General features: G+C 42.8%; 2 protein-coding genes and 1 gene segment (V, D, J or C); 2 read left to right on the forward strand and 1 right to left on the reverse strand.

Annotated features, from left to right (window-relative positions):
* Nucleotides 1–44,324: 44,324 nt before the first annotated feature.
* Nucleotides 44,325–68,243, forward strand: zbtb22a (zinc finger and BTB domain containing 22a). Of its 4 annotated transcripts, none has more exons than XM_060915401.1 (4): nt 44,325–44,714; nt 44,992–45,220; nt 63,848–64,463; nt 64,659–68,243. In XM_060915401.1, exons 2-4 carry the CDS (start codon nt 45,026–45,028, stop codon nt 65,582–65,584), a joined length of 1,737 nt encoding a protein of 578 aa, XP_060771384.1. In that variant the 5' UTR covers nt 44,325–44,714; nt 44,992–45,025; the 3' UTR covers nt 65,585–68,243. The 4 variants fall into 4 exon arrangements, with proteins under 4 accessions (XP_060771384.1, XP_060771383.1, XP_060771385.1 ...); XM_060915400.1 differs by having other exon boundaries at nt 45,021–45,220; XM_060915402.1 differs by having other exon boundaries at nt 44,325–44,530; nt 45,021–45,220.
* A 17,912-nt stretch (nt 68,244–86,155) lies between these two features.
* LOC132875084 (immunoglobulin kappa variable 6-21-like) lies at nt 86,156–87,462 on the forward strand. The segment is given in 2 exon segments: nt 86,156–86,248; nt 86,347–87,462. Coding segments are annotated over 2 exon segments (378 nt in total).
* A 5,907-nt stretch (nt 87,463–93,369) lies between these two features.
* slc39a7 (solute carrier family 39 member 7) lies at nt 93,370–106,246 on the reverse strand. The gene is made up of 8 exons (XM_060915403.1): nt 106,099–106,246; nt 102,688–103,217; nt 101,218–101,386; nt 99,512–99,580; nt 99,301–99,423; nt 98,548–98,658; nt 97,924–98,120; nt 93,370–95,871 (listed from the first exon to the last, which is right to left on the reverse strand). Exons 2-8 carry the CDS (start codon nt 103,210–103,212, stop codon nt 95,617–95,619), a joined length of 1,449 nt encoding a protein of 482 aa, XP_060771386.1. The 5' UTR covers nt 103,213–103,217; nt 106,099–106,246; the 3' UTR covers nt 93,370–95,616.
* Nucleotides 106,247–144,179: the final 37,933 nt, after the last annotated feature.

The raw sequence follows: 144,179 nt of genomic DNA on the forward strand, positions 1-144,179 counted from the left end.
TCTTCTTTTAAGACAAAATAAGTTCATATTAAAATTGCAAGATAGTTTTTAATCACATGATGTGATAATCGAATGAGTAATTCGATTATCACATTCGATTATCACGTGATAATAATTTGTGATCAGTGATCTACAGTCAAGAATCCATCCTGTAAATATTCAATAAATATACAATTAATTTATCTTAAAGGCTGTCATTTTAAAACTATATTTTATGGTGTCACTAAAGCAGCTCAGTGTTTAATACATGAAGTATTGTTTAAGTGGAAAATCCAGAAGAAAACTGCAGGCTGTTTATTTATAACAGCGATTATTTATGTAACCAGTTACATTTGTATTTGCTATAGTGAACTGTGCTGAAAGATAGAATAATAACTTTATAAATGTTTTTATATTAGGCTTATTTTCCCAGATGATCTGCGGTTTGGGATTCACTTATTTATTAATTTATTACGTTAAGTTTCTCTAATCAAAATTTTCCACTGTTAAGTGTGAGAGACAGCTCAGTATGATTCTGTTGTTTCTGTCGTTTGACATCCATTTGTGATCAGTGATCAGTATTGTTCATTGAGTCAAAAATTGAAGTTCTAGTGGCTCTATGATGTAAAGAGTAACTGAGAAATGTTCTCCTGCTGCTGGAACACATTTGTGCTGCTGCAGAATTTCCATTTTTGCCTCTGCTGGGGTTCACAGAACTTATATTATAAATATGTGTGTGTTTGCTGTTTCCAGCTGGTCCCACAGCAAAGCCGTCCATGTCTCTACTCCCTCCATCCCCTCGACAGCTGCATGATGGATCAGCCTCGCTGCTCTGCCTGCTGTCTGGCTACACTCCACAGGGGGCACTGGTGAGCTGGACAGTGGACGGCTCAGAGGTGAAGAATGGGGTTCTGACCAGTGCAGAAGTAGAAAAGAATGCCCGTTACAGTCGCAGCAGCACCCTGACCCTCAGCAAAAACCTTTGGGAATAGGGGGAGGAGTTTGTCTGTACGGTCTCCCATGACATCAATCATCCAGTCAAATTCAGAAAGAGTCAGTGTGAAGGCTAGTGGATCCAAGAGAGAGTTTAATATTGAGCTGCTTATGATCAATCTACAATCGAGTTTAAATTCTACACAATGCTGATATTTCTGTCTTTACTCTCTTCACTGTCCTGTTGCTTTTCCTGTAGGTTTTGCTGAAATAAAATAGATCTGAATTTTGGATATTGTGTGTTTTTTATTAGAGTTAATGGTGATGATCAGTGTGATGAGAGAGTGCGATGATCTGTAGATTCATTGCTGTGTTTTGTGCTTCAGTGAGTTTAACTGAAGGAAGTTGAACATCGAGTGAAGTTTCTGCTCTATTCTGGGAGAAATTTAAGTATTCAGTCCCATGAATGCAATTCTCATTTACACCTCAGTGCTCTCTCTGTGTGTGTGTGTGTGTGTGTGTGTGTATTCTCCATACCTCCACTCGTGAAAACGAAACAATAGCACATGTCCTTAATGGCTGTCATTTTTACAAGGGCCTTTATACAGCTAGGCATGACCGATTGGTTGACATAATTGCAGATAGCATTAAAGGAACATCTGAAGCGCCCACCAGTATGTATAAACATAGTGCTGTGCAAATTGCGTGGTTTAACTCTGACATTACTAATGTACTATTAGATAATTTCCCAAACACGCCAGATATAACCATCATAGACAAAAACAATAGAATAGCAATAATTGTGGAAGTAGGTTGCTCTTTTGATCTGTATATGGACACATGCTTTAATTATAAAATGTTGAAATACCAGCCACTTGGCAATACTATCATGGGCTTTGGATTTCAATGTAAATTAGTTGTTCTAGTATTTGGGAGTCTTGGACATGTACACAAACTTGTTCTATCAGGAATGCAACTATGTGGGCTACGAAAAACAACCACAAAGAGACTGGTGAAGTACTGTTCCATATCTGCCATAATAGGTAGCTTGTCCATTTGGAGACGGAGATGTCATATTTTTCCATAGATATTGTTGGATTGACTAATTGAATGATCACTTTTACAAATCTGCAGTGGTTTCCAGTAATGTTTGGATCTGTGGATTTTTCTTGTGCTGTGATCCAAATAAAAGTACTAAACTGTGTGTGTTTCTGCAAACTAACAATGCACCATAGATTGCTGAGAGTAAATACTACTAAATTGTCAGTACATTATTAATGTCAATCAAAACAGAAGTACACTTTCAGAAAAAAAAATTAAAGTGCATAGTTTTAATCTGGCACTCCTGCAACATCTAACCACTGAACTGACACTTACCTTAAAATTGCATACATTTTGTGGGAAAACACGTGAAGGCACATTTCAACATTTCATAGCCTCAACTCAAGAAAACCCACAGACATCATGTATGTCATATACATCAGGACATTACATCATGTCAGCAGAACTCCTTTTCTCCTTAATATTATTACATTCACCTGGGATTGAACCCAGCTCACCCACACAGCAGGTAAGAGCACTACCCCTGTGGCACAGGGTAGCATGATACAGTGGATATAAAAAGTGTACACACCCCATTAAAATGATAGTTTTTTTCTGATGTAAAAAAAATGAGACCATCATAAATAATTTCAAAACTTTTCCCACCATGTGACCTATAACCTGTACAATTCAATTGAAAAATCAAACAAATCTGTTAGGGGGGAAAAACATAAAAAATAAAAAAACATACAATAAGCTGGTTGCATAAGTGTGCACACCTTTAAACTAATACTTTGTTGAAGCACCTTTTGATTTAATTACAGCATTCAGACTTTTTGGGTTCACACCTGCCATCAATTAAAATGACTCTGATTAACCACAAATAAAGTTCAGACATTTACTCAGTTGCATCCTCCAGCAAAAGCCATGGTTCACACAACACTGCACATCACCAAAAGAACACCATACCCATGGTGAAGCATGGTGGTGGCACCATCATGTTTTGGGGTTGTTTTTCTTCAGCTGGAACAGGGGCTTTAGTCAAGGTGGAGGGAATTATGAATGGTTCTAAATGCCAGTCAATTTTGGCCCCAAACCTTCAGGTGTCTGCAAGAAAGCAGAAGATGAAGAATAATTTCATCTTTCAGCATGACAATGACTCCAAAAAAGTTTTGGAATGGCCCAGCCAGAGCCCAGACCTAAATCCAATTGAAAATCTGTGGGGTGACCTGAAGAGGGCTGTGCACAAGAGATGCCCTCGCAACCTGACAGATTTGGAGTGCTTTTGCAAGGAACAATTGGCAAATATTGCCAAATCTAGATGTGGCAGGCTGATAGACTCCGACCCAAAAAGACTGAATTCTGTAATTAAATCAAAGGTGCTTCAACAAAGTATTAGTTTAAAGGTGTGCACACTTATGCAACCAGCTTATTGTACGGTTTTTTTTATGTTTTTCTCCCTAACAGATTTGTTTGTTTTTCAATTGAATTGTACAGGTTATAGGTCACATTAAAGGCGGGAAAAGTTTTGAAATTATTTATTGTGGTCTCATTTTTACATTAGAAAAACCTATCATTTTAACGGGGTGTGTACACTTTTTATATCCACTGTAAACCTCAGATGCAGAGACAGAGACAAAGGTATTCAGTTCAAGGGTTTTTACTTGAATAGCAGGGCAGAAATGTCCAAACAGCAAGTAGACAATAATCCAAAGGTAAAATCCAGGCAAAGGGACAATATCCAGTCTCAGTCAGAATCAGCATACAATCCAAAAGTAGCAGGCAAAAATGAAGTCCATGATAGCTAGGTAAGGGTCAAAAAGGATTCCATTCAAGAGAAAATTCAGAGCATAAACTCATGAACAGGCTTTGTCACTGAGTTTGCACAAGCATGTCAACTCAAGGCTGAGCAAGGAACTCGGGAAAATAGAAGACTTAAATAGGCACATTAACAAGACTCAGGTGAAAATAATCCATTAATAATGAGACGTGCAAGCTAAGCATGTGATAAACATGTGATTGATACCAAACAAAGACACTGAGGACCCCACATAGCCAAAAAAGGAATAGCAGTCACAAAAGTCATGACAGGACACCCCTCCCTACAATCATCTCCTGGCATTCCTTCTGGGGTGATCAGGATGTCTCTGGTGGAAATCCTTGATGAAATCCTTGATTTCCACCAGGTCTCAGGCTGGGACCCAGGACCACTCCTCTGAGCCATACCCCTCCCAGTCCACCAGATATTGTAAACCTCACCAAACACAACAGGAATGCAGGAGACAGTTAATTGTGTAAACTGGCTCACCATCAATGATTCTAGGGGGTGGTGAGGGTCTGGTGGGAGGACCCAGTGAGCTGGTGGTAACAGGTCATAGAAGGGAGATATGACAGGTGGGATTAATACACATGGCCTGGGGAAGTTGAAGGGTCTGGGTCTCAGGTCCTGGGTCTCAGGCTGGGACCCAGGACCACTCCTCTGGGCCATACTCCTCCCAATCCACCAGATATTGTAAGTCACACAGAACATGACAGGAATCCAGGAGACAGTTAATTGTGTAAACTGGCTCACCATCAATGATTCTAGGGGGTGGTGGGGGTCTGGTTGCAGGAGCCAGTGGGCTTGTGGTAACAGACTGTAGATGGGAGATATGGCAAGTGGGATTAATACACATGGCCTGGGGAAGTTGAAGACAGTAAGAGACAGATTAATCCTCCTCAAGACCTTGAAGGGTCCCACGAATTGTGGAGCCAGCCTGTGGGACTCCACCCACAGGGGAAGGTCTCATGTTGACAGCCAGACTCTTTGCCCAGGACATAGTGATAGAGCAGGTTTGTGACAGTGGTTGGACTGGAGCTGGTATCATCATGCAGACCTTTGAAAAACTGACCAGACCTTATGCCAGACGCGTTTGCACCATTGAACAACGCTCTGGGCTGAAGGGACCCTGATGTCTGGCTCTTAGACTGGGAACAGTGAAGGTTGAAACCTGAACTGACACTCAAAAGGCAAGAGACCTGGAGAAGAGCAACACAGGGTGTTATGAGCATATTCTGCCCAGATGACATACCTGCTCCAAGATGAAAAGTTAGTGGAGGCTAGGCATTGGAGGGTGGTCTCCAGGTCTTAGTTAAACTTCTCCATTTGTCCATTAGACTCTGGGTGGAAGCCAGGGGAGAGGCTGACAGTGGCCCCAATCAGTTTACAGAAGGACTTCCAGAACTGTGAAGTGAAGTGGGGCCCACGATCAGAGATGATATCCAGAGGAAAGGCAAAAATTCTGAACACTTGGTGATGAACAATCTCAGCAGTCTCATGAGTGGAGGGGAGTTTGGGTAAAGGGACAAAATGTCAGGCCTTGTAAAAATGGTCCACAATAACCAAAATGACTGTGCTTTCTTGGGAAGGGGGGAGACCTATAATGAAGTCCATGGAGATGTGGGACCAGGGCCATTTGGGTATAGGTAGGGGTGAAGGAGACCATGGGGAAGGGTGTGGGGGTTCTTGTTTTGGGCACAAACAGGGAAAGCAGCAACAAAGGACTTGACATCTCCATTCATCCCAGGCCACCAGAATTGCCTCTTCACAAACTCTAATGTTCTGCTTGTGCTGGGATGGTTAGTCAGCCATGAGGAATGTCCCCATTGTAGGATCTGGGAGTGCACTGAGGTTGGGACAAAGAGTCATCCTGAAGGTCCATTACCAGGATCTGACTCCCTCTGCTGGGCTTGTTGCATCACCATCTCGATTCCCCAATGTACAGGAACCACAATCTTGGAGTCAGGAAGAATGGTCGCTGGTGTGTTCTGAAAAAGCCTGGACAGAGCATCTGGTTTCTGATTCTTTGAGCCAGGGTGATAAGACAACATAAAATCAAACCAATTAAAGAAAAGGGCCCACCTTGCCAGCCAGGGGTTAAGGCATTTGGCTTTCTGCACATACTCCAAATTTTTTGTGGACCATCCACACCAGGAAAGGATGTTGGGCCCCTTCAAGCCAATGTTGCCACTCCTCCAAGGCCAATTTGATTGCCAGGAGTTCTCTATCACCCACATCATAGTTTCAGGTGAGAGGAGAAGAAGGCACAAAGGTAGAGCTTGCTATCTGATGCTGGGAGAGAACAGCACCCACTGCCACATCTGAGGCATCTACTTCAACAGGAAAATGAAGGAAAAAGTCAGGTAAAGTAAGGATAGGGGCTGAAGTAAAGCTCATCTTAAGATCTTGAAGTCTTCTCACCCTCTGGAGACCAAACAAAAGGACCAGACCACTTCTTGGTTAGGTTAGACAATGGTACAGCCACTGAGCTGAAATTTCTAATGAATTTCCTATAGACCCTTTTCACGTGACGTCACGACAAACGCGGCTGCCATTTTGGACATGTACTACCAGTAGTTTACCACAGCCAACATTGAGGAATGGCAGCAAAGAAAGTTTTTACTTTCAGCAAGACTTCCATCATGCCACTATATTGTTGTGCACCTGGATGTAGTAACCATCAACAAACAAGGCAAGGTTTATCATTTTATCGGATCCCGACAGAGAAGATGGATAGCAGCCATTAACAGGAAAGATTGGCAGCCCTCGGCATACCAACGCTTGTGTAGTGACCACTTTGTTGGAGGTAAGACGAATAAAATTAGCCAGAAAAGGCATTACATTGCTGTTAACATTCTGTGGCGGCGAGTGTGTAACCAAATATGTTAAAATAACCCATTGTAACCTCTTTGTTCTTCTGTAGTAGCTATTGTTGACTAGCTAATGTCAACAACATAGTAGCTAGTATGTTACTGTAGCAATGTTTACGTTCAGTCATTTGGATGACTGTTAAAACCTTTCAGTCTCAAGTTTTTCCTTTACTGTATTTACTAGTTTACTGTAATTATGATCCGGCAGCTATTTACACCGGATCAAAGCATATAAGAGTTTGGATACCTACAAATATTTTGTGTCAGGCTGGATAACATGCCTACATCAGTGGGTCGTCCCTCGAGCCGGTGGTCGCCATCTTATTACAGCTAAGGTTTGTTCACATTTTCATTTACTTTCTGTCCTCAGGATAAACAAAATGTTATTAAATGTCATTGAAATAACTTCTTAGTCTGTTGAGACATGGCCCGTTATAAATTTGCTGTTACCAGGCAATGACTAAGAACTGTATTATTAGGGTCGATGTCTGTGTTGTAGCAGTGTACTAGCAGCTAGCTGTTAGCACTAGCTAATGTCAACAACATAGTAGCTAGTATGTTACTGTAGCAATGTTTACGTTCAGTCATTTGGATGACTGTTAAAACCTTTCAGTCTCAAGTTTTTCCTTTACTGTATTTACTAGTTTACTGTAATTATGATCCGGCAGCTATTTACACCGGATCCAGTGTAAATAGCTGCCGGAGCCAACGTCCGAGGTTCCGGAGCGCGCTCCGGCTTGGTGGCTGTTACAACTTTCTTCTGAAGTTGTATCCTTTTCCATTGCATTCTCCAGTGCTGCCATCCAGGCCCGTCGCCATGGGCGGGCCTTAGGGGGCCGTGCCAGCCCTGAGACTCATGTGGGCCCGCCCTGCTGGAACCCAGAGCAGAGACTTTTTTTCATAGGAGACAGGTCACTGAAGAAATCGTCCACAGAAATGAATGGGGACAGTTCGTAACGGCAGCAAACATTCTAATCAACCGTCTCTGACGGCAGTACGGGTCTGCAAATATCCCGCCTGTTCCGCTGCCAACAACCAATCATATGTTGATCTGAACCAACAGCTTTCCAATCATCTTGCAGCTTCATGCTCCGCTGTCCCTCTCCTGCCGTTATAGAAGTACTGTGCCTGCGCAGTGTCAAAATAATCCACGAGAAAAGTGGATTTTAAAGCTTTTTCTGAGTCATGAGAACCAACCTAACACTCAAGTATAATCAACTTTTCATGGCGATTTCAATCATATGCTCTTCGCGACCGTTAGTTTTCACAGAGTCCAGTATTGATATCTCCCCATTCATGTTCAGAGGGTCTGGTCTCACTAATCCGAAAAAGATGCCTGAAAGTGGCCGGCGAGTGACCGCACTTGGCCTGATAGGAGCCCGTCACAGCTTCTTCTTTGTTTTTTTTTTCCCCCCTCAAAAAAAAAACGTAAACTACAAGTAAAAGTTTTTCAGTATAACAATAATAAAGAAAAATGTGCTCAATTTAAAATGTATTGAAACTATTCGAAATCGGCTGATCGGTTCATTCATTATTATCCGTGAGTACAGAAACACTAGTAATAATTTCTGGATCATTGCCATAAACGTGGACCAATATTTCTTGGGAACCAATGGGTTAATGTCATGGAATGAACCAACCGACCAATCGCATTTTTTCTTCAAATGGTATCTGGGTAAATGAGCAGCTGTCTCAGCCAATCACATTTTATTGCTGGACGGGATCATATCACAACATCTTCCGGTAGATACCCGAAATCAGCTTTGTGCGTTGTGAGGCCAGCGGAGCAAAAAAAAAAAAAAAAACTTTTAATATGCTGAGCAATGTTTGATACAACTTTTGGAAAGTTGTTTTGGTTGCTTTATAGGTTTCTTAGAATATTTAACTCATCACGTCTGTGCTGCTCTCCTGGGTTGCTAGAAATAGTTGTGTTGCCCTGGCTTGGCGTATAAAATGTGTGCCCCCCAAAGCAATTCAAGGCCCGTCCGTCAGTCCGTGTCTGGCGCCGGGTCTGCTGCCATCTGCTTCCAAACTAAAGACATGCCCACTGATGTTGTTATGGTTCACACTGGAAAAACCAGCTATATTTTGGTTCCAGCTGGGAACCAACTTTTCAGGTTCTGAACCAATTTATTTTTGGTTGAAACGCTCTGACCTGAGTTTCCCAAAAGCATTGGAGCACAAAGATCATTGTTAAATAGTAGAGCAAGCAGCACAATGAATGGTCTCTTTCCTAGTTAAGATGCTCTTAGCCTTAAAAGGCTTTTGGGAAACCCAACCCTGAACAGTTCAGAATTTGGTGCATGAACCAGAATGGAACCTGTTCCGTGTTAGTGGAGAAAAGGGGTATTCCAGTGCTTTGCTACTCCAATGTGCACTCTCTTGCCAACAAGATAGATGATTTTGCATTATGTGTTAGAGCTAACAAGGACTTTACATGCATGTCAGCATTCTACTTTGCAGAACTGTGACTAAATGACGCATGATGCAGCTCTTCACCTTATAGGTTCTTAGTGGTTCAGAGTGGACATGCAGGTGATGTTTCAATATTAACAATAACAAGTGTGTGATGTCTTCACAATTTTAATGCTCTGTTCCTCAGACCTGGATGCTCTTTTAATTCATTATATGCCTTAAAAGGAAATTTAATTCTGTGGTCCTCATTGGAGGTCCTCATTAACCTGATCAAATGTATCCTGTCTCATTTGTATGTCATTAGGGATAAAATATCAGTGAGATGAGCAAAATGTATATGTGAAAAAATAATGTCTAAAAAATAGCGTAAAAAAAGGGTTCGGTTAGATGTAGAAAAATTGGCCGCCTGGTGGTGTGTTGGATCCACTGGCGGAGGAGGAAGCTGGACAGACCTGGCAGGCCCAAACGTATGGTGAGAGTCTGCTGGGAACGTCTGGCCGAGCACTCTGTCAGGGAGGTCTTTAACTCCCACCTCCGGGAGAGCTTCTCCCAGCTTCCGAGGGAGGTGGGGGACATTGAGTCTGAGTGGACCATGTTCTCTGGCTCCATTGTCGATGTGGCTGTCCGGAGCTGTGGCCGCAAGGTCTCCGGTGCCTGTCAGGGCGGCAATCCCCGAACCCAGTGGTGGACACCGGAAGTAAGGGATGCCGTCCAGCTGAAGAAGGAGTCCTATTGGGCCATGTTGGCCTCCGGGACTCCTGAGGCAGCTGACGGGTATTGGCAGACCAGGCGTGCCGCAGCTCGGGCAGTTGCAGAGGCAAAAACTTGGAACTGGGAGGAGTTCGGTGAGGCCATGGAGGAGGACTATCGGTCGGCCTCGAGGAAATTCTGGTAAACCATCCAGTGCCTCAGGAGGGGGAAGCAGTAATCTGCCAACACTGTTTACAGTGCCGGTGGGGAGTTGTTGACCTCGACTGGGGATATTGTCGGACGGTGGAAGGAATACTTCGAGGATCTCCTCAATCCCACCATCACGTCTTCCATTGAGGAAGCGGAGGCTGATGACTCAGAGGTGGACTCATCCATTACACAAGCCAAAGTCACTGAGGTGGTTTGCAAGCTCCTCGGTGGCAAGGCACCGGGGGTGGATGAGATCCGCCCTGAGTATCTCAAGTCTCTGGATGTTGTGGGGCTGTCTTGGCTGACACGCCTCTGCAACATCACGTGGCAGTTGGGGACAGTGCCTCTGGAGTGACAGACCAGGGTGGTGGTCCCTCTTTTTAAGAAAGGGGACCGGAGAGTGTGCTCCAATTATAGGGTAATCACACTTCTCAGCCTCCCTGGGAAGGTTTACTCCAGGGTACTGGAGAGGAGAATTCGGCCAATAGTCGAACCTCGGATCCAGGAGGAACAATGCGGTTTTCATCCTGGTCGTGGAACACTGGACCAGCTCTATACCCTTCATAGGGTGCTCGAAGGTTCATGGGAGTTTGCCCAACCAGTCCACATGTGCTTTGTGGATCTGGAGAAGGCATTCGACCGTGTCCCTCATGGTATCCTGTGGGGGGGTGCTTCGGGAGTATGGGGTTCAGGGCTCTTTGCTAAGGGCTGTCCGGTCCCTGTACGAACAGAGCAGGAGTCTGGTTCGCATTGCCGGCAGTAAGTCAGGCCTGTTCCCAGTGCATGTTGGACTCCAGCAGGGCTGCCCTTTGTCACCGGTTCTGTTCATAATTTTTATGGGCAGAATTTCTAGGCGCAGCCAGGGGCCGGAGGGAATCCTGTTTGGGAACCACAGGATTTCATCTCTGCTTTTTGCGGATGATGTTGTCCTGTTGGCTTCTTCAAACCAGGACCTTCAGCATGCACTGGGGTGGTTTGCAGTCGAGTGTGAAGTGGCTGGGATGAGAATCAGCACCTCCAAGTCTGAGGCCATGGTTCTCGACCGGAAAACGGTGGCTTGCCCTCTTCAGGTTGGTGGAGAAGTCCTGCCTCAAGTGGAGGAGTTTAAGTATCTCGGGATCTTGTTCACGAGTGAGGGAAGGATGGAGCGTGAGATCGACAGGCGGATCGGTGCAGCCTCCGCAGTGATGCGGTCGCTTTACCGGTCTGTCGTGGTGAAGAAGGAGCTGAGCCAAAAGATGAAGCTCTCGATTTACCAGTCGATCTATGTTCCGACACTCACCTATGGTCATGAGCTTTGGGTAATGACTGAAAGAACAAGATCGCGGATACAAGCGGCCAAAATGAGTTTCCTTTGCAGGGTGGCTGGGCGCTCCCTTAGAGATAAGGTGAGAAGCACAGTCACTTGGGAGGAGCTCGGGGTAGAGCCGCTGCTCCTCCACATCAAAAGGAATCAGCTGAGGTGGCTTGGGCATGTCTTTCGGATGCCTCCTGGACACCTCCCTGGGGAGGTGTTCCAGGCATGTCCCCCCGGGAGGAGGCCCCGGGGAAGACCCAGGACATGCTGGAGGGACTATGTCTCTCGGCTGGCCTGGGAACGCCTCAGTGTTCTTCCTGAGGAGCTGGCCGAGGTGTCTGGGGAGAGGGAAGTTTGGGCTTCCATGCTCAGACTGCTGCCTCTGTGACCCGGCCCTGGATAAGCGGAAGAAAATGGGATGAGATGAGATAATACATCCTGGCCACTTTTTCCATGGAATAAAAACATGTATTCTGTTCCCTTCTAGTGAGTTTATTGATGGCATGCAATATTGTTATCCTATTGCTTATCCTCCATGTATTATGCCATGCTCCCCAATGGAGAATGAGCATGCAATATTATTATAATATTGCACATTGTCAAGACAACACAATGACACATGTCAGAGCTCATGCGAAGATCCAATGACAAAACTTTCCTGCTGCACATGCGCACAATCATTTCTTTGTCGGCCAGGAAAAAGAAAAGATGAGGCTAATCCAGTGCTCGGTTTAAGCACTAAATAAATAATCTGAAAACTGAAACTAAAGATGCACTGAACACCCGAAAGGCTACCAAAACTTCATTATATATTCTTCATACATATTTACAAGAGAAAACCATACCAATGGACATAAAAAAACTGGAAAAGAGACACATTGGAGATGTAAAACTTCCGCGCTAGCGAGTGACTATGACAGTTTGTACACAAACATGGCCGCAAGGTTTGCGTCATTAAAATCAGAAGATTTAAATCAGAAGATTAAAATCAGAAGATATATTTCGAAAGAGAAAGACACGCTGAACACCCGAAAGGCTACCTAAACTTCACTGGATATTCTTCAGACATACAGTATTTACAAGAGAAAAACATACCAACAGACATCGAAAAACTGGAAAAGAGAGCAATCGTGGAAATATTGCCAAAGTTCTACTTGAAGGTGAGGAAAAGTGACGGAGACTTTTACAAGAGGACTTCACTAGTGGACTTCACTCAGCAAAGCCCTTTTGTTTTGAACAACTGCAATGTAACAATTAACTACTACCAAAAGTAACTTTGAACTTGAACTGTTGACCTGGATATCACTTGTATATAAGTTGGGTTGTTGTTCAGGCTTTTTGGACTTGTACCATTTTTATTGTTAGAACTCTGACTTTGTACATTGGATTTACAAAACATTGAATTACATTCGATCAGAATCAACATTCATTATTAGTAAGTTATCTCCCTGTTCTTAACTTTTTGTAAAATCTATAATTGTTCCATCGAATGTGTATGTATTATAATAATGCTACTACTACTACTAATAATAATAATCATAATCATAATAATAATAATAATATTGGCTGGCTTTTTTCATGGTATATCAGATATATTCCATTCAGCTCCTTGTATGTCAGTAAAGAAAGCAGCATATTACATAACAGACCACTTTTCAGACAAAAACATAATGAAAGCTACTGGGGTTTTTTTGCAAAATGAAGAAGTGAGTGTGACAGTCAAAGTGTCCAGAAGAACTGTGGCTGGTTCTGCAAGATGCTCAGTAAAACCTACAGCTCATTTCCTTATAAAACTGCACTCATTGTACCTGAGACTACTATTTTTTTTTTTAAAGCAAAGGGTTGTCTCACACCAAATATTGACTTTGTTTCATGCATTACTGCTTTTTGGTGATTTTAATATTGAAACATTTCATTTAATTATTTTTGAAGGCATCTTTACTCTACAGTATTTAATTGCATGTGCCTAAGACTTTTGCACAGTACTGTATGTGTGAAAAAAAAATGTGTGAAACAATGTGAAGGGTGAATTTTCTGTGGTGTGTGTGCTGTAATACACCACTATCTCTGTTTTCCTCCTAGCAAAATGCCAGTGATTGCATTCCAAACCATTTACACCGATGCAGGTCATGAACTTCGAAACCATTCCCATGGCTATCTGACACTGTATTTGTTTGATTTTGTGAGTCCTATCAATCCACCATGTTTTCTGTCTCTGATTAATTTGTTAAAGTGTGTCCTTGTCTAATGCAAACACAAACATTGCCTGTGACTGTGAGGACCATCTCCACAGATGCCCCTCTAAACATCACACAAAGGCATGGGAGATAACAGAGAGGGGGAAAGTGTGAGAAAGACCTCAGTGTATAAAGAAAGTCCACTTCAATGCAGTAGCTCAACAATTCAGTAAGAGCACACTTCGAAGGCCACTCAGCATGTTCCCTATCAGGTGTTTCAGCGTGCTTCTCCTGAGTGCTGTTCTTGGGTTACCGCTCCACCCTGATGTTAAATGGAACAGCACAAGGTAAGACTATGATGTCTACAATGAGCTGCATTTAATGGATTTTACTGAGTCATATTACATGCAGTTTCATCTTCGGGATGTTGTAAAGCAGAATTCGGAAAAGATAGAACACATGATTTTTTTTTCTCCAGTGAACATGACTCCCATCTTGTTGACCCAGAAAACAACTCCACTTCCATAATGTAAGTATGCTTCTGTCATTTCTGTCATGTGAAATAAAATGAACATTTGGACATCGACTAGAAAAATGTTTCATTCTTTTTCATTAGTTTGCTTGACTGCATATTTTTTTGTGTTATTGTTGTTGTTGTTATTGTTGTTGTGCTGCAGTGGAAACTTCATGAATTTACCGGGGTTTGAAAATTATTAAAACTTCTATGTTATCAAACTCTTTGTGAATTTATATATCTGTCTTTTGACTGCATGACTTTTAACTGTAATTATCAACATTCCTGATATATAGTGTCCCCCAGAAAAGGATAGGTTCCATTCTGAATCAAAGTTTCCCCCTCCTGTTGTCTCGGTGAGTTTTTTTTGTCTATTGTTAAAAGCACTGTATAAATAACATTGCACTAAATTTATTCGATTTAAGATGAATTTCTGAATTTGTACTTGGTTTACAACCTTCATCCAGGCTTGTAGTACTCAAGTCTGACTCATACCCTAATTTTAAGGACTTGTGATTTGACTTGGGCTTGAGCACTGATGACTCGGACATGGACTCAGACTTGTGTATTAACTGCATTTGGACTCATAAATTGGAGACGAGGACTCGGATTTTTTCTCTATTTTTTGTAACATGCCATAATAATTTGGCATAAGATGATAGCGGGAGATAAGATGATAGCTCTGTTGATAGCAGGGTTTGCTTGCTGAGCGATTGAACTAGCTAGTGTTAACCCCCTCTCATGTTATTTGCCCTATTGATAGTGGGTGGGGCTTGCTGAGCAATGAACAGGCTTTTTACCTGTAGCCTATTAACTAAAATGGGGCAGTCACATTAGTCCAACACAGTGGCAGAGACGCTTTCACATAAAGGCAGCAACAGCCACCGTCACATGGTGTGGATGGAGTCTTGTTCTCGGACTCGATTCAGATCAATAGTGAACTTGACTCAAAATTTTCTTTAATGACTTGGATGGACTCGGACTTGAACACCGGGGACTCGAGACTGGACTCAGGTGGGGTTTACATTAGACCGTATCAGCAGATCATCAGATTAATGTTTTTAAAACGATTAGCGTGCACACAGCAACGCCAATACACGATTCGTGTGCACACAGCAACGCCAATACACGGATACGCTCGGCTCCGCAGGCATCCTGCGCTCCAAATCACTCCACCCTGAACAGCGAGTGCCCTCTGGAAGGTGCGCACTCCGGCCCTGTGCAGCTCACAGAGCGCGCGAGTGGAGCACATGAGCAGTGATTTGGGACTGAGCCGCTGTGTGTGTGATCTCAGTGCATGTCGGGCATGCGCGTCACTTACCACTTGCAAGTGGAAGGATGGCAAGCCTAAAGACAATCATAACTACACAATGGGCAGTATTTGCAACAGTATTTGCAGTATTTTCATACTTTTATACTCTTTAATGAAAGGTGATACAAGGCGGAAGTCCGCGCCGTTTTTCAGCAGTCGCGTCACATGACCAACGCCAGCGAATCAGGAAGGTGGATGTCACAGTGACGTTGTCCAATGACGACGCCAGCTAGAGCTCAGCACAGCGTATCCGCGTATTCTCAATGTTTACACAGCACCGGACCAGACACGATCTGGATTGAATACGTGGACCCTGGCGGATTCCCGTTTCCCGGCGTTTCCAGGCATTTTAATGTAAACGGACAGTGCATCCGCGAAGAAAATGAGACAGATACGGTCTAATGTAAACTTGGCCTCAGACTCTAGGTTTAGTGACTCGACTACAGCACTGCCTTCATCCAAGAATTAACTGACTTCTATGTATATTGCACCTATTTACTGCTGTTCATATTTCCCAAAAATTATTTAAACACAGATTATTTGCTATTTTTTTAAAAAACTTTGTTATATCAGAAAATCAAACAGAAGCTCAGTCTTAGGAGCGAAGCCATAGCAGTACTTATTCTGAATACAAATAAACCAATTCATAAATACTGACATTTGAGACTTTTGGCTTGTATTCATCCTTTAATTGTCAGGTACACTGTTGGAATATGTATTTAAGGTAGTGAGGATGAAGAGAGTAGAATAAATGATTTGGAATTACAGAGATGAAGAACGATGATGACTAACACATTCACTGCTCTTTGTCACAGTGACTGTTACGACTCCTGCAATCAAATCCAGAACAACACGAAGCCTGAGTGAGTATTCTGTCCAGTGTGAATCGTTTCAGCAAGAAATATCTCAGAGGCTTATTTGACATATACAGTACCAGTCAAAAAATTGGACACACCTTCTAATTCACTGGGTTTTTTTTCTTTATTTTTATTAATTAAAAGTCACTTCATGTCATCAAGTAATGATGGATGTCGTTTTTCTTTACTTAGTCGAGCAGTTCTTGATATAATACTGTATGGATTACTACAGTTGTGGTGTTGAATAGGGCTATTTATTTACTGTATTTTTATTATTTACTATTTACTGTTCGATCTCAAACACATTAAGAAGGCACGAAACTCATCCACTAATTACCTTTTGATGAGACACGCCTGTTAATTGAAAAGAATTCCAGGTCACTACCTCATGAAACTGGTTAAGATAATGCCAATAGTGTACAAAGTGTCATCAAGGGAAATGCTGGATATGCTGAAGAATCTGAAATTTTTGTTTAGCGCATAATTCTGGATATGTTCCAGATGTTAATTCATAGTTTTGATGTCTTCAGTATTGTTCTACAATGTAGAAAACAGTCACAATACAGAAAAACTGGTACTGTACATGTATTAAAGGAGAACTGAAGTCATTTTTAAACTTGCTTATTTCTTAATTAACGTGTTATTCAATTACGTTTTTGGTTTTAGTGACCTTATATCGTGACTTGTATTGGCAACTAATTGCAATTAATATTATACTTATCGGCCTGTTCGGTTTTTAGCCATGTTGAATTTAGTTCATTTGGTCCATGGCAGGCGTCATTTATCCGCATGATCTTCACGAGACTTGTGCAAGACTTGGAAACGTGAAGTGTCAGCCAGGTGTCAGTGCCGCCATTTTGAAAACTGTTTTCCAAACGAAATATTGCACAAAAACAAATTTAAATGACGATTACTGCCTACTTTTTTTCAAACTTTCCTGATTGCTATCAAAACAAACAAAACTTCTGGCTTGATTACATCAGCATTCGAAAGAGGGCGCGCGCGTCTTTTGACATTGTTGGCAGATGTTGGTCACTTTGATTTCTGCTGTACATTTTACTTCCTTCCTATGATGTCTCACACAGGTCTCAACGAATCTTGATTATGGCCATTGCTTTGACATATGGACTGATATATTGCATAGCATATTTCAAACACTCATAACTTGCTATAGCAGTGACAAAATAGCTATCGAAAATGCATTCCTATATTTAATAAAATGAGATGAATAGAATTTAGATAATAAAAAAATTGCCTTCAGTTCTCCTTTAAATACTTGTGAATTTAATAAGTAATTTCTGTAAAGAATAAATGCACAATACGCAGCTTGTCAGGGTACTAAGAAACTGTAAAATGTAACCTCCTCTGTCCTGAAGATGTTGGAAAAAGTAGTTAAAGCTTCACCTTTCATAAATGTTAAACATTAATTAAATAGTTAATTAATTAATTGATCGATTACTTAATTAATCGATCAATCAATTAATGTCTCTTTACAGAAAACTTCACCACACACATATTTTTAATCTGTTCATGTGGATCCTTCACTGTAAGAATCCCTATGAATGAGCTGTTGCTATAGAAATGATAATGTGAATTAATATAAACCTGTGATGTTCAGAGCTGCTGCTATCGAAAATTAATCAACACATTCTGACCAATCAGAATCCAGAATTCAGCAGTGCTGTGGTGTAGTTCCACAGTAACAGCCTCGGGTGGGGTTTACATTAGACCGTATCAGCAGATCATCAGATTAACGTTTTTAAAACGATTAGCGTGCACACAGCAACGCTAATACACGATTTGCGTGCACACAGCAACGCCAATACACGGATACGCTCGGCTCCGCAGGCATCCTGCGCTCCAAATCACTCCGCCCTGAACAGCAAGTGCCCTCTGGAGGGTGCGCACTCCGGCCTTGCGCAGCTCACAGAGCGCGCGAGTGGAGCGCACGAGCAGTGATTTGGGACTGAGCCGCTGTGTGTGTGATCCCAGCGCATGTCGGGCATGCGCGTCACTTACCACTTGCAAGTGGAAGGATGGCAAGCCTAAAGACAATCATAACTACACAATGGGCAGTATTTGCATCAGTATTTGCAGTATTTTCATACTTTTATACTCTTTAATGAAAGGTGATACAAGGCAGAAGTCCGCGCCGTTTATCAGCAGTCATGTCACATGACCAACGCCAGCGAATCAGGAAGGTGGATGTCACAGTGACGTTGTCCAATGACGACACCAGCTAGAGCTCAGCACAGCGTATCCGCGTATTCTCAATGTTTACACGGCACCGGACCAGACACGATCTGGATTGAATACATGGACCCTGGCGGATTCCCGTTTCCCGGCGTTTCCAGGCATTTTAATGTAAACGGACAGTGCATCCGCGAAGAAAACGAGACAGATACGGTCTAATGTAAACTTGGCCTCAGACTCTAGGTTTAGTGACTCGACTACAGCACTGCCTTCATCCAAGAATTAATTGACTTCTATGTATATTGCACCTATTTACTGCTGTTCATATTTCCCAAAAATTATTTAAACACAGATTATTTGCTATTTTTTTAAAAAACTTTGTTATATCAGAAAATCAAACAGAAGCTCAGTCTTAGGAGCGAAGCCATAGCAGTACTTATTCTGAATACAAATAAACCAATTCATAAATACTGACATTTGAGACTTTTGGCTTGTATTCATCCTTTAATTGTCAGGTACACTGTTGGAATATGTATTTAAGGTAGTGAGGATGAAGAGAGTAGAATAAATGATTTGGAATTACAGAGATGAAGAACGATGATGACTAACACATTCACTGCTCTTTGTCACAGTGACTGTTACGACTCCTGCAATCAAATCCAGAACAACACGAAGCCTGAGTGAGTATTCTGTCCAGTGTGAATCGTTTCAGCAAGAAATATCTCAGAGGCTTATTTGACATATAAAGTACCAGTCAAAAAATTGGACACACCTTCTAATTCACTGGGTTTTTTTTCTTTATTTTTATTAATTAAAAGTCACTTCATGTCATCAAGTAATGATGGATGTCGTTTTTATTTACTTAGTCGAGCAGTTCTTGATATAATACTGTATGGATTACTACAGTTGTGGTGTTGAATAGGGCTATTTATTTACTGTATTTTTATTATTTACTATTTACTGTTCGATCTCAAACACATTAAGAAGGCATGAAACTCATCCACTAATTACCTTTTGATGAGACACGCCTGTTAATTGAAAAGAATTCCAGGTCACTACCTCATGAAACTGGTTAAGATAATGCCAATAGTGTACAAAGTGTCATCAAGGGAAATGCTGGATATGCTGAAGAATCTGTAATTTTTGTTTAGCGCATAATTCTGGATATGTTCCAGATGTTAATTCATAGTTTTGATGTCTTCAGTATTGTTCTACAATGTAGAAAACAGTCACAATACAGAAAAACTGGTACTGTACATGTATTAAAGGAGAACTGAAGTCATTTTTAAACTTGCTTATTTCTTAATTAACGTGTTATTCAATTACGTTTTCGGTTTTAGTGACCTTATATCGTGCCTTGTATTGGCAACTAATTGCAATTAATATTATACTTATCGGCCTGTTCGGTTTTTAGCCATGTTGAATTTAGTTCATTTGGTCCATGGCAGGCGTCATTTATCCGCGTGATCTTCACGAGACTTGTGCAAGACTTCGAAACGTGAAGTGTCAGCCAGGTGTCAGTGCTGCCATTTTGAAAACTGTTTTCCAAACGAAATATTGCACAAAAACGAATTTAAATGACGATTACTGCCTACTTTTTTCAAACTTTCCTGATTGCTATCAAAACAAACAAAACTTCCGGCTTGATTACATCAGCATTCGAAAGAGGGCGCGCGCGTCTTTTGACATTGTTGGCAGATGTTGGTCACTTTGATTTCTGCTGTACGTTTTACTTCCTTCCTATGATGTCTCACACAGGTCTCAACGAATCTTGATTATGGCCATTGCTTTGACATATGGACTGATATATTGCATAGCATATTTCAAACACTCATAACTTGCTATAGCAGCGACAAAATAGCTATCGAAAATGCATTCCTATATTTAATAAAATGAGATGAATAGAATTTAGATAATAAAAAATTTGCCTTCAGTTCTCCTTTAAATACTTGTGAATTTAATAAGTAATTTCTGTAAAGAATAAATGCACAATACGCAGCTTGTCAGGATACTAAGAAACTGTAAAATGTAACCTCCTCTGTCCTGAAGATGTTGGAAAAAGTAGTTAAAGCTTCACCTTTCATAAATGTTAAACATTAATTAAATAGTTAATTAATTAATTAATTAATTGATCGATTACTTAATTAATCGATCAATCAATTAATGTCTCTTTACAGAAAACTTCACCACACACATATTTTTAATCTGTTCATGTGGATCCTTCACTGTAAGAATCCCTATGAATGAGCTGTTGCTATAGAAATGATAATGTGAATTAATATAAACCTGTGATGTTCAGAGCTGCTGCTATCGAAAATCAATCAACACATTCTGACCAATCAGAATCCAGAATTCAGCAGTGCTGTGGTGTAGTTCCACAGTAACAGCCTCGGGTGGGGTTTACATTAGACCGTATCAGCAGATCATCAGATTAACGTTTTTAAAACGATTAGTGTGCACACAGCAACGCCAATACACGATTTGCGTGCACACAGCAACGCCAATACACGGATACGCTCGGCTCCGCAGGCATCCTGCGCTCCAAATCACTCCGCCCTGAACAGCAAGTGCCCTCTGGAGGGTGCGCACTCCGGCCCTGCACAGCTGACAGAGCGCGCGAGTGGAGCGCACGAGCAGTGATTTGGGACTGAGCCGCTGTGTGTGTGATCTCAGTGCATGTCGGGCATGCGCGTCACTTACCACTTGCAAGTGGAAGGATGGCAAGCCTAAAGACAATCATAACTACACAATGGGCAGTATTTGCATCAGTATTTGCAGTATTTTCATACTTTTATACTCTTTAATGAAAGGTGATACAAGGCAGAAGTCCGCGCCGTTTTTCAGCAGTCGCGTCACATGACCAACGCCAGCGAATCAGGAAGGTGGATGTCACAGTGACGTTGTCCAATGACGACGCCAGCTAGAGCTCAGCACAGCGTATCCACGTATTCTCAATGTTTACAGAGCACCGGACCAGACACGATCTGGATTGAATACGTGGACCCTGGCGGATTCCCGTTTCCCGGCGTTTTAATGTAAATGGATAGTGCATCCGCGAAGAAAACGAGACAGATACGGTCTAATGTAAACTTGGCCTCAGTAATTAGTGAAGTCATTAAGAGTGCACATGCTCGAGTCATATTTGTCACACACCCATTAACAGCTTTAACTGTCATTCAGAACAGTTCAGTATTCAGATTAAGCAGCTTGTTCACTGTGCTTTTTTTTTTTTACTAGTGTTGGGCAACAGATTGCCAAGTAAGCGCTTCTATTTTATATTTTATTATCACAGATGTACCTTTTTAAACCACTGTAGTATCTGTGTCCATTTCATTGACTTATCACAATATACATCATATCGAATGTGATGGATTGGACTCTCTGACGTTAACTCTGAATTTTATTGTCCTGTATACTGCTGTATACATGAAGGAATATTGACAAACATGATTTTCTCTCACTTCTGTCTGATCAAGCCGTCTAAGGAGCCCACAGAATTGGTTACCTACAATGAACATGCATCGACTCGATAATGCTCTGCGGCCTGGGGATGTAGAAAATGTCGATACCTGGAGCCCTAATTCTCCTGGAAAGAAATGAAAAGGAGGAGAACAGAGTCCTGAACCATTTTATACTGAAATATGAAGCATTGTGATTGAGAGGATAATTTTATTATTCAGAATGTGATCAAAATGTGATGTGGAAATTGTTTTCCTTGTGTGACTAATTAATTAGTTTCATAAAGCTTGGGTGTACTTTAAGGTACACCAAAGTCAGCATTAATTTTGACAAAAATTTTACATTTAGTTTTAGTTGCTTACTGAAAATTATAGTTACATTTTAGTCACATTTTAGTCTTTTTCATTGTTTTGCTTTAGTCAAGATTTAGTCCATGGAACTCAGATTTAATTTTATTCTAATTTTAGTCAATGTTTTCATCATAATTTTTTCACACAGTTTCATGACACTTGTAAAATGTGCCCTGTAGCCTGTAGCTTCAAGATTGGCTGTTATGAGAGAGGTATGGCTGGATGTGTGCAGGGTTTTTTGTTTGTTTGTTTGTTTGTTTGTTTGTTTGTTTGTTTTTGTTTGGGTACATGATTGTTGTTGTTGTTTCTATGTGGTCGTTATGTAGATTTAACCATGATTCTGTTACCAAAGATCTTAGAACATACCAAAACAGAACAACAAAATTCATTTCTATGGGAGCAAAATTGGAACAGTTCTGGTCTCGTAAGTGGGCGTGTCACTTTATGCCACAAATGAAATTTTCCTGAGGTTTGGCATTTTGAAAAAGAAAAATTAAACAATTTCTACCATGAAAAAAAATCAAATAATATTCTCTTGAGTGTACTATTTGGTTTAACGTAAGAATTTGTTTGTTAAAGATTTTGTTTTGCACAAAAGAACCAGGAAAAATAGATACGGATAAGAAATCAGCAAACATCTTATTTAGTTTATTTCTCATCCTGCTGTATTACCACCACAAAGTCCCTGTGTTGGGAAGTCATGGCCTAATGGTTAGAGAAGCTACTTTAGGACCAAAAAGTTGCCGGTTTGATTCCCTGGATCAACAGGAATGGCTGAAGTACCCTTGAGCAATGCACCTAAGCCCCAACTACTTGACGTATGTTGTAAGTCACTCTGTATAAGAGCATCTGCTAAATCCCAGTAATATAATGTAATAAAGTCAACAGCATCCTTAATTGTGAATTTGAAGGATCTGAGAGATTTCAAACTGTCCAGGCTGTTGTCCAGCATTACCCATTAGCATATGTAGCCATTAGCATGACTGTCCATGGTAGCAATCTGGCTGAAATGAAGTTGGTTTTTCCTGAAACAGTTCTCTATCATTGTGGCCTTGCAGTGATCACAGGTACCTAGGAATATGCTGTAAATATCTATTAACCCTCCCAGAGAGAAACAATAGCCAATGTTTTGGTGAAAACCATGGACCTCCTAATGAATGGAGCACTGGGTCATTCTGGTCTGCATGAAAGGGTATCAGTTCCCCGTCCCCTTCCAAAATCAAATGTGGAAGTGGTCATACATTTGCGGCTCTTGCTCCGCCTCTATCCTCTTTTGCTGGTTGGATGGCACAGTGGTGTAGTGGTTAGCACTGTTGCCTCACAGCAAGAAAATTCTGGGTTTGAGCCCAGTGGCCAATGGGGACCTTTCTGTGTGGAGTTTCCATGTTCTGTCTGTGTCTGTGTGGGTTTCCTCTGGGTGCTCCGGTTTCCCCCACAGTACAAAAATGTGCGTTTAGGTTAACTGGCTAATCTAAATTGCCCATAGGTATGAATGTAAGTGCACAGAAAGGAACTGTCCACCCTACTGCTGCAATTCCAGTCAAGTCAACCAACCATGGTTTGCCTCAAGCCCAGCTTGGGTTCAGCAGTGACGACAATGATGGTTAGCTAGTTGTGGCAGCGGGGGCGTGGTCAAGCGCCGGTCTGTGACAGGAGGGTGGAGCCGGGGAAGGTGAGTGGCAGAATCGCGACACCTGAGGATAATTAACGTGTTTGTGTGTGTGTTTTCCTAGTAACCGCTCCCTATTTAAGGAGGCAGAGAGAGAGGAGAAGGAGCGCAACCCGGGACCAGACAAGTGTGTGCGTGTGAATGAATGAAAGCGATTAGACTGAAAAGTTGTAAAAATAAATCGCCTGTCTGCCTCCAAATGCTGTCCTGCCGTCCTCTGTGCTCCACCCACACTCGATACGCGCTACAGTGGTGCCGAAACCCGGGACTGAGGTGGAGCACCAACCCAGCAGCCCCATGGAATCCTCCCCGTTCGCGGACTTGGTCCACACCCTCACCACGGCTCAGCAGAGCCAGCACCAGGCACTCGTCACGCTCCGAAAGGAGCAGGAGCGCCGCTTTGAAGCCCTGGTGCTGGCCCAGCAGGAAGATCGAGAGGCGTTCCGGCGTCTCCTCGCGTCGGCGGGGTCCACCAGCGCCCCGGCCACGGGCCCGTCTGCCCTCACCATGACCAAGATGGGCCCGCAGGACGACCCCGAGGCTTTCATCACATTGTTCGAGCAGGTCGCCGAAGCCTCGGGGTGGCCGATGGAGCAGCGCGCGGCGTGCCTCCTCCCCCTCCTGATGGGAGAGGCGCAGCTGGCCGCACTACAGCTCCCCGCCGACCGCAGGCTGGCCTACGCCGACCTTCGCCGGGCTGTCCTCCAGCGCGTGGGGCACACGCCGGAGCAGCAGCGCCAGCGCTTCCGCGCGCTGCGGAGGGAGGAAGTCGGCAGCCCGTTCGCGTTCGGCCAGCAGCTCCGGGACGCCTGCTGGCGGTGGCTGAGGGCCGAAGATCGCGACGCCGAGGGAATCATCGACCAGGTGGCGCTGGAACAGTTCATCGCCCGCTTACCAGCTGGAACCGCGGAGTGGGTCCAGTGCCACCGCCCGGCGTCGCTGGATCAGGCCGTGGGACTGGCGGAGGATCATCTGGCGGCTGTTCCGGCAGCAGGACAGCGGACGGCAGCATCTTCTTTCTCCTCTCCTCTCTCTCTTTCTCCCCCCCCTCCTCCCATGTCCCGTCCTCGCCCCATTCCCCCACCGCGGAGGCGGGGGCCGGCTCCTCCCCAGCCAGCCCGCCGCACCCGTGGTGCCCTCCCGTTTCTCCCTTCTGTGTCTGTCTCTCCCCCCCCTCAGGTGAGTGAGCCCCAGAACACAGCTGCAGAGGGAAGGCCCGGGCCAGTTTGCTGGCGCTGCGGGGAACCGGGCCACCTGCAGCAACAGTGTGTAGCGATGGAAGTGGGGGCGGTGGTGCGGATCCCCGACGCGCCAGAGGCTGCCCTCGATCGGGCCGGAGCGTATCGCATACCGGTGAGTATCCAAGGGGCTACATATCAGGCGTTGGTGGATTCTGGTTGTAATCAGACCTCAATTCGCCAAAGCCTGGTTCAAAACGAGGCATTGGGGGGAGCACAAGGGGTGAAGGTGTTATGTGTGCACGGGGATGTTCACCGCTACCCTTTGGTGTCGGTCCACATTATTTTCAGAGGGGAAAAATTTATAGTGAAGGCGGCGGTTAATCCTCGCCTTACCCACTCGTTAATTTTGGGGACTGATTGGCCGGGATTTCGGGGTTTAATGACACGCCTAGTAGAGAGTGGGTCCTGCCATTTGACAGGGGGAGGTCCCGGTGTCGCTTTGGCGGGAGCAGCTGTCACAGAGCCGTCTACGTCATCTCCGCGTCAGAGTGAGGAGCCGCCGGCTCCTCCTCTCTCTATTGGGGAATCCCTCGCGGATTTCCCATTAGAGCAGTCGCGAGACGAGACTCTGCGGCATGCGTTTGACCAAGTGAGAGTAATCGATGGTCAAACGCTCCAGCCGAACGCCACCCCGTCCTTCCCCTACTTCGCGATTATGAAGGATAGATTATACCGAGTGACGCAGGACACTCAAACTAAAGAGCGAGTCACGCAGCTTTTAATTCCGAAAAGCCGCCGGGAATTGGTATTCCAGGCGGCTCACTTTAATCCCATGGCTGGACACTTGGGGCAGGATAAGACACTAGCCCGAATAATGGCCCGATTCTATTGGCCGGGGATTCGCGGCGATGTCCGTAGGTGGTGTATGGCATGCCGCGAATGCCAGTTAGTAAACCCAGCGGCCATTCCAAAAGCGCCTTTGCTCCCTCTACCGTTAATCGAGACCCCGTTTGAGAGAATTGGGATGGATCTCGTCGGGCCATTAGATCGGTCAGCACGAGGGTACCGCTTTATATTAGTTCTGGTGGACTATGCAACGCGATACCCGGAAGCCGTGCCTCTGCGCAATATCTCAGCACGCAGTATTGCAGAGGCACTCTTCCGCGTCATCTCCCGAGTTGGAATCCCGAAAGAGATTCTGACTGATCAAGGCACTACGTTTATGTCACGAACACTGCGCGAACTGTATGGGTTATTGGGGATTAAGCCGATCCGCACCAGCGTGTATCACCCACAAACGGACGGTTTGGTAGAACGATTCAACCGCACCCTCAAAAATATTATTAAAAAATTCGTAAGTGAGGACGCACGTAATTGGGATAAGTGGCTCGAACCCTTGCTGTTCTCAGTGCGAGAGGTCCCCCAAGCCTCCACGGGGTTCTCCCCGTTCGAATTATTATATGGGCGTAAGCCGCACGGCATCCTGGACGTGCTGCGGGAAAATTGGGAGGAGGGACCTTCACAAAGTAAGAATGAAATTCAGTACGTTATGGACCTGCGCGCAAAACTCCACACGCTCACCCACCTAACTCAGGAGAATTTGCGGCAGGCCCAGGAACGGCAAGCCCACCTGTACAACAAGGGTACGCACCTTAGAGAGTTCACTCTGGGAGATAAGGTACTCGTACTGTTGCCCACGTCGAGCTCCAAATTGATCGCCAAGTGGCAAGGACCCTTTGAGGTCACACGGCGAGTCGGGATGTCGACTATGAGGTGAGGCGAACGGACAGGGGTGGGGCGCTACAAGATTTACCACCTCAATCTGCTTAAACTCTGGAACGAGGAGGTCCCTGTGGCGTTGGTGTCGGTAGTTCCGGAGAAGGCGGAGCTGGGGCCGGAGGTTCAAAAAGGAACATTGGCATCACGTACCTCTCCGGTCCCCTGTGGAGACCACCTCTCCCCGACCCAATTCACGGAGGTCGCCCAGTTGCAGACCGAGTTTTCGGATGTGTTCTCGCCCCTGCCCGGTCGCACTAACCTCATAGAGCACCACATAGAGACACCCCCGGGGGTGGTAGTGCGTAGCCGCCATTACAGGCTACCTGAACACAAAAAAAAGGTGGTTCAGGAAGAACTTCAGGCCATGCTCGAAATGGGCATCGTCGAGGAGTCCCACAGTGACTGGAGCAGCCCGGTGGTCCTGGTTCCCAAGGCCGACGGCTCGGTCCGGTTCTGTGTGGACTATAGAAAAGTCAACGCGGTGTCTAAATTTGATGCGTACCCAATGCCTCGTATTGATGAGCTGCTCGATCGACTAGGCACGGCTCGCTTTTACTCGACACTGGATTTGACGAAGGGATATTGGCAGATCCCCTTGACTCCATTATCCCGGGAAAAAACGGCCTTTTCCACACCGTTCGGCTTACACCAGTTCGTCACACTTCCTTTTGGGCTGTTTGGGGCGCCCGCTACGTTTCAGCGGCTGATGGACAGGGTCCTCCGGCCCCACGCCACCTATGCCGCCGCTTACCTAGATGATATCATCATTTATAGTAATGATTGGCAGCGGCACCTACAACACCTGAGGGCCGTCCTTAGGTCGCTGAGGCGAGCGGGACTCACGGCCAACCCGAAGAAGTGTGCAATTGGGCGGGTGGAAGTACGGTATCTGGGCTTCCACTTGGGCAACGGGCAGGTGCGTCCCCAAATTAATAAGACGGCAGCGATTGCGGCCTGCCCGAGGCCCAAGACCAAAAAGGGGGTGAGGCAGTTCCTGGGGCTGGCTGGCTACTATCGTAGGTTTATACCTAATTATTCGGACGTCACCAGCCCGCTGACTGACCTCACTAAAAAGGGGGCACCAGATCCGGTCCAGTGGACGGAGCAGTGCCAGCGGGCTTTCTCTGAGGTAAAGGCTGCACTGTGTGGGGGGCCACTCTTACACTCCCCTGACTTCTCTCTCCCTTTTGTGTTGCAGACCGATGCGTCGGACAGAGGGCTGGGGGCCGTTTTGTCCCAGCAGGTGGAGGGGGAGGACCGCCCGGTCCTGTATATCAGCCGGAAGCTGTCAGTGCATGAGGGGCGCTACAGCACCATTGAAAAAGAGTGCCTGGCGATTAAGTGGGCGGTCCTCGCCCTCCGTTACTACCTGCTGGGGCGCTCTTTCACTCTCTGTTCGGACCACGCGCCCCTCCAGTGGCTCCACCGCATGAAGGATGCCAACGCGCGGATCACCCGTTGGTATCTGGCACTCCAACCCTTCAACTTCAAGGTGGTCCACAGGCCGGGGGCGCAGATGGTCGTGGCGGACTTCCTCTCCCGTCAAGGGGGGGGGGAGTCGGCTGCGGGCCGGATGAGCGCCCGGCCTGAGTCGGGCGGTGGGGGTATGTGGCAACGGGGGCGTGCTCAAGCGCCGGTCTGTGACAGGAGGGTGGAGCCGGGGAAGGTGAGTGGCAGAATCGCGACACCTGAGGATAATTAACGTGTTTGTGTGTGTGTTTTCCTAGTAACCGCTCCCTATTTAAGGAGGCAGAGAGAGAGGAGAAGGAGCGCAACCCGGGACCAGACAAGTGTGTGCGTGTGAATGAATGAAAGCGATTAGACTGAAAAGTTGTAAAAATAAATCGCCTGTCTGCCTCCAAACGCTGTCCTGCCGTCCTCTGTGCTCCACCCACACTCAATACGCGCTACACTAGTGAAGACAGCATTTTGTTCACTGTGATGGTGATGATGACTATTTTCATATAAAGATGTTACTTTGTTCAGACCAACGCCATGTGTGTCTGTCCTGACTCATAATCCTATTAGAATCCAGGGGCATGTGAAAACAGTGCAAGCCCGATTCCATTGCTTCCCAAATATGGTCAGGAATGTGAAACAGGGATAGCAACATACTGGAATGGATTTTTCTGAAGGATATTTCTCCTGGCTGTAAAAAATCCCTTGAGAAGTAAGCTAGGTTGCTTGCTTTGGAGACAGCCATGGCCTAATGGTTAGAGAAGCAGCTTTGGGACTAAAAGGTTGCTGGTTTGATACCCTGGACCAGCAGGCCCCTTGCTGCTCCCCAGGCTGCTCTGGTTATGTTGTACATTGCTCTGGATAAGAATGCCTGATCAGGGCCAGATATTTCATCTTGTTTGTCATCATCAGAGCATAATGCTGTTAATGTTATAGTCATGTTGTCTGTTGTTGCCCAAATGAGGATGGGTTCCCTTTTGAGTCTGGTTCCTTTCGGGGTTTCTTCCTCATGTCGTCTGGGGTAGTTTTTCCTTGCCACCATCGCCACAGGCTTGCTCATTGGGGATAGATTAGGGATAAAATTAGCTTATGTCTTAAGTCATTCAAATTCTGTAAAGCTACTTTGGGACAATGTCTATTGTTAAAAGTGCTATACAAACAAACTTGACTTGACTTAATGAACAGAGCTTTCATCATTTTCGTTATCAAATATTTTTTCATTTCCATTGTCGTTACAGTTTAGTCATGAAAGAAAAGATCATCAACAAATACTCATCATCAACATTGTCATGACAAAATTAACACTAACCAAACAAACATCATTCACTGCATTAATTAACATTACCAAACCATGACTTTCACTAGTAATGCGCCACGATTAATGTTAACAAAATGAATAACACTTGTATTAATTGATGTTGTGTTAATAATAAATCACTGAAGCTGGATTATGATGTTTAATGAGTAAAAAGATTCCACATCAACTTGAACTAATGCCCTAATTATTATGTTTGCAATGTTTAAATGGAAAAATTCATTATTGGAGTGGAATTAGAAAAGGTTTCCTGCAGGCCTCAGATACAGAATACACATAGGCAGGGGCATAGCCATTATTTTAGAAGTGAGGGGGACAAATTGTTCAGAGGTCTATTGAGTGATTTATCATCCTCTCGCATTCAATTGCACCTCTCCTTAGCAGCTAAAGAACCACATAACCACAAACAGCACAGCACCAGGGAACCGACTTTAGTTCTTTAAAATGATATACTATCAAAATCTAAAGTCAAAATCTATAAATCTATAAAGTAAAATTTATAAATAGAATTAAGAATAGTAGTAGTGACATAGCTATATATTCTCTTCTCACCTGTGACCCTGCATAATCATCCCTGTTGGCCTCTGGTCCACTGTCTCCTCTCCCACCCTGCTCTTTCTATTGTGGCAATAAAGATTAAAAAACATGTGGAAAGCAACATTTTGAAATAGAATTAGGAATACAGTAATAATAATCAGCAAATTCATGTACTTTAAACTTTAACTACCACAAAATAAATTAAATCTTTACAAAAATAACAGTCAAAGTAACACAAATACATTTATATTCTTATTTTCTACCCGGAAGTGAGTAATCTTAGAGTAGCCAAAATAGCAACGTTATTCAAGTAAGAGTATTGTTACTTTAGAATAATATTACTCAAGTAAAAGTAAAACGTATTTTGCAACAAAGCAACTCTTAAGAGTACAATTTATCCAAAAAGTTACTCAAGTAAATGTAACGGAGTAAATGTAACTAGTTACTACCGCCTCTGAGTTAGCTAGCTTAACTCACTAAACTGACATCTATTTGCCATCTTTTAGCTCAACATTATTTCCATTCAAAAGCATTACTCATCTTACACGGTTTGTTTGGAAAAAACTGTGTAAAGTCTTTAGCCTCTTGGCTGGTTTGCTGAACATACAGAAGCGCTGCCCAGATCTGAATCACACCAAAGATACTCATACAATATTTTCTAAAGCGTCTCTGATCACACACGACAGTGGTGTTTGTTTGCCACTTAGCTCTGCCTGCTCATGATGCGTTTAGAGGCAGCTTGGAAAAATGCGTTTCCACATGTTAAAAATGAATTGAGTGGTTGTAATGGCTGTAAAAAGTGAGGGGGACAGAAGGCACAAATACAGGAAGTGCAGGGGACATGTACCCCGTGTACCCCGCGTCTGCTACGCCCATGCACATAGGATTAAAAGCTAAAATGAGAGATATCCCACTATGCATTGTGGTTTCTGGTATTTTACTGTAACATGCTAACTAACTAATAGTTTACATTGTAGTGTAAATAGTGTATGCTCACTAAAATCAAGATGGAGTAGGTGAAGTGTGTGTGTGTGTGTGTGTGTGTGTGTGTGTGTGTGTGTGTGTGTGTGTGTGTGTGTGTGAGAGACAATTGTGATGGTGGCTGGTTTTGAAATGACTGGAATTGGGTTAAGAACCGTCCAACACATTAATAATAATAATAATAATAATAATAATAATAATAATAATAATAATAATAATAAGTTATATTTATATAGCACCTTTCAAGAAACCCAAGGGCGCTTTACAATTATAGACAAGGAAAAATAAATAAATAAATAAATAAATAAATAAAAAGTAAAAAGTCCACCAAGTAGGGTTCAGGATGTAATTCCAGTGGTGTAGCAGCCATAGTCCCACCAAAAGGTGCATGAAAACGAGTCCCACTTCTCCAGCACTGCCGCCGTGATGCCGTCAGCAACATCGCTTGAACACCATGCCATGGATCCACAAAGCGAGCACAGAAGCACAGCTATGCAGAGCGCTGGTGTGTCCCAAACCGCCTGCACAGCCACCGCGACACCACCAAGCAACATCGCTCGGAACATCACGCCAAGCATTAAAGTGCAGAGCGCTGGACAACCACGATGTTAAAATGAACAACGAGCTCACTGCAGTCCATAGCTGGGAGCACAGGCATCACCCACAGCGAACCAAGGCCTGGAGGGAACCGACGCCCAAAACTATTTATTAAAACCTGGAAGGATCATGATGAACTGTCAACTTCATGGAAGAAATGTGGTTGGAAAAAGATCCTGACTGACTCTGATCAGAGATCAGTTAAAATGCCTGTGAAGTCCATCCATCCATCCATCCATCCATCCATCCATCCATCCATCCATTATCTGTAGCCGCTTATCCTGTTCTACAGGGTCACAGGCAAGCTGGAACCTATCCCAGCTGACTATGGGTGAGAGGCGGGGTTCACCCTGGACAAGCCGCCAGGTCATCGCAGGACTGACACAGAGACAAACAACCATTCACACTCACATTCACACCTACAGTCAATTTAGAGCCACCAGTTAACCTAACCTGCATGTCTTTGGACTGTGGGGGAAACCGGAGCACCCAAAGGAAACCCACGCGGACACGGAGAGAACATGCAAACTCCACACAGAAAGGCCCTCGCCGGCCACGAACCCAGGACCTTCTTGCTGTGAGGCAACAGTGCTAACCACTACACCACCGTGCCGCTCTGCTTGTGAAGTCGAATCAGAAAAAAAACATTGATTATAGAACACGCGGTTATGTTTAATAATGAAATTAAGATCATGTCCACTCACAATGTGATGAGAACTCACAGGATTTGGACTAAACCACTGTGTGTCCATAAGAAAACCACTTGTTCATGAGACTAATCAGCAGGGGTGAAAGTAACTTTTATTTCTTGTTGGTATGCCGAAAAATACACCTAATTATTTATTATTGTCTACTTATCAAGCATTCACTAGGACTTCTTATCACTCAGTAGTAATTTTTCTCTGCATTATTATTTTCCAGTTGCCCTCTCTTCCTTATCTTATCAAATATATCATTGTGGTTTTCTGTTGGTGTTTTTTGGATTCTTTGTATTTTCCCACGGGTGTGTCGGAACATTTGAGAAAGTGCATGCGTTCTACAGTAAGTGCGTGTGTTCTCAGTGCACGTGCCATGCATTGGTAGCCTAGTTAGGGGAGAGTGGGGAGGAGTGAGCCATGGGGAGAAGTGAACCACTTAAAATTTTTCTAAATTTAGCCAGGGTTTATCCCAGTTAACTTGTCATATGAAGTCACCAGGGAATTCCCCTGACTTCAACCCACAGTGGATGGAAGCCTGGCACCCTGCTCACAATAGGAGAACAAAAGTCTAAAATTCAAGGTAGTAAGTAAATATTTCACTTAACATGTTTTTTCATCCTATTGTCTAATAAACCAAGATAACAATCACATTGTTGTTGTTGTTTATTAGGCATGTACTATGGTATTGTGTGATGACATAACCTGGGCCACATCCTTCCGTTCAAATGTAGGTCGACATCAGAAGCAATGGCGGGTCGTTTTGGGAGGAGTGAGCCACACAGTGCATGGGAGGAGTGAGCCACACAGTGCATGGGAGGAGTGAGCCACACAGTGCATGGGAGGAGTGAGCCACACAGTGCATGGGAGGAGTGAGCCTAGGCTCACTCCTCCCTTCAGTGGCCCACTCCTCCCTTAACTAATCTTGTGTCATGGTGATACATTACCGTACTAATACTTTTACATGTAATTAAGGTATGGGGCTATAATCCACAGATTACCAATAATCCTACCAACCAGTCGTTGGCATCAAACATAATTTAGACCAGTTCATTTTTGTATGCTGGGATGGCATACGAGGTACCTATACTTCTGTTGTAGGCTTTAAGAAGCCTTGAGTTCCAATTTCAGGTTAGTTGGTTATTTGGCTAAGCGTGCCCATTACCAGTATCTCATTTCAGATTATTTTGGTATTTCGGCTAAAGACAGGCCTCAGGTTTAATTATGTTTTATAGACTGTAATGCTGCTGTGCAAACACGTGTTCCTACAAAAAAAAAAACTTATAATAGCTGGACTTTTTTTGTTAAGATTTTAGATTTTTTTGATATCTTTACTGTTTTACAAGTTTTACAGTCTGATTTGTTTTTTTTAAATACGTTTCATTTGTTACAGTTCAAATAAAAGTTTGTATTTCATGATAAATGTCATTTGTTCATGATTTCAAGCCAGTGGTCCAGTCCTCCCCATGGGGTGGTTCACACCTCCCTTAGATCGGGAGGAGTGAGCCATAAAATTAACAGGCTTTTTCTCCCATCTGTAGAACTGATGGTTGCACGATTAGTTGTACAACTTGGTTTGTGTTGCAACTACTCTGAATACCTTTCATTTGCATAGGATCATTTTAACTTCAGCCCTTTTATTTTGGCTAGGGGTCCAAAAATAAAAAAAGCGGCTCACTCCTCCCCACTCTCCCCTACTCTGCTCGCTCCAACCAGACAGTAATCTAGAATCTTTGCCCCAACTTCCACTCGATTTACGAATTCTGATCAAAGTAATTTTTAAATAGCCTATCATGAAACATTAACATGTTTCTTTATATGCCTTTTTATTTGGGAGACTTTGCAACTAACGTCTGTCTGCTAAAACACTTTGATTACCAGCTGCGCATGTTATAGCACAAGATCTGGTTAAGCCGTAGGACGCTTCTTTGCTTTGCTCCTGCTTTGCTTCTGCTTGATCTTTATTTTACTTTACTTTCTCATTTAATTTCCACTACTTTTTCATTTTATTTTTCATCTTTATAAGCTTTTAATTTCCACTATTTTTTTCATTTTATTTTTCATCTTTATAAGATAAGTTAGCTTTTAAAACAAAATGCCAGGAGGCAAAAAATCCAGGAGATCCCGCAGAAAATGCATAGAACTAGAACAGAGGATTTCTATCCTGGAATCAAAGATTGATGCTCTGCCAAAGACTGACAAATTAAGAGTGATATCTCAGGAAAGGAGTACAGAAACAGTGGCTGAGAATGCAGAGAATGTACCCGACAAGCCGATGACATTGCAGATCGAGCGGATGAATTCATCGATCTCACAGGGCAAAATGTGAGTACAGATGAAAATATAAACAGAGTTATTACCTCAACCAAACCAGACAGAGTTTTTACCTCAACACCAGCTTCTGCTGATACTATGCAATCCATGTTTCACAGCCATGCTATCAGAAATAGAGCTAAGTCTAAGATTTACAATCCTATGGAAAATCCACAGCCCATAAGGCTTCAGAACAAATTTGAATGCCTCAAGGATGTGGAAGCGGAATTTTCAGACGGACAAACGCATCATAAAAAGAAATTGTATCACAACCGAGCTGTGGGAAGAGGCAAAAAGCAGCTCGTAACACCACCTGATCCCACAACCCTTGTTATTGGTGATTCCACTGTACGACATTTAAAAGGACATGGAATTATTATTTGCTGCCTTCCAAATGCATCCATCTCTGACACTAAAGACAGCATTTTGAAACTCATGTCCGAGCATAAAACTATCAAACGCATTGTTGTACGTGTGGGAGCAAATGATGTTTTCAGAGAACAGCTGTTTGTCCAAGAGGACTTCAAAAAACTCTTTTCTCATCTCTATAAGACCGGAATACAATCTTTTATCAGTGGCCCACTCCCTGCAAGGGGAAGTTTTGCATTTACTCGACTCTTCAGTCTTAACACCTGGCTTGGAAAAACTTGTTTTTCATTTGGTATGAACTTTATAGACAATTTTAACCTTTTCTGGAATCGCAGAGAATTCTTCAAGCCAAACAGCACTGAACTTAGTTGGATTGGGACCAAAGTTTTAGCAGATCATTTTAGACTTGCAATTTTCTCTCAGTCAACATTGAAGAGAACACTTGATAAGATGTCGCAGACTGACCTAGTCAATATCAACAATACCTCTGCAATGTCAAAACAATCGTCTGTGACCAAGGACACACAGACATCTGGAGCAGACTGCCAAGAACCATCTGGGGCAGACTGCCAAGGACAACAACAATCATATGGAGATTGTGAGCATGCGTCCACTTCTCGACCCCATGCAACTATCACAGAGACAATCAGTGAGACAGTCACCACAGAGAAAGTCATGGAGACGCTTAAAAAGGCCTCACCAAAATCTCGCTCTTCGGATTTGATCATACCATCTCTGTCTCCCCCCTGCATGGATTTCCCTAATAGTATGCAGAGACTGCTGCCAATGGCTACACTCTCTTTTTCCAGCCCAAATCTGTCGCGACAAGCTGTGACATCTCCAATCCTAATCTCAAACAGAATGGAACATAAAGAAAGTCTAGTATGATATGCTGGGGGTCCCTGCATTGGGTGTAGTTTTGAAAACAAGCTGGGACCCAGTATGCCTATGCCATTCTCTATTCCTGTGTTGATAAGAAATAGAAAACATAGAGCATATTTAACCCAGGGGGTAAACCAGTCTAGTCTCCTTCTTGTTTCAAAACAACATCAGAATGCACAAGCAGATATTACTTCTAGACTTTCTGTAAAGCTAGCTCTTCTGAATGTTAGATCACTTTCAAACAAGTCATTTTTAATTAATGATCTTATCTGCGGGCGGCACGGTGGTGTAGTGGTTAGCGCTGTCGCCTCACAGCAAGAAGGTCCGGGTTCGAGCCCCGTGGCCGGCGAGGGCCATTCTGTGTGGAGTTTGCATGTTCTCCCCGTGTCCGCATGGGTTTCCTCCGGGTGCTCCGGTTTCCCCCACAGTCCAAAGACATGCAGGTTAGGTTAACTGGTGGCTCTAAATTGACCGTAGGTGTGAATGTGAGTGTGAATGGTTGTCTGTGTCTATGTGTCAGCCCTGTGATGACCTGGCGACTTGTCCAGGGTGTACCCCGCCTTTCGCCCGTAGTCAGCTGGGATAGGCTCCAGCTTGCCTGCGACCCTGTAGAACAGGATAAAGCGGCTAGAGATAATGAGATGAGATGAGATGAGATCTTATCTGCAAACATAATCTTGATTTTTTGCTTCTAACTGAAACTTGGCTGGATCAAGCAAATAGTGCTACCACCCTTATTGAAGCAACTCCCCCAAATTTTAATTTTATGAATGTTACCCAACAGGGGAAAGGTGGAGGGATCACAAATATATTCAAATTCTCTTTTCAATGTAAACAATCCTCACTTGGTGATTTTACATCCTCATCTCATCTCATCTCATTATCTCTAGCCGCTTTATCCTTCTACAGGGTCGCAGGCAAACTGGAGCCTATCCCAGCTGACTACAGGCGAAAGGCGGGGTACACCCTGGACAAGTCGCCAGGTCATCACAGGGCTGACACATAGACACAGACAACCATTCACACTCACATTCACACCTACGGTCAATTTAGAGTCACCAGTTAACCTAACCTGCATGTCTTTGGACTGTGGGGGAAACCGGAGCACCCGGAGGAAACCCACGCGGACACGGAGAGAACATGCAAACTCCACACAGAAAGGCCCTCGCCGGCCCCAGGGCTCGAACCCAGGACCTTCTTGCTGTGAGGCGACAGCGCTAACCACTACACCACCGTGCCGCCCGATTTTACATCCTTTGAACACTTATGTGCACTTGTTACATGCTCTCCTAACATATTATTATTAACTATTTACAGGCCTCCGAGACATTCAGCCAAAGTTTTTCTGGAAGAGTTTGGTGAACTGTTGTCAGTCATTTGCTTAGAGTTTGACTGTCTTATTATATCTGGGGATTTTAACTTGCATGTAGATAATCCTGAAAACACTTATGCCAATGAACTACTTGCACTTATTGACAACTTCAACCTAGTACAACATGTACAGGGGCCGACCCACTCTCGTGGTCATACTCTTGACCTCGTCATCACAAAGGGTCTTATTGTTTCTACTACTGTTGTCGACCTGGCCTTATCTGATCATTTTTGTGTTTTCTCTGATGTTTCTATGTCTCTTCACATTCAGAACAGCTCAACGACTATGGGTAGGAGAGTCATAAATGACAACACGTGTTCTCTTTGAGCAAGCTCTCTCTCAGATCTCAACCAAAATGTCAGACTCTGTAGATGATTTATTGGAAAATTTTAATTTAAATATGACCCAAATTATGGATGATATTGCTCCATTCAAAATCAAAAGAGTCAATGATAAGCAGAAAGCACCATGGAAGCAATACCCTGCTGTTAAACTGTTAAAGAGAGAATGTAGAAAGACTGAAAGAAAATGGCGCAAAACTAAACTTCACATCCATTATCAAATCCATAAAGAGATGCTTTGTAAATATAATTATGAAATTCGTAAAGCAAGACAGTCTTTCTTCTCCAACATCATCAACAGGAATATGAACAATGCCCGTGTGCTATTTTCAACAGTAGAGAAGCTAACTAATGCCCCACCACAATTAGCACCTGAACTTCTCTCAGTTAATAAATGCAATGAGTTTGCATCTTTTTTCAAAGGTAAAATTGATAAAATAAGGCAGAATATTTCTCATAATATATCTCAGTTGCAAAAAATTGAAAAACTGCAATCACCAATGACACAGATAGATAACTTTAACACAATGTCAGAATTTTGTTTAATTGATTATGAGATTCTTGAAAAAAATGTACAAAATCTCAGTTCTTCAACATCTGAATTGGACATTCTGCCCACCAACTTTTTTAAGTCTGTTCTTCATCTTATAATTACAGATGTGCTTCAAATTATAAATACATCCTTGGAGACTGGCATTGTTCCTGTGTCCCTAAAAAAAAGCTGTTGTAAAGCCCCTTCTTAAAAAAAATAATCTGGATCCTTCAGTGTTAAATAACTACAGGCCAATATCAAATCTACCATTCATCGGGAAAATCCTGGAAAAAATTATCTTCAATCAATTAACTGCCTTCTTGATATCAAACAGCCGTTTTGATAATTTTCAGTCAGGATTTCGTGCCAATCATAGCACTGAAACAGCGTTGATTAAAGTTATAAATGACATACGTCTTAATACTGATGCAGGCAAAACATCGGTCCTGGTATTACTGGACCTCAGTGCAGCTTTTGATACTGTTGATCACAACATACTGCTATATCGACTTGAACATTGGGTTGGGTTGACTGGTAAGGTTATCAATTGGTTAAAATCATACTTCAAAGATAGAAACTTCTTTGTTGCCATGGGAAATTGTACCACAGCGTCAATGTCCTTGACCTGTGGTGTCCCCCAGGGGTCAATTCTTGGACCATTATTATTCAACCTTTATATGCTCCCACTTGGGCAAATTATCAAGAACAATTCAATTTCATATCACTGCTATGCAGATGACACCCAAATTTATCTTGCTCTGTCACCTAATGATTATGCCCCCCTTGAATGTCTCTACCAGTGTATCGATCAAATCAACAACTGGATGTCACAAAATTTTCTTCAGCTGAACACAGATAAAACAGAAGTAATTCTATTTGGGAAAAAAGATGAAAGACTCAGGATTACCACTATTCTTGACACAAAAGGAATTAAAACAAAAGAAATGGTTAAAAATCTTGGTGTTTTCATTGACAGCGAGCTAAACTTTAACAGGCACATGAAAGCAATCACTAAAACGGCATTTTATCACCTAAAAAACATTTCCAAACTAAGAGGACTTATGTCAAAAAATGATCTTGAAAAACTTATACATGCCTTCATCTCTAGTAGGGTTGATTACTGCAATGGCCTTTTCACAGGCCTGCCAAAAAAACCCATTAAATGACTTCAGCTGGTTCAAAATGCTGCGGCTAGGGTTCTCACACGAACAAAAAGAACAGAGCACATTACCCCAATTCTAAGGTCCCTTCATTGGCTTCCAGTAAGCTACAGAATTGACTTTAAAGCATTGCTGCTGGTGTACAAATCTCTAAATGGTACAGGGCCCGATTACCTCTCTGATATGTTGCAGCGGTCTAACCCAATCAGATCTACCAGATCGCAGCAGCAAAATTTACTGGTAAAACCTGTTGTTAAAACAAAGTGTGGTGAAGCAGCTTTTAGCTACTATGCAGTACAGCTATGGAACCAACTGCCAGAGGACATCAAAAATGCTCCTGCTGTTGGCAGCTTCAAATCTAGGTTAAAGACCAAGCTGTTTTCAGATGCTTTCTGCTAAATTATTAATATTGTCATCTCTACATGTTTTAAACTCTTTACTCTTACAGTCTCTCCATGTTTTAAATTTTACTTAACTTTTATTCTATTATATTCTGCTGCCTTTTTTTTAATTGAACTTTTATCTCATTTTATTATTTTATTTCTACTATTGTTTAATTCTTATTATTTTTCTTCCTCATTTACTTTATGTAATTTTATTTTCTATTGTTTACTGTTTTGCTTTTACTTCTGTAAAGCACATTGAACTGCCACTGTGTATGAAATGTGCTATACAGTATAAATAAACTTGCCTTGCCTTGCCGTACGTGCGCTGTAGCTCGCTCGTTGTTTGTCCAGCAAAACATTGCACACATAATAGAATATTGAAACATCAACATATGTTTCTGTATATGTTGTTTTTATTTGGGAGACTTTGCAATAAATGTCTGTCTACTAAAACACTTTGGATAACAGCTGCGCATGTTGGCGCAAGATGGTTAAGCAGTGGGCTACGCACACTATCTTGCACGTTGTCTGTCGAGTGAAACATGGAAGGAATTCACTTCAGACATAATTCAGAGACAGGTCAGAACGAGTTATATGCAATGTATATTGAAGAAAACGCGTTGCTTTTGGTAAACTGACGTTAGTAGGTGTGTTGTTATGCTGAAAGTGCTTTTTTTTTCAGAGACAGTATATTTTTCTTTCCGGTATGGCCAAATCTTTTAGTGGTACGCCGGACAAGCCAGGACTGGCTTACTTTTACCCCTGCTAATCAGGAAAAAAGGCTTCAGTTTACTAGGAAGCATAAAGATTGGACTCTGGAGCAATGGAGAAAGGTCATGTGGTCTGATGAGTCCAGATTGACCCTATTCCTGAGTGATGGGTGTGTCAGGGTAAGAAGGGAAGCTCATGAAGTGATCATGCATAGTGTCCACTGTACAAGCCTCTGGAGGCAGTGTGATGATCTGGGGTTGATTCAGTTGGTCAGGTCGAGACTCAGCAACGTTACGGGGCAATAAAATGAAGTCAGCTGACGATCTGAATGCACTGAATGACCAAGTTCACATCACATCAATGGATTTTTTCTCTTCTGATGGCATGGGAATAAAATTAGGGCTCAGATTGTGAAAGAGTGGTTCAGGGAGCACGAGGACTCATTTTCACACACCACAGAGTCCCGACCTTAACCTCACTGAGAATTTTTGGGATGTTGGAGAAGACTTTGTGCATAGCGTAACCAGACGTCCCGGTTTGACCGGGACAGTCCCGATTTTGAGTTGCGTGTCCCCAGTCCCGACAAAGGTCCATTGGGATGTTGAAATGTCCCGGTTTACACCAAACACTAACAAACTGTCCCGGTTACAGTGATCATACATAGCCAACGAGATGTCAATAAAGCTTCTAGCAATTCAGCATCAATGAGCGTGTGTGCGCAGTCAACCTTACAATGTATCTATTTGTACAGTGTTGCAATATAGAGGCCGCGTTATAACATTTTTTTGCGCTAGCGGCTGTCAACTACTACACGACAATGCTGCACGGATGAGCGCTGGGCGGAGATGTTCACGCACTTCAAGAGTAGGGAGATTCCTTACAGCAATGTCAGCCAGCTTTGCCAGTTTGCCATGTGCCTACCTGGCACCAATGCTCCAGTTGAGCAAATATTTTCACTCATGAGCAACACCTGGACTGATGAGAGGAATCGCATGACCGTGCCTACTCTCGCTCATTACCCGGGCCAATTTCGACGATACTTGCTCGCAGTTTCACAGCAGGCTTTCGGGCAATAAAGCGCTACTGGAGCAAATTCACTCATCATGTAAATATATGCAATAAAATGGCATCTTCTTTAGGGTGGGTGGGTTGTGTTTCTGAAACATTTTTTTTTTGTCTTTCATCTGTTTCATGTGTCTTTAATCTGTATCACAGATTGTCTTGACTTGTTTGATGCTGTTGTCAACTCGGTTCACGTTTTCAAAATAGTTAATAGCCGACACTGGTTAAGATTAAACAGAGGCATTTTGGGTAAAGGTTCGGAGGTGACAACGATTAGGCTCATGCGCTCATTCCTGTTACAATGCATAGCCTATTGTTTAAAAAAAAAAGTTAATCGCATAAAATGTTGATGTGAATATGCAAGCAATGCATTTTCTTGGCGTTTTCACAAAGGTGAAATAAATCAGTTGAAATGTAGGCTATTGGCCTATTCCCTATCACCACATTTGCTGTCTGATTTTCTTACTTTAACTGAATTGTGATAGAAGTACATGTAGAGAACAAGAAAATACTTGATTATTCTCTGAAATGTTGATAAAAGTGAGCTTGTACAGAATGATGAAAGCACCTGTCTGAGCCGGTTTGAGCCGACACATGTTTACATCAAAACGCGTGTGCGTACACGAGTATCACGGTCACGCGCAAAGTGTCCCGGTGTTAGACTCGGGAAATCTGGTCACCCTACGGAGAAGACTTTTACCCCTTTTCCACCAAATCAGTTCCAGGGCTGGTGCGGGGCCAGTGCTGGTGCTGGTTCACAACTCGTTCAACTTGCGAGCCAGCTGAGAACCAGTTTGCTTTTCCATAGCTCGCGGTGCTAAGGGAAGCACATCATTACGTTGCTGTATACATCAGTTACGTCATTGTATACGTCAGTTACGTTGCTGTATACGTCAGTTACGTCGCTGTATACGTCAGTTACGTCGCTATGTTTGCATAAACCTTGGCGCGAATATCGAAGCAAAAACAACGCGGAAGAAGCAGCAGCAGCAACAACAACAACAACAACAATAATAATGGATGACTTCACGTTTGTACAGCTGCTGCTTCTCATCGCTTAAAAATGGCGATCTTTCGCGGTCTTGTTATTGTTGTTGGTCTTAACAACTCCGCCCCCCCGCTTACATGTTTCTGAAACATTTTTTGTTGTCTTTCATCTGTTTCATGTGTCTTTAATCTGTATCACAGATTGTCTTGACTTGTTTGATGCTGTTGTCAACTCAGGATTCACGTTTTCAAAATAGTTAATAGCCTACACTGGTTAAGATTAAACAGAGGCATTTTGGGTAAAGGTTCGGAGGTGACAACGATTAGGCTCATGCGCTCATTCCTGTTACAATGCATAGCCTATTGTTTAAAAAAAAAGTTCATCGCATAAAATGTTGATGTGAATATGCAAGCAATGCATTTTCTTGGCGTTTTCACAAAGGTGAAATAAATCAGTTGAAATGTAGGCTATTGGCCTATTCCCTACCATCACATCTGCTGTCTGATTTTCTTACTTTAACTGAATTGTGATAGAAGTACATGTAGAGAACAAGAAAATACTTGATTATTCTTTGAAATGTTGATAAAAGTGAGCTTGTACAGAATGATGAAAGCAGTGTGTAAGCAGTTCTTTCCTCTGGCCCAGCAGAGAGTTGGTGCTAGCCTGGAACCGGTTTTTCTGGCCCCAGAGCCAGTTCTTTGTCAGTGGAAACAGAAAACCCGGTTCCAAACTAAGCACTGGCCCCGAACCAGCCTTGGAACTGATTTGGTGGAAAAGGGGCATTTGTGCAGTGGTTTGACTCTCGTCAATACAAGATCTCGGGGGAACAATTAATACAACTCTGGACTGAAATAAACGTTGTGACATTACATAAGTTTATCTGTAATCAAAGTTAAAGGAGGTCCAACCAAATATTAGAGTGCACGACTTTTTGTTTTTAGGCCCAATCCCAATTCTAATTTCTACCCCTTCCCCTCCGCCTTCCCCTCCGCCTTCCCCTTGGCCCTTCCCCTTGAAACTGAGCTACAAGGGATAGGGCTTGAAATTCAACCCTTACGTACTGGGATAGCCCTTCAACGATCGCATACGTCATCGCGTACCTCCGTCAGCGTTTACGTTAGCAAAATGCGACGCGTCATTGGCTGCGACCAGCCGCTACAGTCAGAGCCAGAGGCAGAACCAGAAATCTCTGCTGGCAGGGTGTGATTTGTTAACTAACACCACTGAATGGGATATCTTTGGCGCTTCGTGCACCACATCCGACAGAATGAGGTGTCAGAACACTCATGTAAACAATAAAAGCGAGAATAACAGAACAAAACGTACGCAGTAAAGCAACCGAAAACAATACTCACTCCCAAAGCTTTTTAGCAGCAGCTTGGATTTCAGAAATCGCTGCTCATTCTCAGCTCGAAAGCGAATCAAGCGGCGTGTTTCCTCTGGATAACAACTTAAAACACGTAAATAATGGAGAAAATACATTTATGACAATCTTTCGCCGCGGGAACCGCCATCTTTCTGAAATCCGCATGAAATCTCGCTGAAATCCGCATGGCATTGTGGGAAATCACTCAAACCCCTTCGTTCGGAGTCTGCTCCAGGAAAATCTCCGTTTGGAGGGGTACACAAGCCCTACCCCTTCCCCTACCCCTCCGCGTTAACTGGGATTGGGATACCCCTACCCCTTCACGTGAACGCGCAAAATGGAGGGGAAGGGCTAAGGGGTTGGCCCAAGGGGTGAAATGGGATTCGGCCTTAGTATGGCAGTTTATTTAAAAAAAAAAAAAAGAGGAAGAAATGCTCACGTTACACTCCAGTTGGCTAGGTGGCGGTATTGTCCGTAAAGCCGAGACGCACGGCGAAGAAAAAGACGAGCCAAACAACAGCAGCTGAAGAAGAAGGCGGAAGAAGAAGAAAAAAAATGGAGATGCTACACATCGCCTGAAGCTATACAATAGCAGCCGAAAGTGAGCTAGCCAGCTGGCTGACTTGCCTCGTATTTTAGCATTAACTCAATAATTTAACTAGGTGAATGTTTAACACTTTAATCCCACAAGTTAAGCGTTTCTATTTTTACATTTAGTCGGTGAGTTTTTAATTTTTTTTTAACTTGAGTGAGCTGAATGTCAAACGGCTCTCTGCTCCCTACGCAAGTGCACTAGGTAGGGTATGAAATAACGGCTCGTGAACTCAGCGTAGTGCACTAGCTATAAGATAAGGAGTGAATCGGGATTCAGCCCGTGCTAGTGAGCGATAGCTGGATATTGCAGGTAAATAAGACACTAGATAATGTTTAGCTGCAAATACACATTATTCGAATATACATTTATATGTATAATTAATATGCTAATCAGTAATTAGCTAGTTAGGCCATCCTACTGCAGACGTTCTTTACATGTTAGTGGTTTCCTGAATTCTCATGAATACACACTTTATTCAGATAAAGTGAGTGTGTGTGTGGTTTTATCCTGATAAATCAGGAAATGTATGTTAAATGTGCACATTTGGAGCAGTGCTGAGGAAGTTAAGTCTCTGACTCTCTTGCAGCTCTGTGTGTGTGTGTTTTCCTCCTGCAGGAGTGATGGATAAGACATTAAACAGCAGTGCACCAGTCGTCCAGGTGTGTTTCCCCAACGTGCGAGCACAAGTGCTGGACAACCTGAACCGTCAGCGAGAAGAAGGGCGACTGTGTGATCTGTCTATCCAGGTTCAGGGGCAGGTGTTCAGGGCACATCGGTGTGTGCTGGCGGCTTCCTCGCCATACTTTCATGACCAGGTACATATCCAAAAAAAACAAAACCCTGTCTTTCCGTGACTGGTGATGGTAAGTTTAATCTCATCCTGCATAGTAGGCTTTAAACTCTCTTGGAGGGGTGGGGTGACAGCATCCTTACATCCCAGTTTACCAAAACACTCTACGCCTGAGGACCCTCCAGATCTACTCCTTTACCAAGTAAAAAGTTAAAAGTCTTGACTAAACAAATATATGTTTTCAGTCGAGGCTTAAACACTGAGACTGTGTCTGAATCCCCAATACTACTTTGGAGGCTGTTCTATAACTGTGGGGCTTTGTAAGAAAAGGCTCTGTCCCCTGATGTAGCCTTCACTATAATGAGGTGCCAACAAATAGCCTGCATCTTTTGATCTAAGTAGGTGTGGCAGGTCATAAAGGACCAGAAGTTCACTCAACTACTGTGGCATGAGACCCTTCAGCGCTTTAAAGGTCAATAGTGGTATTTTCATGGATGCAAACGGCGCGCCTTTTGGCGGATTCCGCCTTTTTCACGGCTGTCTGGGGGACTTGTGTGAATCGTGCAGATCCGATGAGGTTTTTTTTTTTTTTTGGGGGGGGGGGGGGTGTTGGAGTGTCTGATTACAATTTCATCAAAGTAAATTCTGTATTAAAATTACTAAATAAGCAAATGCCGTTACAGTCCATGAAACATAGGAAGTATGAGAAGAAAACAGTAAATCAGGAAGCTGCGCACGTAAAGCCAATTGGCTGCGCGCCATTATCTGCTGCTGGCTGCACTTCACTGCACGCGCAAGGATTTCCATCAGTCGAACGTAAGTTACTGATGGAAATCCTTGCGCGTGCAGTGAAGTGCAGCCAGCAGCAGATAATGGTGTGCAGCCAATTAGCTTTACGTGCGCAACATTCTGATTTACTGTTTTCTTCTCATACTTCCTATGTTTCATGGACTGTAACAGCATTTGCTTATTTAGTAATTTTAATACAGAATTTACTCTGATGAAATTATAATCAGACACTCCAACGTGCCCCCCCCCAAAAAAAAAAAACCTCATCGGATCTGCACGATTCACACAAGTCCCCCAGACAGCCGTGAAAAAGGCGGCATCCGCCAAAAGGCATGCTGTTTGCATCCATGATTTTACAATCAATGAAAAAATTTGATTGGGAACCAGTGCAGTGTGGATTGTCAGAGTGATGTGGTCATATCTTCTAGTTTTAGTAGGGCTAGGAACTGATACCATGCTTACGAATAATATTACCCAGAGGTAGCATATATAAAGAAAAAAGCAGTGGGCCTAAGACAGAACCTTGTGTAACACCAAATTTTACCTTAATATGCATAGAAAAGTCACGATTTACATCAGCAAACTGATGGCGATCAGTTAAATAAGACCTGAGCCAGGAGAGGGCCATTCCCTTAAGTCCCACAACGTTTTCTAGTCTATCCAGGAGAATAGCATGATTAATGGTGTCAGAAGGTGCATTAAGGTCAAGCAACACAAGCAGGGAGACAGCCCTGATCAGAGGCCAGTAGTCGTCATTTTCTACTTTAACCAGAGCCGTCTCTGTGCTATGATGAGGTCCAAATCCTGACTGATACATTTCATGTATGTTATTCCTATGTAAATATAAGTATAACTGCTGTGCCACAGCTTTTTCTAGGATCTTGGAGATAAAGGGGAGGTTTGATATTGGCCAATAATTGGACAGCTGACAGGGATCAAGGTTAGATTTTTTTTTTTTAATCAGAGCTTTGATAACTACTAATTTAAATGATTTAGGTACATAGCCAGTGCTAAGGAATGAATTCATTATTTCTAAGAGAATAACTGATACAAGAATTGGTAGTTGAGAAGACTACCCCAAGTTGACTAATTGAGGTGCATTTTCAGTGGTGGTTGCAGAGAATTACAAGTTGCAACTTCACCTCAAGGTCAGGTTTTTTAATCAGGGGTTTGATAACTGCTAGTTTAAAGGATTTGGGTACATAGCCAGTGCTAAAGGAAGAACTGATTTTTTATTATTATTATAAGAGGTTCAATTGTTTCTGGTATTATCTGTTTTGAAGAGTCATGTAGGTAAGGGATCTAGTACACAAGTTGAATATTTTGATGAGGAAATTAGTGAAGTTTCTGATTTCTCTAAGGGGAGTAAAACATTCTAATCATTGATCTATATTATGTTATTATCTAAAGGGTTACTTATCAAATTATCTGGCCTTAAAGTAGTAGTTTGAATTATTTTGTCTATTTTCAATTTTGTTATTGAAAAAATTCATGAAGTTGCTGCTATTACATATTGCAGGTGTGCGTGTGTCTATAGTGGTCTTTTACCTAGTTAATTTTGCTACAGTATTAAATAGGAATCTAGGATTATTTTTGTTACCTTCTATTAGGGTAGAGAGATGCATTGATCTAGCAGCACTAAGAATTTGTCTATACTTCAGGAGGCCATCAGTTCTTTTCTATACTTCAGAACCTTCCATGCTAAGTGGAATGCGACCAATTTTGTTTGACACCATGTTCTAATTTTCGATTGGTCTGTTTTAAGGTGTGTGTGTAATTTTTGTACCAGGGTGCTAGTTTGTTTTTCTCTCTAATTATTTTTTAAGTGGAGCTACAATATCTAAAGTATAGTGGAATGTTCCTGCTTTGGCACCATCCCGAGTGGGATGGATACCATCCTGCCCTACCAGGCCAGCCTTGCCCTCAAAACTACTATTCCCTATAAAGCCCACATTGTATTCTGAGCACCGCCTGGCCAACCAGCAGTTCAGCGACCATAACTTTTACATTACAGGCATTTAGCAGATTCTCTTATCTGGAGCAACATATAGCATACTTCTCCCCAGGCTGCTCTGGGTTAGGGGTCAGGTGCCTTGCTCAAGGGCACTTCAGCCATTCCTGCTGGTCCAGGGAATCGAACTGGTGACCTTTTGGTCCCAAAGCTGCTTCTCTAATCATTAGGCCATGGCTTCCCCATAACCTGCTGTAAGCTACATCACCATGCCACATTGGGATGGGGCCAGAGCATATTACAGCATCGGACATCACCTTCGCTAAACACCTCTACAAAGTTACTCTTTGTAACCTCAGACTGACAAAGGCGTATATCATTAGCTCTTACATGGATAAGTATATTTAAGAACCTGTGCTTGCATGAGACCCTAAGGTTACCTGCTGTGTCTGGCACCCTGGCTCCTGGTATATGCCTGGCTAAACCTGCTGGTGCCCCTAAACGGCAAGCTAATTTCATGTGCCACAAGATAGCTCTGCTTATAGGAGACTCTTTCAGGTTTCTCAGCAAGTGCTTTGCTGAGGAGAGCAAACCTGTTAGGCATGCGGGGAGGAGTGGTGCTCCTGTGGGTGAGCTTCAGCGGTAGCTATGGCTCTACTATTATGCCACAGAGTTGTCACCCATTCGCCCCGCTGTGAGGGCTCTCATGCCGGAGTTGGGGGATTGCTAACTCCACCTAGAGTGCCCAGACTTTCCCCTACAGAAACTACACTGCTCTCATTCTCACTAACCCTCTCTAGAGTCTGGATGTGAACCTCTAAAGGTGCAATTTTCTCCATCAGAGAGCTAACTAATACATCACGAATAAGGCTATTACTAACGACAGCAGAAGAATGACTAAACATCCTGCACTCAGCACACTGACCAAGCTGAATGTGTGCCATGATAAATGATTTACGTACCATAGTTGAAGATTTGTTGATGTTAAGGCAGATCCGATGTGGATGACCTCTGCTTGCTGTCTTTGGATGGGGGGGGGAAGGCGTTCTTTGAGAAAATGAAAAGGCTGCAGAAGGGAAAGTGGAAAATACAACAAAAATAAAATGCTTGTGGAAAATTAATGATGAAAAAACAGAAAAAGATTGTAGTTTCAACACCGACAAAAGATTCACGTCTCACAATTCAAAAGCAGATACTGCGTCATTGCAGTAATGCCAGTTGCTGTAAAACTCAGAAGATGATGATGCTCTGTGCATAAATCCGGTAATCCACTCGAACATACACACTACGTCGAACATATTACATGGACAGCAGATTTTTCAGCATCCTTTAAAGGATATACGCAGAACCATGGCCTCACTTTTTTTGTTTATAAATGCCTTGAGACCTCAAGAATGGCACAGGAATAGTTTCAAGCATTAACAATAAATCTAATATAGTAATTATTTTGATTAAAGTGATGCATATAGGTAGCGGTCTGAGTGAATGACCTTGACATCGTGACATCACAGCAGGAAGTCTATCGGTCTCGTTGCCATTTCCGCTATACTAAAAAACAGAGCTGATTGCAACTCCGATCCTCCATTTTAAGCTAATTTATCACCATGCCACATAGATGTGTTGCTGGCAGGTGCAGTAACTTGACGGGAGGTGGATTTACATTGCATTCATGGCCTAAGAATGTTCAAATTGCAAAGATTTGGATGAGTTTTGCAAGAAGTTCACGGGCACATTGGGCACCTATGAAGTGGTCTCTCCTCTGCTCTACACATTTTACTGAAGACTCTTATGAAACCTCTGATCTGTTGAGGAGCGTTGGCTATAAGCTCGTATTGAAAGAAGGTGCAGTCCCAACAATTAAATATAACTACAAGAAAAGGAAAGTAAGTTCAGTTGCACCAGTTCTCCCGGAGTGTGAGCCGAGGGTTGTTGCTAAAACCCGGGACGGAACAGGACATATTATTGCTTGGGTGGTGACTTCCCCGTGGTTGTTGCTAAAACTGGTGACATCCCGTCCCAGGTTTTAGTAATTGCCTGAGCTGAGCAGTATTGGCGGAGTACTCAGTATGGAGAATGAGTGGACCAGCCATCTGATTTCTCCACTGGATATGCTTACGTGGAAGAAGTGAATGAACTGAGAACTGAATGAACAACTGAAAGTCAGATTGTTTCAAAACAATTGGCCCCAAGATCGGCCTTCAAGAAGTGAGAACACAGACGGGTAAGCTGTAACTCTCATTTGGATACAAAACAACAAAAACAACAACACTTGTTGTTTACCTGCATGTAGATTAATACATGTAACTTGTATTGTGTGTTTAAGTTACCGGAATAAGATTATTTAATTTGCTTCAGAATGTGATTGTCTCAGTTTATCTGATTATTTAATTAGCCTTTAACGTTTTGTCAGTGAACATGCATGCATGTACTGTACATGTATGTATGTTGCATAAGTTATAACACCTATCCTGTTTTAATGAGAGAGTCTCAACCCATAATCGATGAAGTCAAATCGGTCTTAGTTGAGCAAGTCGGTAATAGTATTTCTTACTTTCACCATAAATTTTTATTTATGACTTTGGTCTATAGCTGTCAAAGGCCTTGGCCTTAAAATTGGTTACCGCTGTGATGTCACGCACTCAGGGCTGGTTGGCTCAGCGGGGCAGCTCCAATGCCAACTTTGCAGTCGATTTTAACTCTCAAAAAAATATTTTTTTTAAATTCCCATTTATGCAGCATACAAGAGTCAAGGATGGAGATACTATCTACTCAGAAATGTATTTAAAAATAAAGGTTCTGCATATCTCCTTTAAGATGACCGATAAGTGAGTGGATGAATTTCCTGGGAAAGGGCAGGAAGGCTTCGTGATTAACTGCACCCATGACACCAACAAATACTGGAAATCAAGAGGGCTTATCTTCTACAAGTAACAGTTCAATGTCAAAACACATTTTTGGGATATTTACTGCATGTTGGTTTTTGGGTGCCGATTTTCATACAGTACACAATAAAGGGCTATCTACAGTGTCTTGCAAAAGTATTCATCCCCCTTGGTGTTTGTCCTGTTTTGTCGTGTTACAAGCTGTAATGGATTGGATTTCCAGGGAGTTAACACCAGTTGATTTACACAACATCAGGGTTCTCCACGAGGGGTTTTAGAGGGGCGGGCCACCCCCCTTTCTGTGATTCCCGCCCCTGTTTAATTTCTGCCGCCCCTTTACAAAAGGAAGAGATGTCCCTTTGTTTTCTTTGTGACAGATAGCCTTTCTCTGTTGGAGTACTGACAAAGTACACTACAGACAAAAAAACTTGCATCACTGTGTTCAGGAGAGCCTTGTAGCGCTCAGTGTGAAAGAATTTTGTGAATATCTCCTTTCGTTTTCGTGTAAATCCCCGTTGTTTGGAGGGAGCAGTCTGAGCAAAAAGTGCGCTTTCTGTGTGATTCTCTGTCTCTAAGCGCAGCGCGTGGGTGGGGGAGGGGCTGCTCACACAGAAGGGAGGGGCTGCTCACACAGAAGGGAGGGGCTGCTGAGCCATTGATCAACCTTTTTTTTTTATGTCTGATATGTTGTAGATGGGAAAAGTAAAAGAAGCAAAAGTTTACTTAAGAAAGATGGCTCTCTATTTTTATTTTAAGTTATTATAACTTGTTCCTCAGGCCCTCAATGTTAATAAACAGGCCTACATTTGAAATCTGTTGACCTGTTTTCATTCTTGCATTAGCTTTATGGAATTAATTGTATTAATTAATTTGCACTGAAGTGTGCAAATTAATTAATACAATGAATTCAAGTGCAAGTGTGTAATGTTTGATGTATGATGCGTTTTGTACCAGTCCAATTGATTCCTCTATTCTAAATGATTACTATTTGAGATTATTTTATGCAAATGACATATGTACATTTACGCAAATTTGTTTCAAGGTCATCCGATTGACCCCCACCCCCTATATTTTCAATCCGTGGAGAACCCTGAACATGCCTACCACTTTAAAGGTGCAAATTGTTTTTTATTGCGACCTAAATGATAATTAAGATGGGGGGGGGGGGGAACCCAAGAAATCTGGAGTGTGTATAAGTATTCACCCTCTTTTTCATATGAAACCCCTAACTAAGAACTGGTCCAACCAATTAACTTCATAAGTCACATAATTAGTTGAGTAAGCTCCGCCTGTGTGCAGTCAAAATGTCATGTGATCTTTCACATGATGTTTGTATAAATTGACCTGTTCTGGAAGGACCCTGACTCTGCAACACTCCTAAGCAAGCAATATGAGAACCAAGGAGCCTCCAAACAGGTCAAAGACAAAGTTGTGGAGAAGTATAGATTAGGGTTAGGTTATAAAAAATATCCTAAACTTTGAATATCCCATGGAGCACCATTAAATCCATTATAGTAAAATGGAAAGAATATGGCACCACTACAAACCTGAAAAGAGAAGGCCACCCACCAAAACTCACAGACCAGGCAAGGAGGGAATTAATCGGAGATACAACAAAGACACCAAAGATAACACTGAAGGAGCTGCAAAGATCCACAGTGGAGATGGGAGTATCTGTCCATAGGACCACTTTAAGCCGTACACTCCACAGAGTGGGGCTTTATGGAAGAGTGACCAGAAAAAAGCCATTGCTTAAGAAAACACATTTGGAGTTTGCCCAACAGCATGTGGCAGACTTCCCAAACACATGGAAGAAGATTCTGTGGTCAGATGAGATTAAAGTGGATCTTTTTGGTCATTGTGGGAAATGCCATGTGTGGCACAAACGCAACACCCTGAGAACACCATTCCTACGGTGAAGCATGGTGGTGGCAGCATCATGCTGTGGGGATATTTTTCATCTGCAGGGACAGGAAAGCTGGTCAGGATTGAAGGAAAGATGGATGGCACTAAATACAGAACAATTCTGGAGGAAAACCTATTTGAGTCGGCCAGAGGTTTGAGACTGGGATGAAGGTTCACGTTTCAGCAGGACAATGACCCTAAATGTGCTGCTAAAGCCATACTAGAGTGGTTTAAAAGGAAACATTTAAATGTCTGTGGAAGCTGCCCTGATGTGGGTGGAGTACAGAAGTACGGCAGGCGGAGTGTTAGTGCTTCGACAGGTTTATTTTTCTGCTTTACAGCAAGACACTGCAGGGACAGTCAGTCACTCACTCACTCACTCACTCACTCACTCACTCACTCACTCACTCACTCACTCACTCACTCACTCACTCACACTCTCTCTCTCTCTCTCTCTCTCTCTCTCTCTCTCACACACACACACAGTCATGTTCTGGTCCCAACCAACACTCCTCTGCTTTCCTACTCCTTTTATACCCCGCAGAGAAGTCGTATCCACACCTGATTCTGCATTTTGCACTTGCATATCCTGTTCCCTAGTCAGCATTTGGAAAGTTTTCATCTTTCTAGACAAATTTCAATGGGATTTTGTTAAAGTTTAAAATCTGAGGTTTGTTTGTCCTTTATATTTAGCAGTCCCCCCAGGATTCCGCAGGCCTTTTTTGTGATTGTTGCGGGCTAAAATCAGGGCTTTCCACTAAGGCTCATACTAGCCAGCCATGACAAATAAGTAGCCAGCCGGGGGGGAGTAAACACAAACTCCTGCGCACACAGTTCCCAGGGTTAAATGTATTTTCCACAGACCATTTATTTATTCACTTTACTCAAATACAAAGTAAAATGGCAGTAAATCGTCTTTCTTTTCTTGCATATTGCATCATGAGGCGTTCCTGGCTTGTAAATCTCTTATTTTTGGTGCATGACACATTTCACGCAGCTGAGTATGCTATGAATTAACAACGACAACGGTCTGCAGTGGTGGCTACACAAACACTCAGCGAACATTTCTCCATTTGTGTATGAAAATACACTCCAACAACTCAGTTTGGTTTCATTTACAACCAACAGTGTCTTTTGATGCCAGCACGTAATTGAACGAGAGAAGACTGGTTTACCGGAGACAAAATAAGCGTTATCTCTGCTTCTGTTCCCTCCGACACACTACTGCCTCTGCCGAGTGCGTGCACACACACCGCACGTCGGGGCCGCGGATGAGTTACTCTCCCTTGATCAACGAAGTCGGCGGGGAATTTGTGGTTATCGGTACAAACAGCGCAAATCACAACTTAAATGAGTGCAGTTCAGTTTGACATTATTGTCAGTCCGTTAGATAAACATTTAATTTTATTAAAATCGAGAATTTAATATTTAGAGCCTGTGGGCTACAAAAATAATAGTCATTAAAGTAGCCAGCTGGACTTAATTGTGTAGTCGGCTGTATGGCCGGCAGCCGGCGCTTGTGGAAAGCCCTGCTAAAATGTCTGATGTTGCGGGGGGGGTTCCAAAAAATTACGATGAAAGTTGCTGTGTTTTTTTAGGTTTTTGTTGCGATCACATTGCGGGAGGAAGTGAAAGTTGCGAGAAATTGTTGCGATTTTTTTTTTTCTCTTTTTGTGATTAAAATTGAGTGACATGTTAAGTATTAAGTTATTACTGAAAAACTATTGATTAAAAAAACAGACACTGAGAAATGGTCATATAAACAACTTTACCAATATAAAAGATTACCAGGACTACAAAAATGCAGAAAAATAGGCTTTACTTATCCAAATGCACCTGTTGGTTCAAAAGTTAAAGTGCATAGAACCTCACAGCACAACATGAAGTTACCTTAAAATATAATATAAATGCCTCAGCTTTCATGTAAGAAAAAAAAAAAAACTATTAATACTAGTACTGTGTGCAGGCAGTCTCTCCTGAAGACTAAATTAAACAATAATTATAAACTAATAAAATAAATGGCTCAGGCTTCATAGAAGAAAAAAAACCCATTTGAACAGAATCTCACAGTATGATGCTGAAGCTGCCTAAACAATGGAAAATAAAATGCCATTTTGGCAAAAATGTTGGCATCCATTAATTTCTTGTATTAAGTAAAAAAAAAATAATGTAAAGTGCACACAGTCCTTCACTGTGAACATAACACACTTTCAGGAACAGAATTTAAGCCTATATAAACACTGACTCGCGCTGCTGCTTCTCTTGAACGTATACACGGAAGTAAGGCAGAAGGTAGTTTGTCGACGTCATCTCAAGACGACGCCAACGATTGGTCAAATTTGCTGGAAAGTTGTGGTGATTTGGATATAATTGCAGCACCGCCCTGAATTCACGGGGATTGGTTGAATTTGCGTTGAAGTTGCAAATCACAACATCGCAAAATCCTGGAGGGTCTGAAAGGCTTTATTTCATCAGGCTGCTCAGGAAAGCTGGTCTGAACCATCGCCCTCTCACCCTGGCCTACAGAGGACTGATAGAGAGCATCCTCACCACAGACGTCACTGTCTGGTATGGTCACACCACACAGGCAGAGAGGAAGGCTCTGCAAAGAGTCATAAAGACTGTGGAGAGGATTATAGGGACAACTTCCTTCAATGGACTCTGTCTGTGCAGCGTTGTCGGAAAAGAGCAGAGGGAATCATCAGAGACTCACTCCACCCAGCTCACTCTCTGCTCAGACACAAACACTGCACGTACAATCTGAGACACAGCAGAGCAGACAGCATCATCACTCTTAGAACACGGTTCTTCAACACCTTCTTCCCTGCCACAGTCAGACTGATGGCAAAACAAAACTATTGAATAAGTGTAACAATAACCTATTACTACCTCACTTCACTTGTCATATGCAGTATGTGATATCTGTGAAATAGGATTGCGTTTATATACCCTCTGATAAATATGCAATATTCTAACTGTGTAATATCCCCATATAACTCTCATCCCCCTCCCAAAATGTGCAATATTTCCATATAACTTTCCCCTTTTTTCATAATCCATGAACAGCACTCAGGACTAGCCTTTCATTTTATTACTGTTATTTAATATTTGTTCTCTCCTTTTGTTTATTTATTTATTTATTTTGCACATATTACCACCTTTTTGTAGAGTGCTTTATATTTTGTATTTTTTATTATAGTTTTATCTCCTAATATTGTATTGTATGTTTTTATATATATATTTTTTATTATAGTGTTTTATTTCCTAAACTGTTGACTCTGAGAGAGCCTTGCACAAAAATTCCAATGTGTCTGAACTGTTGGTTTATGCACAAATGGCAAATAAAAAAAAAAAAAACTTGATCTTGAGAAAGCCTCTTGGCATTGCTCCATCCACTGAACTGGATCTGGTGCTCCCTTTTTAGTGAGATCAGTCAATGGGCTGGTGACTTCTAAATAATTAGGTATGAACCTACGATAGTAGCCAGCCAGCCCCAGGAACTGTCTCACCCCCTTTTTGGTCTTGGGCCTTGGGCAGGCCCCAATCGCTGCAGTCTTGTGGACGTGCCTGCCCATGACCCAAGTGGAAACCCAGATACCGTACTTCCACCCACCCCATTCAACACTTTTTCAGGTTAGCTGTGAGACCCGCATGCCTTAGTGACTTTCAGACGGCCCTAAGGTGTTCTAGTTGCCGCAACCTATCTTTGCTATAGATGATGATGACAATGTCGAAGTACGCGGCAGCATGAGGGTGGAGAACCCTGTCCATGAGCTGCTGGAACGTCGCAGGAGCCCCAAATAACCCAAAAGGAAGTGTAACGAATTGGTGTAACCCAAACAGTGTGGAAAAGGCTGTTTTCTCTCAGGATAGAGGAGTCGAGGGGGTCTGCTAACATCTCTGTTAAATCCAGTGTCGAGTAAAAACGAGCAGTGCCTAATCGATTGAGCAGCTCATCAATGCAAGGCATTGGGTACGTGTCAAATTTAGACACCAAATTGACCTTTCTATAGTGCACACAGAACCGGACCGACCCATCAGTCTTGGGAACCAGGACCACTGGGCTGCTCCAGTCACTGTGGGATTCCTCGATTATGCCCATTTTGAGCATGGCCTTGAGTTCATCCCAGACCACCTTTTTTTGTGTTCGGGCAGGCAGTAAGGGTGGCTGCGCACCACCACCCCTGGGGGCGTCTCAATGTGGTGTTCTATGAAGTGGGTGCGGCCGGGCAGGGGCGAGAACACCTCGGAAAAATTCCTTCTGCAACTGGGCCACCTCCATGAGGTGGGCTACACAAGGGACCGGAGTGGCTGGAGAATTGAATTTATTTATTTATTTATTTATTTTTGTACCCCTAATTTACTAATTAGCGTTCGCAGCACGCCACACACCACCGATGGACATCCCCGCGAATTCCTCGCCAATAGAACCAGCCCATTATTTGGGCTAGTGTTTTATCCTGCCCTAAGTGTCCGGCCATGGGTTTAAAGTGAGCTGCATGGAATATGAGTTTCCTGCGGCTCTTTGGGATTAAAAACTACATTATCTGTTCACTAGTCTGAGTGTCCTGCGTCACTCAGTATAACCCATCCTTAATAATAGCAAAGTAGGGGAAGGCTAGTGTCGCATTTGACTGGAGAATTTGACCATCGATTACTCACTTGGTCAAATGCAGGCTGCAGAGTCTCGTCTCGTAACTGCTCTAACGGGAAATCCTCAAGGGAATCCCTGAGAGAGGGAGAAGGGACAGGGTGCTCCTCGCTCTGCGTATCACCCTGACGTCGTGTTGACGTAGATGGCTCTGCAATGGCTTCCCCAGCCAATGCTAGACCGGGATCTTCCCAAGATGTATTATTGCAGGACCCACTTCTTACTATGCATTTCATTAATTCTTTAAACTCTGGCCAATCAGTCCCCAAAATATGTGAGTGGGTGAGACGAGGATTAACTGCCGCCTTTACACTATGCTTTTCTTCCCAAAATAGAATGTGGACGGGCACTAAAGGATAGTTGTGAACATCCCTGTGCGTGAACACAATACTTTCACTACTTGTGCTCTCCCCAATGCCTCATCTTGCACCAGGCTTTGGTGGATTGAGGTCTGGTTACAGCTGGAATCCACCAAGGCCTGATATATATATCCCCTTGTACACTTAGTGGTATATGATGCGCTCCGGCCCGATCGAGGGCAGTTTCTGGTGCGTTGGGGACCCGGACCACCGCACCCACCTCCATTGCAGAGCACTGACTTTGGCGATGTCTTGGCTCTCCATAGCGCCAGCACACCAACCGAGGGTGTTAATAACACCCTCTACACTGGTGTTATGGATATCACTCACCTGGAGGGAAGAAGAGACAGACAAGGAAGGGGGAAATGGGAGGACTCCATGGGTGCATCAGGCCAGCTGGGGGGGAGCTGGCCCCTGCCTCCATGGTGGGGGAACAGGGTGAGGACAGGAAGCAGAGAGAGAGGAGAGAAAAGAAGGGGATGCCTGTCTTCCTGCTGTGGGAACTGCTGCCATGTGGTCCTCTGCCAGCTTGATCCAGTGATGACATTGAATGTCGCGCGATGAATTGCTCCATTGTCACCAGGTTGATGATTACCTTGGCATCGCGGTTGTCAGCCCTCAGCCACTGCTGGCAGGCATCCTGGAGTTGTTGGCCAAACGCGACCGGCCGGCCGACCTCCTCCAAGCGCAGTGTGGGAAAGTGCTGTCACTGTTTTTCTGGGTAGCGGCCAACTCGATCGAGAATGGCTCTCCTTTAAACCCGCATATATGAACCAGTTGTCGGCGGGGAGCTACAACGTGGAGAGCTGTGCCTCGCTGGTCAGCAGGGGAAGTAGGCGAGCTGCACGCTGCTCAACCGGCCAACCCCACACCTTTTGGCTGCTTGCTTGAAGAGCGCGAAGAAGGCTTCCAGATTGTCATGTGGACCCATCTTTTGTTAGAGTGAGGTGAGGAGGGTCCGCTGTAGTGGCAGTCGAGGACTCTGTTGACGTGAGCAGGTGCAGGAATGCTTGGTGGTCTTCTTGTTGGGCCAGCATCAAGGCCTCAAAACTTTTTTGTTCCTGCTCATTTTGGAGGGAGATTGGTGCTTGATGCTGGTTCTTCTTTACCGTGGTGAGGACGTGGACGAGGTCCTTGAAGGGTGAGGAGTCCATGGATTCTGTACTCCCCAGTTTTGGCACCACTGTGGAAGCTGCCCTGATGTGGGTGAAGTACAGCAGGCAGATTGTTAGTGCCTCAACACGTTTATTTTTCTGCTTTTCAGTAAGACCCAACAGGGATAGTCATGTTCTGGTCCCAACCAACATTCCTCTGCTCTCCTACTCCTTTTATACTCTGCCATCACTGCAAGAGACACACACAGACATGCGTTAATTGACGACAGGTGTAGCGATTTGCCCACCTTCCCTGACTTTACCCTCCGTTCACAAACCGACAAATGGCTGTACCCCTGCTGCCACAATGTCTTTGAATGGCCTAATCAAAGCCCAGACCTTAATCGAACTGAAAATCTGTGGCATGCTGTACACGAACGCAACCCATCTAACTTGGAGTTGGAGCAGTTTTGCCTTGAGGAATGAGCAAAAATCCCAGTGGCTAGATGTGCTAAGCTAATAGAGACGTACCCTGGGAAAATTGCAGCTGTAATTGCAGCAGAAGGTGGCTCTACAAAGTATTGACTTGGGGGGTGAATACCTATGCTCACTCCAGATTTCTGTTTTTTTTTTTTCATCGTAATTATTCTGTCACAATAAAACAACAATTTGCACCTTTAAAGTGGTAGGCAGGTTGTGTAAATCAAATGGTGCTAAAACCCCCCCCCCCCCCCCCCCCCCAAAATCCATTTTAATTCCAGCTTGTAATGTGACAAAACAGGAAACACACAAAGGGGAATGAATACTTTTACAAGACACTGTAATATAACGTGTTCTTACATGGTTTCAATATAAGATGGAATGAAGGGTGTAGAATAGATTTATTTAAAGGATTAGATGACACTGGATGGATGGATTGATCTCAGTGAAGTCCATGTACTTGCCAAATTCCAAACAGCGAACCACAAACTATCTTTCCCAGAGGGGTTTCTGCATCAACGAGCAACATGTTAATCGAGACAATTCCCCTGTTTTCATTTACCTCTAAAACTTATTTAAATATTCTTATCTATGATGATAAATCTCAGTGTCACATCAGGTCCGACAACTGACACAACTCACTAACGTTACAAGCAAACACCATTGTGGCAGCGGGAGCGTGGTCAAGCGTCGGTCTGTGACTGGAGGGCAGAGTCAGGGAAGGTAAGTGGCAGAATCACTGCACCTGATGTCAGTTAACCGGTGTTTGTATGTCTTCCCCAGTGACCCATACAGTTCGCGTGGTGTGCGTGACAAAAACGAAGTGCCTTGATCAGTCAGAATCTCTTTGGGGATTCCGACTCGGGAGATGACGTGGAAGAGTGCTTCCGCAATACTACGTGCTGAGATATTGCGAAGAGGCACTGCTTTCGGGTATCGTGTTGCACAGTCCACTAGAACTAAAATAAAGTGATACTCTCGTGTTGACTGATCTAATGGCCCGACGAGATCCATCCCAATTCTTTCAAATGGGGTCTCAATTAATGGTAGAGGGCGCAAAGGCGCTTTTGGAATGGCTGCTGGATTTACTAATTGGCATTCACGGCACGCCATACACCACCTACGGACATCGCCGCGAATCCCTGGCCAATAGAACCGGGCCATTATTTGGGCTAGTGTCTTATCCTGCCCCAAGTGTCCAGCCATGGGATTAAAGTGAGCTGCTTGGAATACCAATTCCTGGTGGCTCTTTGGGATCAAAAGCTGTGAGATCGGCTCCTTAGTTTGAGTGTCCTGCGTCACTCGGTATAATCTATCCTTCATAATGGAGAAATAGGGGAAGGACGGGGTGGCGTTTTTGGCTGGAGCGTTTGACCATCGATTACTCTCACTTGGTCAAACGCATGCCGCAGAGTCTCGTCTCGCCACTGCCCTAACAGGAAATCCGCAAGGGATTCCCTGAGAGAGGGAGGAGGAGCCTGCTGCTCCTCACTCTGACGCGGAGATGACGTAGACGGCTCTGTGACAGCTGCTCCCACCAATGCCACACCGGGACCTCCCTCTGCTGAACTACGACAGGACCCACTCTTCACCAAATGAGTCATTAACTCCCGAAATCCCAGCCAATCATTCCCTAAAATTATCGAGTGGGTAAGGCGAGGATTAACCGCTGCCGTTACACTACATTTTTTCCCCTCGAAATAGAATGTGGACCGACACTAAAGGGTAGTTGTGAACATCCCTGTGCACACACAACACCTTCACCAATTGTGCTACCCTCAATGCCTCGTCTTGCACTAGGCTTTGGTGGATTGAGGTCTGATTACAGCCGGAGTCCACCAGAGCCTGATATGTATCCCCTTGGACACTCACCGGTATGCAATATGCTCCGGCCCGATCGAGGGCGGTTCCTGGCGCGTCGGGGATCCGGACCACCGCGCCCACCTCCATTGCCGAGCACTGATGCTGGAGGTGCCCTGGCTCCCCGCAGCGCCAGCAAACCGGCCCGGGCTCTCTCTCTGCACCGGCGCTCTGGGGCTCACTCACCTGGGGGAGAGACAGACACAGAAGCGGGAAATGGGAGGGCACCGCGGGTGCGGCCCCCGCCTCTATGGTGGGGGAACGGGGCATGGACAAGACAAAGAACGGGAGGGAGAGAGGAGGTTCCACCAGCCAGCCCCAGGCCTCTGCTGCTTGCTCGAAGAGCGCTAGGAAGGTCTCGGGGTCATCGTGTGGGCCCATCTTCATTAGGGTGAGATGGGGAAGGCCTGTGGAGGTGGTGAACCCCGCCAACGCGAGGAGGTGCTGGAACGCCTGATGATCTTCCTGTTGCGCCAGCACCAGGGCCTTGAACCTTTGTGCTTGCTCCTTTTAGAGGGCGACCAGTGCAAGGGCGTGGATCAGGTCCCCGAAGGGGGAGGACTCCATGGGGCTGTTCTTCTCTGTGCTCCTTCCCAGGTTTCGGCACCACTGTATGACTTTGAGCGGATGGGTGGAGCACAGAAGTACGGCAGGCCAGAACTGAATTGCCAAAACTCTTTATTGTGACACTTTTCAGTCGAACACAATCTCTCAGACACACAGACGCGCGCGCACACATCAGTCGTCTGGTTTGGGGACAGAGCTCTCTTCCTCTGCTCTCTCTCTCATATAGGGCGCGGTCACTGGGGAAGACATACAAACACAGGTTAACTGACATCAGGTGCAGTGATTCTGCCACTTACCTTCCCTGACTCCGCCCTCCGGTCACAGACTGCCGCTTGACCACGCCCCTGCTGCCACAACCATTTATTTACAAAAATTATAAATTCAGCAAAACTTAGTACTTAGTGACATTTAAAAATACAAATATGGTTTATACTGTAGTAGTAAAGAACAGAGGAGCATTCTTTATCAGAAAGAGCGATGAAAAAAAACACAATAGTCTGGCCTGTCATAATATCCTGTTTCAGTTAGATGAGCAAACACAATTATTTCATGTAGGCTACAAACATAGAAAAACACAATCATTATTGCTCAGCATTATTTTGGTGTTAAAACACCAATTTTCTTTGATATATTTGACAAATAGATAAACAAAATGAGAAACCCATGACAAGAATCCGTCAACTAATATGATATTTAAGTGGAAATAACCAGCTTGTATCCTGTCTAGTGATTGTGGGATATCTGTGGTTGGGTCTGAAAAACTAAACTAAAAACTAGTCACTTTCTTAAAAATAAAACTTTTATATGCACTTGTCCAACTAAACTGAAATAAAAAAAAAAAAAAACCAAAAGGCTAAATAAAAACTAATGAGAATTTCAAAATTAATAACACTGGATTAAACTACCCCTCAACACCTGATTGAAACTGATTGAAAATTGAATTTTGTTTGGGCCTTTTTTATTCTGATTGCAGTGTTTCTATGAAGAATTCTTATTTACTTTGGGCTTTTCAACTGAAAAATATTTAAGTTATTCCACGAAATTGAGTTGTACATGAGCTGATAGCTGATGAGGCGTGTAGCACCGAGTTGGCTATAATCCATGTATAACAAGGTTGAGTGGAATAACTGTTTTATTCTATCCACATTCACTTGATTTTGAGAAACAGAGCATTTTTATCTTTTGCAAATTAGATAAATAAAAACTTCTACAAAATGTTTGACAAAATCATTTCCACTTGGGATATAAACAAACCTGTGAAATGACAGGAGCAATTTGTGAAAAATGCAATGATAATTCTTGAAGAATAAGAAAAGATGCATTCTTACCATCAAATACTTTTTGTTCCATGTTTTGTTGCTTTTTTTTGTATTTTGGGGGGTTTTGTTTTCGAATAGTTTTAATTTCGTCCTCAGTTGGTTCAGCAACACGCTCTGCCATTTTGTTTTTCTTCTTTAGGGTTTTTTGGTGGTTGGTAAACTGTCTTAAAGGTGTGTTACGGCCACCAACTGGGCTGGAGTGTAGAACAGCAGATATTGGGGAGACTATGTTCTTTTAACTATTTCTGTTTCTTTTCAATACTTAACAAAATTATGTATCTGACTTGATGTACGCCGCCATTTTGTTTTTCTCTACTCATGGTATATGAGCTGATAGTCTAGTAGTAGAGTAACCAATCAGAGCGCGTGATTGCTCATATCCAGTAAAAGTGGATAGAATAATATGGAATATTAAGCTCCGTGTAAACCCAGCCACAGATTCCTTCAATTAGCTGTTCTCACTGTGATTGGTAGGGAAACAGAGTATGCTCCTCCCATTCAGAAGCCATAGCTAGTTTTGCTTTCTTTGGCCACAGATGGCTGAGCCATCATCAGGATTCAAAATTGTAGTTTATGACTATTGGGGCTCGTCTCCTTCGACATCATGAACCATTTGTGCAGACAAGTGACACACAATTCCAATTAATTCAGTTTGATTTTTTGATAGTAATGCTGCAAAATGTCAAAGTCTTAGTAGTGTGTGAATGGTTCTGTTTCTCTAGAAACCAACCACCCTTTCATCAACTTTTTCTGGAGTGTGTATGAATCCAGAATGTTTTTTGCCTGTTCCCTCAGGTGCTGCTGAAGAACGTGAGCACGGTGTCTCTGCCATCCGTCATGGATCCTCTGGCCTTCGAAAGTGTCCTCAACTCTGCCTACACAGGCCAGCTGAGCATCGTGCGTGATGACATCGTCAACTATGTCACGGTGGCCAGCTTTCTGCAGATGTGGCACATTGTAGACAAGTGCACAGATATCCTCAAGAGGTCACGACCTTTGACCCAGGCCAGCCCAGGTATAGAGCCTGGCAACTCTAGGCATCAAAGTCCCAGCAGTTCGGATTGCTGTCTGACTGAATCCGAGGAACAGAAGAAGCCCCTTGGAGTTGAATGCGCTGCTCTTCCTCCTCTGGCCACCTGGAGGAGGCCGCAGCAGGTGCCCCAGCAGGGTAAATGGGGCAAATCCAGGCTGTTCCTACCACCCCAGCACCGAGCCGACTCTCCCCCGGCTGGGGAAGTAGAGCGGTCGTGTAGCCCCGAGGCTCCGAATGAAAAACGCAACTGGATGCGCTCTCGTCTTCGGGAGAGCAGGGAGGTGGACGAGGAGGACAGGAAGCGAGGAGAGAGGTGGATGGAGGCAGATGAAGGTGTAGGGGAGGAGTCAGAGTTGGAGGAGGAGGAGCGACGGGCCGGTGAGTGGAGCGTCTGCATCACTGCTGTTTAACTTTAACTCCTGTCCACCAGGGGGAGCTCGCGCTCTCTCTCGCTCTCTGTCTTTGTGCTTTCTTTCTCCCTCAAAGCGGATCAGACATTTTCTGCACCGTGAGAGTGTGTGTGTTCGTTTGTGTGTGTGTGTTTTTACCGTCTCTTCTGCTCTTCTCCTCCAGGAGGCTGTGGCTCAGGGGCAACTCTTAAAAAGGAGGGCGAGAGAGGGGGAGTGAGAGAGGGTGCAGAGAGGGACAAAGATCAGGAGGAAGGTTTTCTGCCAGCAGCTCAGGATGCACAGGAAGTGCTCGCTGCTGCTCAGTGTCCTCTTTCTGCACGTGCTCAGTGGCAGCCGGCAGCTGATTGGTCGACAGGTCCATGCGCTCAGCCAGGAGGGAAGTTAATTGAAGATGCACAGAAGGATGTAGAAGAAGTGGACTTTGGACGTTTCGCAGAGGGAGGATTCGAGGGAGAGACGTATGATGAGATTGAGGATGGCACGGGACAAGTTTCCCAGAGGCCTTTGCTTCCTGTGTCACCTGGCAATGCTGGGGGTGGAGTGGACTTTGTGCTCGGGCCTTCAGAGCTTCCGTGGACGTCAGGCGCACTCTCATCTCCCTCCGTCCCTCCTTCCTCCTCTCCCGTGCCCTCCTCCTCATCTCCGCCCTCCCTCACACCCTATGCAGGCAAAGTGCACTTCTGCCACTGCGGTAAAGCCTTCACGCTGAAGAGCATGCGAGATCGTCATGTCAAGATGCAGCACCTGAACCTGCGGCCCTTTGCCTGCCCTGTCTGTGCCAAGAGTTTCAAGATGAAGCACCACCTGACCAAGCACGTGAAGACACATGGGGCTCTGCGGCCTTACGAGTGCAGTGTCTGCGGCAAGAAGATCATCTGGAGGGACAGTTTCCTCAAACACCAGGCTCGCTGCCAACACCTCGCCAACAGATCGGCTTGCGCTGACATCAACGAGGCAGAGTCAGGGCAGGACGAGCCGGAGTTGGAGTATGAGGGTTACCCAAGTGAGGGACAGGTAAAGATGGAGCAGGAGGGAGCTCCATTGGAGCATGTTCTGAAAGAGGAAGATGGAGGCAGCTACACTTCATAAACAGATCAAGTGTTCTAATCCTGTAGATATGAAGAAACATCTTCATGACTTGAACCACCACTGCAAGGCAACATCAGCTGCTCCTCTTCTTCAAATCTGCATCATCTTCAGACAAATTAGAAATCGTAGTTCCTTAAGGAACCTTAGATAATGTAGATTTCTTGGAACTGCATGGTGATTTGAGTATTATAATATAATTTAATGCTGGATCAGTGTTGGAGCTGAGAGGTTTCAGAACCACAGCCTTGATTTATATATAAATGTTTCCTTATTTTGCATCTTTATCAACTAGATTCATTAAGATAACGAAATAATAGGTTAAAAAATAGACAAACTTAATTTATTGTGTAGTTTAGGCTTTTCAGTTAATTCAGAGTGCAACATTCATCGTCAGGGTTTTTAAGCAAATCTGAACAATCTGTGAAATTTCGATAGATTTGGAAAAGTGTCCAAAATAAGGATCCATTGTATGCAGATGCTTCCTGATCTGCTGATGCTTTGTGCGTTACATTTCAAATGAATGCTTTTAAGAATCTGGGGGGAAATCTGTTGATTTTATTTCTTTTTAATGAGGAAAGGAAGTCATGTGGTGTGTCATTTCTGTTTTCTCTCACCATGAGGGAGTAAATAGAACATGCAAATTATCAAGGCAAGTCGAGTAGAGCTTTGTCATCTCAGCCAGATGAACAGACAGCAGGGCATTCAGACACGCCAACAATTGGGGGTTATACACTTCAGCAAGCTCAGTTATTAGACCATCTGATTATTATAAACACTATACTACAGTGTACAATTAAATAAACTCAGTGTGAGCATGACTGAAGAAGAAAACCTTCTTCCTTTTGTGGCCCAATATCAGTAAAGTGCTGCTTTGAAACATCTGTGCAGAATTATTACCCAGTTCTGAGCTTTATTAAACCTAAATAATCTTCGTGTTATGATTTTTAGTGTCTATAGAAATATTTCCTTAATTTTACATGTATAAGCCTGTATGAGCAGATCTACCTACCATCCTACACATTTTGAATCGCAGCTCTGCATGGTAATGTTAGCGTATACTAGTGCGAAATAGCACTCAAAAATAAAAATACACCCAAAGAGTGAGCAGGCTTCTTTTTCTTGCCAATAAAATGACAGATGAGCTGATAACATATCAATGCAGAATGATTGACGGTTGCATAAGTGTTTCGAACTCTCCGATATTAAGTGATACAGTAGAAGCCCCGCCCCCTTCCTCCGGGTCATATAGGTGCTCATCTGCATGTTACGGTAAACGGAGCTCATAAATATGATAATCTATTAAGTGTTGCTGACTTAGCTAACAAACACTTTATAACAAAATTATAATTATTAGGGAAGCCACTGACAATTTTTACGAGATAGTGGCATGTTTTTGGGCTGAAGGAGCATTTAATTAGGTGTACACTGGCATCCCAAAGCTAACACGTCTTCATTAGGAAGTGAACTCCCTATACACATTGGGTGAGATTGAGTTATTCCTTTTTATGGTTGTCACGTCTGTATAAGCTTTGCTAAATGCTGTGTTACCCAGCACAATACACATTTTTACTACTTGTTATCCTGATTGGACTTTTTGTCACCTCTCATCTGTAATAAACAGATTTCTGAAACATGAATCCAGGAGTCACAATCTCAACTGGACAACCCATGAAAACTCGATATATCTTTCAGGGTCTGTATCATTGTTGGTCTCATTTTGTGAAAGTAGTTGCTTATTTATGCACTGATGATTTTAGTAGCTCACAAATGTGCAAGGATGTGCAAGTCTGCTAAGGAAGTAAATGCTGAAAATTTTATGGAAGATTGGGCAAAGATTGCAGTGCGAAAGAAATATATGGATTATGTTTTTCATCAAGAATGAGTCAAGATGGCGACTTAAGCAAAGATTTTGGACCAGTTTGGGATGTGACTTAGGTTCGGAACCCAAGAGGAACAACGTGCTGATGGACATCACTATACAACTGTGTTCACAATGCAACTGTGAGCAGAGAATTATTTTCATGTTACTTTTAAAGTGTTGACTTTTTTCACATTTTATATAAAGTTGCAGCATTTTTTTTTGAAACTATGATTTGAAAATTTTCAAGCTGAACCACCTAGAAAAAAAAACTGAAACCGGGCATCAGCATAAAAGAATTATGGATGTTGGCTCCTTATATCTTCATAAGAGCAGCAAATCCCTGTCTGTGTGTTTTAACGATGTATCTCTGAACCCCAGCACACAGACTATCACATACATAAACACACCGTTATCATGCTGAAGGTCCAGCATTGGACCTTCACGGGCCAGAGTGTAAATAAAGAAGTATGAGACTGACTCTGTGGCCTGAAGTCACAGGTTAAGTCAGCAGTTTTCCATACCATTCCAGTCCAGATATATTCACCTTCATCATGTCTTTTTCAGCATTTTAAGAGTTTTGATATTTTAGTCATATCCAGTGCGCTGCAACCTCTTGGTATCTAAGAATGCAAGGAAACGGGGACATCGAGAACAAAAGTATTTGACAAATGAGACTCTGACATGAAATGAGATGATTTATAAATGATTGTTGCTAGATTACCTGTCACTGAGCATAACAATTTTGCCTGTACACATGACTGCTTGATTGCACACTGAATAAACATCAACAATCATGAACATTTTGATCCAAGGGTTTTATTTGTATTAATACCATAGTGCTGTTGAATTCTGGATTCTAACTGGTCACAAGCACAGACTGAAGATGGTCAGGGAGTCTGCAGTTCTGACCTCAGTGGGAAGGTCATTCCACCAACGGGGAACCAGGACAGATAGTAGTCTTGAGCAGGGTGGTTAGGAGTGGAGAGGAGGTGGGGCCAGGTGACCAGCAGTAGCGGAGCGAAGGGATCTGGCTTGTGTGTAGGGGTGGATCAGACTCTGGAGGTATGCTGGCCTTAACTCCTTTAGAGGCTGGTAAGCTAGCACCAATGTCTTAAATTTGATGCAAGCTGCGATAGGTAGCCAGTGCAGGTTGGCAAGTGGAAGGGTGACATGGGAAGAACAAGGGAGGTTGTAGACCAGTTGAGCTGCAGTATTCTGGATGAGCTGCAGGGGTTTGATGGCAGAAGCTGGAAGGTCAGCAAGGAGGGAGTTGCAGTAGTTCAAGGGGGAGAGGATCAGCACTTGGACCAGGAGCTGAGTAGAGTAGGTGGTAAGAAAAGGGCGGATCCTTCGGGTGTTGTAGAGGAGGAATTTACACATCCGGGTCACTGCAGCAATATTTGCTGAGGAGGAGAATTTGTCTTTGAACATGACCCCTGGGTTCTTCACACTGGGTGATGGAGACCTGGAGATGTCCCCCAGGGAGATGACTATGTCCAGGGCTGGAGAGGCTGGAGCAGGAATGTAAATCACCTCCATCTTGCCTGGGTTGAGCTTCAGGTGATTGCTGTCCATCTAGCTCTGGATGTCACGCAGGCAAGCAGAGTGCGTCAGAAGGAGGAAAAGAGAGAAACAGTTGGGTGTCATCAGCATAGCAGTGGTAGGATAGACCATGAGCAGAGATAATTGGGCCAATAGACTGGGTGTAGAGGGAGAAGAGAAATGGCCCAAGGACTGAACTTTGAGGCAAGGCAAGGCAAGTTTATTTATATAGCACATTTCATACGCAGTGGCAGTTCAATGTGCTTTACAGAAGTAAAAGCAGAACAGTAAACAATAGAAAATAAAATTACATAAAATAATTGGGGAAGAAAAATAATAAGAATTAAACAATAGTAGAAATAAAATAATAAAATGAAATAAAGTTAATCAGCCTCGAGATTAATTATTATGGGTTTAACTCATAAAGCGCGCTCTTCCCGTGGCTCTTCCACGAGGATCACCAAAAATCGTCCTGCAGACAAAATCTACGAGATCACAAATATCACATAAAGCGCGCTCTTCCCGTGGCTCTTCCACGAGGATCACCAAAAATCGTCCCGCAGACACAATCTACGAGGATCACCAAATAAAATCGTCCCGCAGACAAAATCTACGAGGATCACCAAAAATCATCCCGCAGACAAAATCTATGAGGATCACAGTAACAAAGAATTAAAGTAAAAGTAAAATCATTAAAATCCAAGATTAAAAAGAAATTAAAATAAAGAAAGTAAAATAATTAAAATCAAAATTAAAAGAAATTATGTTAAAGGAAATTAATTACTTAGGTAAAAATTAATCAAGTGAAAGCATCTGAAAACAGCTTTGTCTTGAGCCTGGATTTAAAACTAACAACAGTAGGAGCATTTTTGATCTCATCTGGAAGTTGGTTCCAAAGCTTAGCAGCATAGCAACTAAAGGCTGCTTCACCACACTTCATTTTGACAGCTGGTATTACTAGCAAGTTTTTCTCTTGTGATCTTAGAGACCTAGTTGGTGCATATAATTGAAACATATCCAGTAGATAGCTGGGTCCCATCCCATTTAATGTTTTAAATAGAAGAAGTAGTGCTTTAAAGTCAATTCTATAGCTCACTGGGAGCCAGTGCAGAGACCTTAGGATTGGAGTGATATGGACTACCCTTTTTGTTCTTGTAAGAACCCTTGCTGCTGCATTTTGGATTAGTTGAAGCTCTTTGATGGTCTTTTTTGGAAGACCTGTGAAAAGGCTATTGCAGTAATCAACCCTACTGGAGATGAAAGCATGAATAAGTTTTTCTAGATCATGTTTTGACATGAGACCCCTGAGTTTAGAAATGTTTTTTAGGTGATAGAATGCAGACTTTTTTACCACTTTCATATGACTCTTGAAGTTAAGTTCGCTGTCAATAAGGACACCAAGGTTTTTGACAGTATCCTTTGCTTTAAGCCCCTTAGTTTCAAGAACAGTGGCAATCCTAAGCCTTTCCTCCTTTTTGCTAAATATAATTGCTTCAGTTTTATCTGCGTTCAGCTGAAGAAAATTGTGAGACATCCATTTGTTAATTTGGTCAATGCATCTATGAAGAGACTCAAGAGGGGCATAGTCATTAGGTGACATAGCTAAGTAAAGCTGAGTGTCATCTGCATAGCTATGGAAGTTTATTGAGTTATTCTTAATAATTTGTCCAAGTGGGAGCATATAAAGGTTGAATAGTAATGGTCCCAGGATTGAGCCCCGGGGAACCCCACAGTTCAAGGACACGGGTGATGAACTGTGGCCTCCAATGGCCACATAAAAAAATCTTTGTTGTAGGTAAGATTTTAACCAGTTGATTACTATACCAGTAAATCCAACCCAATGCTCCAGTCGATGTAACAGTATGGAATGATCTACCGTGTCAAATGCAGCACTTAAGTCTAAAAGCACCAAGACTGATGTTTTACCAGCATCAGAATTAAGACGTAGGTCATTCATGACTTTAGTAAGAGCTGTTTCAGTGCTATGATTGGCACGAAAACCTGACTGAAACTTATCAAAACATCCGTTTAATGTCAGGAAGGCAGTTAATTGATTAAAAACAATTTTTTCAATTATTTTACCAACGAATGGCAAATTGGATATGGGCCTGTAGTTGTTGAGTACTGAGACATCCAGGTTATTCTTTTTCAGTAGGGGTTTTACAACCGCTTTTTTTCAGAGATGAGGGAAACATGCCAGTTCGTAAGGAGGTGTTGATAATCTGAAGTACCTTGTCTGATATTAGGTGAGGAACAGATTTGAAAAAGACTGTAGGTAAAATGTCCAGTTCAGATGTGGAGGAGCTGAGACTTTGTACTGTTTTTCTCAGAGTCTCAACATCAATTAAACTAAATGCTGACATTGTATTACGACCCCCTCTCTCGTTATCCAGTGGTTCCAGATTTTGAAGTGTTTGCACCTGTGTGGCTATATTCATACGTATTTTATCAGTCTTTCCTTTGAAAAAAGATGCAAAGTCGTTGCATGTATTAACTGAGAGAAATTCAGAAGGCATTTGTTTTGATGGGTTTGTTAGCTTTTCAACTGTAGAAAATAGCACACGGGCATTGTTGATATTCCTATTAATAATGTCAGCAAAAAAAGACTGTCTTGCTTTAGAAATTTCTAAGTTGTATTTACATAACATCCCTTTGTAGATTTGATAATGAATCTGGAGTTTAGATTTACACCATTTTCTTTCAGACTTTCTACATTCCCTCTTTAACATTTTAACTGCTGGATTTAGTTTCCAAGGTGCTTTTCCTTTGTCTATGACTCTTTTGGTTTTAAAAGGAGCAATAGCATCCATAATATGATTCATTCTTGAATTAAAAATTTCCATTAGATCATCTGCACAATCTGAAGATTGACATGGGAGTTCTGAGAGTGCCTGCTCAAAAAGAGCTGCTGTGCCATTGGTAATTACCCTCTTTTTTACAGTCACAGACTTGTTTTGAAAGTAAGGGGAAATGGAAACATCAAAGAAAACACAGAAATGATCAGATATACCCAGGTCCATGACACTAGTAGATACATTAAGACCCTTAGTGATGACAAGGTCGAGGGTGTGGCCATGGGAGTGTGTTGACCCTTGTACATGTTGTGTTAGGTTGAAGGCATCAATCAGTGTAAGAAATTCATTTGCATATGTGTTATCTGGATTATCAACATGGAAATTAAAATCCCCAGAAATAATAAGATTGTCAAACTCTAAACAAATATTTGACAACAGTTCCCCAAACTCCTCTAGGAACAGTGGTGCAGAAAGTCTTGGTGGTCTGTAAATAGTCAACACTAATATGTTAGAAGAACATAGAGGGACATCGGTGGTAATAGTCCGGGAGCCATGGGGTCGGACCCGGAATTTTTGGTTAAAGTGTTTTTTTTTTTTTGCTTTATCTTATAGATTTGAGGTAGCTCTTCAAGATTTAAGAGGGTGCCCGGTGATATCCCTTGGGCAATTTAATATATTAACCCTTTAATGCCCTATATGCCCAAATAATGGAAGAAAATACAAAAAAAGTAATATCAGTGTAAATACTGATATTAAATGCACCAAGTTGGCTGTATCTGATAGGTATTCACATTTTTCTCTATATTTGTCATTCAAATACATCAAATGTGGATTAATTAACCCTTTCATAACTTTTCCAAATTAGCGATTTTTATACAAGTATTACATAAACTCTACAGTTAATACAAAATAATGATCAATATCTATGTAAGAACTATACAGCATGCAAAAGAACTATATACAGCATGCACACACACACACTAATGACCAATAACTATGTAAAAGAACTATATACAGCATGCATACACTCACACCAATGATCCACTATGTAAACGAACTATATACAGCATGTATACACTCACACCAGTGATCCACTATGTAAAAGAACTACAGCATGCAATAGAACTATATACAGCATGCATACACTCACACCAGTGATCCACTATGTAAAAGAACTACAGCATGCAATAGAACTATATACAGCATGTATACACTCACACCAGTGATCCACTATGTAAAAGAACTACAGCATGCAATAGAACTATATACAGCATGCATACACTCACACCAGTGATCCACTATGTAAAAGAACTACTGTATATACAGCATGAAATAGAAATATATACAGCATGCATATACATTCACACCAGTGATCCACTATGTAAAAGAACTATATACAGCATGCAATATAACTATATACAGCATGCATATACACTCACACCAGTGATCCACTATGTAAAACTACAGTATGCAATATATCAAGCATGCAAAATGGCATATACAGCATGCACACACACACACACACAAGAATAGCCAAAGATACTGATTTTCAATTAACCAAATTGGCTGTACAGTATTCACGCTTTACTGTCATTCAAATTAGTCAAACGTGTAATTGACCCTTTCATAAATTTGCAAAATTAACAATTTTGATACAAGAACTACAGTACATAAAGCATGTACGTGCATGCATGCATGCACACGCACACACATACACACGCACACACACTAATGAGCAATAATTATGTAAAATAATTACATACAGTATGCAAACACACACACAAAACACAAAAACTATTTAAGGAAAGAACTAAGAGTTCAGCTGAAAAAAAAAACCCTCTAAACCCTTTGCCATTGCTTAGTGTCTGTAAAAATATGCTTATGTACTGGATGCTAGCTAGTACAGAGGAGAATGTTAAGTAAACCTTACTCCCCAACGTTTTAAAAGTTGTGCTAGTCAGTGGAAGAGCAGTGTGGTTTGGAGTGGGGGTGAATCGGGGACAATGCCCTGAATTTTACTAGGGAACCAGGAACATTACTATTTCAACAGTCAATATCGTAAAAATAAGCAATCTATTAGCTTAATGTATTAGCTTAAGGAAACCTTACTGCCCAACGTTTTAAAAGTCGTGCTAGTCAGTGGACTGGCTAGTGCACATGACTCTCAGTCCACAAGCAGTGTGGTTTGGAGTGGGGGTGAGGGTAAGGTTAACAGACTTTTGAGATGATAATCGGGGACAATGCCCTAAATTTTACTAGGGAACCAGGGACATTACTATTTCAACAGTCAATATCGTTAAAATAAGCAATCTATCAGCTTAATGTATTAGCTTAAAAAAATCAGTGACTAGCATTTACTAGGTGAGAGTTGGGTGTGCTAGCCAGTGTTGTGAAACTATGGGTCTAGTTCACTGGTGAGCAGTGAGTACATGTCACTGCTCTTTCATGATTACAGTCAAATAGTTTCTCTGCTTAGCTTATGCGTGCTGTGATCTTTTGGGGGCAGTGTGATTGACAGAGTTAGCAAGATAGCTACACAAGTTGGCTTGAATTAGCTAATTGTGTCCCTCATATGCCCCTGCAGAAGTAAACACAAGGATGACAATGGAGTGTATGCCTAATAATTTAAGGCTCGCATTAACAACCAAAGTAATAGAGTAATAAAGGGCTTTTTGGTATAAGCCCCACCCCCAATTGCATGGCCACACCCCCAACCATGGCTGGAACCCCACCCCCAGGCCTTAAACTCATCCTATTATGTTAACAAACACAAAAATAAGTATGATATATAGACTTTGGTGAACATAAAGTGAAGAATGTCAAAATGTCAGAATTTAGGCTATGACTGCAGCACATCCAACAATAAAGGGCCAATATCCGGAATTGCCCAAGGGATATCACCGGGCACCCTCTCTTATCTTAATGAGTAGACCTTGGACAACAACAAACAGCAAAAAAAAAACTTTAACCGACGAAGCCAGGTTCAGCCAAATTTGGGCCTTTGGCTCCCGGACTATAAGTGGGCCAGACCAGGTAACCTAGAAGGAGCAACCAGAGAGGTAGGACTTGAACCAGTCTAGGGCTGTCCCACAGATCTCTAGAGCTGACAAGGATGACAGGAGGATGGAGTGATTAACAGTGTCAAATGTAGCAGAGAGACCAAGGAGGATCAGGACCGAGGAGAGGGAGGCAGCACGTGCTGCATGAAGTGCATCACTGACTGAGAGAAACGTGGTCTCAGTTGAGCATCTGGCTCGAAAGCCAGACTGGTGAGGATTTGGGAGATTGTTCCGTGAGAGAAAAGAGGGGAGTTAGTTAGCAACAGCACATTTGAGTGTCTTTGATAAGAAGGGGAGAAGAGAAATGGGATGGTAGTTCTGGATGACGCAGGGGTCTAAGGTGGGTTTTTTTCTCTACCATGAACTCCCTGGGATCTGCATGATATAGGATAGGGGCTGTAGTGAAAGTTGTTTTCTGCTTAATAAAAGGTATACATACAGCTGTCCAAAGCCCCATAAAGCTGCCCGACATGATTGACGCGGTGGGCAGAGCTGTCGGCACTCAGACTGTGGCTATTCAGAACTTGAACCGCAACATGGATAACATCATGGAGAAGCTTTTGGCTTTGCAAGGGAAAATGGATTCAATTAGATTCGGAGACCAGAATGGACAGAGTAGTCGTGTAAAAGAATGCGTCTACTCACCCCAAGACCAAACAATCCCAATCTTATCTGCTTTCGGCTCCCTCAGACAGCACTGGCCTTGGCCAAGGCCGTTGCTGGGGAAACAATTCCCCCCCGGAGGTCACTGCTGTTAGACTCTCAACACCCTATGACAAGGGAAAAGAACCATGGCTGAGTATGAGCTGGAATTTTGCATGTTGGCAGCAGGCAGTGGCTGGAATAAGCCCACACTAAAGGTCATTTTCCATCAGGGTCTGGACCCCAGCATCCTTACTGAATTGGCATGCAGAGATGAGCAGCACATTTTGGACTCTCTCATAGACCTGGCTATTAAACTTGATCACCTCCTCCGGAACCATCCCTCCTTGCAATCCACCCAGGTTCTGACCTAGTCCACACAGTCACCCACACATATGGAGGTTTCAAACACTCAAACACCCCATTCCAAAAGAGAGAGGCGATATCAGGAGGGGTTGTGCTTCTACTGTGGGGAGCCTGGTCACCTGCTGGCCCAGTGTCCTGTCCAGCCAGTGATCTCCAAAAGGCCAACCAGTGATCATCATGGGCAGGCAGACCACCCAGATGCCCCGGTGAGTCATCAGCATTTTCCTTCTCATCCATTCCTGAAGCTCAACATCTTGCTGTCCATATCAGAAACCTCCCATGTTTTGGGAGTGGAGAGTGGAGGGCAAATTCATTGACAACAAGCTTATTCAGAGGCTCAAGCTGCCCACCAAGGAGCTCCAGTGACCAGTGAGTCTCCATGCTATCAATGGTGGTCCTACTGGGGAGGGATTGGTCACAAAAAGGACCAGACCACTAGTGATCCAGGTTGGGGCTCTGCATTGTGAACAACACTTGCTGTATGTAACCTGAACCTCTAATCATGCTATCGTCTTAGAATTCCCATGGTTACAGCTGCATGATTCCTTAATCTCCTGGCAGTAGAAGGAAATTTTGAACTGTCTTCAACTACCCCGACTCACTCTGGATTCCACCTCCCTAGAAAGCCCCTCTCCTGGGGGCATCAAACAGATCCCGATCTGCTATCATGACCTCAGTGAAGTTTTCAGCAAGGGTGAAGCTAGCGGACTACCTCCACATAGACCCTGTGACTGTGCTGTCGACCTCCTGCTGGGCATGACCCCTCCACACTGCCACATTTACCCTCTGTCTAAAACAGCATTTGGTGATGGAGGAGTATGTACAGGAGGCATTACAGCAGAGGTATATCTGTCCATCCACCTCTCCAGCATTCACAGGGTTCTTCCTCTTGGAGAAGAAAGGGGGAGGTCTTCGGCCCTGCATTGACTACAGAGGTCTCAATCAAATCATTATGAAATATCTGTGTGTATTCAGGAGGGGACCAAGTGGAAAACAGTATTCAGCACAACTTCGGGTCACTATGAATATTTGGTCATGCCTTATGGACTATTTTGCATGCACTGTGTGTTCTAGTGCCTGATAAACAATGTGCTCAGGGACATGCTGAGACACTATGTGATTGCTTAACCCTCCTGATGTCTTTGGGTCAAAAATGACCCGAAACTGTGTTTAACAGCAGAGAAAACCCCTTTAATGTTATTTTTTCAACTTGAAATTTTATGACTTTTCCTAAAATGACCCTAATATTAGAAAAAGGGAAATATTTTGTTTATTCATATTTCCATAGAGGCTGTACACAACTTAGGTACAAAGATTGCCTTCAGGTCATTTTTGACCCGGCACCGAAAACACAGTCACAGAGTCAGTTACAGACAACAAAAAACACACACAGACACAACACACAGACAGAGGCACACACACACACACACTCACTGCTGATTGATCTTAGACAGAACTAAAACTTTCTCGTGCAGGTGCACCACCACCTTTCCGCGACCCCATACACAACTTTCAAAGATCAAAGTTCAGACGATTTCAGACACAACCATCAAGGCATTGTTGACCAATACATCTACATTCAGAGTCTCTAAATGTGCTGCAGATAACAGGACCCTCAGTTCTCTCTGTGATGAAGCCATGAGTGCACGTTACAGCGCTGAACAGGCCTTAGAGCTGATTTTCTCAGACTGTGTGAGAAATTTATCTGCAAAGTCCATGCACACACAGTTGCTTACTGCTCTACATGTGCTCACTTGTCCCTGCAAGATATTGAGATTGTGTGTGTGTTTCACAGGGGACGTGTTTAGGGAGTGGTCTGTTATTCGCTTGTTCTCCTGTGTTGGTCATGATTGCCCTCTCAGATTGCCTTGTTGCAAAAGATTGTTCACATTTAACTATCATTGGAAGTGCCTTCAGTAAATTGCATTCAAAACTACTTTCTGCGCATTTGTGATACTTTCTTCGGCTTCTTCGGCTATATAAGTACTATAAGTACTATATCTTGATAAAAAATATTGTTTACCACCTTTGCAGTACCTTAAATAAAAATAATAATAATAAAAATCTGCTTTAGTAAAGAAAACATATATTACAGCTGTGTTGTAATAAAAATGAGTGCTGTCCACTGAATGAATGCAGTGTTTCTGCACTGTAAAAAGGGAAAACTCTGATATTCACACAGTTTCTGATGAATGACAAGTTGTTTCTTCCTGCAAAATAGATTTGGCACTTAAAATGAAATTAAATTGGTTTATTTCAGATCTTTAGTGAGGACGGGTCATTTTTGACCCTGAGGACAAGGGGTGTATACAGAAAATGAAGCCATCAGGAGGGTTAAATTGATGACATCCTGATCTACTCCCCAGATGAAACCAGTCATCATGTGCATGTCAGGGCAGTACTTGGCGGACTCTTGGAAAACCAACTATATGCAAAAACAAAAAAGCTTGAGTTCCATGCATCCAAGATCTCACTCCTAGGTTACATCAGAAATGGTGATGGGGTTAGTATGGACTCCCACAAGGTCTCCGCTGTCACCTCCTGGCCCATGCCCACCTCCATCAAAGAACTCCAAAGATTCCTCAGCTTTGCTAATTTCTACCAGTGATTCATTTGGGGTTTTAGTACCATTGCTGTGCCACTCACATCCTGACTCAAGAGGGGTCCCAAGTGCCTACACTGGAACCGGGAGCAGACGACACTTTCGCCCAACTCAAATCCACCTTCACCTCACCACCTATCTTGAAACACTCAGACCCCTCAAAACCTTATACCGTCGAGGTGGACACTTCTGAGACCAGAGTCAGTGGAGTCCTCTTGCAGCACTTTGGAGAGAAACCCAAGCTGTATCCAGTTGCATTCTTTTCCAGAAAAATGACACCTACTGAGCAGAACTATGACATCAGGAACCGAGAACTGTTGGCTATCAAGTTAGCCTTGGAGGAGTGGAAACATTGGCTGGAGGGGGCCACTCACCTGTCCATCATACTCACAGACCATATGAACCTGGAGTATCTCAAATCTGCTCAGCATCTGAATTCACGACAAGCATGATGGGCACTGTTCTCCACCAGGTTTAACTTCACCATTGCATCCCATCCAGGTTTCTGAAACACTAAAGCTCATGTTCTATCACGCTTGTATGCCTCTACCATGACTAGTCCTGAGACCACACAGATTCTGCTGCACATATGCTTTGTGAACACTCTCTCCTGGGAAATTGATAATGACCCATAACTGACCCTGCCACCTGCCCAGGAACTGTCCCCCAGGGCTCACATTTGTCCCACCTCAGTACCGAGGTTGCCTGATCACCTGGGCTCACTTATCTCCCGCCATGGGACACCCGAATAGAAGGTGCACATACCAACTCATCAGAACCAAGTATTGGTGGGAGAATATGAGAACAGATATCAACCAGTTCATATCATCCTGCTCAGTTTGTGCACAAGCTAAAGCCCCTAGATCTCCACCTGCAGATGAACTCATGCCACTACCCATACCCCGGAGACAATGAGCCCACTTGTCTATTGATTTTATCATAGACTTACCAAGATCATAAGGCAATACAGTCATCATGGTGGTGGTAGACTGGTTCTCCAAAGCACTCAGACTCATTCCCCTGCCCAGTCTACCAGCAGCCTTTGAAATGGCAAAGCTCATATTTGACCAAGTGTTCAGGTACTTCAGGATCCCTGAGGGCATTGTGAGTGATCGGGGACCCCAGTTCTCATCCAAATTATGAGCCAGTTTCATGAATAAGCTTGGAGTTTCGGTAAGTCTGACCTTGGGACACCACCCTCAGCCTAATGGCCAAGTGGAAGGTGCCAACCAAGAAATAGGTTGCTTCCTGAGGGTATTCTGCCTCAAAAACACCAAGGACTGGTCCCAGTTTCTTCTGTGGGCAGAATACGTTCAGAAATTCCTCCAATACTCAGCCACCCAACTCACACTGTTTCAATGCATTCTTAGATACCAACCTCCATTGTTCCCTTGGGATGACTCACCCACACATATCCTTGCAGTTAGCACCTGGTTCAACATCTGCGTACCTGATCATACCAAGCTGTTGTTGACCTGACCTGACTCTTAGTGCTTCTGACCCCCACTATGCTATTTTCTCAACCATGAGACTGTTATTTACCTCTGACATCCCATCTACTAATCAACCAACCCTTAGCACGAACTTGACTCTGATTCTCGTGTCAAGGTTTAGACTTGTTTACCAGCTTGCAACGCACCTGCTCTCCCCTGCGTTTGCATCCATAAGTGTCTGCACTCTGACAGTATGGGCTCAGTAACACTTCAGAAAACCATCATCTGTGAAAATAGTTAATTACTGCAATTTATTTTTTGAGTTCGTTTCTTAAGACACGTATTTTTTAGTATGTTACCTCGTTTGTGTGATGCATCCCCACAGCAGACATCACCCCCCGGATATACGGCACACCGAAAATTCATAAACCCGGAGCACCACTAAGACCCATAGTAGACAGTATAGGATCAGTTACTTACAACCTTTCCAAGACACTGGCAGACATAATTAAACCACTACTCGGACTCACGGAATACCACTGCAAAAACTCAAAACAACTGGCGAAAGAACTAAAGGAAATCAAGATAAAAAAGGATGAAATCTTTATATCACATGACGTCATATCCCTCTTTACAAAAACACCGGTCACAAACACTCTTAACATAGTAGAAAACCGGTTAAAAGCAGACAGAACCCTGAAAAAACGTACAAAACTTACAGCACAGGACATAACAAAACTATTACATTTCATTTCCACGTCCACATATTTCCAATTCAGAGGTACAATTTACAGACAAAAAGAGGGATTTGCAATGGGGGACCCGCTATCTGCCACTCTATGCAACTTTTTTATGGAGGATCTGGAAACCCGAGCCATAGAAACAGCACCGGATGACTGCAAACCTATCTTCTGGAAAAGATATGTTGATGACATTCTTGAAATAACCAAAACAGGCCACACACAACAACTCACGGATCATTTAAACTCCATAGACAAGACAGGCAAAATCAAATTCACACACGAAGAGGAAACGGACAAGACAATAGCATTTTTGGACCTAAAAATACACCACACAGAAGAAGGGAACATCAGAATTACAACATACAGAAAACCTACACATACCGACCAATATCTTCTCTGGACATCTGAACATCCCATCGCACACAAAATGTCAGTAATCAGAACACTATACGACCGAACACAGAATATCACGGAGGAGAAAGACAGACAGGAGGAGGAACAACACATCCAACAGGCATTAAAAAACTGCCAATATCCACCGTGGGTAATTCGAAAAGGAAAATTACAGACACAAAAAAAGGAAAAAAACAAACAAACAAGAAAAAACAAATCGGGGCTTTGTCACATTACCATACATAAAAGGAGTTACAGAACGCATCCAACGATCCATGAGGAAATACCACATCAACACCCCGGTCAAACCATACAAGAACCTCTGACAGCTGCTAGTTCACCCCAAAGACAAAATACAACTGGACAATAAATGCAACGTCATATATGAAATCCCTTGCCGTTCATGCAATAAAGTCTATATTGGTGAAACGGGCAGATGCTTCCACACTCGCAGGAAAGAACACCAATTAGAATGTGAAAAGGAAACAACAAAAAGATTCACAAGATCCGAAAAAGAAAAAGCAAACCAAGAAAACTTAAAATCAGCCATTTCAGACCACTGCAAACGACAAAACCATATAATGAATTGGGAAGAGGCCAGAGTCATTCGCGCTGAAGAGAATAGATACCAGCGTTGGATTTTGGAGGCAGTGGAGATACGAAAGCGGGCGCAGAGGACGATGAACTGGGATGAGGGAGCGTACGCGCTGTCACACACCTGGAGCGCCGTCCTGGGGCAGCGACCTGACAGCAGGAGGCGTGGACTATCTGTCAAATTGGGCGGGACGTTCACACCTCCATAAAGTAACATCAGCTGATAAGGCACGTCACCACTCGACATCTGGTGACTGTTTTGAAGAAGGCGGAAGTGTTCGCCGAAACTGTCAACAAACGAGGTAACATCCTAAAAAATACGTGTCTTAAGAAACGAACTCAAAAAATAGTTATAATAATCAGACATAATGAATTTTCACTACATACAAGTTAATTACTGCATCCACAAATGCAAGTTAAAACCATATATAAACAATATCCAGAAACACGGCCACCTTCTCTGGGCCTGAGCTCTTTTACGATGAACTGAGGCAAAGTGGAAAATTGTCCCGAGGTCTGACAAATATTAGAATAGCAAAAATTATTTTTAGAAATCTTGGACACTGCATCCTCCAGGCTAAAGAGGAGAGGGATCATCCAGCTTGTTATCAGTGCACAGCTCAAAAGCCAGCATCTGTGGTGGTATGAGGGGGCATTAGTGCACATGACATGGGTAGCTTGTACATCTGGGAAGGCATCGTTAATGCTGAATGATATAGACATATTTCAGAGCAATATGCTGCCATCCAGACAAAATCTTTTTCAGGAAAGGCCTTCCTTCTTTCAGCAAGACAATGCCAAACCGCTTTCTGCACATTAAAACTGCATGGCTCCGTAGTAAAAGAGTCCGGGTGCTAAACTTGCTTGTCTGCAGTCCAGACCTGTCTCCCATTTAAAACATTTGGCGCATTATGAAGTGCAAAATAGGACAAAGGAGACCCCGAACTGTTGAGCAACTGAAATTGTGTATCAGACAAGAATGGGACAACATTTTTCTTTCAAAACTACAGCAATTGGTCTCCTCAGTTCCCAAATGTTTGCAGAGTGTTGTTAAAAGTAGAGGTGATGCAACACAGCGGTTCTGTTTTTATATAGCGTCCCAACATTTTTGGAATTGGGGTTGAACACATTCTTTATTAAAGCAGAAGTACATATACTTGTGTGAAAAAAGTACTCTGGTAAAAGTAGAAGTACTGATTTAACTGTGTTACTCAAAAGCACAAAAGTGTCTCCTCAGTTTCCAAACATTTGCAGAGTGATGTTAAAAGTAGAAGTGATGCAACACAGTGGTAAACACGCCCCTGTCCCAACTTTTCTGAAACGTGTTGCTGGCATCAAATTCAAAATGAGCATATATTTTCCAAAAAACAATAAAATTTCACAGTTTCAACATTTGATATGTTGTCTTTGTATTATTTTCAATAAAATATAGGGTTTCCATGATTTGCAAATTATTGTATTCCTTTCATATTTACAGCTTACACAGCATCCTAGCTTTTTTTGGAATTGGGGTTGTATGTAATCACTGTAGAATGGCATAGGTGCTATCCCAACAGGTGTCCACTTGCTGAATCAATTTTAGAGTGAGTCTGCTCATCTGCTGTTGAATCTGGCAAAGTCCTCTAATAGCAGTTGTACCAGTTCTGAAGGTCATATTATTTCTTGACTTGGATTTAATATCTTCAAGTCCTTGTGTCTGATCAATGGCTTTCTTCACAACCAAAGTTAGCACATGTGCAATGCAGACTGAGCACCTGATTTTATAGCTCAAAGCTTTAAAAAATATCCTCAAGTAAGACATGAAGGAAGTAAAATACAATACACACTTAGCTGCACATAAATAGACCATTGTGGTGTTTTCAGAGAAAGAGAGAGAGCACTGAGGTGTAAGTGAGATTTGCATTCATGGGACTGAAGACTTTCATTTCTTCCAGAATAGAACAGAAACTTCACCAGATGTTCAACTTCCTTCAGCCAAACTCACTGAAGCACAAAACACAGAACTGAATCTACAGCTAATCGCACTCTCTCATCACACTGATCATCACTATTAACTCCAATAAAAGAACAGACAACGTCCAAAATTCAGCTTTATTTCAGCACAAACTACAGGAAGAGCAACAGGACAGTGAAGAGAGGAAAGACAGAAATGTCAGCATTGTGTAGAATTGAAACTCAATTGTAGATTGATCATAAGCAGCTCAATGTTAAACTCTCTCTTGGATCCACTAGCCTTCGCACTGACTCTTTCTGAACGTGACTGGATGATTAACATTATTATGGGAAACCGTACAGACAAACTCCTCCCCCTTTTCCCAGACGTCTTTGCTTAGTGTCAGGGTGCTGCTGCGACTGTAACGGCCATGCTTCTCTTCCTCTACACTGGTCAGAACCCCATTCTTCACCTCTGAGCCGTCCACTGTCCAGCTCACCAGCGCCCCCTGTGGAGTGTAGCCAGACAGCAGGCAGAGCAGCGAGGCCGATCCCTCACACAGCTGCTGAGGGGACGGAGGGAACAGAGACACGGAGGGAGCTGTGGGACCTGCTGAAAAGGAAAAACAAAACCCGACAAAATGGTTACATAAAGTATTTACAACCTTAAACACTCTAAACTGTAACAGAGACAAAACTGGAAAGTCTGCAGCAGCATAAATGTGTTCCAGCAGCAGAAGAACATTTCCTAGTTACGCTTTATATCGTGAAGTCACGAGAACTTTATTCTGGTGTCAACTCTCAGTAATGTAACCGTATTAAAATAAAATTGTAAATGAATAAATAATGTACTCCTACGCTGTAATTAATCTGGGAAAAATTATTTAGATTTTAACCTATTAGCACAACAAATACTAATGTAGCTGATGACGGAAATATTCTCTTTTTAACAGAAACTTACAGCAGCCTTCGTCTGGATTTTATATCAGATACAAAACAACAACTTAACAACATATGAAGCACTGACCTGGTTTAGTTTCTGTATATTTACCAAATGTTCATCCACAGTCATGAGGTATTTTGAGAATAATAAAGTGATATATGGGCACGAGTCCATATTTACTGGGAAATCCACCACTCGTATTTTTCATCCGGGACATGGAGAACCATGACATAAGTCTCTATCTGTCACTTGTGAGGAAATTGATGAATTGTTTGGATAAATTTGGATACTTTGTTTGTGAATGTGTCTATATAATAAAAAGAAAATCACACGTTGGCTTGAAGATCTCATCTCATTATCTCTAGCCGCTTTATCCTGTTCTACAGGGTCGCAGGAGCCTATCCCAGCTGACTACGGGCGAAAGGCGGGGTACACCCTGGACAAGTCGCCAGGTCATCACAGGGCTGACACATAGACACAGACAACCATTCACACTCACATTCACACCTACGGTCAATTTAGAGTCACCAGTTAACCTAACCTGCATGTCTTTGGACTGTGGGGGAAACCGGAGCACCCGGAGGAAACCCACGCGGACACGGGGAGAACATGCAAACTCCGCACAGAAAGGCCCTCGCCGGCCACGGGGCTCGAACCCGGACCTTCTTGCTGTGAGGCGACAGCGCTAACCACTACACCACTGTGCTGCCTGGCTTGAAGATATGAAGTTTATCTTCTCATATTGAAAAACTCGCATTTTTCAGATGAAATACATCGTAGATCTGAGTGACATATTTCCTTATATCTCACTCTGATGACGTCACTCCCAGTGTTTTCCCACTGACTAAACGCACATTGTCAAGATGGCAAACTGGTTCAAAATTAAAATTATTTTGATTAACTTGTGTATTTTTTTGTGGATGTGTCCATATAATACTAGGGTAAGTCAAAAAGTTCTAAGACAGATCTTATAATTTCAACAGGTGTGAAAGACATCCCCCAGAATTCTACAAAGAAGGAATTCCCTGATGGAAACACTGCTTGCAGAAGTGTTTAGACTTAAATAGAGGATATGTAGAGAAATAGCTTTATTATTTTCATAAATAAAGATTTTTTTTCAATTTGTCTGAGAACTTTTTGACTTCCTGGCGACTTGTCCAGGGTGTACCCCATCTTTCGCCCGTAGTCAGCTGGGATAGGCTCCAGCTTGCCTGCGACCCTGTAGAACAGGATAAAGTGGCTAGAGATAATGAGATGAGATGAGACTTTTTGAATTCCCCTCATATAAAGAACACGGTGGCACGAAGACATGAAGTTTATCTTCTCATGTTGAAAATATTTTAAACTTCATTGCACACCCATGTAATGTCCTCATTCACTTTACTTATTCATGATATATACATTCACCACTCAAAGATAAACTTCATATTTTTGTGCAACCGTGTAATATCCTCTACAAAGAGAATAAACTTTTACTTACTGTTCACAAGGAGTTTGGAGCCGCCACCAAAAGTGTACCACAGTGATACATTCTAATGAAACCGTCGTACAAAAACCTCCGTCACGCTGCAGCGCGCGCACACATGCACACACAAGAGTTTCCACGTTGCATTATCAGTCCATGCTTCAGTGCTCTGTGAGTGTTTATAACCCTGAGACTTGAACACTTCATAACAGAGCTACTGCTCAGCAACTTCACCGACAGCAACCATGACTTTGATCAGCGTCTTCATCTGCACACTGGCCCTCTGGACTCAAGGTGAGAGTTTAACATCGATTCACAGCCTCACACACTTAATTTCATACGAATTCTACACCACTTTAGAGCTTACAAACACAATCTATGTTTCTCTTCAGGATCCAGAGGTCAGGAGACTGTGACTCAGACTCCTTCAGTGCAAACTGTTACTCCAGGAAACACAGTCACCATCAACTGTAGAACCAGTAGCAGAGTGGAGAGCGGTACCAGTCTACACTGGTACCTGCAGAAATCTGGAGAACATCCTAAACTCCTGATTTATGAGACGAAAACCTTATATTCAGGAACTCCAGCTCGTTTCACGGGCAGTGGATCTGATACTTTCTTCACGTTGACCATCAGTGGAGTCCAGACTGAAGATGCAGGAGATTATTACTGTAAGGCTGAACATTTGATCAGCGGTAGCTATGTGTTTACACAGTGTTAGAGCATCATACAAAAACCTCAGTCATGCAGAGTGCACAGAGAAACATTGCTGCAGCTGGGAGCAACTGCAGGTGCTGAGAAGGAGGATGTGATACACCACAATGACACAGTGGACGAGAGAAAACATCACACTAACACACTAATACACACACGTCTGTGAGAGGAGTCCACCTTACTCAACTTTGGATCATTTTTACTGAACATATTAATCTAATAGTGATAGTGAATATGAGACAGAATTTCCTGTTGGTGAAGTCCAGCATGAAGATGCAGGAGATCAGTCCAGCCAACACACACACACACACACACACACACACACACACACACACACCTGAGAATAGTGACACTCAGGTCACCATCAACTGTACATCATTCTAGAATCATTTCCTCCCTTTGGGGAATTTTTCCTCCCTGTGGAACACACATGAGGAGGTGGATTATCTCACATGCTACACACACATAGAAAATATGGTTCCTCTGTTGGTTGGTTGGTTGGTCGTTCTGACTTTCTAAAGAGGTTCCTCCAGAGGAACAAGCAAGAGGGCTCGAAGTAAAGCAGCAGCAGCCAAACTTACTCAGTAGAGTCCACTCTGTAAAGTTACTGGTTTTAGTAAAACACACTGATTATGCTCTGTTCACATGCATGATGGCTGTAGTCAAGATCACCACTGTCAAGTACAACACCAGTCACATGACCAGGACTAGCAGAGATCGAATCCATCCATCCATCTGGGGAACACAATTTTTGTTGAGTTAGGTCTGACAGCTGTTTTTAACTAATTTTTGGGCGCGGAATCCAAAAGTGATCTCAGTTTTTCTCTATCACGTCAAGTTTTTGAACTATAGGATCCCCGTTTTCTTAAAAAATATCACTCAATGACTCTCTTTACATCTCCATGTTCTTCACAAAGACAGACAGAATGCCCAGTAGGGACTGCACCAAATAAATTGCCATTGTGTAGAAGGACACACTTCAAGCTCTGCTTTGAGCTATCAATAAACATTCACCATTCATTTGGATTGTAGATTGAAAGCCCTAATTCCTTCAGTAAACCAGGAATGTTATGGCAAAACACAAAGCCGCTGTCGCTTCGAAAGTACTGCAGAAATGTACTTTCTCTGGTTCGGAAGTATGATACCTTCACTCCTTGTTCAAGTAAGTTTTTCTCATTCAGTCTTGATGCTAGGATTTCTGAAGCTTTTTTTGATAGGCCCAAATCACGTGCCAAATCATTCAACTCGTGCTGATCAAATCCCCTACGAACTGAATCCTCGTGAATTTCAAAATCTGCATCATTGCTGTCACTGCATTCTCCAACATCGCTCAGATCTTCTAGAGGAGGTAGTTGTTTGAAAACTGGCACTGGAATTTCAGCTGAATGAGGCATTGGTCTTATAGCTGACGGTAGATTAGGATATTCTATTTTACTTTTATTTTTCTTGTTAAATCCTGATGTTTTCACTAAACAAAAGTAACAGTCTGTGCAATGATCTTTTTGCTCTCGCCAAACCATGGGGATACCAAATGCCAACTTTTTACGTGTTCCTTTGGTCCACATCCGTAAACTCTCGACACACTGCTTGCACACTTTGTGAGGAGCCCATGGCTTGTCTTGATCACCGAGTTTTATTTTAAAATATGCAAAATATGCTTGTTTGACAAATGCACTGATGTTTGCCCTCTGACTTGGAATGGTGAAACTACCACAAATATAGCAAAAGGAGTCAGGGTTGTTTAGGCATTTACGACGAGAAGTAGCAGGAGCAGACATGATCTGGAACAAAGGAAATATATACCTATGTAAATAAAACACTAAGATGGAATAGTTACAAGCTTTGAAAACTAAGAAAACAGCATAAAATGAAATAGAACTTACAACGGTATGCCCATGGTTACAAGGTTAAGAGAAAAGCCAGCACAAATCCTCTTAATTCCTACTATGCTAGCTTTCTGTTTGCAGATATTGATAGTACTGACCTAATGGGAACTGCACACACCTCTCAAAACACTGTCTCAATTGTGACTGCACAAACAAGTTGCCACGTAGCTGTTGATGAGTCCAATCATAATCAGCTGGCAAGTCTTACTACAGCTAATCAGTGGAATTTTGCTTATCTGGAGGGTAAGCTGTGGAGAAAAAACTTGAGGTGCTAGAAAAAAACTGACTGCAATTTTGGAATTAGCATGCCAATTTTCGTTTTAATCAGCATAAAAATCTAACTCAACAGAAATTTTTTTTCAAATTGTTCCCCAGTATCTGTAGCTGCTTATCCTGTCCTACAGGGTCGCAGGCAAGCTGGAGCCTATCCCAGCTGACTACGGGCGAAAGGCGGGGTACACCCTGGACAAGTCGCCAGGTCATCATAGGGCTGACACATAGACACAGACAACCATTCACATTCACACCTACGGTCAATTTAGAGTCACCAGTTAACCTAACCTGCATGTCTTTGGACTGTGGGGGAAACCGGAGCACCCAGAGGAAACCCACGTGGACACGGGGAGAACATGCAAACTCCGCACAGAAAGGGCCTCGCCGGCCACGGGGCTCGAACCCGGACCTTCTTGCTGTGAGGCGGCACCGCTAACCACTACACCACCGTGCCGCCATATATTTGATATTCACCTATTATAATAGGTTTTTTTTTACAATTTTAATTTAGATCTTTTATTAGATAAATAAAGCTATTATTGATTGATTGGAGCCCCTAGGGTTTTGGTTAGTAGGTACTAGGTACTACTACTTCTTCCAGCTTGTCCCACTTAAGTGTGTGGGGTCACTGCCCTGTGGACATGTCATATTAACTGGAGCATAGTTTTACACTGGATGCCCTTCCTGCCACAACCCTCCCATTTTCCGGGCTAGGGATCGGCACCAAATGGTGGCTGGGTTCCCAGACAACCAACCATTCACACACACACGCACTCACACCTATGGGCAATTTAGAGTAGCCAGGTAACCTAAACCAAACCTGCATGTCTTTGAACTGTGGGGGAAACCAGAGCACCTGGAGGAAACCCATGCAGACACGGGGAGAACATGCAAACTCCACAGAGAAAGGCCCCTGCCAGCCACTGGGCTCAAACCCAGAACCTTCGTGCTGTGAGGTAACAGCACTAACCACTACACCACTGTGCTGTCCCTAGTAGGTACTTGATACTATAATACCAAAAAAAAAACTTATCAGCACAGAAAGATATACAAAGATAAGATCAGAGAAAGAGAAAATTGAAATTTTGCATGATTCCCATTTCCCAAAGCAGCATATTTTTGACATTTGAAGTATTTAAAAAAAAAAACTTCCATGAAAGCATGTGCTTTGTTTGCTCGATCAGAGCACATAAGGCTCACAAACTGCGACTTTATCTACACCTTTACAGTTACAGACCTGAGTGGCTGCTGGTTCTGTTCTACTGGAGTAAACTTCAAACATTTGTGCACCATTTTGGACTGAAATTGCAGCACAGCAACAGACAATCGCAAGCAGCGTCAGCAACAAGCTAACCGTTCAGCTAACGTTCATTCTATGAATGATAACTCTAGCATTGATTATTACCTCCTCAAAACAGTGGTTTAACCAAGTACCGTGTGTGTATATGAAACCAATTCTGCTACAAACTAATTCCAAAGTAGATCAGGAGAAGTTCACACTGTTCACAGTGTGGGCGCCCAGGTTGATTTGATGTCACTCTGTAAATGGGAAAAGACCTGGTAGTTGAGATGATGATGCCATGTTGATGGATTGAGGTGCATTTTTGGTGGTGGTGGAGAACAGGCTCTCTGGGGCTAGAGATCACGTGCCTGAATACCACATTGCAACGCCATACTGGAGAGCAAACGTTCTGGTAAACAGAACCTTCAACAAGATAAAGTGCAAAAGTTTCAGCAGTTTATAGTACTTAATCTCTTTCCTTTTTGAGAAGAATAGTCAAAGTAGTTTTCTAAGTTCACTTTAGGCTCATTTTTATAGGAACAAATGATTTTATCGTGAAGGCATGGGCTTTCAACGGACAGCGTTTGGATCTTCGCGGCCGAACAACATGGTGACTTCGCAAGGTATGGACAGTAAAAAAAAAAAAAAAAACTTAGAAAAGCATTTATTTTAATTCTAACAGCTCAAAGCAGCTCCATAATAAAAGTTTAAAGGTATATAGATGTTTTTAAGGTTCAGCTCCATTTTGGAGATATAAACAATTTACTGCGATGATAACACATACTTATTACAGCACACTGATGGCTCACTGGTAATTTTATGTGACATGCTTTTGTTCAATTTATTCACTAAGAAAAGCAATCTTTATAGACAGCAAGAATGGGCTATGGCAACAGGATTGTTTATAATAATAACAGTCCAAAGACATGCAGGTTAGGTTAACTGGTGACTCTAAATTGACCGTAGGTGTGAATGTGAGTGTGAATGGTTGTCTGTGTCTATGTGTCAGCCCTGTGATGACCTGGCGACTTGTCCAGGGTGTACCCCGCCTTTCACCCGTAGTCAGCTGGGATAGGCTCCAGCTTGCCTGCGACCCTGTAGGACAGGATAAGCGGCTACAGATAATGGATGGAATAATAATAGTTTATTAGCATAATCCAAAACAAAATTTGGCTCTTACAATGCTCAACTATATGATAATCAAAGACACACATTTTATAAAAATAGGCTGAGGATATGAAAAATTCTAAACAAAAAGAATAAAGGGAAAGAATATATAATTATATACATGTATAACTAAAAAAATCTAAGAATAATGATAAACAGCATGCAAAAAAAAAAGATAATTAATTCCAAGTATATATAAACAGCATGAAATGATAAGCATTTGTTGTGATGACCTGGCGACTTGTCCAGGGTGTACCCCGCCTTTCGCCTGTAGTCAGCTGGGATAGGCTCCAGCTTGCCTGCGACCCTGTAGAACAGGATGAAGCGGCTAGAGATAATGAGATGAGATGAGAAGCCTTTGTGGCGGCACGGTGGTGTAGTGGTTAGCGCTGTCGCCTCACAGCAAGAAGGTCCGGGTTCGAGCCCTGTGGCTGGCGAGGGCCTTTCTGTGCGGAGTTTGCATGTTCTCCCAGTGTCCACGTGGGTTTCCTCCGGGTGCTCCGGTTTCCCCCACAGTCCAAAGACATGCAGGTTAGGTTAACTGGTGACTCTAAATTGACCGTAGGTGTGAATGTGAGTGTGAATGGTTGTCTGTGTCTATGTGTCAGCCCTGTGATGACCTGGCGACTTGTCCAGGGTGTACCCCGCCTTTCGCCCGTAGTCAGCTGGGATAGGCTCCAGCTCGCCTGCGACCCTGTAGAACAGGATGAAGCGGCTAGAGATAATGAGATGAGATGAGAAGCCTTTGTGGCGGCATGGTGGTGTAGTGGTTAGCGCTGTCGCCTCACAGCAAGAAGGTCCGGGTTCGAGCCCTGTGGCTGGCGAGGGCCTTTCTGTGCGGAGTTTGCATGTTCTCCCAGTGTCCACGTGGGTTTCCTCCGGGTGCTCCGGTTTCCCCCACAGTCCAAAGACATGCAGGTTAGGTTAACTGGTGACTCTAAATTGACCGTAGGTGTGAATGTGAGTGTGAATGGTTGTCTGTGTCTATGTGTCAGCCCTGTGATGACCTGGCGACTTGTCCAGGGTGTACCCCGCCTTTCGCCCGTAGTCAGCTGGGATAGGCTCCAGCTTGCCTGTGACCCTGTAGAACAGGATAAAGCGGCTAGAGATAATGAGATGACGTACGCGAGGGAAAGCACTGACAGGAGGAGGATGGAAGCAGAGTTCGTGTTATCGTGGTAAACTGTTCATTTATATCTTCAAGATGGAGCCAAACTTTACAAAAACATCTATATACCTTGAAAACTTATTATAGAGCTGCTTTGAGCTGCTAGAATTACAATAAAATTGTTTTATAAGGTTTTTCTGATGGACATAACTTGTGAAGTCACCATGTTGTTTGGTCCCAAAGATCCAAACACTGTCTGTTGAAAGTCAATGCTTTTGGGATTTTTTCCCTTATAAAAAGGAGTTTAAAGAGATTAAGCGCAAGTAACTGCTGAAACTTTTGTTCCTGATTTTGTCGAGGGTTTGGTTTACCTGACCGCTTGCTCTCCAGTATGGCATTGCGATGTGGTATCCAGGCACGTGACCTCTAGCTGCAAAGAGTCTATTACACGTTGCAACCTCACCTCATGTATATTCATGTTACATTCTTTCTGTTACTGCAAAAGTACTTTAATAAAACAGCACCCCCTGTCTGTGAATGCATGGGACCTTTAAGTACATCTCTTTCTACAAGACACGTGCATCACATGGGTCAGCCTGCGAGCCCTGAAAATGATCAGCCTCTTCTCACCCAGGCTTGTCCTGTTCAGTGTGCTGGAGTCAGAACCACACCCAACATGCAGCTCCATGTCCTACCCTGAAAGTCTCAGGAGGAGCTTTTACCCACAGTCCTTTCGGATCATCGCCTCCTATAACTAACATATGGCAGTCCTACCATTCTATTTTCTGCATTTCTTTATTCATTTCTCTGTTTTATTATAGTCTTTTATTTTCTAGATACTTAAAGTCACAGTGTGAACCATGCACTCTCCCACTTCCTGTTTATCCTGTGTGTGTGAGACAAATGGAACCTTTCCATCTTGAATCTAAAGCCCAAACAGAAACTGGTCAATAGATTTATATATAAAAATCACAGAACACCAAGATGAATGTTATCTTCATCCACTTTATATAGCAATTAAAAAAAAAATATTCAGGGAATGACTCAGAGACATCTGTGACAGAAATTAACAACACTCATACACAAAACTAAAAAAAAAGATATAGAAAAAAAACAAAGTACATGTAGGCATGTGCCGATCATCAAGTCAAAGATGTCTATTGCAACATTTTTTTTTTTTAAAAAGCAGCATGATATTGTTATCGCGGACACTTTGAGTAAGCTCACCAACATAACCTGCTCGCTCAGTTAGCTGAAGTACAGTCTCTATAAGTAGTGCATTTAAATCCAGTATTGTGACCGTTATCATCATGACGGAATGAAAACTCCGCCCCGCAAACAGAACAAGAAGGGTGTCAATATTTACATGCCCACAATAAAAACATAGCGCGTGTTGACTATCGTTATACATTTTAGAATCGATTCTCGGCACATGCGCCAAAACACAAAAGGCTCTTCAGTAACCGCAAAGAACTTTTACAAAAGGACGACGTGGCAAGGACATCAAGCTGGCGTAAAAAAAATAAAAATAAAAAATGACTTCCTGCGAGCATCACGAAAGCAGTCCAGCTCTAAACGTGGGGAAAAAATGAAAAGATACAGTATAATGCTGGACTTTCTCAAGTCAAAGTGCTGATGTAGGCTTCGTGGTTTCTACAGCGTCATGATAAAACCCAGCACTACGTCACCACTCATTAAGGCTTACTGCATCTGCTGGCTCGAACCTCACACACACACACAAATATTCCAGAAAAATTGACAATGGTGGATGTACTAAATATCCATATTAGAGAGCTAGATGGATCATTCCTAGTCTAAAGGAAGAGAACGGTATTCCTTTTCAGAGAAAGGAAGGGGGGGGACCCACAGACTCCCGAAAACTACCCTCGCCGGCCACTTTAATAAGAACTTGTTGATTCTAAGATTCCTGTTCTTGGCTGCAGGAGTGGAACCCAATATGCTCTCCTGCTGTTGCATGCTGAGATGCTTTTCTGCTTACCACATTTGTAAAGAGTGACTCTATGAGTTACTATAGCCTTCCTGGCCAAAACGCTCGAACCACCTTGAATCTGTCCATTTTCCTCTGACCTCTCTTATCAACAAGGCGTTTGCTTCCACCCACAGAACTGTCGCTCGCTCACTTAAGTGTTTTTTTTTTGTTTTCTGCACCATTCTGTGTAAACTCGAGAGACTGCTGTGCGTGTGTGAAAACCCCAGGAGATCAGCAACTTCTTAAATACTCAAACCAGCAGTTCACCTAGCACCAAGTGAAAGTCACACTTTGAGATCACAATTTTTCCCGTTCTGATGTTTGAACATTGTGCACATTAACTGAAGCTCTTGATTTGTATCTGCAGGATTTGATGCATCGTGCTGCTAATTACAGAACTGCATCATGGATTTATGGGCGTTTCTAAAAATTTGGCCGGCGAGTGTGTGTTCAGAATCGCATCGCCCTGCCGCACTACACACATTACAGGTGGGGATGATGGATAAGCGTGTCAGGTGATAAGGAGGATGGAGATTAGTGCTACTTGACGTTCATATATTCGTTTGTTTCCCTTAGTCTGTATTAACGCACTTGTCTGGGCTAATTAGCTTATTGTACGGAATTACTCCGAGGCCGAAAGAGCTTCTTTGCAATCAAAACGCGGGATAGGGCAACAGACTTTGTCTAGGGTCCTAACTAAATATCTAATGCATCATTTTCAAGATAAAAAAATCAGAAGTAGAAAAAAAAACCAAAAAGCTGCTGCTTTTGGAAAACAGTGTCAATCAAAGCAAAACACTTACAAGGGTCCAGCAGTGCACACTTTGTCGCCTATCGAGGGCACTAATATGGATATTTATGGTTCATACGAGCCAGCAAGACTTCCCACTTTTCAGAAAGCAGCACAGAACATCACGGTGTCAAAACACATTATTTTTAAATTTAAATTGTACGTTATTTGGACATAATTAAAAAAAAACAAAAAACAAGCGTGTTTGTTCTCAGCTGAAAGTAAAACCGGTCCTTGCTTGGGGGTGGGGGTGGACACGTTACTCTGTCCAGTGCTTTTGGTCCATCTGGAACATGTAAGGGCTCGGACTTTAGATCTTTTAGTGCACTTCTCTTACAAAAGCCTCCAATTCTCACTGGCTCGCTCACACACTCCTCTGTAATCATCATTTACACATCATTTTCTGTTGATCTTCCCGAGTCTCAAAAGAATTCAGTCTCTCCCTGTGCGTCTCACTCGTACTCGGCGATGATCACCATCATGCCGACACCCAACAGCATGGCTGCCACCTCCATCACCGACTGGCCCACGCTCGAGCGGCCGCTCAGCAGCTCCGGCAGCACCGTCACCGTGGCAATATAAACGAAGCCGCCAGCTGTGAAAGGGAGGATCCAGGCGGTGGCGGCCGCACCCACTCCCTCAGCCAATAGGGAGCAGGCGGTGCCAGCTAACGCTCCGATGGCAGTGAGGAGCTGGAGACACATGGCCTAAGATCAAATATAATACAAGAGGTCACATGACAATTGAATTTTACCACATCATGGTTTATAGAGGTGCAGACGGTGGTCAAAAAGTCAGAAGTGTGTATATAATTTTGGAATTATGTAATTTGTTTCCTGTGGGCGTGGCCTGTGTGGGCTTCTAATTAAGCTTTTGGACCAAGTATGCACTTGTTAAATTTTGTGTCTCAAAAAAAGTTAAATAGAAAAATAAGCAGAATTTAAAAATAGTAGAAATTTGTTTAAAAAAAACAACATTAATTTACTACTCAAATAAAAATGAAGTTTATTACACAATTTAAAAAAAACAAACAAATAAATAAAAAAAGCAGTCTGTAATAAAGTTCCAATTAAGCTTTTGTACCAAGTATGCAACTGTTTACTAATTTCTGTCTCAATGTGTCTACTCTGGTTAAAAATATTAAATCAGTAAACAGAATTAAAATGGTAAAAACTTGTTTTTTTTTTGTTTGTTTTTTAAATCATGTTACTTTAATACTGTAATACATTTTTTAAAGGACCCATGGCATGGTGGTTTGTTGATATTTTAAACGGGCTCGTGGAGGTTTCCGGATGTTCTATCCGCAGCCTTTCCCGAAATGAACCCTCGGCACGTAGATATAGCCTCCTGGGAGAAAGCCCCATTTCAGCGCTTTTCCCAGTGCGTCGTTTTGCTAATGAGAAGCAGGAGGCGGGGAAGGGTAGAGGGTGGGGGCGGGTCTTATCATTAATATTCATGACATGTAAACGTGTTACCTCTGATTGGCTAACAGCACTGTGACGCTACCTCCAGTGGGTCAGAACAAGCGGATGTGGGTGTCTTACTATGGCGAGAGAGAAGGAACAAACCGCGAAGGGAAAAATACCGCGCGCTGACGTCATTAAGGTGCGACGCGAGGAAATAAAATAAATTCAACAAATGTTTGGGTTTTTACTGAACAAACAAACAAATAAAATGAATAAGTGACTTAAAAAAAAAGAATGTGGGTGTCTTTGTAAAAACTGTTTTGATTGGCTATTATAACAGAGCATGCTGCATGCTCTTTAGTTTTGTAGCGCAGATTACCTGGCTAACTGCAGGAAGCGGTTAGCTGCACAGCTAATGTAGCCATTGCAAGGCTAACATGGCACCGATTTTAAAACACGGCAAAACGACCAGTTATACACTTACTTGTTCGGTGTTTGTGGCTGATGCGGCAGGGATGCTTGGTACGGACCCAGGCTTCAGTGACAGTTGATGTGCAAAACCTGCCCTGTACTGTCCCAAGTTGTGGAAACATTCTTCTTAGGTAGACTCGACGGCGTATTATTGGAGTAAATAAAATTAAGCCACTGCATCTTCAGGGGCTCTCCCGTCGGCAGTAAAAACAGACTCCTTTCTGTGTTGTCACATCCATGTACAGCGTAATTTCCATGTTTCGCTCACTTAGGTGATGCCATGTTGTTGTGTCCTCTATGGTCTCCTCACTACAACTGGGTAGGCAATTCATACAGTGGGTGGGAATCCAGAGGGGGGGCGTGGGGATCATCTCCCTTGCTGACGTAGTAAAGGGAAGAGCTTATCAACGCGCCGTTTTAACGCGCCATTCTCAAATGTTGGGCATAGTTTGGTTTACACATTATGAAATTTCTAGCCACTGGGGTGACTAAGAAGGTCAGAGGAACTCATTTTAACGTTAAAAAACCTCAGAAAGTGAAAATTTCATGCCATGGGACCTTTAAAAACTTAAATTAAAAAAAAAAAAGTCTAAACAGGAAATGAAGTTGTCCAAAGATTTTTAGATTTTCTCAATAACTTGCATAAATTTATGAAAAATTATTTTTAAATAATAAGATTACGAGGCACAGCTCTGTTTTTTTGTAAAGGGGGGGTTTAACATACTTCCATTTGAAAGGAATCAGTCTAAATATCCTGCTTATTCTGCCTTATCCTGAATTCGGGTGAAACAGTATCACGCGCGCATGCACACACTTCACATGTCATCAGAGGATTTAAACCAGACTCTGTAGTTGACCACTCAGAACACTGAACTGACGCACCTTCCTCTTGGTGCATCCTGATTGGACGAGGATGGCGAAGTCTCCGATCTCGTGGGGCACCTCGTGCAGGAGGATGGTGATGGTGGTTACCACACCGACAGCAGGACCAACCAGGAAAGAGGCACCGATGGCCAGACCGTCCGTGAAGTTATGGGTGAAATCAGCAGCCAGGTTCAGATAACCAGAGACTTTAATATCTACAGAGAGAAAAAAGGGGAAGGAGAGACAGACGGACAGAGAGAAAGAGAAGGGGGGAGAGAGGGAAAGAGAAAGTGCAGAGAGAGAGAAAAAAAAAAAAAAACACACACATACAGAGACAGAGAGAGAATGATCCAAGTTCATAACCTGAAGAGGAGCATCATCATGAGGTCAAGATCATTCATTCCAAAAAACACATTAATGTCCTCAAAAGTCCACGAAACAAGTTAGTTCCTGTTCTCAAGGACACTGATATAAACCTGTGATGAATCAACACCTTCCCTTCCGACAAATCAGCCTCCAGAACTCAGCAGTGCTGTGCTGGAGTGGTAAACTACTCGGTCGGCTCGCTCAAACTCAACACTGCTGGAGTGAAGTGACAAGATGAAGTAGTGAATCTTCAAGGCGCTCTCATGCGTTTCTTACCAGAGCTCTCCTCTTTCACTTTCTTCACCTTCTTGTCCTTTTTCTGATCCTTCTTCCCTCCTTCCTTCTCCTTCTCCTCCTCCCCGTCACTGTCTTTGCATTTCGGAGCAGCTGTGAAAATGCCAAATATAAAGTTCAGACATGTTCTGGAAACATCCGCACTGCTAAATGAAAATTACCGTATTTTCTGGACTATAGAGCGCACCTGTATATAAGCCGCATCCGCTCTATTTTAAAAAAAAAAAAAGATATACAAGCCGCACCGGGCTATAAGCCGCAGATATCTATGTTGAAAAATTAGATATTTACTGCATGTACAGAACGATTTTGTACTGTAAATGTACATGTATGTACCTGAACAGATTCTTTCCGAACAGTGCCTTTTAACACGGCAGCAACTTTGCTGATTAAAACGGAACAGAACCAAGAGAAAATAACCGGTATTTATTTACCTTCATTTCTCCTGTGTTTGAAACCACAAGTCACTTTAATCATCTTCGCTGGATTTGAAAATAATTACCAGTTAGTAATTTGTCGTGCGTGTTCTATCTGCTAAAGATCTGCTAATTCTTCTTTGCATTGATTTTTCGTCTCTCTTATTTTTGATTCTACTTCCGGTTAGAGCGCCCCTAGCGGTGGAAGAAAAATCCACAGAATAGCCGCACCTTTGTATAAGCCGCATGGTTCAAAACCTAGGAAAAAAGTAGCGGCTTATAGTCCAGAAAATACGGTATTTTCCTGGGGGAATCTTACCATGAGAGTGAGAGTGTGAGTGTCCTCCCTTTAGCAGACGCACAAACTTCTCCACCACCAGGAACGCCACGATGCCTCCAAGAACCCACAAACCCACAGACATCATATGATCATGCGCCACACCTGAAAACACAAACACATACACAGAGATGATCTCCTCCTCCGTCAGTGTTGTTTCTTTCGTAATTCCCTTATACTGGGGTCAACGTACCATGAGAATGACCATGTGACTCCTCGGATGCAGCTGATTGGCCCTCGGTTCCATGGTGAGAGTGAGGCGCTGGATTGGAGGGAAGATGGAGAACAATCAGAGTCAGACTCCTCTCACCAGTGGCTACTGTGTCAGGGTTTATGATTAGATTGTTATTTACTCAATACAGATTTAAATGCATTTCCCTTTTTATTATTATTATTATGGATCGGTGCATTGCTTTTCCCTTGCAGTCACACTTTCTTTTGTAACAGCTTAAAACATGAAAAATATTAACAATAAGAAATCCTTTATTTGGACCAGCTGTACTTTGTTTCTTGTCTGTATAAAGACACTCCAGGAAGTGACTGATTCTTTTCTATCATCTACAAACTGAAAAAATAAAATAAAATAGACGCCACTCAGAAGGCTGCATCAGAGAAACGATGCTTCTGGGTGCTTTAAGGGCAAGTTATTAATGTACTAGAACTAGGGCTGTAACGATACACCCAACTCACGATTCGATTCGTATCGCGATTTTTGACCCACGATTCGATACGCCCACGATTTTTTTTTTTAATGTTTTTTTAAAGTAGTAAATTTGACTTATTAACATTTACTTACTTACATTAACTATTTAATAACAAATAATTCAGACCACTGCAGAGAATGAGTAATATGTATGCAAAAATGAACAAATGTATATCCAAAGACTGTTTTATTTCTCAAAATAATACTGTTGAGCCGGAAGCTCTGTTTTCTTCGGTTCTGAAAAAGTCATTTTTCCAAATCGTGTAAATCCGTTAAGATTTTTTTTGGGGGGGGGGGGGGGGGGGGGCTCTCTCACTGTCTCACTCTCATAGGGCCAATGATTTTCTGTGATCGCGGAAAACAGATGGAAATTACGGAATTTTTATGGTGAAACATTGCTCGCGTGTCAAAATGTAACTGCCGCAGAAGGCTTCCGCCCAAGCAGACACGCCTTCAGTGTTGCCAGATATTGCTAACGTTTTCCACCCCAAAATATGTTCAAAACCAGCCAAAAAGCACCTAAACCCGCCCAATCTGGCAACACTGCATGCCTTTCCGGTCAAGTGATTGTGATTGGCTTGTGGCACACCTAGCCAGCCAATGAGCTGCTTGTTTACAGATTCGCTCCCCGCGTCGCAACCAGAATGGCGACCGCTTAAAAGAAACGAATGCTCTGCCAGTGGCGAGTGTGGACGTCGCGTGACTCGCAGAAGATTGTCGCAGGTCGGCGAAAAAACGACTTACTAATAGATATTAAAAAAAAAAGTAATTTAAGTAAGTTTAAAATGTAATTTAAATAAAAAAGTATTCATAAATTGAAGTTTGGAAGCGCCTCTGTTTTTGGGCTGAGGAGAAGTTTGAAAGGGTGTACCGCGATTCTGCCTTCTTGTATCGCGATACGGATCGTGGCTCTGCGTATCGCGATTTCAATTTTGATACGCATATCATTACAGCCCTAACTAGAACATGTACAGAGTGTATAAAGGACATGTTATGGTCACATGACCTAATGACGATCTGTACAGCGTCCCCTAAAACAACTGCTTATAATAAAAAAGAAACAATTAGTGGTTTGTCTTTTTAAAAAAAAAAAAAAAGGTGCAATTTTATGTCCAGAAATCTAATCCTGAACTAAAAAGAATAATTGTACCATGCCATAAAAACGTCTCGGCGTCACCCCCAGCGTGTGTACTCACCCAGCGCGTGAGGGATGAGGTGCAGGAAGGCGTCCCCCAGCAGCCCCCCCGAAGCAAAGCTCAGCAGAATCTTCAGCAGGTTCTGGTGCTGATCCGAGTTTGACTGCACCGGGATTAGGAAGAGGATGAGGAAGGGTGCAGCGCTGATCAGCAACGTCGCTCCCACTGACTATAAAACAAAAATAAGTGAATGACGATATTAAGCAGCAGTGTGTGTGTGTGTTTTTCCACATTTCCCGCTATGGACTCCTGTGATTCATGCAAATCACAAAACACATTCCAGCATTTAAACTGAAACAAAGCTATAAAATATCCAATATGCTCATTACTTCAAACCTGAAGCATTTAGACGTAAACATGATGGTGATTATATCCTGTATTTATCACCGTTTGTGCGTCGTTGTGCACACCAGGGTATTAAACCTGCACCTCTGCTGACCCCTGGTGGCTGATCTTCCTTACTCCAACATGGGGCCCTTTCACTTGGTACATTATTTTGTCTCAATACGCAACAAACACAGAGCATTAAATATCCTGCTGAGTTCTGGACTCGTATTGGTCAGAAGGCGTTCATTAATTCTGGAACAGCAGCTCTGACTGTAGTGCAGGTTGATATTAATACACTCGTTCTAATACGTCATCATTTCTATAGCAACAGTTCATACACAGGGACTCGTACAGCGGAGCTCCTGAGGAGTGTAAAATGTTGGATTATTTACTAACATTATTTTTTTTTTTAAAAAAAAGCAAATTAAAAATAAGCGCCGGATAAAAACCCATCTCTCTTATGGAAATAAAGTTTGTTATGGTCAAGTGTTTGAGATACGTTGCCTTGCACTTACAGTAAGGCTCCCCATGGTGGTACATGGATGTTCTCATTCTCATCTCATCATCTCTAGCCGCTTTATCCTGTTCTACAGGGTCGCAGGCGAGCTGGAGCCTATCCCAGCTGACTACGGGCGAAAGGCGGGGTACACCCTGGACAAGTCGCCAGGTCATCACAGGGCTGACACATAGACACAGACAACCATTCACACTCACATTCACACCTACGGTCAATTTAGAGTCACCAGTTAACCTAACCTGCATGTCTTTGGACTGTGGGGGAAACCGGAGCACCCGGAGGAAACCCACGCGGACACGGGGAGAACATGCAAACTCCGCACAGAAAGGCCCTCGCCGGCCCCGGGGCTCGAACCCAGGACCTTCTTGCTGTGAGGCGACAGCGCTAACCACTACACCACCGTGCTGCCTGTACATGGATGTTGTTCGTATGTATAGTAGTCGCACGGTCGCAAAAGCCATCAAAAATCAGCTCGATGCTTTAACACATGCTCTTAAGTATGGAGCTCTGGTCTGCGCACTTTGCACACAGGAAATTCACTAGTATTTAAAAGGAAGGAGTCTCCAGTGTCGAAATATAATACACTATAATGAACACTGATACTTACATTATGTTGCCATCATTACCTGCATCCATAACTCCATTGTGTCTCGGCTCTCAACCAGCGACTCGCGCTTCACACTTTCTTTGCCGGGGCTGTACACAGGGCTATGTCCGTGTCCGTGCTCATGTCCGTGGGCGTGTCCGTGCTCATGTCCGTGGGCGTGTCCGTGCTCGTGTCCGTGGGCGTGTCCGTGCTCGTGTCCGTGGGCATGTCCGTGCTCGTGTCCGTGCTCGTGTCCGTGGGCGTGTCCGTGCTCGTGTCCGTGGGCGTGTCCGTGCTCGTGTCCGTGGGCGTGTCCGTGCTCGTGTCCGTGCTCATATTCATGATCATGAGAGGGGTCATGGGGATGGCCATGCCCATTGTGAAGCTCCTCCTCCTCAGAAGGCAGATTTGCCTCTGCACTCCATTTGCTCGCCCCATGAAACATCTTCACATCACCATGGTGATGTCCGTGGTGATGGTGTCCATGGTGATGGTGTCCGTGGTCACATGACAGCGCCACTAAACCAAACACCAGCAGCAGCACAGACACACACAGGGCTCTCATCTCACCTGCAGGGAAATTAAAACACACTGTTTACTTTACAACCCTGATCAGGATGTACACGCACATACACCGAGTGTGACTAGTGCTGAGCTAACAGGGTGTGTAAATACTACTGTGTGTTTAAGTAAGCAAGATGTGGAACGATAAACCGACCACAAAGGTGGAGCACGAGACCTCCACTATACTGCAGTGTTAGTTTGTGGGGGAAAATCATGCACTGAATACGTTTATAAAAATCAACAGTAACAGCAGCACAGGGTATTGATCATCACTGAAGAGTCATCATGCACCTGCTTATCACCTGACCAATCAGGAAGCAGCTCACAAAGCAAGCCAGAACATTCAAGATGGAGGACAGATGGTGGAGGAGTGCCAGGAGGCAAAGCTGACATCAACAACTAGACAATTTAATCCCACATACAGGGTTTAAAAACCTTAATCGTTGATAGGGTGAGATTTCCTGAAAGGAAAGAGACATTTGTTGAACTTTATGGAAGGAGTCTCCAGCGTCAGCACTTTGTAAGCGTCGAGAACGAATAAAGAGAGGCTGTTCTGGGAACGACTGTTTATACCAGCAATAATGCAAGTGAGAACAGGAACTGATGTAGCTCACAGAGATTAAACGTGACTAATTATAAACGGATAATTGTATAAAGTGGGTCATTCTTAAACTTAAAATAAAAACTCATCACTGACAACGTGCTATGGTACAAGAGGAATAAAGCACCTCTAAAAGTGTAGGACCTGAAAGGTAATAATCTTTGGGATGGTAACAGTAGCTCTGCTTCATAACATCATTCCAGCACTGATTAATTCCCTATAACAGCACAGCACAGTGTTTAATTCCTTACTGAACACAAATACGTATTTGGGGTATATACAACCCCGATTCCAAAAAAGTTGGGACAAAGTGTAAATAAAAACGGAATGCAATAATTTACAAATCTCAAAAACAGATATTGTATTCACAATAGAACATAGACAACATATCAAATGTCGAAAGTGAGACATTTTGAAATTTCATGACAGCAACACATCTCAAAAAAGTTGGGACAGGGGCAATAAGAGGCTGGAAAAGTTAAAGGTACAAAAAAGGAACAGCTGGAGGACCAAATTGTAACTCATTAGGTCAATTGGCAATAGGTCATTAACATGACTGGGTATAAAAAGAGCATCTTGGAGTGGCAGCGGCTCTCAGAAGTAAAGATGGGAAGAGGATCAGCAATCCCCCTAATTCTGCGCCGACAAATAGTGGAGCAATATCAGAAAGGAGTTCGACAGTGTAAAATTGCAAAGAGTTTGAACATATCATCATCTACAGTGCATAATATCATCAAAAGATTCAGAGAATCTGGAAGAATCTCTGTGCGTAAGGGTCAAGGCCGGAAAACCATACTGGGTGCCCGTGATCTTCGGGCCCTTAGACGGCACTGCATCACATACAGGCATGCTTCTGTATTGGAAATCACAAAATGGGCTCAGGAATATTTCCAGAGAACATTATCTGTGAACACAATTCACCGTGCCATCCGCCGTTGCCAGCTAAAACTCTATAGTTCAAAGAAGAAGCCGTATCTAAACATGATCCAGAAGCGCAGACGTCTTGTCTGGGCCAAGGCTCATTTAAAATGGACTGTGGCAAAGTGGAAAACTGTTCTGTGGTCAGACGAATCAAAATTTGAAGTTCTTTATGGAAATCAGGGACGCCGTGTCATTCGGACTAAAGAGGAGAAGGACGGCCCGAGTTGTTATCAGCGCTCAGTTCAGAAGCCTGCATCTCTGATGGTATGGGGTTGCATTAGTGCGTGTGGCATGGGCAGCTTACACATCTGGAAAGACACCATCAATGCTGAAAGGTATATCCAGGTTCTAGAGCAACATATGCTCCCATCCAGATGACGTCTCTTTCAGGGAAGACCTTACATTTTCCAACATGACAACGCCAAACCACATACTGCATCAATTACAGCATCATGGCTGCGTAGAAGAAGGGTCCGGGTACTGAACTGGCCAGCCTGCAGTCCAGATCTTTCACCCATAGAAAACATTTGGCGCATCATAAAACGGAAGATACGACAAAAAAGACCTAAGACAGTTGAGCAACTAGAATCCTACATTAGACAAGAATGGGTTAACATTCCTATCCCTAAACTTGAGCAACTTGTCTCCTCAGTCCCCAGACGTTTACAGACTGTTGTAAAGAGAAAAGCGGATGTCTCACAGTGGTAAACATGGCCTTGTCCTAACTTGCTTGGAATCGGGGTTGTATTATCCTGATTCTAGTTACGAAGTGGCACATTTTATCACCCCGCAGTTCCTGCATTTAGATATGGTCCACTTTCATTATTTCAGACACTAAGAAGTGCTCTTAAATAGGGCACAGACCTGAAATACTGTCCATAGTGAAAAAAGGCAAATCATTTCAATCACAACACATCAAGTGTGGACATGAATCCCAAATAGCACCCTGCTGGATGTATAGTGCACTAGACTGGGTGATGCAGCTATTATTTAATGGCCTATGTAGGGCATTTAGTGCATGAAGTGGGCATCCATTCGGGATACAGCCTTTATAATAGAGAGCTTCTTAAAAATACGTGTATTCTGTTTACTTCATTCATTCATTCATTAACTAAGTCATGTATTTATTTCTTTTAGGCTCATCTACATTGCATTACAAGAGGAATGTGGCTCTAACAGGAAATATCTGTGAATAAGGATAATAAATGCATTAATACAGATATAATAAACACTGCGAATGTGTAAACAGTACAATACAGAAAACTAGCCGGCTAGTAAGCTAGCTACGTGTTGCATAATACAATAAATAAGCTTTATTTCTGTTTCTGCTCTATAATATAATGTAATATTATATTATATACTCACCGCGTGCACGTACCCTGCAAACCTATACTTCTGAATTATTATTATTTTTGTTTTAATATTTAAACTCTTATTTCCTTAAAAGCTGCAGATCATCTGATGCTGTCTCCTTCTCTAGCTCACCGACGTGGCGGTTAATCCAGCCCAAATCTCGCGAGAACTCGGACCACGAGAGTTCAGAGCGCTACAACATGGCGGCCATGTTTGAAAGCAGAGCTCAGAGAGAACTCTCTTTCCCCCTTCACATCAAAGCATGCTGAAATAATTAACTTTCTTGACCACACACGTTGGAACAAACAAAGTTAATGTTGTTTACCCATATTTTTCCCAAGAAAATGTTTTAATCTAAATCTGAGATTAATTTAAATGATCAGAGTTACTGTTTGATAGAGACATCTGTTTGGCGTATGTGAAACTAGTACAAGCTGTTCTGATTGCTGTTTGTTTGGATTTGTTAAATCCTTGAAATGTATCTTCGCTTGCACATTCTGCTCTTTTCTTAATGATTGAGTTTGTTTAGTAAATACATACAAACAATTGTAAATACATTAAAAATATATGGATAGGGTGACCAGACGTCCCGGTTTTACCGGGACAGTCCCGATTTGGGGTTGTGTGTCCCAAGTCCCGACAAAAGTCTGTCGGGACATGGATATGTCCCGGTTTTCGCCACTCGCGACGTTTGCGACTGAGCAGCTTGGGAATCATTAGCGGGGAAATGTCTGCATTTACTATTTTGATGAATTGACAGGAATCGCAAACTTTCCTGGTTACTGCCCCCTGGCCCTGTGGCATGGGTGTTTGTTTAGCCACATTATTCCAGACAACAGAACGGGTTGCCATGCAACAATAAAATAAACATTAACTGGTGCGATTGTTCTTTGTCTAGCAGCAGTAATGCCGCAGCAATTATGCCGAAAAGAAAATGTACCTTTTCCAAAGATTTACAGGACACCCACCCCTTCCTCCGAGAGGTGCAGAACAATGCGCACGAAGCCTACTGCACACACTGTAAGTGCTTTGTTCTTGTACTGAGTTGGGTAGCCTATGTTGCAAATGCTGTGCGCTCCTGTGGGGGCTTTCCTCGGGCTGTCGCCCCTCTCCTCCTTTAGGCAAGGCAAGGCAAGTTTATTTATATAGCACATTTCATACACAATGGCAGTTCAATGTGCTTTACAGAAGTAAAAACAAAAACAGTAAACAATAGAGAAATAAAATTACATAAAATAATTTTATCTTTATTCTAAAATAATTAATTAAAAGAATTAAAAGAATTAAAAGAAAATAATAAGAATTAAACAATAGTAGAAATAAAATATTAAAATGCCAAAAAGAAAAAGGAGAAAGAGAAAGAGAAAAAAAAACCTAGCAGAATAAAATAGAATAAAGTTAAAATAAATTTAAAACATGCAGAGAAAAAGATTATAAAAAATGTAAAATATTAATTATTTAACAGAAAGCATCTGAAAACAGCTTGGTCTTTAACCTAGATTTGAAGCTGCCAACAGCAGGAGCATTTTTAATGTCCTCTGGCAGTTGGTTCCATAGCTGTACTGCATAGTAGCTAAAAGCTGCTTCACCATACTTTGTTTTAACAACTGGTTTTAATAGTAAATTTTTCTGTTTTGATCTGGTAGATCTGATTGGGTTAGGCCGCTGCAACATATCAGAGAGGTAATTGGGCCCTGTACCATTTAGAGATTTGTACACCAGCAGCAATGCTTTAAAGTCAATTCTGTAGCTTACTGGAAGCCAGTGAAGGGACCTTAGAATTGGAGTAATGTGCTCTGTTCTTTTTGTTCGTGTGAGAACCCTAGCCGCTGCATTTTGAACCAGCTGAAGTCGTTTAATGGTCTTTTTTGGCAGGCCTGTGAAAAGGCCATTGCAGTAATCAACCCTACTAGAGATGAAGGCATGTATTAGTTTTTCCAGATCATGTTTTGACATAAGTCCTCTTAGTTTGGAAATGTTTTTTAGGTGATAAAATGCCGTTTTAGTGATTGCTTTCATGTGACTGTCAAAGTTTAGCTCGCTGTCAATGAAAACACCAAGATTTTTAACCATTTCTTTAGTTTTAATCCCTTTTGTGTCAAGAATAGTGGTAATCCTGAGTCTTTCATCTTTTTTTCCAAATAGAATTATTTCTGTTTTATCTGTGTTCAGCTGAAGAAAATTTTGTGACATCCAGCTATTGATTTGATCGATACACTGGTAGAGACATTCAAGGGGGGCATAATCATTTGGTGATAGAGCAAAATAAATTTGGGTATCATCTGCATAGCAGTGATACAGAATTGAATTTTTATTGATAATTTGCCCAAGTGGGAGCATATAAAGGTTGAAAAGTAATGGTCCAAGAATCGACCCCTGGGGGACACCACAGGTCAAGGGCATTGACGTTGAGGAACAATTTCCCAGGGTAACAAAGAAGCTTCTATCTTTTAAGTATGATTTTAACCAATTGATAACTTTACCAGTCAATCCAACCCAGTGTTCAAGTCGATATAGCAGTATGTTGTGATCAACAGTATCAAAAGCTGCACTGAGGTCCAGTAATACCAGGACCGATGTTTTGCCTGCATCAGTATTAAGATGTATGTCATTTATAACTTTAATCAGCGCTGTTTCAGTGCTATGATTGGCGCGAAATCCTGACTGAAAATTATCAAAACGGCTGTTTGATATCAAGAAGGCAGTTAATTGATTGAAGGCAATTTTTTCCAGGATTTTCCCGATAAATGGTAGATTTGATATTGGCCTGTAATTATTTAACACTGAAGGATCCAGATTATTTTTATTTTTTTTTATTTTTTTTTTTTTTAAGGAGGGGCTTTACAACAGCTTTTTTTAGGGACACAGGAACAACACCAGTCTCCAAGGATGTATTTATGATTTGAAGCACATCTGTAATTATAAGATGAAGAACAGACTTAAAAAAGTTGGTGGGCAGAATGTCCAGTTCAGATGTTGAGGAACTGAGATTTTGTACAGTTTTTTCAAGAGTCTCATAATCAATTAAACAAAATTCTGACATTGTGTTAAAGTTATCTATCTGTGTCATTGGTGATTGCAGTTTTTCAATTTTTTGCAACTGAGATATATTATGAGAAATATTCTGCCGTATTTTATCAATTTTACCTTTGAAGAAGGATGCAAACTCATTGCATTTATTAACTGAGAGAAGTTCAGGTGCTAATTGTGGTGGGGGATTAGTTAGCTTCTCTACTGTTGAAAATAGCACACGGGCATTGTTCATATTCCTGCTGATGATATTGGAGAAGAAAGACTGTCTTGCTTTACGAATTTCATAATTATATTTACAAAGCATCTCTTTATGGATTTGATAATGGATGTGAAGTTTAGATTTGCACCATTTTCTTTCAGTCTTTCTACATTCTCTCTTTAGCAGTTTAACAGCTGGGTATTGCTTCCATGGTGCTTTCTGCTTGTCATTGACTCTTTTGATTTTGAATGGAGCAATATCATCCATAATTTGGGTCATATTTAAATTAAAAAATTCCAGTAAATCATCTACAGAGTCTGACATTTTGGTTGAGTTCTGAGAGAGAGCTTGCTCAAAAAGAACACATGTGTTGTCGTTTATGACTCTCCTGCCTATAGTCGTTGAGCTATTCTGAATGTGAGGAGACATAGAAACTTCAAAGAAAACACAGAAATGGTCAGATAAGGCCAGGTCTGCTTTACTGCTGTTTTGTTTGAGTGTATATTTACGGAAGCCGTGAGAGGCCCTTCATATAATCTTTTTTTATTCACCTTGTTATCCCGAGATAACGACATAATTAATTCAGGATCTCGAGAAAACAAAACAATTATTTCATGATCTCAGCTGGATTACTGTATCTCCATCGGTAGAGACGAAGCCGGGCCAGTCTTCTGCAGACGTGCCGCGGACTAATTTTGAAATTATCCCTTATTAAAAGACTTAATGCAGTCTCTCCCTGTGTCAACCCCTGATCAAAATATTGCCTTATTAGGTGATTGATTATTCCAGACATTCTAATGACCAAAGTTGCGTCTATACAGAATGAGAAATAGCCCCAAAGTCAGCATATCACAAGTCTCTTGGCGCACCTGAATGAACCATTTCTCAGCTGTTTACTCGAGATCATGAAATAATTGTTTTGTTTTCTCGAGATCACGGAATAATTGTTTTGTTTTCTCGAGATCTCGGAATAACGGTTTTGTTGTCTCGAGATCTCGAATTAGTTATGTTGTTTTCTCGAGATCCTGAATTAATTATGTCGTTATCTCGGGATAACAAGGTGAATTAAAAAAAGGATTATATGAAGGGCCTCTCTCGGCTTCCGTAGTATATACTCTCAAGTCACTTGTCTCTTTTTTGTTTCTGTTTAACATACCATTCTGACAGTTTGGCCATATTGCTGTGTTGAACAGCTTGTTGCACCTTCCATTAAAGTGTTCACTTTTGTACACATCTTCTTGCTTTATTCATTCAGTTGTGGGGAATGGTTAGTAAGGTTGATTCTGACCTAGGCTATGTTGAGGTCACATATCTACTTTTTAAGTTCATGCTATAGTGCATACAATTTTAGAGATATAGCCTACATGTGCATATGCATTCTTCTTGTTGTTCTCACAAACAGGTGAAATAAATCAGTTTAAATTTGGCCTATGGACATAGCCTGGCCTATTCTCAGCCATTACAAAATCTGCTGTCTGACCATAATTTAACTGATCTGTATACCACTATGCTACTAGATAACAAAATGCCTGTTTGTTTTATTTCATGTGAGATGTTGATAAATGTGAGCTTCAACAAAATGATAAGAGCACCTCTCTGAGTGTCACGTTTACATAAAAAAAAGGTGTGCATGCACGAGCATGGTCGCGCGCAAAAGTGTCCCGGTTTCAGACTAGGGAAATCTGGTCACCCTATATATGGATGACACAAGCAAGTGAAAACACTTATTTCCATTCTGGTCCATAAAATCAAGTGACAAAATGAAGGGAAAATATAGAATGTAGGGCGGCATGGTGGTGTAGTGGTTAGAGCGGTCGCCTCACAGCAAGAAGGTCCTGGGTTCGAGCCCCGTGGCCGGCGAGGGCCTTTCTGTGCGGAGTTTGCATGTTGTCCGCGTGGGTTTCTTCTGGGTGCTCCGGTTTCCCTCACAGTCCAAAGACATGCAGGTTAGGTTAACTGATGACTCTAAATTGACCGTAGGTGTGAATATGAGTGTGAATGGTTGTCTGTGTCTATGTGTCAGCCCTGTGATGACCTGGCGACATGTCCAGGGTGTCTTTCACCTGTAGTCAGCTGGGATAGGCTCCAGCTTGCCTGCGACCCTGTAGAAGGATAAAGTGGCTTAGATAATGAGATAAATATAAAAAGATAATACTGCACAAAAGTTCTTAGTGCAAAATACGAGTAAACAAATACCTGTATCAAAATTAACAGGGCAAAGACAATATAATAACAGAGTACTAGTTATTATATTAATGACATAATAAAAGGGTTGAAAGTGATGTTGACCAGTAATGTCTTTTGTCTTTTCATCAGACTATGATCCTGACAGGAGATGTAATGGTACATAATGTCTCTCTTCTTTCATACAGTAGTGTAGTCTAAACGGTTTACGGTGGTTCAGCCCCCTAGTAGTTTAGTCCCCAGTGTTTTAGCCCCATAATAATAATAATCATCATCATCATAACTTTATTAAAACACTATTGTGAAAAAATACAGTGTCTTTTACATTAAAATAAAACAATTTAAAAAACTATAAATGATATTCATTCTGGGCGGCACGGTGGTGTAGTGGTTAGCGCTGTCGCCTCACAGCAAGAAGGTCCGGGTTCGAGCCCCGTGGCCGGCGAGGGCCTTTCTGTGCGGAGTTTGCATGTTCTCCCCGTGTCCGCGTGGGTTTCCTCCGGGTGCTCCGGTTTCCCCCACAGTCCAAAGACATGCAAGTTAGGTTAACTGGTGACTCTAAATTGACCGTAGGTGTGAATGTGAGTGTGAATGGTTGTCTGTATCTATGTGTCAGCCCTGTGATGACCTGGCGACTTGTCCAGGGTGTACCCCGCCTTTCGCCCGTAGTCAGCTGGGATAGGCTCCAGCTTGCCTGCGACCCTGTAGAACAGGATAAAGCAGCTAGAGATAATGAGATGAGATGAGATATTCATTCTCTTTTTTTTTTTTTGGGGGGGGAGGAGCCATGGCCTAATGGTTAGAGAAACAGCTTTGGGACAAAAAGGTTGCTGGTTTGATTCCTGGAACCAGCAGGACTTGCTGAAGTGCCCTTGAGCAAGGCACCCAACCCCCAACTGCTCCAGCAAGAGTGGTGGCATACCTTGTGTCTGATTAGTCAAAGAAAAACTGATGATGTGATTATCAGTTTGGGCAGGATACCCAGCCACAACAAAAAATTTTAATTAATTAATAGTATAATTAGAACTGATAGCTCCGACAGCTACAGTCTCAAAGCTGTGGGGATAAATGATTGCTGATGTCTCTTGGTTCTGGAAATTGGTGCTTGGTTACTTTTCCTGTTCCTTAGGCTGTAGTTGTGTACAGGTTCAGATTTTTGAAATAAATAGTTAAAGCTGTTACTCTCCATCATACACTTTAGTTCCTTCTTAGTCATCGTGTCTCTTCTTTGGGACAGTGGTTCCAGGGTGTCCTTTGGAATTCCACAGATTCTCAGACAGCGGTATAGCACTCTTTGGAGCTCCACAGAGAGATACTCAGGCAAACCACCCTAAATGGGACTGCTATAGTCTAACAAGGGCTGGATCTTTGTTATGTAGGTAGGAAGGCCAACCTCAATAGGAAGACCAGCTTTCCTACATGCTCTCATGTCATAAATACATTTGCTCACTTTACTAACAATACTCGATATATGAGCGTTCCACGTTAAGTCATCTTGTACTACAACTCCAAGCAACTTGAACTCAGTGATTCTTTCGAGCTCCACATTGTTGATGCGTAAAGGAGGTGGGGAATTGTCAGGGGTTTTTTTTGAAAGAAATCCACATCTCTTTTGATTTTTTGGCATTGAGTTCCATTTTGTTACTCACGGCCCAGGATTCCAAATAGTGCATGACATCCTGCATATGACTCTTTGAATTTAAAGGTACTCAGGTATTGCATGCAGTCGTCGACATATTTGCATGTTGTAACTAGGTCACTCAGAATGGCTTCATCAATGTCAATAATATAAACATTGAAAAGTGTAGGAGATATAACTCTGCCTTGTGGAACACCAGCAATTACTTGAGCTGATTTAGACAGTGCTCCAGGTAGCGTCACCTGCATTGAATTGAACTCAGTTTGATCATAATTTTGCCTTCTAAAACACCAGTAACAGTAATTTATCAGTTTTTAGAGTTTAGGATGGGGCGGCACGGTGGTGTAGTGGTTAGCGCTGTCGCCTCACAGCAAGAAGGTCCGGGTTCGAGCCCCGTGGCCGGCGAGGGCCTTTCTGTGCGGAGTTTGCATATTCTCCCCGTTTCTGCGTGGGTTTCCTCCGGGTACTCCGGTTTCCCCCACAGTCCAAAGACATTCAGGTTAGGTTAACTGGTGACTCTAAATTGACCGTAGGTGTGAATGGTTGTCTGTGTCTATATGTCAGCCCTGTGATGACCTGGCGACTTGTCCAGGGTGTACCCCGCTTTTCACCCGTAGTCAGCTGGGATAGGCTCCAGCTTGCCTGCGACCCTGTAGAACAGGATAAAGCGGCTAGAGATAATGAGATGAGATGAGAGATGAGAGTTTAGGATCAGAAATTATATAACCTACAACCATATATGGATTGGCAGCCACTTATTATTGCCAATTATTCACATCAAATGGCGCTAAAGATGAGAATTCAACATTGCACCAAAAATAAACTCCACCTTCAGTTTGGAATTCCTGCATGGAAAGTCAAGAATTTCTTTGCATTTGATTAGCACTACCTTGTAATTTCCACCCCAGGAAAACCAAAGAGATTGCTCTGTCTGAAGGAAAGATGGATGGCACTAAATACAGGGCAATTTTGGAGGAAACCTTGCTTGAGTTGGCTAGAGGTTTGAGACTGGGACGAAGGTTCACGTTCCAGCAGGACAATGACCCTAAACATACTGCTAAAGCTACACTGGAGTGGTTTAAAGGGAAACATTTAAATGTCTTGAAATGGCCTAGTCAAAGCCCAGACCTCAATCCGATTGAGAATCTGTGGCATAACTTGAAGATTGCTGTACACCAACGCAACCCATCTAACTTGAAGGAGTTGGAGCAGTTTTGCCTTGAGGAATGGGCAAAAATCCCAGTGGCTAGATGTGCTAAGCTAATAGCCCAAGAAACTTGCAGCTGGAATTACAGCAAAAGGTGTCTCTACAAAGGATTGACTTTGGGGCCTGAATTTCTATGCACACTCCATATTTCTGTTTTTCCGTCTTAATGATTGTTTGTGTCACAATAAAGCAACCATTTGTACCTTTAAAGTTGTAGGCATGTTGTGTAAATCAAATGGTGCTAACCCCACCCCAAAATCAATTTTAATTCCAGCTTGTAATGCAACAAAACAGGACAAACACCAAGGGAGATGAATACTTTTGCAAGACACTGTGTGTGTCTTGCAAAAGCTGGATCTCATCTCATCATCTCTAGCCACTTTATCCTGTTCTACAGGGTCGCAGGCAAGCTGGAGCCTATCCCAGCTGACTACAGGCGAAAGGCGGGGTACACCCTGGACAAGTCGCCAGGTCATCACAGGGCTGACACAAAGACACAGACAACCATTCACACTCACATTCACACCTACAGTCAATTTAGAGTCACCAGTTAACCTAACCTGCATGTCTTTGGACTGTGGGGGAAACCGGAGTACCCGGAGGAAACCCACGCAGACATGGGGAGAATATGCAAACTCCGCACAGAAAGGCCCTCGCCGGCCACGGGGCTCGAACCCGGACCTTCTTGCTGTGAGGCGACAGCGCTAACCACTACACCACTGTGCCGCCCTCAAAAGCTGCATATACATTCTAATTTTCTTCTAATCACTAGCTGAGAACTGTAGCCTCAAGGCCAGGGGTTGGAAACTGCTGGATCAGCAAACTATTTCAACAGACCAAACTAAGTGAAAAAATACAGTAAGCAGAGCTGATAAAATGTTTTATAAGACACAAAATAGAAGTGTCTCATCTGCTCATCATCCATGGTGCAAGAAAAATGTGGGAATGTAAAGTGCTGTAATGACAGAGTATACACTTCAAACCATTAGAGTTATAGCTATATTCTAATCACTAATGATGCACATTAAAAGTAACGGTTGTCACATTCAATCATGTTAGCTAACATTGTTTATCTGGATCTTTTGTAACTAACAAATTTTCTGTAACTAATTAGAAAATTCCTAGATTATTAGTGAATATAAAATTGAAATTTCAGTTCAAGACTAATTTCATTTCAGCTAAATTTAGTTGAATATCTCTGCTCTAAGCTTCCCCTGCTCTTCAAGAACAGCAGTTTAGATTCATTTATTTGTCCATAAACACTTATTTGAGTAATATCTTTCTTTCAAAAGGTTAAACATGTGTGCTCCTGGAACACCAGCTCACACTAGATCAAAGACTGTTTTGGTATGAAGTTTATCATCATGGCTAAAGCATGTGGGTAAGAAGCCTCCTAGATACAGTGTGTAAAGTCAACGCAGTGAAGGTCATTGCAGTGAGTAGTGTGATACTCCTCATGTCCGCCAGACAGCGCAGTCCCCAGAATTGTACTTCATGTTCCATCATGACTAGTTTTATTACCTTTTCCTCATCATGTGCTGGACTGTGTAACTTGTTTATAATATCAAATCAGATTGTCTCCACTGAGCTCAGATTCCATCTGCAAACAGTAGATGGAATATTTAAATAATATTGGCTGGTGTTGAGTGGTCTATCAGATATTTTCCATTCAGCTAGCATGATATTGAACGAGTCGAGCACAATGAATGGATGAATGGAATATATCTGACAGACCATGAAAAAAGCCAGCCGATATTATTATTACAATACATACACATTCAACCGAACAATTATAGATTTTACAAAAAGTTAAGAACAGGGCGGTAACTTACCAATATTGAATGCTGATTCTGATCGAATGTAATTCAATGTTCTTTCAATCCAATGTACAAAGTCAAAGTTCTAACAATAAAAATGGTATAAGTCCAAAAAGCCTGAACAACAACCCAACTTATATACAAGCTACAGTATATCCAGGTAGACAGTTCAAGTTCAAAGTTACTTTTGGTCATAGTTAATTGTTACATTGCAGTTGTTCAAAACAAAAGGGCTTTGCTGAGTGAAGTCCACGAGTGAAGTCCTCTTGTAAAAGGGCAATTCCATGTAAATGTCAACCTCACCATGCAAAAATAAAGCAACATGTAATACATCAAAACCACTCCCAGAGATATCACCTAGGCCTGTATTTTACAGATGTGAATAAGTTGAACCAATTTGTAACCAACCTAATGTGTCACTGTCAGTCTTTCTTTCTTATAATGTAAAACCCAAGCTAAAATCAACTTTGATCATGTACAATTCTTTGCCACAAGCCACAGAAATGTATGCTAAAATCCACAAAACAGCAAAACAATAGCCATCCTAAATATTATTTAAGAACTTTGATAGTTTTAGCTGATATTTAGAGAGTTTTTCAAAGGGTTATGGTGGTTAAATTGCTGATTTTCTAAACATATGCCATGTCTATTTCAGACGCGTCACATCCATAAAGCTGACTTTTCCTTCCGAAACTCTGCATGAAATACAAAATATTTTAAACAAAGATTTTTTTAATATTCACCTTGGACCCCTCTATCAAATGGATATCTCCATTTCGACATTAGGTTTACAATTTCACAGAGTTTGATAAAAATGTACAGTCACCCAAGAAAAGTGATACTTTTTCTGTCACATCCATAACGCATCTTTTATTGGCGTTTTCTGGCATGCCCTAGATGTACTATGGGAATTGTTCTTGTTCTATCACTTCTCCAGTATGGTACAGCCTTAAAATATGCAACACCTGTTTAAATACTGGGAGACAATAAAACATGCACTGGGTCATTTGTTGCCATTTTGAGTTCAAGTGTCACGTCCATAACGCTGGAATTGCTCAAAAGTCTCTGTCACTTTTCCTCATCTCCAAGTAGAACTTTGACAATATTTCCACTATTGCTCTCTTTTCCAGTTTTTCAATGTCTGTTGGTATGTTTTTCTCTTGTAAATATGTGTGAAGAACATCCAGTGAAGTTTTGGTAGCCTTTCCGGTGTTCAACACGTCTTTATCTTTAAATCTTCCATTTTGAATGAAGCAAACCTTTCGGCCATGTTTGTGAACAGTCAGTCACTCATGAGTGTACGTATAAGTTTTACGTCTCCGACATGTGTCTTTTCCAGTTTTTCCATATATTTAATGCAGAAGATTAAATGCTTGAAGAATATCCAGGGAAGTTTTGGTAGCCTTTCTGGTGTTCAGCGTGTCTTTCTCTTTAAATCTTTGGCTTTTAATGAAGCAAACCTCGCGGCCATGTTTGTTTACAAATTGTCAAAGTCACTCATGAGTGCGGAAATTTAACGTCTCCGACGTGTCTCTTTTCCAGTTTTTTGATGTCCAGTTTTTTGATGCATGAAGAATATATAATGAAGTTTTGGTAGCCTTTCGGGTGTTCAGCGCATCTTTAGTTTCAGTTTATTTATTTAGTGCTCAAACTGAGCACTGGATTAACCCCGTCTTCTCTCTCTCCCGGCCGACATAGAAATGATTGTGTGCATGTGCAACAGAAAAGTTTTGTCATTGGATCTTCGCGTGTGACGTCATGTTGTCTTGACAACATGCAGTTTTATAACAATATTGCATGCTCATTCTCCATTGGGGAGAGTGGCATAATACACGGAGAATAAGCGATAGGATAACAATATTGCATGCTATCAATAAACTCACTAGAAGGGAATAGAATACATGTTTTTATTCCATGGAAAAAGTGCCTGTATGTATAATAATTTTGGATATTGAATTTATCAATCGCCCTGTGATGGCCTGGTGACTTGTCCAGGGTGTACCCCGCCTCTCACCTATAGTCAGCTGGGATAGGCTCCAGCCCTCCCACAACCCTGTACAGGATAAGTGGCTACAGATAATGGATGGATGGATTTTATCAATTATCTACCTATAAAAGTCTTCTGGAATAATGTTAGTATATCTGTTGATTTCTCATTTAGCTTGTATGACCTAAGAAGCATAGATCAGATGTGCTGTATGGGGTCTGCATTGATTTATAAATTAGTTATAAACAAGTTATAAAGACCATTTTCCATTTTTTTCTTTACAGAAATCTATTTTGAGTAAAAAAAAAGAAAGAAAGAAAAACAGTTAAAATGTTAACTATATGAACTGTATATAGTTCATACACACAAACCAACAAACCGGCCACTCTAATAGGAACCTGTTGTTGGTTCTAAGATTCCTGTTCTTGGCTGCAGGAGTGGAACCCAATGTGCTCTCCTGCTGTTGCATGCTGAGATGCTTTTCTGCTCACCACGGTTGTAAAGAGTGATTATACGAGTTACTATATCCTTCCTGGCCAAAAAGCTGGAACCAAACTTCCTGTTTCAATTTTCCTCTGACCCTCTCTTATCAACAAGGCGTTTGTTTCCACCCACAGAACTGTCGCTCACTCACTTGATGTTTTTTTGTTTTTCACACCATTCTGTGTAAACTCTAGAGACTGTTGTGTGTGAAAACCCCAGGAGATCAGCAGCTTCTGAAATACTCAAACCACCAACCACCATCTGGCTCAAACCAACACCCACGCCACAGTGAAAGAAAGTCACACTTCACTGTGAGATCACAATTTTTCCCATTCTGATGTTTGAACATTGTGAACATTAACTGAAGCTCTTGATTTGTATCTGTATGATTTGATGCATCAAACAGCCTTTAAAATTGATATTTCAGTTTACTAAACTATAAATCATTAACACAGGACCCCTGAACAAGATCAAGCGACTAGTGAAGATAACTGAAAAAATGAATGAAATAATGACTATTATACAATTTGAGAAGAATAAGAATATCAAGGGAGTTATATAAAATACAGATTGTTAAAACTACAGTGGGAACAAATCTCTTTTTGTTTTTGTTTAAAGCCCATCTTATACCCGCTGTCCAACTCGTCCGTTACTGACCCTCCGTCTCTATGTCTCAGTCACCCCTCTTCAAGTTCAGCCCACTACCCCTCTACACACACACACACACACACACACACACACACACACACACACACACACACACACACACACACACACACCTCCTATGACCCTTAAGCCGCAGGCGGGAAGAGTGCCTTTTGTCTCTATGATAAACAGGCCAATTCAATATCGCTCGATTCCATTACAGACATCTGCATATCGAGCATCTGCTCCCCAAATCACATTTGTCTGACTTTTAAAACCCCAAAACCCCCAGATGACCCAGTGTGACCCCAAAACCCCTCCCCTGACCCCAGACCCCTCACGCTTTTTTCTCAAAAATGGCTCAAAACAGAGCGGCCCGAGTTCAAGGTAAAGGTCCTTCCCTTTCTCTGTGTCTCTGTAATCGTATGCGTTGCTTTTTTTGCTGTCTTTTACCATTTCTGTTCACATGCACACAAACACAGGCGCTGCTGCCCACCCATGTAAAGACGAACCGGGGTCTGGGGAGGGGTTTGTACAACCGAGGGGGCTCTAATTTGGGTTTGCAAGGATCGTCTGTTCACTTTTTGTTTGTTCGATCCTAAATGTTTTCCCGCTTTCGTGAGAGTCACGTCTGGTTCAGGTCTTTGTGTGAAGAGGTTAAAGCAAGCAGGAAGTGGACTGACAAGTTTCATAGAGCGAGTCTTTTGAAAGCAAATGGTTCTGAGAAAAAGGCGAAACCTAAAATATGTTTCATTATATCACTATAAGCAGAGGTGGACAGTAACGAAGTACGGTACATTTACTTGAGTACTGTACTTAAGTACACTTTTTGAGTATTTGTACTTTACTTGAGTATTATTTTTGGAAACTTATGACTTTAACTTCACTACATTTGAAAGGCAAATATAATACTTTTCACTCCACTACATTTCTATCAAGGTCCTTGTTACTCGTTACTATAAAGCAGCTTTGAAAGTGATGTTTTTTCTTTTCTTTTCTAAAACATGATTGGTTTTATCGCAGGTGACACTGAGACAGTCTATCAGTAATCACTAGAGTCACGTCACAGCCGTAGACTGGATAAAATCAAGTTCAGTGATTTCTCCATAGCATTATTTAACCCGATCAGTTGATGGCAGAATGGAAGGAGGCGGTTCTTCTGGGGAATGAACGCACCCATGGCCATACCTAGAACCCATCATTCAGTTTTCTGAAAGGAATAAAGAGTTGTTTTGTTTTAAATGTTTGCTTTGTTTGCCAAAAACTAACCACATCACGGCCTACAAAAACTCGCTGTCCGACCTGCGGAAGCATATTGAGGTCTGTAAATGCTTTATTCCAAGAGAAAGCTTGCAGTGAAGTTGTCTGTGCTTTTAGAGCTAGCGATAATGTTGCAATAGCTATATAGTCTGGTTAGTCAAATGACTTTCTATGGATTTTCCCGCCAAGTTGCCGTAGCCTTGTCCACAGCTAACGTTAACACATAGCTAGTTAACTTGGACACTGTTAGTTAGCATGTAAAAACGGAGTTATGCTAACATGAATAACGTTAACTTATCTGAAGTCCTTTCAGAAATATGTTTTAACATAATCTTGAAATAAACAGCATGTAGAAATCTTTCTTTTCTAGTAACATTAGCGACCCAATATGATTTCGAGTTTGAAAAGAATTTGCTAGCATGTCAAGTGGAGCGTCACTGACTACCTAGCTTAACGTTAAACCACCATGATGCACAGCATGGGTTCATTTTGTGAATTCACATTTCTGTCTTTGGTAACAGCATTAGGTTTTGGAAGTGTTGTGTCAATAATATAACAATGCGTTGACAGAAAATGTACTTTTAATACTCAAGTATTTTTAAAAGCAAGTACTTCACTACTTTAACTGAAGTAAAAATTTGACTGGACAACTTTCACTTGTATCAGAGTCACATTTAACCAGTGCGATCTGTACTTTGACTTAAGTTATGAAGTTGGGTACTTTGTCCACCTCTGACTATAAGGAATACTGAGTAAAGCAATGGTGTGAGGAGGTGGAGTCACTGTTGCCATGATGAAGTTGATTATTATCTCATCTGGCCGACAGGTGATAAGTTTATGCCATCATGTGTTGTCCGTCATCCATCCAGCGTCGTCCACATTTCATGAAAATTGCTTCTTCTGTCTCAGTTCATCACTGATTTTTATTATTTTTGTCAGGAAGGTCGGTCTGCCTGGGGTGCATATGGCTTCTACCCAAATTTGCATAATTGCAATTAATAATGAAGATATGGAGTAATTAATCAATCAATCAATCAATCAATCCCTGATGAACAGTTTCCACACAAATCGCTTCTTCTCCCTCAATTCTTCACCGATTTTAATTCTTTCTGGCATAAAGGTAGGGGTACCTAGGGTGGATATAACTTCTATCCAGATTTGCTTCATTACAATTATTAATGAAGTTATGCACTAATTAAGCTTTAATGAGCAGTTCAACAAAAATCACTTCTTCTCGGTCAATTCCTCACCATTTTGGATTCTTTCTGGTAAATAGGTCGGTATTCCTAGGGTGGATATCACTTCTATTTATAGCTTGTATATAGTGTATATAGCTTACAACATTTATTGCACAAGGTGGCCCACTTTAGATCGTTCCTTCTGGACTAGATGGAGCCTGAGTGAGCTACACCATCATTGATGGTCTCGTTTTCCTATAACAGCATGCCCACAAGTGTTTTATTCCCAGCAATTTACCAACAATTTGTCATTTTTTACAGGTCCAGTTCTGCACAAAAGTCTTCAATTTCTATTTTTCTTAGTATAAATTTTGTTACAGATGTTTATTCTATGACTTGTAGATCACTGAGTCAGTACAAAAACATTCTCAATTTCCAAACACTACTTTTCCAGCGCAAAATGGAATGTTACCAAAAGAAACAGCAGTAAATCTGTATGTCATTAAATAAAGCAGCATATTACATAACAAGCACAAAACCACAATGAAGGCTGATGGGATTTGTGACCAAAAAAATAAATAAATAAAATAAGACACAAGTGAGACAGTCAGAGTTTCCAGAAGAACTGTGGCTGGTTCTGCAACTCATTTCCTCCTCATTAGTGCACACACTTTACCTCAGATATTTTAATTGTAAGCATATTACCATTTACTGCTCTTTATAGCATTTTTTTTAATGTAGAAATGTTTAATTTCATTCAACTTTTCTTTGCATGTGTCTCAGATGAGTTAATGTTGTAGAACATCTGTGAAACCAGTTCGTTCCTGTTCTCAGTGATGTTATAGTAGTGATAAAGTCATTCCCTCACCAGCATCTCTTTATTCTCTCTCTTGAAATTAATAAGACAAAAAATGCAGCTTTTCATCTTCCAGAGAAATGACAAAACTCCAGAAACAGTAAAGTTACAGCTTTAGCTCTGAAACTGGAGACTCCTTACAGAAACCGTCACCCTTTCAGCAAGTCCCTTTGAACAAACTGTGATTATTATAGAAATTATAACATATTAGAACGATTGCATTAATCCACAGATAAAATAACATGTCCTGTCTATTCAAGCTGCCATTGAATGACCATGAGACAAGAACACGAGCCGCCCGAGAGACTGACGGCTCCAGACGCACTGACAAAAGGCACTGTTTTATTCTAACTTTAATCAGTGATAATGAGGCTGTAGATAAGAAGCTTCCAACATACAGGATTGAAAGTCAAGACCATTATAGTCTCCAGAACCAAGATGAAATGTAGGAGCTGTGTTGATGTCAACACCTTCATAATCTTGATTTTATATGAGATCAGAAAGCATCATGATCATATTGTGGACACTAAAAACTGTTGATGCTGTCAGATAAATATTGATGATAACTGGAGCAGGAATATGTTCTTGATTAACATTTTTAAAGCGATCAAATTTAAGTCCATACCATAACGCTTGAAAGTTTGTGAACCCTTTAGAATTTTCTATATTTCTGCATAAAAATGACCAAAAACATCATCAGATTTTCACATAAGTCTTAAAAGTAGATAAAGAGAACCCAGTTAAACAAATGAGACAAAAAATATTATACTTGGTCATTTATTTATTGAGGAAAATTATCCAATATTACATATCTGTGAGTGGCAAAAGTATGTGAAACTCTAGGATTAGCAGTTAATATGAAGGTGAAATTAGAGTCAGGTGATTTCAATCAATGGGATAACAATCAGGTGTGAGTGGGCACCCTGTTTTATTTAAAGAACAGTGATGTATCAAAGCCTGATCTTCACAACATGTTTGTGGAAGCATTATCATGGCACGAACAAAGGAGATTTCTGAGGACCTCAGAAAAAGCGTTGTTGATGCTCATCAGGCTGGAAAAGGTGACAAAACCATCTCTAAAGAGTTTGGACTCCACCAATCCACAGTCAGACAGATTGTGTACAAATGGAGGAAATTCAGGACCATTGTTACCCTCTCCAGGAGTGGTCGACCAACAAAGATCACTCCAAGAGCAAGGCATGTAATAGTTGGCGAGGTCACAAAGGACCCAAAGGTAACTTCTAAGCAACTGAAGGCCTCTCTCACATTGGCTAATGTGGTCATGAGTCCACCATCAGGAGAACACTGAACAACAATGGTGTGCATAGCAGGGTTGCAAGGAGAAAGCCACTGCTCTCCAAAAAGAACATTGCTGCTCATCTGCAGTTTGCTAAAGATCACATAGACAAGCCAGAAGTCTATTGGAAAAATGTTTTGTGGCTGGATGAGACCAAAATAGAACTTTTTGGTTTAAATGAGAAGCGTTATGTTTGGAGAAAGGAAAACATTGCATTCCAGCATAAGAACCTTATCCCATCTGTGAAACATGGTGGTGGTAGTATCATGGTTTGGGCCTGTTTTGCTGCATCTGGGCCAGGATGGCTTGCCATCATTGATGGAACAATGAATTCTGAATTATACCAATGAATTCTAAAGGAAAATGTCAGGACATCTGTCTATGAACTGAATCTCAAGAGAAGGTGGGTCATGCAGCAAGACAACGACCCTAAGCACACAAGTCATTCTACCAAAGAATGGTTAAAGAAAAAGAAAGTTAATGTTTTGGAATGGCCAAGTCAAAGTCCTGACCTTAATCCAATCAAAATGTTGCGGAAGGACCTGAAGCAAGCGGTTCATTTGAGGAAACCCATCAACATCCCAGAGTTGAAGCTGTTCTGTCTGGAGGAATGGACTAAAATTCCACCAAGCCGGTGTGCAGGACTGATCAACAGTTACTGGAAATGTTTAGTTGCGGTTATTGCTGCACAAGGGGGTCACACCAGATACTGAAAGCAAAGGTTCACATATTTTTGCCACTTGCAGATATGTAATATTGGGTCATTTTCCTCAATAAATAAATGCCCAAGTATAATATTTTTGTCTCATTTGTTTAACTGGGTTCTCTTTATCTACTTTTAGGACTTGTGTGAAAATCTGATGATGTTTTAGGTCATATTTATGTCGAAATATAGAAAATTCTAAAGGGTTCACAAACTTTCAAGCACCACTGTATATGAGGGGAGGTCATGGCCTAAAGGTTAGAGAGGCAGCTTGGGAACTGCAAGGTTACTGGTTCAATTCCATGGACCAACAGGAATGGCAGAAGTGCCTTTGAGCAAAGCACCTAACCCCTAACTGCTCCCCAGGCTGCTCTGGCTGTCTCTCTGGATGTTTGAGCTTCTAAAAGCAGGGGTTTTTTTTTGTTTTTTTTTTTGTCTGTAGGAGTTTCTTGCATCATGTCATTGCATTTTTAGAAGTAGATACAGTATTTCTCAAGAGATTCACCCAATCTGAGTTCCAAAAAAACCACTTCTGAGTCAAGAAAGCATAAACATTTTCCGAACAAAAGAAGTGGCACAGATTGAGATGTAAGCAGATCAACCAATCAGACATGAAGTTGGTGGAGGTTTATTGTAGTGTTGTGGAACTTGAGACCGGTATCAAGACTATTTTTCTCGGAATCGACTGCATTTTTACTCAGTCTTAGACATAGAGACTCGGGATTTTATTTCAAGACTAGTGAAGACCACAATTGTGGGAATTTCACTAAATTGCCTGTGCCTTGTCTGCTGTATTTGTTAATATTGTTACTGTGATTGGATGCAAAACTTCCTGCTTCAAATGCAACCAATAATGTGACTCATCGCAAATTCAAAAATTTTCTTCCTGTTAATGGGTGTCACCCCTCCCCATCTCCGCCCCCCTTCACACGCACTGGTCTGGTTCTGGTCTTGACTCAGTCGTGGTCTTGACTTGGTCTCAACCCCTCAAAGTCTTGGTCTTGCACACAACTTGGTCTTGGTTTAAGTGGTCTTGTTTCTCCGTGATGCTCCAGACCTCAGTGTTGTATCTTGAGAGTGACAGAATGTGTAGATTGGGACTCAGTGTTGTCTGTAATCCTGTTAGTGTGAGTTGTGCCATCGAGATCACACTGAGTCTCTGTGTCGTGTTCACAGCAAATCACCCAAAGTAAATACTTTATCTCATTTGCTCTGATGTTCTGTTCTCTTTATCGATCCTGAGTGTCTTTTTATTTATATTTTCAGTAATACAATCATCACATATATTACAAACGTCTCTTCATCTCGGAGCTGAAGAGCTGCACGTCTAATAAAGTGGTACAAGGAATAAAACATTAAAACCACATAAAATGAAAAAGTGATAAAGTGATAAAGCAGGAACAAAGACAGACTGATAGAGGTATCTGTTTGGGATTCTTGAAACTGGAACAGGCTGGTCTGATTGCTACTTGTTTTGGTTAGTTAAATCCTTCAGCTTTATCTTCACTCGTACACTATGATCCTGACCAGTGATGTAATGCTTCATCACCTGTCTCCGAATCCCATTTTTACAACACACTCTTGAATGTGAATATTTACTCATGCTTGTCCAAGAATAAACTGAGAAACATCTCTGAGTAGCTCTGTGTGTGTGTGTGTGTGTGTGTGTGTGTGTGTGTGTGTGTGTGTGTGTGTGTGTGTGTGTGTGTGTCAGTGACTGTTTGCTCCCAGATTGATCTGTGAGGCAGACTCTCCCAGGTGGCAGAAGTCAACATTCTGACATCATACTTTATCAAACTGACCTCCTTCAGTACAGACACATCAAACCCCCACATAACAAAGTTTATAGAATTTATCTTTGGATTGAAAAAGAAAAGAAAAATCGTGTTCGTGTTGCCCGGCCTTTAGTATGAAGAGAAAAGAGAAATTATTGAAAGGTCATCAACATCCTTCTCATTTTTGGATTTTATTTCTTTTTTCACACTTTATTTTTTTTGAGAGAAAGAGACAGACACACAGACACAGAGAGAGAGAGAGAGACAGAGAGAGAGAGACAGACAGACACACAAGGAGAGGGAGACAGACAGACAGACAGACAGAGAGCTAGACATGCACACACATACATACACACACACAAACACACACACACACACACACACACACACACACACACACACACACAGAGAGAGAGACAGAGAGAGAGAGACAGACAGACAGAGAGCTAGACACGTGTGCACACACACACACAGAGTCAGAGAGACAGACAGACAGAGAATGAGAGAGAGACCAACAGAGAGAGAGACAGACAGACAGACAGAGAGAGAGAGAGAGAGTGAGAGACCAACAGTGAGAGAGGAGAGAGAGACAGACAGACAAACATAGAGAGAGAGAGAGAGAGAGAGAGAGAGAGAGTCTAATGACCGTTTTATCATATTTATTTATTTAATTTATTTATCCCTTGTTCAGTGGAAAATCACTAGCTTCAGCATTTTGAGTTAAAAAGCTGCTTCATTTGCTTCTCCTCCCGGGTCAGACTTTTTCAACAGAAGTAAATCAGATGAAGCAGACAAAATGTAATTTTTAAAAAATTAATGTAATCAACCTGACATGTTCATGCCCGAGTAATTCTTTATTTGTTTTTTATACTTTTACTTTCATTTTAGTTTTTATAATCACTGTTTCCAATGTTATTTTTAAGTTTTATTTGTTTATACACTGGGCGGCACGGTGGTGTCGTGGTTAGCGCTGTCGCCTCACAGCAAGAAGGTCCGGGTTCGAGCCCCGGGGCCGGCGAGGGCCTTTCTGTGTGGAGTTTGCATGTTCTCTCCGTGTCCGCGTGGGTTTCCTCCGGGTGCTCCGGTTTCCCCCACAGTCCAAAGACATGCAGGTTAGGTTAACTGGTGACTCTAAATTGACCGTAGGTGTGAATGTGAGTGTGAATGGTTGTCTGTGTCTATGTGTCAGCCCTGTGATGACCTGGCGACTTGTCCAGGGTGTACCCCGCCTTTCGCCCGTAGTCAGCTGGGATAGGCTCCAGCTTGCCTGCGACCCTGTAGAACAGGATAAAGCGGCTAGAGATGATGAGATGAGAATGTTTATACACTCACCAGCCACTTTATTAGGAACACCCATACATCCACCTGCTGTTTGATGCAGTTCTCTAATCAGCATCACAATGCATGAAATCACACGCAGATACAAATCAAGAGCTTCAGTTAATGTTCACAATGTTCAAACATCAGAACGGGAAAAATTGTGATCTCAAAGTGTGACTTTCACTTGGTGCTAGATGAACTGCTGGTTTGAGTATTTCAGAAACTGCTGATCTCCTGGGGTTTCCACACACAACAGTGTCTAGAGTTTACACAGAATGGTGCCAAAAACAAAAAACACTGAGTGAGTGAGGGACAGTTCTGTGGGTGGAAACAAACGCCTTGTTGATAAGAGAGGTGAGAGATAAATGGACAGGTTGTTCAAGCTTTTTGGCCAGGAAGGATATAGTAGCTCGTATAATCACTCTTTACAACCGTGGTGAGCAGAAAAGCATCTCAGCATGCAACAGCAGGAGAGCACACTGGGTTCCACTCCTGCAGCCAAGAACAGGAATCTTAGAACCAACAACAAGTTCCTTTTAAAGTGGCCAGGGAGTGTATTTCTTTTATATTACTAACCCCATTTCCAGAAAAGTTGGGATATTTTCCAAAATGCAATAAAAACAAAAATCTGTGGTTTGTTAATTCATGTGAAGCTTTATTTAACTGAGAAAAGTACAAAGAAAACATTTTCAAGAGTTTTACTGACCAACTTAATTGTATTTTGTAAATATAAACAAAGTTAGAATTTGATGCCTGAAACACACTCAAAAAAAGTTGAGAAAAGAACAGGAATCTTAGAAACAAGAACAAGTTCCTATTAAAGTAGCATTATTACCATTATATTACATCACCTTTCCTTTAATAACACTTTTTAATTCTATGGGATCTGAGGTTAGTAATTGTTGCAGTTATGCAATTGGAAATTTTTGTTCATTCTCTGATTATCCTCTTCATGATGCGTCATACATTCTCAATAGGACAGAGATCTGGACTGGCAGCAGGCCAGTCAAGCACACGCACTCTGTGTCTATGAAGCCGCACTGTTGTAGTTTGTGCAGAATGAGGCCTGACATCGTCCTGCTGAAATAATCATGGACTTCCTGGGAAGAGCCTTTATGATAACATGTCTCTCTGAAATCCAAAGATACTCCTCTGTGTCAGTGGTACCTTCATGCACACATGCAACTCACCCATACCATGGGCACTGATGCCCCCTATACCATCACAGATGCTGGTTTTTGCACCTTTCTCTGATAACAAACTGGATGGTCATGGGGTTTACAAAATCACCGGGTTCAGAGTTTGAGGTAAATCCTGCCTTATTTGTGATCTTCAACATGACACTTTTTGATCAGAAGTAGAAGGATGTCTGTTGTCTACAAAACCTCAGTCTTTTGTATCATGTATTCAATAGGAACTGAAATCAGGCACTTTCTGATGTCTAGTCATTTTGGCCAAGTTATGTACACACAATCACACACGCACACACACACACACACACACACACACACACACACACACACACACACACACACCGTGTGGTATTTCTATCATTGTGAGGTGTTTCCATTAATGTGTGTGTTACTGTAGCGTAACAAAGTGAACCTACAGCTTCATTCTTTAAACAAGTGGAAAACCTTCAGCTAAATTCAAGCTGATTTTATCCATATGATGAATACATGAATACGCATCACTCCAACACACACACACACACACACACATGCACGCACGCACAGCAATTTCTGGAATCGCTCAATAGGCACATTTGCGTGGACATTGACTGGAGTCAATTGCCTGTCAAATGCTACGCACGATTAGGCAGCGGTGTCCAGAGTAGAGATAATGCGAGGAGCCTCCCATTGAGACTGTCCCCTCCCCCACCCCTGTCCCCCCTCACACACCTCTTTCATCTCTGTACACAGTTCAATGTTAATGTCCGGCCTTGTCCAGCCTGACGAAGCCCCACCCTCTTTTCTCACCCTCATCTTCTCTTGTGCTGGCCAGCTGGCTGTGACCCTTGACCTCTTTGCCCTCACTCGTGACCCCTGTACCCGTTCCCACGCCACGCCCTTTTGTCCATACTGTGCCATGGTAACGCCTCAGCCACTGCTGCCACGGTAACAGATGGACAAGGCCCTTGGAAATAACTCTGTCCAAACCTTGAGTAGCAGACAATCTGCCCTATACCCCCCTCAGCAACACACACACACACATTCCAACACAGGGCTTCAGATCAGGTCATGTGATCTGATGAAGTCATTATCATGGCTAATCTAATTCACCTTGACATGAACACCGTCACCGTAGAGATGAGGAATGTTCTGTGGATTGCTCGTCACCGTCGCTCGCTTTTATTTTATCAGTTCATCAAGAACTAATCTGTTTTATATCACGTTCATTATATTTATCCATAAAGACACCATTATTACAGATTGAAGGGTGAATCAGTGGCTTCTTTCTCCTGAAACCAGCAGAGATCCTGATAAACCTGATAAAGTAATATTGGATATCAAGGCTTTCGGCATATCAGGTGAAAATTCAAATTCAGTCCAAAGTGCTTGAAACTGCTCTCACTGAATTCAAAACTGAATGCAGAACAACATACTTTTTACAGAATTAAAATATGTTTATCCGTTCTTGAGATATTACAAATCAAAGATTGAAAAAAAACCCTCTTAATTTTTAGAAAATGGCCGTAATATTCTGTATGAGGATCCAAATGGGCCTCATTAACCAATGAGATCAAATGTTTTTTTTTCTGGATAACTTTTCTATTTTTCAAGATATTTACATGGAAATTGTCAGCACATACAGTAAATGGTTGTGTACTGAATACAAAGTTTTAAAATGTAGTAAAATCCAATTACACAAAGTAGTATTTAATTAGTATTAATTATGCTAATTAGGTAAAATGTTAAATCTGTACACTCAATAAAAAAAGTAATAAAAGATTATTATTTCTAATCTCCTCTTTGTGCTCTGTAGGCCTTTGTATTTTTCAGTAGAGCCTACTAGTGTTTATATGAAATAATATAAATGATTATTTCGATTAATATTCACAGATTTCAAGGCGAACCTCAAAAAAACTGTCTGATCCACATCCAATAAACAATTCATATTAAAGGAGAACTGAAGGCAATTTTTTTATTCTCAAAATTCTATTTATCTCATTTTATTAAATATAGGAATGCATTTTTGTCTCTGCTATAGCAAGTTATGAGTGTTTGAAATATGCTCTGTAATATATCAGTCCATATGTCAAAGCAATGGCTGTAATCGAGATTCATTGAGACCTGTGTGAGACGTCATAGGATGGAAATAAAACGTACAGTGGAAATGAAAGTGACTAACATCTGCCAATGTTCCCTGCATCTGAAATCGCTCACTCATTCACTACTCCCTATATAGGGAATTACTATATAGTGAGCTCATTGGTAAAATGAAAAAAACGCTTTTGGATGCTAGTCCGTTGCACTGGTATTTACATCATTACTGTCGCACAATTAAAACGTGCCAGATCAGTCAGCTGGTGGGTTTCAAAATAATAAATACATGCATGTGTTTTTGTGATAAATCCATATTATACTGAGCATATTTCCCACAATCAATACAAAGTACGTTGTACACTGCTTTTCGTGATGCATTGTGGGATACTTTGAGTGCACTATATAGGGTGTAAATAATCCTCATGAAGGTTTCAGGCAGCACTACAAAATGGCGTCCCCACTATATAGTGTCCTATATAGTAAGTAGGGAGCGATTTTGGACACGGACACAGAGTGATTTCGAATGCTGATGTAATCAAGCCGGAAGTTTTGTTTGTTTTGATAGCGATCAGGAAAATTTTAAAAAAGTAGGCAATAATTGTCATTTAAACTCTTTTGTGCAATATTTCGTTTGGAAAACAGTTTTCAAAATGGCAGCACTGACACCTGGCTGACACTTCACGTTTCGAAGTCTCGCACAAATCTCGTGAAGATCACGTGAATAAGCGACGCCTGCCATGGACCAAACGAACTAAATTCAACATGGCTAAAAACCAAATAGGCCGATAAGTATAATATTTAATTGCAATTAGTTGCCAATACAAGTCACAATATAAGGTTACTAAAATCGAAAACGTAATTGAATAACACGTTAATTAAGAAATAAAGCAAGTTTAAAAATGACTTCAGTTCCCCTTTAATTGAACTGAAATTGACACTCATGTTTCTGACTTCTGGGTTTTTTTAAATCTCTTTCCAACCACTAAGATCTCAATATTTTTCATCTAAAACAGCTCCAGTTATATTCTAAAATAATTATTTATTTACATGAATCAGTTTGATTTGAAAAAATAAGTAGGTAAAGCTATGAAAACTCACTTCAAAGTCTCCCATAAATCACAACATCAAAACTAGCAGATGGAAAATTTTGCTGAATCCTTCATCAGAAACAGTGAGAGCAAGAGAACATCCCTATAAATAAAAGTAATCTGATTGATATTCACAAGTAATCCAGTGGGAAACCAGTCAGAAGAGAGAGAGAGAAAGAGAGAGAGAGAGAGAGAGAGAGAGACTGACTGCTTTCCCGTGACTCAAAAAGAAAAGCACCGGCAGTTTCCCGACGTCACGCGAGCAGAGTTTTGACTCTGTTGTACCGATTTCAACCTGTCGTTACTCCCAAAGTACTGAACAGATCTTAACCAGATACATTTCTTTGGAAAGCAGAGATTATAAGCTTTTTAATGAGAGTATTCACGATAGAAAACATTCAAGAGTTAAGCAATGACAGATTTGGAAACTTAGATGAGCATCTGCATGGACAATTTTCACACCACAGCCAGCGAGCATCTGATATTCCTACTTAAAATATGATATTTAACCCTGTGGTTTATTTGGAGTTGTGGCAGTGGGGGCATGGTCAAGCATCGGTCTGTGACCGGAGGGTGGAGTCAGGGAAGGTAAGTGGCAGAATCACTGCACCTGATGTTGGTTAATCTGTGTTTGTGCCATCCCAGTGACCACGCCCTATATGAGGAGAGAAAGAGCAGAGGAAGGAAGCTCTCTCCCGAACCAGACGACTGATGTGTGTGTGTGTGTGTGCACGTATGCTTAGTTTAAAGCTGAAAAGCTAAAATAAAAAGTTTGTTAAACTGAATTCTGGCCTGCGGTCTTTCTGTGCTCCACCCACACGAACTGCTACAGTGGTGCCAAAACCCGGGAATCGAGCACAGGAAAAAGAACAGCCCCATGGAGTCCTCCCCCTTCGCGGACCTGGTCCATGCCCTCACCACAGCCCAGCAGAGCCAGCACCAGGCGCCAGTCACCCTCCGAAAGGAGCAGGAGCACCGGTTCAAGGCCCTGGTGCTGGCGCAGCAAGAAGACCGACAGGCGTTCCGGCACCTCCTCGCGTCGGCGGGGTCCACCACCTCCACCGCCGCGGGCTCTTCGCCCCTCACCCTCACTAAGATGGGCCCGCATGACGACCCTGAGGCCTTCATCACACTCTTCGAGCAGGCAGCAGAGGCCTCGGGCTGGCCGAGGGAACAGCGCGCAGCGCGCCTCCTCCCCCTGCTAACGAGCGAGGCGCAGCTGGCTGTGTTACAGCTCCCTGCCGACCGCCGGCTGGTCTATGCGGACCTTCGCCGGGCCGTCCTCCAGTGGGTGGGGCGCACCCCTGAACAACAGCGTCAGCGCTTCCGCGCTCTGCGTCTGGAGGAAGTCGGCCGGCCATTCGCGTTTGGCCAGCAGCTCCGGGACGCCTGCGGGTGGTGGTTGAGGGCCGACAACCACGACGCCGAGGGGATCATCGATCAGGTGGTACTGGAGCAGTTCATCGCCCGTCTACCAGAGGGAACCGCGGAGTGGGTCCAGTGCCACTGCCCGGTGTCGCTGGATCAGGCCATCGAGTTGGCATAGGACCATTTGGCGGCTGTTCCGACGGCAGGACAGTGAACATCCTCTTCTTCCCTCTTCTCTCCCTCTCTCCCCCCCTCCTCCTGTGTCTCGTCATCGCCCCATTCCCCCACCGCGGAGGCGGGGACCGGCCCCACCCCAGCTGGCCCGTCGCACCCGTAGTGCCCTCCCATTTTTCCCTTCTGTGTCTGTCTCTCCCCCCCCCCCAGGTGAGTGAGCCCCAGAGCACCAGTGCAGAGAGGAAGCCTGGGCCGGTTTGCTGGCGCTGCGGGGAGCCGGGCCACCTCCAACAGCAGTGCTCGGCGATGGAAGTGGGCGCGGTGGTTTGGATCCCCGACGCACCAGGAGCCGCCCTCGATCGGGCTGGAGCATATCGCATACCGGTGAGTATCCAAGGAGATACATATCAGGCTTTGGTGGACTCTGGCTGTAATCAGACCTCAATTCACCAAAGCCTGGTGCAAGACGAGGCATTGGGGGGAGCACAATTGGTGAAGGTGTTGTGTGTGCACAGGGATGTTCACAACTACCCTTTAGTGTCGGTCCACATTCTTTTTCGAGGGGGAAAATTTAGAGTAAAGGCGGCGGTTAATCCTCGCCTCACCCACTCGATAATTTTGGGGACTGACTGGCCGGGATTCGGGGAGTTAATGAGCCATCTAGTGAAGAGTGGGTCCTGCCGTAGTTTAGCAGGGGGAGGTCCCAGTGTCGCTTTGACGGGAGCAGCTGTCAAGAGCCATCTACGTCATCTCTGCATCAGAGTGAGGAGCAGCAGGCTCCTCCTCCCTCTCTCGGGGAATCCCTTGGGGATTTCCCGTTAGAGCAATCGCGAGATGAGTCTCTGTGGCATGCGTTTGACCAAGTGAGAGTAATCGATTGTCAAACACTCCAGCCAAACGCCACCCCATCCTTCCCCTATTTTTTTATTATGAAGGATAGGTTGTACCAAGTGACGCAGGACACTCAGACTAAAGAGCAAGTCATGCAGCTTTTGATTCCAAAGAGCCACCGGGAATTGGTATTCCAGGCAGCTCACTTTAATCCCATGGCTGGACACTTAGGGCAGGATAAGACACTAGCCCGAATAATGGCCCGGTTCTATTGGCCAGGGATTCACGGCGATGTCCATAGGTGGTGTACGGCATGCCGCGAATGCCAGTTAGTAAATCCAGCGGCCATTCCAAAAGCGCCTTTGCGCCCTCTCTCATTAATAGAGACCCCATTCGAAAGAATTGGGATGGATCTCGTAGGGCCATTAGATCAGTCAACACGAGAGTACCGCTTTCTTTTAGTTCTGGTGGACTATGCAACGCGATACCCGGAAGCAGTGCCTCTGCGCAATATCTCAGCACGCAGTATTGTGGAAGCGCTCTTCTGCGTCATCTCCCGAGTTGGAATCCCGAAAGAGATTCTGACTGACCAAGGCACCTCGTTTATGTCATGTACACTGAACAAACTGTATGGGTTATTGGGTATTAAACTGATCCACACCAGCGTTTATCACCCACAAACAGACGGTTTAGTTGAACAGTTCAATCACACCCTCAAGAATATAATTAAAAAATTCGTAAGTGAGGACGCACGTAATTGGGATAAATGGCTCAAACCCTTGTTATTTGCAGTGCGAGAGGTCCCCCAAGCCTCCACGGGGTTCTCCCCGTTTGAATTGTTATATGGGCGTAAGCTGTGCGGCATTCTAGATGTGCTGCGAGAAAATTGGGAGGAGGGACCTTCACCAAGTAAAAATCAAATTCAATACGTTATGGACCTGTGCGCAAAACTCCACACACTCACACACCTAACCCAGGAGAATTTGCGGCAGGCCCAAGAACGGCAAACCCACCTGTACGACAGGGGTACGCGCCTTAGGGAATTCGCACCGGGAGATAAAGTTCTCGTACTGTTGCCCACATCAAGCTCCAAATTAATCGTCAAGTGGCAAGGACCCTTTGAGTTCACATGGCGAGACAGGGACATCGACTACAAGGTGAGGCGAACTGAGGGGTGGGGCACTACAGGTTTACCACCTCAATCTGCTCAAACTCTGGAACGAGGAGGTCCCCGTGGCATTGGTGTCGGTGGTTCCGGAGAAGGCAGAGCTGGGCCCGGAGGTTCAAAAGGGAACATTGGCATCACATACCTCTCCGGTCCCCTGTGGAGACCACCTCTCCTCGACCCAACTCACGGAGGTCGCCCAGTTGCAGACCAAGTTTTCAGACGTGTTCTCGCCCCTGCCCGGCCGCACCGACCTCATAGAGCACCACATTGAGACGCCCCAGGGGGTGGTAGTGCGCAGCCGCCCTTACAGGTTACCCGAACACAAGAAAAAAGTGGTTCGGGAAGAACTCGAGGCCATGCTCGAAATGGGCATCATTGAGGAGTCTCACAGTGACTGGAGCAGCCCGGTGGTCTTGGTACCCAAGACCGACGGGTTGGTCCAGTTCTGTGTAGACTATAGAAAAGTCAACACGGTGTCTAAATTCGACGCGTATCCAATGCCTCGTATTGATGAGTTGCTCGATCGACTAGGCACGGCTTGCTTTTACTCGACACTGGATTTGACAAAGGGTTATTGGCAGATCCCCTTGACTCCATTATCCCGAGAAAAAAACAGCCTTTTCCACACCGTTCGGCTTACACCAGTTTGTCACACTTCCTTTTGGGCTGTTTGGGGCGCCCACTACGTTCCAGCGACTTATGGATAGGATCCTCCGCCCCCACGCCACCTATGCAGCCACGTACCTAGACTACATCATTATTTATAGTAATGACTGGCCGCAGCACCTACAACACCTGAGGGCCGTCCTTAGGTCGCTGAGGCGGGCGGGTCTCACAGCCAACCCGAAGAAGTGTGCGATTGGGTGGGTGGAAGTATGGTATCTGGGCTTCCACTTGGGCAACGGGCAGGTGCGTCCCCAAATTAACAAGACAGCAGCAATTGCGGCCTGCCCGAGGCCCAAGACCAAAAAGGGGGTGAGACAGTTCCTGGGGCTGGCTGGCTACTATCGTAGGTTTATCCCTAATTATTCGGATGTCACCAGCCCGCTGACTGATCTGACTAAAAAGGGGGCACCAGATCCGGTCCAGTGGACAGAGCAATGCCAGCGAGCTTTCTCTGAGGTGAAGGCTGCACTGTGCGGGGGGCCACTGTTACACTCCCCTGACTTTTCTCTCCCTTTTATGTTACAGACGGATGCGTCGGACAGAGGGGGCCGTTCTGTCCCAGGAGGTGGAAGGGGAGGACCGCCCCGTCCTGTACATAAGCAGGAAGCTGTCAGTGCGTGAGGGGCGCTACAGCACCATTGAAAAGGAGTGCCTGGCGATCAAGTGGGTGGTCCTCGCCCTCCGCTACTACCTCCTGGGGCGCTCTTTCACCCTCTGTTTGGACCACGCACCCCTCCAGTGGCTCCACCGCATGAAGGATGCCAATGCGCGGATCACCCGTTGGTATCTGGCACTCCAGCCCTTTAATTTCAAGGTGGTCCACAGGCCGGGGGCGCAGATGGTCGTGGCGGACTTCCTCTCCCGTCAAGGGGGGGGGGAGTCAGCTGCAGGCCAGACGGCTGCCTGGCCTGAGTCGGGCGGTGGGGGTATGTGGCAGCGGGGGTGTGGTCAAGCGTCGGTCTGTGACCGGAGGGTGGAGTCAGGGAAGGTAAGTGGCAGAATCACTGCACCTGATGTTGGTTAATCTGTGTTTGTGTGTCTTCCCCAGTGACTGCGCCCTATATGAGGAGAGAAAGAGCAGAGGAAGGAAGCTCTCTCCCCAACCAGACGACTGGTGTGTGTGCGCGCGTATGCTTAGTTTAAAGCTGAAAAGCTAAAATAAAGAGTTTGTTAAACTGAATTCTGGCCTGCCATCTTTCTGTGCTCCACCCACACGAACTGCTACAGGAGTGTTTATGGTAAAGGTTTCTGTATGGACATGGTTGATAGAAGGAGTCTCCAGTGTTAGAGATGAAGCTCTAACTTTAATATTTCAGATGTTTTTAGGACAGACGAGCTTACGCCATCTTGGATAGAACTCTGTCAATGTCATTACAGATCAGTGGTGTGTACAAGGGTACTTTCTTCTATCTACCAAATATTGAAGTTTTCGTCGTTCAACACAACAGAGATCCTGATTCATGCTTCCGTGACATTGAAGGTTGACTCATACAATGCGCTTCTCTTTGGCTTGTGGAAGTATGAACTTCTGAAGCTTCGACGTGTTCTTAATGTCGCTACTTGGCTTCTGATGTAAACACATAAATGTGACCAGATCAGTCCAGCACTTAAACAGCTTCACTGGTTACCAGTAGAGAAACACATCCACTTCAAGATTCTACTTCTGGCCTTCAGAGGGTCTTACACCTGGTTCTATCAGTAATGCTCTACAGCTTTATGTCCTGACAAGAACACTGAGATCTTCACATGCTGTTTTTTTAAAGCCAGAGATTTCCATCTCAAGACACTGTACAGCTATTGTTCTTTTGCTGTAGCTGCGCCTCACCTCTGGAACATGTTACCCATCAACATTAGATCCCATGACTCCCTCTTTCTATATTTTCAAGTCAAAACTTAAGCTTCATCTATTTAGGACTTCATATTAGTATCTCTTATTGCCCATTCATATGTATTTACATATTGTATATTTAGTGCTCAGAACTCTTTTGCTATGAGTGCTTGATAAGTATTTTTGTTGCTGTTGTTGTTGTTGTTGTTGTTGCTTCTTTGTGGTTTCTTGGTAACTATCTGTATTTTTTTGGCTAATTAACTTCAAGAGAGACAGTAAAGACAGGCTGGTGAGGGAACGACTGTTTATAGCTGTTGCTGATGTTCATCCTTCAGTGTTGAAGATGACCATCACTTCAATTTGGTGGGTGGCGGGTGTGGGTCTGGAGGTGGCTGATGAGGCCAATCTGGGCTTTGAATGTACACCCACATGTCGGGCATGCATGAGTATGTGCTGTAGTGAGGGTGGCGATAGTTCGAGTCTTCTGCGCAGCTTATTTCTTCTGGGCTTTGCCAATGTGTTTCATCTCTGCTGCACGTGCACCACTGGTGAGCTTTGCTTGCCATGCTGGATGATCCTGAGCAAGCGACTCCCAGGAGTTGAGATCAATTTCTAGGGTTTTGAGGGACACTTTGAGATGAAGCGATTCTTCTGTCCCCCCAGATGAGTGCTTGCCTTGGCATAGCTCTCCATACAGTTGTTTGGGCAGTCGACTGTCTGGCATCCTGACAACATGGATGGTCCAGCTGGCTTGGGCTTTCTGCAGAAAAGTGTTAATGCTGGGAAGTCCAGCCCCCAGTAGAGTGCACACATTCCACGTGCCAAGGTTGAGTACCTTCACTATCTTATTTATTTTCTCATTTGTTGCATTTTGACTGCTGAGTGGGATCCTAGCCAGCCGTGGTGTGCTGGCCAGGGTGAGGTGAAGCAGGCTATGTTTGGGGCACCTTTTCTAGCCCCTTCTTCCATGCAGAGTGAATCCTAAACAGGGCTGTTCAGACACCCAGGGGGCTGCTGAACTCCACTGCTCCTTCGTTCCAGCAGAGAGCGACCCTATGCCCTGGGCTGCTTGGGTGCATGTTCATGACTACAGCTTCCAATGCTTCTGCACCTGCTGCTTCACCATTTGCCCATCACCACAGGACTTGAATTTGAATTTTAAGTCATGACTTGTGTGTGACTTGGATTATAGTGAGGGAGTTGCCTCTCTCCAGCCGTCAGCCTCACTCTCTCGTCCCGACATAACTGGGTCCAGGGGCAAGACAGAATCTGCGTGATGGGAGTTAGGTCGGGATGCAGTGGATGGCCAACAGTGTTCTACATGTTGCACTGTACCCTGATCGCGCTCCACAAATGCTTTGCTGGGTCCGCCTTCCTACCCATTGAACTACCAGGTTGTGGTCTCCTCCACCGGTGCAGTCTGCCAAGTCCAGTCTTTGGTCGTAACCCTGACCAGGGGGAGTGAGGGGTTGCAAGTGCTTGCTCAAGGCACCACCCCAGGCTAGTGGAGGGAAGGAGACACCTGCAGGAAACTCCTGTGGATGTTCTATCAGTCTGTGGTCACCAGTGTCCTGTTTTACACCGTGGTGTGCTGGGGGGGGGGGGGGGGGGGGGCAGCACATCCAAGAAGGACACATCCAGGCTGGACAAACTGATCAGGCTCTGTGGTCAGCATGAAGCTGGACTCTCTGGTGGTGGCAGAGAAGAGGACTATGGACAAACTACTGAACATCATGGACAATGCCAGTCACCCTCTGCACACCGTCATCAGCAACCAGAGGAGCCTGTTCAGTGACAGAATGCTCCTTCCCAAGTGCAGGACGAACAGACTTAAAAACTCCTTTGTCCCTCAAGCCATCAGACTGTACAACTCCTCTCTGGGGGTGGGGGGGGAGGGGTAACAGGAGGACAGAGGATGGGAAGGAGTAGTAACCTAGCCTGACAATAAGCAATACCGGACAATGTGCAATATAAAGTGCAATATCTCTCCTGCTGCCCCCCCTTTTTCTCCCCTTTCTTCCCCCTTCCTCTCTTTCCCATATCTTATTCTTTTTATATTGTATATGTAAATACTTAGAATTTAATTTATCTAGAAGTTGTTTTTTCTCTATTTTCAATTCTCTGTTTATCCTGTAATGATGCTGCTGGAATCTTAATTTCCCTGAGGGAACCCTCCCGAAGGGATCAATAAAGTTCTATCTAATCTAATCTAATCTAATCTAATCTAATCTAATCTAATCTAATCTAATCTAATCTAATCTAATCTAATCCTTACGACTCCACTGCATGGGTCCAGGGGCAAGACAGAATCTGCGTGGCTGGAGTTAGGTTGGGATGCAGTGGATGGCCAACAGTGTTCTACGTTTTGCACTGTACCCTGATCATGCTCCCCAAACGCTTTGCTGGGTTTGCCTTCCTGCCCATTGAACCACCAGGTTGTGGTCTGCCAAGTCCAGTCTTTGGTCGTAACCCTGACCAGGGTGAGTGAGGGGTTGCTAGTACTTGGTCAAGGCACCACCCCAGGCTAGTGGAGGGAAGGTGATGCTTTACTACTCCATTGCATGGTAGTCCTCGCTTTTGCTGCTATAACATCAGTGAGAACAGGAACAAACTGGTTTCTGGGATGTTTCAAATCATTAAATATAACTATAAATGGAAAAAAAGGATGATATATTTTCCTTTAATAAATAAAAAATAATTATTGGAAAATTGCTTTGGTATAAAAGGAATAAAACACTTCAGGGCACGCTGTTATTGTTAATGTTATTGTTATCAATAATCCATGAAACTTGATGGTAGTATCAGTATCTCATCAGTAACTCCACTTCATCACATCTTAAATAAATACCTCCATGGAATAAAGAAGCAGCAGCCGGAAGTCTGATAAAATCTAATCTCAGTCATGAGATATGGTGATGAGGTTTAGCTCAGATTCCAAACTTGGGTAAAAACCATAAATGTATGTGATTATAGACAGAAATACAAAATTACTATCAATAAATAGCCTTTTATTGATGTGGATAAACTGTTATCTGCTGTCTAATCATTCTGAATAGATAACGTAATAAAAAAAAACCTTTGACTCAGTGATGCGTTAACTTTTTCAAGTCATAACTATGTTGGATTTCTTTAATTGTAGTGTGCGAGTACACTGAGGTATCATTCAGTATCCTCTTTACCCTGTGGTAAAAACTATCTCTCTCGCTCTCTCACACACACACACACACACACACACACACACACACACACACACACACACACACACACGTTCAGTGTTTATAAAAACCTGAATGTGTCTGATAGAGTTTGAGTCCAGCTCCATAAAAAGCTCCTGAAGAACAGATTGGCTGTACATGTTCTCCTGCTGAGCTGAGCAAAGTGTGTGTGTGTTTACTTGTTTATTCACTGTAAGGGTCAAAGGTCAGCCTGGCTCTCTACAGGGAGAGGAAGTGTGTTTGGATGGCACGAGTGTCCGTCTTCACAGCCATAAACTTTGAGTTTGTGTGTGTGTCTGCAGTAAAGAAAGCCATGTGTTTGTTTTGCATGCTATAAATATTAAATAAACTTTACCGCATCAAAAATCCTTTGCGGTTTAGTAAAGCGTCCTCTGACCATGTCCCTGTGAACGAGCCGTTGCTATAGAAACGATAACGTATCGGAATGAGCATTTTCATATAAACCTGTGAATAATGTCGGAGCTGCTATTCTAGAGAATTAATCAACATAGAATCATCTTTAATCATATTTAATAAACGAGAAAGCGCTGTTATGAAAAATGTTCTTGTGGTCTCTGTCACCTTTTCCCGAAACCGGGACATTGTGAGAAATTCATCAGATCTTTATCATGACCGTGTCTGATTTCATCCATTAATCATGTTGATAAAGTTTTTAAAAAATGATAGCTAAGTGATGGCTAAGGTTCGATTACTTTCACTGAGAATGGGTTGTGCATGTGGTCATGTCTTTCAGAAATCTGACCATCAAGTGGAGTTGAATTACTCAGACAGAGGAACTTGGTCAGTTTTCTCCATTGGTCCGTTCTGCATCTGCATCTGCATCCCTCTGTCCCTCTCGTCCCCCTCCTCCTCCGTCCCTCCATCCCTCCTCCTCCTCCTCTCTCAATGCATTGTGTCCGAGGAGATTTTCTCCATTGAGGTCCAGTCTCTTAGGAAACCCCAGTCCTGCATGAAATGAGAGAGAGAGAGAGAGAGAGAGAGAGATGAGGGAGTGAAAAGAGGGGAGAGGGAAAACTAGGGGGACAGAGGGACAACGCGTCAGTAAGGGTTGAGTTCGGACAGAGAGCGGACATAGAAAGAGCAGAGCGGAAAATAAACTCCGACTGAAGAACGACAAGAAGAAGAAGAAGAATGAAGAACCAGTGGAACACAAGGAAGGAGAAGTCAGAACAAGTGTGAATCTGAGGCAGGGATTTCGACACAACTTTTTATTTCTTCTGTCTTAACTTTTTTTCTTTTATTCCTTCGAGAGAATATTGACTTTAAAATGCTTTGACGCGTCTTTTACAGCTTTGCGATGTTGCGTTTCGGCTCTTTGTGTCGAGCGAAGGCGTTTTGCATGGACCGGCTCTATTGTGTGATGGCAGCTGTGGGTGTCAGGACAGAGGCCTACTGCTCAAAAGGAGGGAACACACACACACACACACACACACACACACACTCAGCCCAGCACTCACCGAACCAGCAGGCGTTGCTAAGATCAGACATGTTTCATTTCTTTGAATTTAGATTGTGATATTTTAATATTTTCGTAACTTTCGGATCTTGCTGCTATAAAAATGAATTAAAACCTCTGTCATGTTCCAGGTGCAGCTGTTAATCTCCTACAACAGTGTATCTTTAGTATCTTCAGAGGTACTTTAGAGCACCGTAGTGTCTGTCTTTAAACACAATTTAAAACTTGTTTATATTTTTCCTGAACACTTCAAGACACTTAAGAAGCTCTTTAGGTTTTTTCATAACCTTTGTGTAACATTTAAAAACATTCCTACAATGTTGCTGTTACGTTTTGTTGAACTGATAGCTAACGTTAACGCAAAAAGCTTCCGTAGAGCCAGCTGTGTGATCAAAACACGATTCAGATGACTGCAAGGAAGATGGTTTTGTACTCTTACAGTCTTTAATAAAACAGGTGAAGTATATAAACTGAACTTTCTGATATCAATTTCATCTAAAAAATAAATAAAGTGTATATATATATATATATATATATATATATATATATATATATATATATATATATATATATATATATATATATTTAAAAGTGATGGGTGTTTTAGCTTTTAACCAAATGTGATGTCAATTATTAAAAAATATATATCTTTTCATGTAAAAAAAACCCCTACTTTTTATTTTTAATAGTGGGCCGATATTTCTACAAAATATTTTATATTGTATATTTTATTTATTTTATTATTTATGTTTTTGTATTAACCTCACCATCAGAATTTAAATTAACAAAAATAAATAATGTAAATCTTCACAAGTAAATAAGTAAATTTAAAAAATGTCAGGATGACCACAACAGTGTTAACCAGTTACTGTGGGCCCACGATATTTAAAAATAAATAATAATCATTTAAAAAATGATATTGCATGTTATACAGTTTATTGCGTCCAGCCAGGCCTGATGGAGATCACTGATCCAAATGAACCTGATCAGGAAGTGTGTTTCTTTCTAAAACATCCAATAAACATGTCAATAGCACACAAAAACAACAAACACAAGACTGTTTAAAGTGTCAACAATGTAAAAGCGAGCTTTAAACTAGTTTACTAATGCATAATACTTCAAAAACTACTTTTACAAAGTAGCTTAAAAAGAATAAACATGTAAAATACATTTTAAAGAATGAGCTCATCGAAGTAAAACAGTCCCAAAACAGCTTAACTCAGTAAATTACACTAAGAATCGATTTTAATAGCTTTAAATTAGCATAACAGTATACAACTAGATAAAATATACAATATAATTAGCTTTAAAAATGAGCACTACGATGAGGATTCGGGCAGCATACAGAATGTAATGGGATTATATCGATTTATATTATTTAATGTACAGAATATGAATGAATCTTCAGAGCTACCTTGAGGGTGTATTT

Source organism: Neoarius graeffei, chromosome 2 (genome assembly GCF_027579695.1).
Source record: "Neoarius graeffei isolate fNeoGra1 chromosome 2, fNeoGra1.pri, whole genome shotgun sequence".
NCBI classification, from domain to species: domain Eukaryota; kingdom Metazoa; phylum Chordata; class Actinopteri; order Siluriformes; family Ariidae; genus Neoarius; species Neoarius graeffei.

Coding starts and splice junctions, on each gene's coding strand:
- zbtb22a (XM_060915399.1), top strand. CDS start 44,864: ATGAATACACACTTTATTCAGATAAA. Junction 45,221..63,847: donor CGCCATACTTTCATGACCAG/GTACATATCCAA, acceptor CTGTTCCCTCAG/GTGCTGCTGAAGAACGTGAG. Junction 64,464..64,658: donor GGAGGAGGAGCGACGGGCCG/GTGAGTGGAGCG, acceptor CTTCTCCTCCAG/GAGGCTGTGGCTCAGGGGCA.
- slc39a7 (XM_060915403.1), bottom strand. CDS start 103,212: ATGAGAGCCCTGTGTGTGTCTGTGCTGCTGCTGGTGTTTGGTTTAGTG. Junction 101,387..102,687: donor CAATGGAGTTATGGATGCAG/GTAATGATGGCA, acceptor TTTGTTTTATAG/TCAGTGGGAGCGACGTTGCT. Junction 95,872..97,923: donor CAGGATGCACCAAGAGGAAG/GTGCGTCAGTTC, acceptor ATTTGATCTTAG/GCCATGTGTCTCCAGCTCCT.